The 121,896-nt window shown below is 38.0% G+C and overlaps 1 protein-coding gene across 1 annotated transcript; it reads left to right on the top strand.

Annotated features, from left to right (window-relative positions):
• Positions 1–906: 906 nt before the first annotated feature.
• EEFSEC (eukaryotic elongation factor, selenocysteine-tRNA specific) lies at positions 907–121,378 on the top strand. The gene is made up of 7 exons (XM_062008599.1): positions 907–1,197; positions 33,476–33,683; positions 37,440–37,536; positions 40,018–40,182; positions 65,343–65,978; positions 80,117–80,273; positions 117,788–121,378. The coding sequence occupies exons 1-7, from the start codon at positions 912–914 to the stop codon at positions 117,970–117,972; spliced, it is 1,734 nt and encodes a 577-aa protein (XP_061864583.1). The 5' UTR covers positions 907–911; the 3' UTR covers positions 117,973–121,378.
• The last annotated feature ends 518 nt before the right edge of the window (positions 121,379–121,896 follow it).

The following is a 121,896-nucleotide window of genomic DNA, read 5'->3' as shown; positions in this document are numbered from 1 at the left end:
AAATTTGAAGTGGTACTTAGAACTAGTTAGTAGTCACTCTTGAACATGCAGAGCAAACACGTTAAGTTTCATTTGGCCCCGTGTGCCTCCTGAGTTATCAGTAAGGCCAAGTGACTTACATCAATGCCTTTTGGCTAAGCAGCCCTACAGTGACTAACTAAACGTGCTAGTTGCCTTGGGGCTCTCTGCAGCCTGTGCTGTTGTCTCCTTCCTGTTGCAATTAGACCTAGCCCTGAGGAGCCTCAGACTCACACATGGGGAGGGGGCACTAGCCATCAGGTGTGTGGCCATCAAAGTAAACTGCTTTAATTGCCTCTTCTACATGAGGTTGGGGAGGAGGTTTGGTGGAGGTTGAGTGTGTAGACAGTGGAGGGAATTCTCCTGCCCAGAGAGGTTGTGGAGGTTTCAAGACCCACCTGGACCCATTCCTGTGTGACCTGTTTGGGGTGAAGCTGCTTTAGCAGGAGCTTGGCTGGATGATCTCTAGCGGTCTCTTCCAACTCCTACAGTCCTATAATTCTCTGAAACTTGCAAGCAGGTGCCAGGGGGTGAGTCAGGGCTCTCTGTCAGAGGGCGGCTGGTTTCCATCCCCGCAGGCACAGCTGCAGAACCTGTGAGTAATGATGAAATTGACCAAGCTTTTGCCCTCTGGAGTCATCTTTCAGCATGTGTGTGCTGCTAAAGCAACGATGCTTAATACGTGCTCGAGCACAGTTTCGCATCAGCCCTGTGGGGGAAGGCGCCCGCATTTCGCTGGGGCTTCGCGTTCCCTCTGCTGTAACCTCGGCGGGGCAGCGACGGCTTTTCCCGCCGCCCGGGGCTGAGGCGGCCGCGGCGCGCGGAACGGCGGCGGCGGGGCCCGCGTTGCCGCAGGGGCGCTGTTGGGACGGACCGCCGGGTGCAGCGCCGTCATGGCCGCCGGGTCCTCGGCGCCCCGCGTCCTCAACGTGAATGTGGGCGTCCTGGGCCACATCGACAGCGGGAAGACGGCGCTGGCACGGGCGCTGAGCACCACCGGCTCCACCGCCGCCTTCGACCGGGCACCGCAGAGCCGGGCGCGCGGCATCACGCTGGACCTGGGCTTCTCCTGCCTGCGCACCGCCCTGCCGCCGCAGCTCGGCCCGGGGCCCGGCGAGCTTCAGTTCACGCTGGTCGACTGCCCGGGGCACGCCTCCCTCATCCGCACCATCATCGGCGGTAAGGGGGGGAGTGGGGGTGGCCGCCCTTGCCCGCCCCGCTGGCGGAGAAGCCCCTGCCGCGGTGCCGTCCCGCTGCTGGGAGCGCCCCAGCCCCTGGTAGATTTCCCGGCTTCCCGCGGTGAGGCGAGCGGGGCTCTTCCTGCCCTCCCGAGCCTATCTGTATGCGGAGCTGCGCTGCTGTTTCGGCCCCGGGGGCTCTGATGCCCCTGGACTTGGAAGGGAGTGGGTGGGGTGTCAGTTTTTTCACGGGCCCCATAACTTTGTTTCATTCTTCGTAATTACCCCGCAAAGAAAACATCAGCACTGGTAGAAAAGCAGTTTGTAAACGTGAATTCCTGGGGTGCCCTTTGAACAGTCAGGTGCAATCGGTTTTCTTACGTGGAAAAAAAGCTTTCTTTATTGTGTATTGAGACCGCGTTTGTGGTGTTTAAGGACGATGTTAATTTCAATGTTGTCGCTTGTTAAAACTGTCAGCGTTTGATATTCCCGGTGACTGAGAGCTGTGGTGTACTTCCTGGACATGTTCACGCTGAACTCTTGTCTTTCAGAGACTGAGGAGTTCTAACAGGATAATATTATGTTTAGAAGTAATTTTGTGAATTTAGTCACTTTCCAGTTTAGTCCGTGTAGGTGATATTGGAAGGTTAATCTGGTTTGCATTAGAGCTTATTTTAAATTGTCACCTTGTGCTATGAACACTTTTCTCCTTCAATTTCTTGTAAAAAGAGTTAAGAGGTGATTGGTGCTTGACTAAAGGTATAATGGAATTGCAGCTGCAGGCTGTTTAAAATAGTCACAGGTTGATAAACGGCAACTACAAGAACTTCTGGAAGTTCAGTTTCTGTGTATTTCCTCTGCCAATATCTCTTTAGTGTCAACTAGGTAGCAGTTTTGTTGTACAGTGTATGTTTCTTCTCAGCTAGACTGGGGTGCTGGCCAAGGTGCTTTTCATGAATTAACCACCTCTTTTAACAGATGTGTTTATTTCTAAATGGTGTTTGTAGTAACTGCATCGTATTGTTTGTGTATCTTTTGGGTAGGATAATAAACATCCGCGTACTTGTCAATTTCACTAGCAGTGAAGTGCTCTTTGCCATTCATGTGTGCTCTACAGCTGCAGGGGGGAGTGGCTATGTGCTGAATTCCAGACACCTGTGGGCTTTTGGTCATCTTGTGTAGCTTATAATCAGCTATCATTCTTAAGTAATTGTAAGCACCTGATTGTTTTCTAAAGAACCAAGTTTACTTTGGCAAATGTTAACTTTTCTTGGATAGACTGAAGAGTGACTTGTAGTTAGACATTCTTTGCTGCCAGAAACAACTGATCTGAATGGGGTGAACTTTCTCATGAAGAGGACATGGGAAAACTTGGAAAACTAGCTTTTTTATCACTTAAACACTTATCTGGGATGATTGTTTAACACATAGCTTTCTTGTTGCTTGCTATAATTAAGAACTTCAAAGCATTTAGTCACAGCTGTCCACATTGGCTGAGTAAGTTCAGATTTCTTTATTGATAGGCAGTGCTGGGAGGAGAAGAGATGTATACAGTGGACTAGACTAACATGATAAGTTTTCTTCCCATCAGAAATGTTAGCATTTGGGACATGTAACCATGTTGAACTTTCTTAGTTCTAATTATACTGGATTGTGTGTCTTAGTGCAACCATTTGATTAGCATGACTTACTGCAATTCTGTGTATTAAGAAAGAGAGAAAATCCCGTCTTACTTTAATACAAAGTTTAAAGAGCTGGAGACTTTAGTTTTCCGCTTGATAGCGTGTGTGTATATATATGGTAGCCTATAGTGGATGCTTTTTCTTTTTTTTACTACCAGGTTTAAAAGGTAAAATCTTGATGATGGTCCCTCAGGCATAGATCAGGTTTTATTTTAGTGGTTACAGTTTTGGTGTGGTTTGGTGAAACTCTAACTGAAGTGTAACATATCTTGCGTAACAGGATACATCCTTCAGTGCTTAGGTGTCAGTATTACACTGTTGCCAACTTTTTCAGCTCTTCAGAAACAGAAAGCCAGGCCTCCCAGATCATTACTTTAAAAATTTAGATTGTTTTTGTCTGCTTCCTGATCATGAGTGTTCAAGGTTCACCATTCCAAGCATTTTCTTTGCCACCAAGCATGCTCATACTTTTTTTCTTTTTGATGGAACCTGTGATTTCCTTGTTACTACAGTTGAGGGTTTTTTTTCTGGATAGAAGTGTTTTTAATAAAGCCTGACTGCCAAGTACTTTTTCTTCCTGTGTTTATTCTGCACCTCAGATTTCTCACACCTCTTCAAAATAGTACTCTTCTGAAATTAAATCCTGCAATAGCTGTAGATGTGACTTAACCTGCAGAAAAACTAGAGAGGAGGGCTTTGGGAAAGGGAGCTGGGTGTGAGGAGTTGGAGGGTGGAATGACAGAGGGCTTGGAAGCAGCCTTCTCAAATATGTCAGTCGCATGCAGCTTTTGCAGTAGAAGCTACAGGCGTGAAAATACATTATTGCATGGTCTGTTTGATAATCTCTTTTTTATTGAAGGTGGCATAAACTAATTACTCCCTCTGAGTGATCCCATCTTATGGAAATGCAGTTGGCTGTGGCTGGGTGGCATCAGCACTATTCAGTCGGGCCTTCCATGAGGTGACTAGCTCAAGGGATTCCTTCTGAGTTGTGGGGCTTTTTGGGGGGAAGGAGTGGGGTTTTTTTAATCTTGGCTCTTCTCATCCAGGGTACCATTTCCATTAGTGGTATCTCAGGCTATATTCTAGTCTACCCCCATTTTCTCTGACATACTGTCATCTCTTCTGTGCTCCCAGAGTGCTCTAAGGTTTAGTTCCTTTGCAGTACAAAGCTGATAAATTTGCTTACAGATTAAATTATACTATGTACCATTCTTTAAATTATCTGTATCTTAGCTAATTCTTGAAGTGGGTTTTTTGTGGCCAAATCTAGTGTTGCATTTTTGTCATGCTATGCCAGGTGGTGCTTGACCTTGCAAATGTTTCTCAGTCATTCACAAGAGGCTTATTCAGAGACAATACTTTTGGATTAAATGAATGCAGAATACTTGAGCAGTAACCAAATAGAATGGAAAATGGAAGTAATATTTCATGCTGTGTGGCTACATTTTTCTTGCAAAGCTTGTCCTTGAAAACAAAACATATCAAATGTTAAATCAAAAGGGTTTTTTTGTTTACTTGCATGCTGGGAATTGGAAATGTTGCAGTTGCTTCCACCTGAGATGCTTGCTTAAAGTTTTATCTGGAAGGTGATAGTCAAGGTTGGAATGCAATAAATGATAGGCACTCAACTTCCTGCATTGTGGCTTTCACTTGTATTTAAACCATACTGGTTTGTTCTTCAGCAGCTTCTTGTGTGTCTGACATGGCAGGAAGATATTAACTTACTGTGGATAGCTGAATGGCTTGGACTGTGTCACATTTCTCTTTGCCTTCATCTTTTAAACAGCAAGATCAGAACTCTCACAATAATTTAAAGACTTTCTGCACCTTGTCTGTCTATCATGTAGCAAGCAGTGTAACAAATACTGTATTTACAGCTGTTGACTTGTTGAACGGAGAGAACAAACCTAAATAACTGGACTTTAAGGGTCAATTCCTCAGATTTTCACAAGCAGTAAGAAGCATTCACATCAGCCTTGTGCTTGCTTTCGTCGATGAAGGAAGGGCTATCAAATGCAATACTACTATTTATATCATTACTGCTTTCTTCTGTTGCTACAGAGATTTAAAGTAGTATTGTGTTAACATTTCAGACTGAGATGGGGTAGTTTCTGTCACAGGCCTATGCTGTTCTTGTTTTATTTGGGTTTGTTTAAGATTCAATTAATTTGTTAAATTTCATCTCTCCAGTCTTCCACAAAACTGATGTTGATGTCATCAAAGTAAAACAAGAGTTGCTTTTTCATTTGTTTTTTGCAGATCATCCAGAAACATTCGGAGTGTTTTCTCAAATGAGTTCAGCAGTAAGGGATGCCTGCAGAGGGGTTATATGAGTTAATCTACCAGAAGAAATTCAATCCCCATATTTCATTTTAAGACCACTTTGCGTAGCAAAGTAGTTTAACCAGTAGCAGATTTTTTACTTGCTGATGGTTAATTTCATGCCCTACAAAGGGTCAGCACACTAATACAGGAGAACATGATTACCTCATCCTAGCTCCCCCCCACACACAATGAAGGGATACTGCAGTGTTTGTTTTAGGTGAGCTGTTGTCAGATGCCCTTTGTCTGTTTGATTTTTTTTTTTTTTTTTTTAGATGAGTCCTCAAAAGAACTCCTAAAAAAGAAAATTGTCTCTTTTTTTCCCTCTATGAAGTTCAAAGGACAGAGTAGCCTTATAAGGCTTTAATTGGAAAGCTACTGCTTGACCTTGGTTGTCTAAACCTGAGGAAAGGGGGGGAGGAATTCTGACAAACTTGTAGTTTTGTAATCCTTATGCCTGTCTGAACCTTTGACCTTTTTACTTTATAACTAGAGCTTCATTGTCACCGTTTGTCCCTGCAGTTCCTTTCAAAGAAAACTGCCTTGTGAGTGTCTGTTTCCACTTTGCTGCTGTGTTCTGTTAAGGAAGGGTATTAATTCATACCTGATACATTGGAGGGGCCAAGACTTTTGAACTTGCACAAGAGCTTGAGGAGGGGGAAATGAGCATAGCGAAAGCATGTCTTGCTGATGCAAATGAGGACAAAGAAAACAGTCTTGGGAGATCAAGGGAAATGTGGTCTTGCTACCAGCATTCAAATTCAGTCAGATGCAGATTATTTGTAAGATTAACATAGCACAAAAAAAGAGAGATATTTTTATCACAGATCAGTTGTTTTGCTGAGTTTTTTGTAAGCTTTTAAGAGAATTTGTAAACTCAGGGTTGCCTTTGCATTAGTCGTGAAAAGATGCTTCTGTCAGTGTCGACTTCTGCTTATTGACACCTTCGTAAAGATATGACACATCTTGTCTTTTCCAAGTGAGTGAACTAGTAGAGTTTTATAGTTGTAGAATGTATATATGCATGATTTAAATTTATGTGGAAATTTCATGCTCTTAAGTGCACACATGGAAGGGAAACTTGTTCTTGCCTGGAGGAAAGTGTCTTGTGTTGTTCAGTGGTGCCATTCTGGTCGGAGAGAAGTCACTGGAGAGTGTTGAGGACTTTGCCAGCTTCAAGTGAGAATAACATCATTTTTCCCAGAATGTTCATTATTTTCTCCCATGTAGTTCATGTTCCTGAGCCTATATGTAGTGGTTGGCGTTGTGAAAGAGAGTTCAAGTAGCACTAATGTAAACGTTTTCTAAACCCTACTAAACTCCTTGAGTTCATGGTGCTTGTAAGTTGCTGATGTTGGTTTGTATTAATAATGCAAATAAATAAACAAGAAATAAACTTTATTTCTATAAATGAAAACACTTCTGAAATGGAAACAGTGTATTTTTTTAATATCTTGACTAGTGCCTGATACTTGTCTGATAAAAAGGAGTATTTCTATTGACATGTTAAAATGAAACCCACTTCTTAAAATGGAAGAGCTATGCATAAAGAGAAGGCAGCTGTTATAGAAGTATTGCTACTCTAAAATCCTGCCTCTCACCAGCCCCTGAAGTGCATCTTTTGTCCATCGGATATTGCAGTGCACAAGAGGGCAGCATCTGCTTACGATGGGCGAGTGTAATGGTAAGTAGTAGGATAACAGGTCAGCGTGATAGAGTGACCTTACTTTGAATTGAAACAGAATGAAGTAGATTTGCAACACAACTGTGACTTTTTTCCCTCCTCATTTCTAAAGAAAATATCCTCTGCATTTTATGAACAGTTAGTCTTATTTCATCTACAATTTGCATAGGGCTTTTTATACCTTAAGCAATAAATGCACATGGGATGTTGTCTTGCACGTTGCATGAGTTGAAAGTAATACTGTTGAGTCAAAACAATGGCTTTTACTGAAGTTGCATGTCAGCAGTATCGCTCTTCATCCCCATAGGAAGGGCTGTGGTTTTTATTTTCCTTTTATAGAAAGTTTATCTAGTTTAACCTGTAAAGCAATTGGAAACGTGAGAACGATGGGGTCTAGTGTATGCAATTATTTTATTTCTTATTTTCCTATGTCATTTAATCACTGAGCAAGAGCAAGGTAGTTGCACTAAATCTGTTTTGAACCACTTGTGTTATATGGGGTTTGTTGTGTGAGGCTGAGTAGAATGAAACTTGGCTTTGTGTGTGTGTACCAGTATACTTTAAAAGTTTTCTAACTTTCAATTTATTATGTGTCTCTTCTCATTTCTTTATGTATTAGTGCTTTGAGTGATGTGACAGTGAGAGTAGTCTGCTATTTCTGTATCCTCTTCTCCTTTTTTGACTCAAGGCTGATTTCCTTATTAAAGTTACACAGGTTCAGCAAGCTCTTAAACTACAGATCAACCTTAAGGGAAATATTAGAAAGCAAAGTGGGAAGATTCTTCCTTTCCTTTTATGAGTTGAAACATTTAGAAGGAGTAAGAGAGTCCTTGTCTTATCTCAAAAGCTATAGTTAATAATCACATTCTCTCATTCTCTTTTATTTCCTTTTTAAATCCTGTCAGAAATGTCCAGTTCCTGTGTTGAGTTTAAAAAAAAAAATTATGCATATCTTATTCTGAAGATGTGATTTATAATAAAACTCTCAATCTTAAATGTAGATTGTAGACAGAAGTGGTTTGTTGAACCTTGTTTGAATGTTAAATTGTCCTTTGCTAATATAGGACATTTTTTTTCTGCTAAGTTTTTGGGTGGTTGTGGCCATTCTTGCTTATATACAACAAAATTGTGCTAATTAACACTCATTATTTGACACAAACTGGACAGTTTCTCAGGAAAGCATAACCAAGTGCTGTAACAATGCTAAGTGATCATTCTTCCTATTGATTTTAAAGCAGAATTACTTTGTTTCATCTCACTGTGTGCAAGCATTCATCAATTAACCACATGCTCTTTCATTTCACTCTTGTGTCATGTTTCTCCTTGCTTGAAATTATTTTGTAAGCTGCTTGGGAGAGTGGTCAAGCTTTATTAATCCATTTTTAGATGTTTGTAAATACTAACTAATGTAATGAAGCCTTATTGTATAAGTTGTTTTAGATTTTATGCAAGTATTTAGAATATGAAACATGTTTATCGTTAAAATTCATGTCAAAATAAATGTATATTTTTCAAAGGAATATTTTTACTGACGATGAATAGATTTGTTTGGTAAATAGTCCAATTTAGTGGTTTACTAATCAACAAACTAAAGATTTTCCTGTATTCTACAGGTTGATTTAGAAGTTGTCTTCAATTATTAGATGCTAGATAGTAGATATAAGTTGAATGGTATGTTGCTTATGTATAGAGCCTACTTTTAATAACTAGTTTAGTGTGATGGAGCTGTGAATTTGGTTTCCTTAATATGTTTCTCTGTTTTTTCTATTTGTACTAGAAGTAATAATATATGTTCTTGGATGATTGTTTTAAAGTACTGTTTCTCAGACCTCCTGGAAAAACAAAATGCAGTTGGAAAAGTCTGTCATAATTGTAAAGCAGACATGTGACAGAGCTTAGGACTAAGCAAGCAAACCGAATTTCCACATTGTCGTTGTTGAAATCTGTTAAGTGGAATTAAAAGTTGTTTCTCTGTGTGGCAGCTTGTTGTTTGCTGTCTGAGGACCCTAAGGTTGGCCTGGCAAACTGAAGAGCAAGGACAAATGTTCTGTGGTGGTAATTTTTAGCTAGATTCTTGAATGCATCATATTCTGTGGGTCACAGCTCATAACAGAGCAAAACTGAGTGAGAGCTCCAGCAAAGAAAGACTTGAACAGCTTGTATGATTGCTGTGATTGCAAAGATACTGTGTGTTCTGTGAGAAAATATTCTCTGTGCTATCTGTAAAATTCAGATTAAATAGCCATTCTGAAGTGCTTCCTTGAAACTGTTTCCTTCCAAAAAGCGTTGCAGGCTAAGTAAATACCAATAATTCTTATTTCCCATCTCCTTATCAGTTATTCTACCAACATGTTCTTGCACAGCCTATCTAATCTCTTCAAGTGAACATGAAATGCTTAGTGTTGCCTTCCAATTTGAGTTATGATCTCTGTTTCAAACTTAAGCTGATTAATTCTACATTAGATTGTAATTATCAGCATTACCAGCACTAGGGGTGGTTGTGACCAGACAAGCAAATATATTTTTGTTGAATGTAATAACAGAATGAATTGGTGAGTAGTGGAAGAAAAGGAGATCGAATAGATGGGATAGCTTAAACAAAAAAATGAATAAATGATATTCAGGAGCATGGTGGGCGTAAAGGATGATAAGGAGATGTAAAAATAAGTTTGAATTTTGAGATTTATATGAGAAGTTGCCCTGGGTAAGAATCCAGGCCCCCTTACCCCAGCTTTCTGAGAAGAGATGATTCATTTGGGCTTGTAGTTTTGTTGAAAAAACTTTTCTTTTACTTCATGCCACAGAAGGATGATGAGAGTTTTGTCCACTGTAGATCTATTTTTTTCTGCAGTACTAGAAAAGTAAATTTAGCCTCATGCCCTATAGCACTTTGTCTTCTATTATAAAGTTTCCCTTTGTTTTGTGTCTTATATCAGATGCAACATATGAGTGGCATATAAGAGTAGCTGGTACTCTCATATCTCAGGTGCTCTTTTTAGTTGAAGAACTTTGCTTTGATTTGTTTGGCAAAGTTTTACCTGTCTTTTTTTTTTCCCTATTAAATGTAGTGTAGAGCGAATGGGCATATTGTAGAGGTGCTTTCTGTAGATGTAATATTGGAAATAGCCTTCCTTTACCCAACAAATTCTCCAAGACCATAGAAGTGTTTGAAAATCGTTGAAAGAAATATCTAATTGTATTAACCAGGATAGACAAGGGGAAATGTCTCTTGTCATAGATGTGTATTCCTACTTAAATCTACTTTTATTGAAGACTTGCCTTCCAGCAGTATTGCTTTGGAGAAGAAAGTTTCCAAAGCGTGCAAAAACTGCATTGCAGAGAAAGAAACAAAATTATTGTAGTTTTCTTTTTTAAGGATCAAGAGGAGGGGGAGGGAAAATGGTTTCCTTGTATTTGACCGTACTGTTGGATGGAAGACAAAGCTCAGTTTCTCTTGCTGACTAATGTCATCATCGAGGCATTTTTTTCTCTCACAGAGCAATTTTGTCTCCATTGAGACCCCCAGAGCCATTGGCAGGACCATGGCCTGAGATTAAATCTCATGCTTGGGTGAAATTCTAATGACTGTAATTGTTTCCTCTTTTTAAGTCTGTGGTCCCTTCATCAAAGAGTGGTGCGGAAATTATGCATTTATGTTGTAAAAAGGGAGGTCATGATTACCTGAACCTGTGGTTGACTTCAGGGGATTCTGTGTCGTGTTCTGGCAGTGGTTATCCACGCTGACATTCTAGTATGTGAAATGATTTAAAGCGTGGCTTAGAGTATACGTATAAAGTAATAGTGGTGTGTCTCGGCCTTCTCGGGTTTGTGCTGCTCTCCTTTGGCTGTCACCCACTGTCAGAGGATTGCTAAGGCTCCATCGAGGAGTGGCGGCAGCTCTTGTGTTTTGGCCATCTTTTGGATTAGGAGAGAAGGAAAAGTAGTAAACATGGGTTGAGGTAGGTTTCTGTGAATGATCTGTTTCAAGGATGAGCTCTTAACCTAGTGCGGCTGTGAAACAGTGCTGGACTTGTGTTTCCCCCAAACTAAAGAAGATCTACAACCTATCAGCAAGTGTTGCTGTTAACACTCAAGCTTTAGTGTTTGTTGGAGGTGTTAAATGAATTGAAGGATTGCACCAGTATGGCAGTGCTGGTTGTGGAGGAACTGAAGTATGTGTATGTGGATATGCAAATTGCCCATGCTTTTATAGAAGTAGCTTACCTGATCCTGCAAAATTGCAATACACATGTGCATCAGTGTTGCTGTGTGGTGCAAAAGTTCACTTAAGTATTTTCTGTTATTTGACTTGACCATGCAGTTCTATATGTATGTGACTTTGGAACTATACTGTCTCGTGACTTCTTTGAAGATTTATGAAAAAATCATGTACTGTGTGTTAAACACATTTTTCCAGTTTGTATTCCAGTTTGTGAAGTGTCCTTTAAAGATGTCAGAAGTGACCAAAAAGCACAAGAGAATAAAGGAAATGCTTGAAATCATACTGAATTTTATGTGTCTAGACTGCATTTAGACACTAAAGAAACTCCAAAACGTATTCATTCTTTAAAAGCTCTCAGTATCACTACTTTTCCCTGATCTATGTAAGATGATGAGTATTCAGTGCAGAGTGTTTAAAAGTACAATAACAACAAAAAAATCTCAAATATCAACCGTGGTGTTTACCTAAGGTACCAGCTTTGGGCATATAACATTGAAATTTGGCCACTGCCTGACAATATTGTGACTTCAAATAATATGATAATGTGCCTTGTTTTAAAAATTCCTTAAAGACTGAAAAGCCAGGTTTTACACTTATATGTATATATACACACATATAATTTAAGTCAATAATAAAAACTTTAACACTTATCCTTGAGCAGGGATTAATAATTGTATTGCAAAATATTCAAAAGGCACAAGTTGGACATCCCTAAGGAAGTTGTTTTAAGGAAATAGTTTTGGTTTTTTCCCTTTGCTTGCCATGTGATAGGTTTTCACACTGTTGGTGGAGACCAACATGGGTATTTCTTTCCCTGAGTAGACTTTTCACCTGCCTAACAACTGAGATGCTCCCATTATTTCAAGTGCTGTGATATAGTTGTGGTGGCTGGTCATGTTTACCCATGTGTTTGTAATTGAGCTCTCTCTCTGGTGTGTATTATGATATCCAGTAATGCTAGCCTTTTCTGTCCAAAATTGCTAATTAACCAGAATCTGTTGTGGGAAGAGATTCACTTGTCTGGTGCTGTATAGTGCATCTAAGAGCAATACAAAAAAATGTGTATTTGGTAAAACCAGACTCCATGGAGGAAATAAATACTCTTTTGGTTAAGCGAAGGAAAGAGTTTTGAACTGAAGCTAAGTTCTTAAAAAAAAAAACAAACCAAAAACGAATAGCCCCAAAACCAGTGACTGAAAATCCAGTCTTTACAGAAAGTTAATCTCCTTATGTGATTTCATTATAAATTGTATTCAGTAGCAAATTATAAGTGGGTGGGTGTTCGGGTTTTTTTTATTATATGTCCCTAAATATGTTTTCTTTTTTATTTATAAGCTTTATTTGCTGTATCAAATAGTCAAGTATTCTAGTAGTAGCCAGCACTATTTTTGTGGGGTTTAATGTTTTCTTTGTTGTAATTTAAAGACAAACAAATCAAATATGAAGGTAAATTTTAATGTTTATTTTTTCAATGCAAGCCCCTGTCCATTTCTTTAGCCACCCTGCACTAAGAAGCCAGTGAGTCCTGAACTTATTTTAGAAGAACGCTGGTTTCTCTTTAGAAATGTAGTCAAATCGATGCAGTGACTGACAGGTTACTGTACTGTTTTTTTCCTCTGAATTTTAAAGCTCTTTATTTTTGTGCCATTAAGAAAACGATAGACTGTAGCTGATAAAACTGTAAGACACATATAAAGAGATGTCAGGTTTGGAAACTTTTTGTGTGTATAATTGTGTCAATCTCAGGTAAAACCAGAATTGACTAGTGTGAAATTTAGAGTACTTGACAGTAACCCTTTAAAGCATAAGTGTGCTGTTTTAAACCTTTTTGTGGTTACTTATGGACACATAAGAACAGTTAGAATAAAATAGTTAAAAGAATGTTTGAGATTAAGCTCTCCAATATTTATTTTAGCAGCATATGATACTTCAGCAGCATTTTCACTTTGTATTGGAGAGCTGACAACTTCATAGCATCTCAAATGCAACTGTATTTACTGTTTCTATTGGAGACTGAAAATTTTCAGGACATCAGGCACACATTCTGGTACTGTTGGTACTCCCTCTGAAAAATGCTTTGATTTAGTTGAAAAATTTGTACTATTGTCCCAGTCTAAGGTCCCCTTTATGCACTGTCTGTTGAGGAGTGGAATAATTTCTGTGAATGACAAATGTGTTTCTGCTAAGGGGATGCTGAAGTGGGGTCTGAGGTTCCTTAAAAAAAAAGATTTTTAAATCATTTAAGGGTCAGAAGCATAGTAAGAGTAGATACGATAAAAGCAGCTAAGATCAACTCTGCTGAAACAGTGCATTTATGAGAACTTGCCATAAGGAGCAGAGGATTGTGTGATTAACAGTCACGATTGAAATGCAGGATGCTCAGACACTAGCTTTAGGTGTCAGGCATGACTATGTAATAGATGAGCAAAGAAATTAAATATATTCCGGAAAATACGGTTTGCTGTGAAGTGGTAATGACCACTGCGAAGTATTTTAAATGCCTGAGTTGTAACTTCTCTTTCTACCTCTGTTAGCTCTGAGCAACCAAAAAAACTGAGCTTTAATCACTAAGACTGTGGGTTTTTTTCTTGGTGATTTCAGCATTTCATTAAGCAGTGATTAGTACTTCTCAATTATGCATTCATTTATCTTAGTGATGCATTTACAGTTAGAGATAATGTTGGTTTATTGAATTTGGCTGATGCCTAGCAATTTCAGCAGATTATTTTTTTTTCTTGCCTTGTAAGAACATGCAAGAAAGTGGTAGAGAGGGGTATATAGCCTTGACATTGATTTTAATGATAGTCTTACCTGATTTTTTTGAAAGAAAGTAGAAAATACAAGTTGTTTGGTTTGTGTCCGAGTCCCATCTCCCACATAGCAGGCTGATCTTGTTGCTTGTAGTCAGAATGGATTTTTCTCTGTGTCCAGAAGCTGGTAGTTCCACAAATGAATTAAAAGATCATTTTTTTCCTCTTAAAGGGAGGTAGAGGGAGAAGGAAAAGAGGAGGGACAATGAAGTGGAAAATGGGGTTGAAGAACAATTTCTTGATGCTTACGTTGTTCTTTCCTATCTCAGTATGAGGGAGGAGAAAAGGATCCCAATACAGTTAAAAACTGCCCTTGTTCATTTTCTGTTGTAACTGGATAAGGATTAAATGTAGGTGGGCACTAGTGTACCGTGAGGTAGAATGGTAAGGCTCATAGCTAGCTTTGCTTCACTTCTGTTTGTTTGATGTTTTTTGTTTGTATGTTTTAAAATCACATATTCAGTTTACTTTCAGATTCAACAGTATACAAACTTGAGTTCTAGTTTATAAACAAAACTGAAATGAAATAGGCTTCTTTCCCTGCCCAGGACTGCTGCAGAGGGAATAGATTGTTGCTACTGTCTCTTGATACTGACAACTTCAAAGCTTTCATTTTGCTGGTAAAGTCGTTCTTTAAACTTGTCTACTCTGAGATATTGTGATTCATTTTTCCTTGGACCAATGGAATCTATCTCTTTGAGAGGCAAATCTCATCACACACTTAACTCTTATATTTATGAGTAACAAAGACTAATAAATGTGTTTAAAATGTGGTGACTGCAAATGACCAAATTAAAAAAAAACCCACAACTTTTTTTGCCCACCCCCGTGGTCCCAAAGATCTCCTTCTCACCCTCACTGTGTATCTTGCTTAAAAGGACACTCAAGAGGTAAAAATCATGTAAATAATTGCTAATATTACTTTACTAAGGGGAAAAAAAACCTCCCAGTTTTCATGATTTTTATCTTTTTTTACTTCCATGTGAATAGCCATTAAAGACTATTTCATTTTCTGTACCTACATTACTTGCCTTTTTCCTTGTCATACGCTTTATTTCAATGTTACATTTTTACAAAATGGACAGATAATTTTTTCCTCAAAAGCAGATTAACTATGACATTTTAAACATAATAAAAACAATTATTGCAAGTAGTTTAAGGAACTCTTCTAACAGAATTTAATTTAAGTCTGTAGTAAATTGTCAGTAAGAATATCCTTAATAAAGTTCCTTTTGTATTTCACTTCCGTTATTATTATATGATTCTTCAACAGCAGTTGTCTCCATCATTTGATGTGAAGATTGAAGTGGCTAGATAACAAATGAAGCATATTTACTTAAGTTCATTTGAAATTAAATTCTCATTCTGAATTTTTCATCCCCTGTTCTTTAATTCTAGTTCTTACTGTTGGAAAGTTTAATTTTGAATCTATTGTTCTGAGTGTAGAAGATGTGAATGGGAATCAAAACCTAACAAAATGTGAAAAGTAATAGTTAAGAATATAAAAAGACTCATAGAAAGCAAAAGCATCTAAGAAGATGTTTCTGTGGAGAGGGCAGTGTGTAATCTGTAGATATTCTTGATATACTTCTTACACTGTTTTGTATTGTTGCTTAGGAGTCTCTTCTCTTAGTCACCTGAGAAATTGTGTCATGGAGGTTAGATGAGCAAGTACAGATAATTTTGCTGGGCTCCTGGGCACTTCTTTTCTAGAATCCCACCCAAGCTAGATAGTGATGGCTCAGTGCCTATAGTTGCTGCTCTTTGAGGGGGTTTTTTTGTTTGTTTTTTACTGTGACAAAGACTCTCTTAAAATGCGCTGGTTACATTGTTCTGTTTTTAAACAATGAAATGCAAATTTACAGGTAGTACATACTTTGGAATAGAAGCATTACTACTTTGCACTCCATACAATTTTCTTGTTTGTTTAGGATTCTTAAGACTGTTTATTGGATATTTTCATTGAATAACTTGAGCAGTGCCAGCATTCCTGAGTGCTGGTCACATGAGCTTGGCAGAGCAGTGTGTATTCTAAGCGGACTTTGTTTTCTGTAGGCTTTCTTCCCACTTCCCTGGGGATGTTGTCGGCCTCTGTTTTAGCTTGAAAATTTAGATTTGGGAGGGAAGAAGTTGTTTTTAATTATGTGTTGTACTTTTTTGTCCAATGGCCCTTCTTGGTCACAAAAGCACAGCTTGGGTCTTGGTTAAGATTTTGAACCTAAGTGATGTTTTACTTAACCAACAGATGTTATTGCTCACAAACTAGTTTACACAGGCTGCCATTACTGCTTGTAAAATGCCTGTACCTTTGAGTCAACACTTGTATCTTATTTGGTTGCTCGTTCATTCTAGAGAAAATGCTGGAGGACTTGCTCTGAATTATTCTGAAATACCAATGATAATCTAAGTGTGTTCTGTTTTATATACTATTCGAGCTCCACTATTAAATTACTGTATGGTGTTGTATTGAAGAGTTTCACCTTTTGAGATTCTTCAAAATACCTAATAAACCTTTTTTTTTAATTGTGAGAGTTTTTAGAGATAAAAAGACTGGGCTTGTATGTTGATGGCTTCTGTATGTTCACCTCATACAGTCTCTGCTTTTCTAGGTATAAAACTTGAAGCAACAAAATAACTTGGCTATGTGTAAGATTAGAATGTTTTCATTTTTCTAGAAAGCAACTGGTCTAAATTTAGCCCATGAGCTTTGTAAAGCCAGGGCCTTTTTTTGTTTATCTTTGAAGTACCATACATGCCTGTAGTGTTGTAGAAGTAACAGTTGAGAGCCCAGTATGTTTTTATGGCACTTATTCTGCTGTCAAATTTTTAAGAAGTCATCTGTTTATAAATCATGATACCTTAGCCTTTTCACTTTACCTCCTATTAATATTGTTGAGAACGTTTACTCAAGCATTGCTACTGTCTCTTATCTCTAGTTATAGATCATTACATTCCATCCCCTCTTAATACAGTATAAATTCTAATCTTGGCAAGTATTGTGTCTAGTTTTATTTAGTAATTAAACTCTGCACGGCTGTCCCCTTTACAGTGAGCATCACCTTTTATATTACAGTGGACTTCTAATAATTATATAGAGAATATATTAATGTGAAACACAAATACTATATAACAAGCAATATCTGGAGTGCTTTGTAGCATTGGCAATTTAGATAGCGTATCCAGCATGATATAGTTTGTTTTGTCCTGAAATACAGGGATGTGAGATTTACATGACTGTTGACCCCTTGGGACTACTCTGAAATGAGGTGAGTGTTTTGTGCAGTCCTAGTCAGCAAAAATTTAAATAAAAATAAATATACTGTCAAAAGCCTTTCTGTTGGCCTGGCAGGAAGTATGAAATAGTACCATATGCTCGATAATGGCTTCCTTGGAGAAGATTCTCTGGCCATGCAGAGTGCTTGATATTGTCATGATTTGATATTGAATTGTTAGGAAGGGCCTTATGTCTGCTATGGTATGAAAGACAGAGAACTGAGTACAAAATAAATGTACAAAATCACTGCTTTGAGTTTGATTTCCAGAGATGTTTACAGTGACTTGGCATATAACAACTTTCCTTGGTAGTGCGATATTAACTCTTATAACCTTTGCAAGAACAATGTAATGACAACTCTTCAGCTACTCATCTGTTCATCTGAAATTTTTAAGTTAAAGCACCTGATATTCAGCATTGCAGGAAAGCAGGTTAACTGACTGCTGCCTAGACTGAAAAATGTGTCTTCCAAAATACTGTAGTTTACTTTGGCTCTGATTATCTTCGCACAGTGCAGAGAATGAAAGTATCCTGTTTCTTAGAGCTGACATTCCGATTTTTTTTTGTGACCAATTTGTTTTAGAGGTTTTTTTTTTTTCTTTCCATGTGCCATACTGCCATAGCTGTGTGGTAATGCAGGTGCTGGAAATAAAACTTGGCATAAAAACTGAGATTGTCTGCAGGCTTTGTTGAGGAAAATCTTTATTTTTTTTAATATTAATATCTTTTTTTCTTCCTTAATTCAGCAGTGCTGTTCTTGTAGGGATTACAGTTCTCATTGGCTTTTGGAGGTGGTGAAGGTCTGGAAGTTAGTGTTAGAATTCTCATAGAGTTGTGCATCATGAAGTTGAATGAATTTCCCAGTTTACAAATGGATGGCATTGTATGTTGAAATACATGATGCAAAGAGTAGTGTAACTGTTCTTCTATCTGTATTTTTACATTTGGTTACATGCTGCAGCGGGAATACTAGTGCAACAGTTTTCTGCAACTGTACCAAGTCAAGAAACTTGCATGAAAACTGAGGTTCATTGTGCTCTGAAGTACAGTAGACTCTTTAGGCTAAATGTAATATAGTCCTGGGAACATGAGGGAGCTTCCTTTCTTCTATGACTTCCCTCTAGATATTGGTAGTTCTCTTAGTTATTCTTGCTTAAACTTTTGACAGAGAAACAAAGTTGTAGTTGATTATACGAGAGAAATATGCAGGAGATTTGAACTGAAATAGACATGTTACTGTTAGTTGTAGTGGGTCACCTCTTTGTTCCTTGTTCCCACTCTCCATTTGACTCTTAATCATAGTGAGATTTGCCCTTCCTTGATGGACATTATTTTCAAACTCTGTCCATGCAAGGAGTGACCATGTGTTATTTAGCTCTAGAGCCCTGATGTCGTTCTGCAGCTGGGCACTGTGTTCATTCTTTGGGCAAGCTGTCAAAGTTGGGGTTCCCTTTGAGAAGAACTGATTGACCCTTTGTACTTTGTACAAGATCTGCCTCACAGGCGGACTCTGGAGCCATTGTCTGGAATGCGTGTCTAATGCGTTCCACTTGGACCCTCCGTTCCGTTCCATAATGTTAGCTTTAATTGGCTGTTTTTAAACTTTCATGTACAATTTGGTTGTACATGGTGGATTACCACCCTCTTGCTTTTTTTCCTAAGAGCAAAAAACTAGAATCCAGACTGTGCTTTACCTTATTGCCTTCTACTATTGCTGTTGAGCAATGTTAGGACAGCACTGGTGGGCAATATTTCTGTCAGAGGACAGACCTTTTCTTGCTAGTGGGTTTTTTCCTCTAAATCTCCCAAAGACTGTACTGCTTAAACACTGTGGTATATTTTTGGACTGTTGCATTTGAACATTTAAAATGAATTAATACTTCTTGTTCAAAGAAACATCTTTAAGTAACTGTCTTATCTCTTAGTGTGGCTGGACATCCAGTGTGGACCCCAAGTGATTTTATTTTTTAAAGGTAAAATATTAATATATTGTGCCTATGAACTTCAGGACAGAATCAGTCATCTATACCGAGGTTTGTCTTTACTATGTAAGAATGCCTTTGTATGTGTTTCTGAAGTGTCAACATTTGTAGTATGGTCAGAATGATAGTCTATTATACAGGTCTCATGTAGGCTTAAACAATTGTCGAGAGCATCATCAGAAGTTATTTTTGAGAAAGAGTAGTTTAGTTCTGTTGGGAGGAGAAAAAAGTTGGCAGTACTGCATACAAAACAAATTTTGCAGTTCAAGCTGAAAACAGCGATGAGTCTCTTGTTCATACTTGGTATGAATCAAGTAAAACAAAGCCTGCCTTTATCCTCCGTAACAGGCTTATGAGCTCATGTTTCGGCTTTTCCTTTCCCCTCTTTCTGACATGGATTCTGTCTTTTTTTCCTTTGCTAAGCAGACAGTAATGCTCCACAATATTTTTAATCTCCACAAGACGTCCAATGGCTGATGATGCAAAAGTGTTGCATCAACAAAGAAGGGATGATAGTTGGAGCATTCCAGATCTGACATTTTTGGTCAAGGAGCCATATATTGTGGCCACTGATTCCTCCCTGCACAGCATGCTTGCTTTGGGTAGAAGGCTACATTTCATTGACTCCTGTTGTGTGCCTCTCTGCTCCTTATTTTAGTCTTCCTCAAGAAGTTATGACTGGGAATCTTATGGTTTTAGATGAAAGAGCCTGTTGTCTTGTTGAATTATCTCCTTTCTGTCTATATTTAAAGCAAAGCTGGCAGGTAAAAAAAAAAAAAACAAACCAAACTCAAACATACAGTAAAACAAAAGCCCTATTACTGTAACATTTCAGGCTACTTCAGAATAAAACTGAAAAAATGATCTAATGTTTTTTACTTTTATATGTTTGTTTGGACACCTTGTTTACTTTTAGTCCATTAGCACCTGGCAGCAGAACTGGACTCATGCCATTCAACTTTGATGGGTTCCTGGGCACGGGTGATATCTAACAAAAAAAATCTGCTCACTGAAATAAGTCATGATGACTATTACCTCTTTTAGCTTAAAAACTGCCCTTGTACAAACTGTGTTTTGGAAATTTAAAATAAGACGTGTACTCATGGAAATTTAGTAGCCATAAGCATCTTGTGTTCTTAGACTTCAGAGAGTTTGTTTTTTGAAGCTAAACCAAATATTTTAATTTTTTTATTAGCCTAGTGCAACATTTTAAGCTAATCAGTTCTTTTTAGTGACTGAAGTGAACCCAGCTCCTGAACTTTTTTGTTCATTAAAAGTATATCTGATACTTTCAAAAATGGATTTAAGAACTTGCTCATGACAGCTGAACTTCTTGAATCCATATAAAAATCTGCTTAGATCACATAATGAAGCCTTGCAGCACTGGGTTTATTGTGCAAATAAACTATCAGAAATTGATTTATAAGCTAGTAGTTTCAGAGACATGCCTGTTTGTTATGTGCGACTGTTATTGTTGTAGCCTGTATTCCTTCACAGCATAAAGCCTTCAGACGTCTCTTCAGTTGTGTTTTTTAGGCTGTTACAATCAGCTACTTCTTCTAGTCATGAAGTTTTCTCCAATGTAATGAAGACAAGGTGGGATAATTTGTTGATTTCTACCTGAACGCGTCATTAACCATTACAAGAGGGGGAATTAGGGCAGAGCTTTCTTGTCTTTTTTTTTACCCCCTTTTTGTAAATCTTATTTTTGATGCAAAGGCAGTTTGTCGCCAGCCAGTCCAGCATGTGTAGACTCTCCCCCCACCATAAAACAATGAGCACATTCAGGCACAACTCGTGTTTTCAGTTATTAAAAAACGGAGCCGTCTGTCTCTGCCTGTGACTTTAATCTTTAAGCCTTTATTCCCTGTACCCCACCCCCTCTTTCTTTCCCCAACCTTTTGTTTGTGAAGTGCAGAGCTACAGGATATGTGGGCCTGGAGTTTCTGAATGTATTGTACATTCCCCTGGCAATTACAGATGTTTATAACCCTGACTGATGTTATTTCAGTATTGTGGAGGGTAAAGAGAAAATTAAAGAATGCTTTTTTCTTTGCCCCTGACAGTCTTTATTATTTTTTTGGGGGGGGGGAGGGAAGAAAAATGCTGAATTTCTTTTCTTTAAAAAAATACTGTTCAGCATCCTCAGATGTAACATATAAAAGCTGTGCATGAATCTTCCCGTAGCCTACCATAACTTTTCTGTTGGGACAGTGCGTTGTGTGCGGTACTGTAAAAAGCATAGCAGTACTAGATTTTAGTACAAAATAAGCTCCTTGGTGTGGGGTCTGTGACCTTTAGCTACTTTGTCAAAGGCAGAGACAAAGTAGCTTAGGGCTTGAAATGCTTTGAGTGTACACTCACATTAATTTATTTGCAGCTTTACATGGAAACCAATTTTTCTCTTTTTGTAGAAGAATAATTTAGAATCTGATAATTGGAGATTTACTTTAGGACTGGTGGCTTTCAGAATTGTTCAAGAAGATTTATTTAGTCTCATAGAAATATGCTCTTGATCTATGCGAGGGTTAAAATCAATTTTTTATTGGTGTTACTTGTGTAAACCTGCAGGTGCACTGTAAGATGAATGTCCTTGAATTGATTGAGTTGGGGAGAATAGAATCTACTAGCAAATCTCTGTGATTAAGGTGTTAGTTTGCCTGTTTCTTGGGGATTTGAGTGCATTTCATGATTTTCAGGGTAGCTGGCTTAAAGCATTGAATTTTAACTAGAGAAAATTTTAATGGAGTCACGAATTTCCGAGTGGTTTGTCAGTATCTCTAAGGTAAAACTTTCCTACCTATACTGACTGCATCCAAACTGCTGTTTATAGGTTGTGCAAGTTCGGAGTTCCATATCTAACTATATTCAGGTATGTCTAGCTACACCTGGTGTGATAATAGTCCTTATTTCTTGTGACTGCTGCATGAAAACCCATTGTTAAACTCATCTTGCAAAGATATGGCAGAAGAATGAACAAGAGTTCACAGCAAGAAATCCTTCGGCTAGGCAGGACTTTAAGTTAATACAACAGAGCAAAGAAGTCTTACTGTCATGTAATATTAAACTGACTAAAATGTGCTTCAGGAAATTCTAACACTTTTGAAGATGTTCGTAATTCAGTAATTCTCCTAAGCACCCAGAGGGAGGCAATAGATGCTCTGTAGTAACAATTCTTCTGTCCTTTGGTAAAGAACCAAACTAGTTTGTCATTAAGCATAGCACATTCTTTGTATCTCGAGATAATCAAGTACTCAAGTTGTGTGTTGCTTGTGTGAAGATTTCTGAAATGTGCTATTTCTTTTTGTATTACAACACAGGCATGGATGTGATCAAATCCTAGATATACTACTGTAATGACATCATGTTGTAAGAGTTTTAAAAGAACTTGAAAAGATGAACAGCTGCATGTGAAATAGCACTGATACAGAACAGAATTTACACAAACTTTGTAGTTATTGCTCAGGTGTCATTTTTTCCCCCTCCTGTCTGACTCCAATACTGGGCCTGTTCGTAACAGCGTATACAAATATATACAGAAATACAAACACATCTGTTAGGAGACATTTTGATTAGTTGTGCTGTTTTTTGGAAAACAGTGTGTTGAATTGGCTGCAGAACTAATACAGAAGTTTGCTACCTGAAGCAGGTAACTGGTTTGAAGACAAATATGTGCATGTAGGTACCATTTGCCTGTTTATGTGCTTCTCTTCCTGAAACAACTTTGGAAACTCTAACAAGTTATTCCTGTCATCTTTAATGTACCACTTCTCTGCAGTACAAACCTGGTTTTGTATGGCTGTTCTAATTTATAACGACAGGCATACAGGTATATCCTACTGCAGGCTGAAGCCTTAGGATCACGTAGCATCAGGGACGTAGCAGGAATTTCCATGAGTGTAGGTGTTGCAGAGACTGTCACCGGCACTCTGCTGTTTATTATTGGTTGAGAAACTTCAGGCGCAACATCCCTGAATCATCTGTTTCTGTCTGGTGTGATCTGAGTCTTTAGAGATGGAGCAGAAGACTCCAGATGCATAGAACTCTGGCAGAACCAGGGATGGGCTCATGTCCTCACTCATGCAGGTACAGTGCTTTCATACTTGTTCAAGGTGCTTGATTCCATTTATATTGTTTAGCCACTATTTTCTGTTTCTGGTCTTGGAAATAGCTTCAAAGATGAAGTCTATAGTCTTTGAGAGAGGGAATAGGCAGAATGGTCATACCTTGTAGTAATTTTTTTAAAAATATTTTGCGTTGTATGCATTTTTTTTCTTTGAAACTTGGTGGGAGATCTTGTAGAGAACAAATGTAAAGCTGATATGAGTCAAGACTATAAAAAGGGCATTTTAAAATCTTATTTCTTCTGACCTGTTTGCATTTCAGTGTTTACTGTAAGACTTTATGGACCTTCAGGGACCATTTATTGTGGCTATCTAAGGCCCAAGTGTAGCGTTATGTTTAATTTTTCAGAGCAGTGCAAAATCGCGTGGCCTCGATACCAAAGCACAAGGCCTCTGAATAAGCCTGATACTTCAACTAATCACTCATCAGGCCATGGGAAAACTTACTGGGACCTAGTGCACACAATTATTGTCTGAGAAGAGGTCAAAGTGGGGTTTTACAAATATCGTTTTTTTTACTTTCCACCTTTTTACAGAAGCATGAATGTGCAACTTAGTCCCATGTTGTTTTATAAACCTTGTTTTCTGCACTCAACAACACTAGACAGAAGGAACAGGGCACTTCAGAAAACCTCTGAGTCTGCTATGAGTCAGTGGAATTGTAGGTGCCATTTTCATATGTCATTTAAGAACTCAGAAATTTGACATGACTTTTTCTTGTTGAGATATTTTGTGGTCTGGATGCCAAATTGTGGAGTTGAACCTTTTTGTGCTAGTATACAGGCATGTAGTACAAAGAAAACCCCTCAACTTACAACCCAAATGGTAACAACCCAATTGTTTTCTTCTGTGCTTTGTTTTACTTTGAAGTGTATGAAAGAACCATTTTTTGTACTATATGCCATGGATTGTACTCAAAGGATGATGGGCCATTTAATGATGTTCATTCTAAAAAGTTAGGTGACTTATACTCTGTTTTGTGCAATATCCTAAATATTTAACTTTCCAACTTTACTGGTATCTGTATTTGCATATACATATATATGAATGACACCTAAAAAAGTTAATGTTTGCTAACTAATTCACAATTTATGCACTTTCGACTTCAAGCCAAGAGAGAAATTAATGCAGCTGAAATACCATGGTGCTGTGTAATTCAGCAAATGCTAACTTTTTTTTTTGTAGCAGTCATCTGTTTCTCACAGAACTATTGTTGCTTTTTCAAGATATGTAGACTTTTAAAAACCCTACCACAGTTAATGTTTTTGAGCTTAAGGTAAGTACAGGTCTCTTGGTCTCTGTCCATTTTGTGCCTTGTCAATATAGAAGTTCAGAACTAGTAATAGGTAGTATTACAGAAAGGACTTAGCTATGTATGGAAGAAGGATAGTGCCTTCTCTTGTAGAGTAATTTACCTTAGTTTTTACAAATGTTACATATCACTTAGCATTCTTGTTACAAGGCAAGGAGTGTTTACTTTCTTGTAGACAATGAGGGGAGAACTTTCAAATTTGTGGTGATGTTCTGGTTTTCTTGAGAAATATTTTAAAGAATGGGAATTGAAATGTCAGACCTAAGTTACCTAATTTGCTACATTTTCTTTGGAAATGGTCAAAGTGAGTGCTTTAGAAGGTGAAAGCAGGAAAGTCAGTCATAAAATGAAGTGTCCCATTGCTTTAAGTTTCATCCTAATGCTTCTACCACAGGACAAAGCCATTTTTGTGAACAATGAGACTTCATCCAGTTGGATGTAGCTTCAAAAAGGTTAATTGCATAAATATTATATCTATGTTTTCATTTGCCTGAAGCTAAATGGTATCTATCAACACTGAGCTTAGGATTGCTGTATGATTTATCATTATATAGTTGATTGTACTCTGTATTAAAAGTGTTTTATTTCCCATCTTTTGCTCAGCTTCGTGTCTGTTTTTGTCACTGTGTGCAGTTAACATGGATTTTTCATTGTAAATGAAGTTGTATGTGAACAACTAAACTGCATTTGTCTTGTTTCCTTTTTTGAAGCCACTTTATCTTTCAAGGTCCTTTTCCAGAATGTGATTAGATCTAAATTTAATTTCAATATTACATCACATATACAGTCTAATACTTTAGCTTTTTTGACTGCCTCTAAACATAAAACAATTTTGCATTGAACAGTGTATATTGACTCTATCTTTTCCTACTTTTATACAGTAACAGCACTGGTTTTGTATAAATACATGTGTATCTAGTAAGTTTCCTCCAACACTTCTTAACAGTAAATCAACCATTTATTGAGCTCTAAGTTACTCTCAAAGTCCTCACGCTGCTGTTTTGTGAGCATCTTGACCTATAGCACTGTCCTGTCCCCAGAAGCAGGTGATTTGCTTTGGCTGCTCTTTTTTGTTGTTGTTGTTTTCTCCCCTTGGCAGCTCCTGGCTATTTGATCCTCCTGCCTCCCTTGTGCCAACTCCACGGAGCCCTGTGTCAGCAAGGTCACCTTGCAAATCTAGAGGAGAGCTGTCTGGTGTTGCTGAGTCAAACTGACTAATCTGAGCTTCAACTTTGTCTTTCATCAGACCCTCTGTGAGCCTTGGGAGAGCTGCATAAACGTAGTGTTGGCAAAATGCAGCTGGGTGCAGGATCCTCTCAGCTTGCAAAACTGCAGCCTCTATCACCAGGATGTGCAGAGTGAATACCTTTTCAATATGCTTCACTGATGACTGATTCTAGGCAACTGACTACAAATAGCTATGTATAGATTAATGCAGTAACAACGTAAAGCACGTGACTGCCCTAGCTCAAAACTACATGGGTAAAAATGCTTTTTTAGCTTGCATATTTTATCTGAGAGCTTTTGCTTTAAGGATTGTTTGGAATTTTTTTCTCAAGTCATCTATTTAATGTAAGTTTGTTCCCGTGTGCAATATTGCAATAGCTAGATCAGCATATAATACCAAATTATTGGAAGATATGTCTCAGTCTTTCTTAGCATGACCTTCATGGAGACCTTATCAGCTTTGTTCATGCTACTTCAGCATGGCCAATCAAGCTTATTGACATACTCTGATCATTATAGACATTTCTTCCCTTTGAAGAACATAGTCTCGTTTCTGATATATAGTTACAACATATTCAAACAAGTAAGATCCTTGGACAAAGGGAGAGGATAGAAGCCATAGTTGCCTTTATCCTCTTCAGGACAATATTGCATAGTGTTTCATCTGGGAGACGAAGTATAAAGTGTATTCCAAATGGATTCTTTTGTAAGTTCTTTTGCAAAAGAACCCTTTTTATTCCTTATTAGCATTTATCACTTTCTATCTCTTACTATTTGTAGCAGAGTTGAACTCAACATACAAGTAAATAACTGCAAAAGTTTGACACGGAAGAAATAACCTTCTAAGAATTATGCCTTTATGGTCATCCTGATTTCTCTTTGTAGCTCTCAGTTTAGGAAAGACCTTCATGGATGTTTTTTATTTAAAGAGAATTTATGAAACCAATAGATTCTTTATTCGATGGTCAAATAAAATGCATATAATTGTAAGCTTTACTCTAAGAAGTCTTGTGGATTGCCAATCTGACTCTTACTCCAAGCTATCAAGAGTTCGAAACTACACAGATCCCTGTTTGTGCTTATAGCTGCTGAAATCTTTAGGAATGGCATGCCTGGGAAACGGTGGTGGGATGCTTGAACTCCACAAGTTCCTATTCTTTTCAAAGTGTTTCCTAATGAAAGTTGTGCTATTGGTTTTGATCTGTAATTTACATTGCTTTACAGGGGACTTCATGTGTAATTCATGTGTTCATGTCTCTCCCCCTCCTCACACCTCCTCTTTCTGTTTAAATTTTGGGAGTTTTCCCATCCTGGAAAACATCTTCCTTATTCATCACAATGCCTCCCCCAAGGTACCTAGGAAAATCCTGTGTGACTTGTAACATGTCCCAAGGTGTCACTGTAAATGAAAGCAGAGAATAATTTAGTTGTTTCTGAATAAAGATTCTTAACAAAAAAAAGGGGGGAGACTGGGAAGGAGGAAGTTTCATACTCACTGCATGATATAGACAATATTTCCTGAGACAGGAGATACTAACCTCAAAGAATTTAAAATAAAACATTGATTTTCTTTTTATTTTTTTCTGAAGTGGGGATAGGGGAGAGAAAAGTGGTAGAATAGTTGGTCTTTTTATCCTATGTGCAGATGAAATTGATTAAACCTTAAAAACTCGCCTCAGTCCACCCGGTTTATTAATTGAAGAATTTCCTCTTCCCCAGAATGGGAAGTGCACATTAAAACAGAGCTTTGCCCTTGAGTAGCAATGATACTTGAGAATGGTACATTTTCTACAATCCTATTTTCTCTTCTGTGCTAGAGGAAATCCTAACATGGTAAAAGCATATTTAAAGAAAAAAAAATAAGTATGTTTAAGGAAGTCCTCTTTCATTTCCTTGTAAAGCATGAAATCAAATTATAGCCAATGGCCCACAATTATTTTATTTTTACATTTCAAATTCCATTTTCTGCTTCCTTTCGGTGCCTGTGAACAGAAGTTGTACTGTTTGTGCAAAGTCAGCTAAAAAGATTACACAAACAGGACAGGACACAGTAGCTTAAAGAAGCCATAAGTCAGAATCAATTCTTATGTTCCATGCTCGTGTGGCATGGAAAACCTCCCCCCTCACACACACAGGGTTTCAACCCCTTCTTCTTCCCTACACTAGCCCAAGTTTTATTGTTTGGAACCAAATCCCCTTTGTATTGATGGATTATGGGGAGTCTAATGCAGTACTAAATTTACGCTTGCCAAACTAGTAGTACCTCTAAATGCTCTAATGTTCTTGATGTGCTTTCATTGAAGAGTAAACCATTTGAGATTCTACCTATCTATTGAAAATACCATTTGATACCAAATGATGGAAAGGATGAAATTGCTAGTTAGTATAATTCTTGGAGTTTATAACCAAATGATTCTGAAAGTGGGTACAATGCACTTTATCAGTTTCAAAAGCTTATACTATTTTATTGTAATATGAGAGGCTGAAATGTTTGTAGTGGGGTTTTTTCCCCCCCTAGACTTAGTAATGCCCTCTCTAACTTACTGTAAGTGTACTTTGCTGTACGGGTCCATCTACACACAACTCGTTCTGGGAGTCTGTGTATACGATTTACAAGCATGCAACAGGTTGCACAAACAGAAGATGTTTTGTGTTCATGTATATACAGAACTGCAACAACTTCTGTAATCGAGGTTGAATGAGATTTGTTATTTAAGATGTAATGCTCTGTGCCAAAATAAACATAGCAACTATAGTGCTTTACAGTTTTTCAAAATGCAGCCTGTCGGTCGGACACTTCCATGGTGTTTCCCTGTGAATACTGATATAACAGATCTGTTTCAGGGAGAGTTTTTTATGTAGGGATGTGAGACAGTAGCATGTAAACATTGCAGAGTTTGTCTGCTTTAGCTTCAGTGAGCAAGATCAAGCGTGCTTTACTTACATAAGCTGTGTGAAAGTCAAAGGTAGATGTTAACACTATTTAATGCATCCACAAGGAATGAATCTGATACAGCAGATGAAAGTCTGCAGCCTGATTGCCTAGAACTCTGGGTAGGTTGTTCTTCCCATTTCAGTAAAGTTTTGAAGATACAGTATGCTTAATAACACAAATGCAGAGAATGCAATTGATTTTCTCCTGAAAACTGAAAGTAGGTTAAAGCATACTTTTCTGAGATGCATACTGTTCTTCTGGGTCATTTTGATGTATTTGGACAGCAACTGGTAAGTTCTTTCAGGATTGAGAGTGAGTGCTAGCTATGAACGATGTTGTGCAAGTAGTATCATTTTTGCTCTTCTAGAGAGAAGGAACTGATGGGCAGTTTAGGAAAGCTCAGTTGATGCCTCCTGCTTTTCTGAAACTTATCAATCTATGACATTTCATATTCAACTTGTTCCGTGAGTAGAGAGTAATAATTTACTTCCTTGACAACTGTTTGTAATCAGATATTGTCCAAAACTGAGAAACAAGAGTGGGTTGGATGTGATTGCTCAAAGCAGGAGCTAGGCTTCTCCTTTCTCTTGTCTGTGATGGCATTTTTCATAATATCTATGAGTTCTGTGTCCCCTGCTGCTTTTGTGGCACAAATAAACGCTGCTGCCTCAAAGTTTAGCTAGTGCGTCTTGCAGTCTTTTTACTGCTGGTCTTGTTGCAAATTTCCCTGGCTTTGGCTGTCATCCAGATTCTCTCTGTTCATGTGTTACCTTTCTTGTTTGTTTTTCTTCACTGAGACTATCTACTTTACTTCGTGTTTTCACTGTAGTTTAGCTGCTTATCTTGCAATGTAATTCCCATCTTTCCCCAACCCCTTGTGTTTTCTGATGACAACTAGTTTGTTTCATTTGCTTTTTACAGGGCTAGATCTGAGCTGTATGTCATCACATGAAGGATACTCTGATAGTTGATCTTTCATTTTCAAGCAAAGTGAGAAATCGCATGTCAAGAGGACTCTTTATCTTTGTAAATGTTCTTGAACACCTCTTTCATAGATGAGACATCAAATAAAAGGTTACACCTCTGTTTTTTGTAGGGGAAATCATTTCAATACCTTAGTTTAACTTTATCATTTATTCTATATGACCTCCTTCAGTGCAGATAAAATATCTTTCTTGATTGCAGTGCTACTTTATATACAGACCTGTCCTTCATGTATGTTCCTGCTTTATTCAGAGTAACTTCAAGCTAATTACCTACTTGGAGGACTTGAGGAATACTCATTTCTTCGATGTCATTTCTTAGCTGTGTAGGACCATATCCTGTTTCCTTTTTTGAGCAAAGTGTTTCAGTTCTTGTTTTCACACAAGAGGCCATGAAAGGCATATAGTGGTCAGATAGTGCAGGTTTATGGAGTGGTGCTGTCACCTTGTTTTATTCTTTAGAGTCTCTACTTGGTATGACTGTGATCTTTCCAAGTGAGATTACGTACATGAGAGTACTTATACTCCATTCTCACTTGACCTTTCCTAGTTAAATCTTGCTCTACTGTAGAAAATTCTTCAGGAATGTTGTTCTTTTTGTTGACTGAAATCCAACGTGGTAACAAGTCGATTGATTATTAGTCTGATAGAAGTTATTTATGTAGTGATAATGAAGTTAAATATATTCTAAATCTCCTATTTGTATGCTATGGGGAGAAAATATACTGACTGAGGTGTTCCATGTTCAGTGGAAGGGTTATAGTTTTGTCACCTTGTTGAAGCTACCTGCCAACTTCCCTGATTAGAAATGTTACATTGTTGAATCCATATGCACTTTGTTTTTACTTCCTTTGATTATTTCATTTTAGTATTTAATGAACTGTTATGCATGAATGAAGGGCAACTGAAGAAATGAGTTCAAGAGTAAAACAAAATGTGGAACTGTCTTGGAGAAGATTGAGAGGGATTGGGAAGAAGATGAATTGTCAAAGATGGCTTGTTAAACAGCTCAAAGAAGAAAGTCGTGGAACTAATTCTCAGTGTTATTTTTTTTGCCTTGTTACCCAAGGATCCTGTAAACTTGACCATTAATGTCTTGATATGTACAAGTAGACGTGTGTAAAACATCCTCATATCTCGAGGAGAGTGCAGCTAAAGTATTTCTGGCAGTAGTGTCCTGATTTTTCCCTTGGTTCCATGGCTCTGTTGAAAGGCAGCAGCTTCCCACTCTGCTTGTGTGCCAACTCTTACCCTGCCATGGTTTCTGTTCTATCTTTCAACATCTCTTATGAGCTGTGGCCGGTTAGCACACTAAGGCTTTGGAGGAGACACATTAGTTGTACTCGGGCACATATTTACAAACTTGGGCATGCTGACATTTCCTTGATTCATAATATGTTTTCATCTGGATTGTCAGGATATATTTTCTGAGATTTCTGGAGTTTTTCTATGGATTGTACAGTTATTTTTTCTTTGTTCATCTTCTCTTTGTTATGAAGTGCCCCAAGGTAGACATTCTTGACCTTCTAGCAACTGGGCTGATGGTTTTTGCAGCTCTTTTACAGTGTTGCTAATAGATTTATAAACACAGTGATTACAAGTGTTTGTTTTATAACAAATGCATTCAAAACAGTTGATTTCGTCTTTCAAGATAAAATGGCCCTTGTACTGAAACTGTGCATAACAGTTTCAGTGTGGATTTTCTCCCCTGTGGGTTGGATTTGTATCTGGTTACTTTGGCTTAATTCTGGAGCATAAGGATTACTGTGCTCTAGTAGTCCTAACAAAGCTACCAGGAACTTCAGCTGCAGAATTGTTACGTGACTAGATGCACTTTTAAAAGTATTAATAATCAATTTGACTTCATGGTTTGGTTTTAGTTACTCCCATTCATTTTAAGGATGTCACTTGTATAATTAAGAATTACTGTGCCATGCAGTTTAATACAAAATATAGGTGTTAAATCTTGAAAATCCCTCACAAAAACACGTGTGTTCTGATAGTTCATGTCCCACTTTTGAACTATATTCATGCTGTTAATTCCTCTTGCTTCCTGTCCTTTAGGTCTGCACTTGTGTGGAATATAAAGTCAGAGGTTTTTGTGTAGCTTAGATGTTGCTTGTATTATAATTAAATTCTAAATTAACACGATCCTTGAAATGATAAAAATGAAAAATACTTTTGAAAATGTCAAGTCTATCTTAAATTTGTCTCAGAGAGATGTTCAAAATGATTGGTGAAAATTCTGGTGGAGCTTTAGAAATGTCATAATTATCCAGCTAGCACTCTGAAAGTTTAGCATTCATTATTACAAGATGAAAGCTTTGGTAGGTTGAAAATAATCATTTGTAACCACAGGGATTTTTTTTTTTTTTCCTTCTTGTTGTAGCTCCCACCCACTCATTCACCCATGCACTTCAACCTCAGAATGATTTCCTATCCTGAGTTCATGGGAACTACGAACAAGGGTAGCTGTTGTCATAGTCATTGTAAAAGCTTAATAAAAAATGCAAGGGGGAGGGAAGGTTGGAGAGAGTGAAGGAACAACGAACAGTTGTATCGATTTCTTGTTATTCTGATCAAAAGTTTAAGGCAATTATTAACGGTGCTTACATTCAGAGTGCTGCTGTTTTGCAGTTCTGTCATCTTTCAAAATGTGGGTTTTTTGACATATGTCTTTTGAGTAGTTCAGCTTTAGATTCTGACTTAGTTTTTTATGGTTAAACTTTCTCAACATTAAAGTCTGTTGCACTTTATTTTTTCGGGGATTCAGAGTATTTAAGTTACCTGGAGTGAGACAGGAAAATTCAGAACGCATTTAGCGGAAAGCTCAACATTCTTCAGAAGCTTCCTTGAAAACTAATTTAAATCCATGAATTTCAGGTTGCTTCAATCAAAGATTAAGGGCTCATGACAACAATACTTATAAAAAGAATGTAAAAATAATCCAGAAGTATGGTAGATAAGCCTAAAATTTAGGAACTTTTGCTTGAAGAGATTAAGAATTGGATCTGTAGCTGTATATGAAGTATGTATTTGTGTTATGTAACTCTGAATTGGGAGTGAAGGACAATATACTACAGGGTTTAAACCACCTCTTCCTCACATTGAAGGTCTGTAGGAATTTATTTAGACTGGGTAAATCTGCCTCTGATGGGTGGTCATCTTGTTTTCACTGTTACCAAATTGTAGGCTATGAAAGAGGAAATGGTGGGAAGCAGGTCAGGACCAAGGATTGCACATAGTTATGTGGCATGTTGTTGGCGCTCTTTGAAGTTTCTCTGAATATACAACTGTCTGTGATGTTGTTATGTGTTGCTCTGGTTGTACCATATTTCTGCATAGCTTCTTATACTGTCTTTTTTAATGGAGGCAAATGTTATGCTTGTATTGCTACAAGGGTAATTTTCTTAAGTTCTTTTTTAAAATTCAGTGATAACACCTTTAAACTTGAACTGTTAATATGGAAGAATACACGAAGTAGTATATACTTCCGGATTTTTTATGATTCAATGGCAGCATGTAATAGCTTAAGTTCCCAAAGTCTTATTTTCAAACAAAACTTTGTATTCAGTGCTTATTTGGACTTATTTGGACAGTGTATTGTTCACACTTTTGGGCATTTGAAAATATACTAGCAGTTTTTATGGAAACTATTTGAGAAAATGATTCTTAATCTTTTTATGCTGCTACAACACTAACTGTGATTTCTCCTCCAGGTGCCCAGATTATTGATTTGATGATGCTTGTAATCGATGTGACAAAAGGGATGCAGACGCAGTCAGCAGAGTGCTTGGTAATTGGGCAAATTGCCTGCCAGAAGATGGTGGTAGTTCTGAACAAAATAGATCTCCTTCCAGAGGGGAAGAGACAAAGTGCCATTGAGAAAATGACTAAGAAAATGCAGAAGACCTTGGAAAATACAAAGTAAGTTTAACAGTAACATTAAGAGCTAACTTGTAATACAAAGTTAACAAAAATATTTTATCCCTGTCTCCCTTCCAACATGCTTCTAAACATGCTGAGATGTCCAGCAAAGATAAGAGTGGAAGGATTACCAGAAACTCAAATGCAGCCTTGAATTTGTATCTGCAAATATCAAATGTAGAGAGAAATATTCTCCTATAATGAAACTTTTCAGTGTAAAGGACTGCTTAGATTTGAGATTGGATAAAACAGAGACAGAATACCCAGGTGAAGAACTCATTGTGTGCTTGGTGGGTCGTGTGCTTGGTGGGTCGTAGTGGTGTGGTTTTATTTAGTTTGACTTGCAATTTTTGTTGTACTCTAATTGTGACACTCCAAAGAAAAGAGAGAGCTTTTCCTTAACTGAGGATGTAAAAAATGTGATTGCCCCAGCTAAAGAGAGCAGAGTAATGGAAGTTTATATAATGTAATGTGACTCTAACTGAGCATGATGTTTCAGTCCTGTTTAGGCAAGTTGAGACACATAATCAGTGGAGTGCAGTGATATTCATAAGTGGAAATGTGGCTGTTATGAAGTGAGAAGATTACCCTGCAGACACAATAATTGTTTAGTGATTACACAAACTGAAGTGCATCTTGCTTTGCCCAGGATCGTAAGGGGCCATTGACTCCCATGTTTATAGCTGTTATGTCACGTTTTGATTTGAAGAATCAAAATAATAGGATTCAGTGTACAGAGGAGAGAATTTCACCAGGACCAAAAGAAGTAAAGCTTGGCTGGGTAGGGCACTTCCTGCTTAGCTTGTTTGTGATGGTAGGGCAGCATCACTTTTTGATTATGCAGCTGCCACAAGAGTGACTGAAGATCTTGGTGTCTTCCCAGCTCCTGGGTTATTCTTGGGTTAGTTTGTTGGGCTGAGCATGTTACAGAGGTCACCAAGAAAGTGAAATTGTCTCTTGTGAACATAGAATGCTACAACTTCCAATTCTCTCTGACAGCTGTTGATTCAAATACAGGGTGGCTGCATTGATTTAAATACAGGTGGTTTTCTCTGTAGGTGTCTGCTGCTTGTTTTAGGGGAGATCAAGGATGGAGACATCTGCACTAGATCAGAGCAGTTTGTATCAACATTTTTTATAGATATCAGGTTGTTTAAATTCACAGGTCATCTCAATGGGGATAGTATTGAGATAATAAATTTAGGAAAACTTTAGAGATAATTGTCTAATGACTTTCATATTATTTAATTTGTTTGCAAGGTTGATATACAGAATGTGAATTAAGCACTATTTCGAATAGTAGTTATTTTTATCTGTTTCTTATCTATGCCAAGAAGTCAATGATTTTTAAGAGAGTTTATCTTAATGTACTGCTTAGTTTTGTTTTGTCCTTCTTTTAAAATTTATTGTTCTTGAACAGCAGTAATTGCTGCTGCAGGTGGTATTTCATGCTAGGTTTAGTCCAATATAGTTTTGGGAGTGATTGGGGAAAAAAAGACCTTTCTAGTTGTATATTCATAAAAAGAAGACATTTTTTTGTAAGGAAACTGGTGTTCACAAGTACACTGTTTGCATTATGTCGTCTCTTTGTATCCTGGAGTACAAATGGGTCTTTACAGCATGTTTTGAAAATAAGCAGACTTTATCAGAACTGAAGGGGAAGTGAGTTGTTGAAATGATCAACATGATAGCTGTGAGGTGCTTACCTGTAGCCTCCTTTAAAAAGAACCATGTATCAGCTGATCACAACAGCTGTGATTCCACTTGGAAAGAAATGGTCCTGTCATAATTGTTTTAATTACTCATTTCAACTTTGGATCCTGGAAATACTCTTTTATTGGATGTGTCTGTATATTGTTCTTGTAACAAATTCAGTTTTTGCATGTGCAATCTGTGCTTTGCAGTGCTTTGAAAGCACTACTGACCTGGACTTGTTCGTGAAGTGCTTGTCCTGTTGTATCTCAGGCAAATGTTAGTTTCTTGACAGCCTTTCCCACTCAGCTTTGAATTTCCAAATGTGTGGTTTTAACTGTTCTAGGTTTTTGTTTTTTTTTTTTTTTTTTTTTTCTAGGAGGAGTTTACTTGTTGATTATGATTTCTCTGCACACACATGCATGCACAATTCCATAGCAGTAAGCAAATCTGAAGTCTCTTTTGACTATAGAGTAGGTATTGCCATTGGCGCTGGGGAAATTATTGTTCTATTATCAGGAGGATCCATAGAACGTGGGAAAAAAAATTAGGCAAAGGAAAGTAAAAGTTATATGGTGGAATAGTTTGACACTTGTAAAGTTAACCTAATTAAAACTTGCATGTTCCATGGGTTGATACCAAAAGGAAAAACAAACTGTCTCTATGAGTGGAATTTCTATTTTGGGGAGTTTTTTGCACATGCTTTTATCTTTGTCCAGCAGGGTCTCAACTCTGCTGGCAATAAATCGGTGTGATGGAGTAAGAGTTTTAGTAGAGCTGAATCATACTTGGAAGTGCCTCTGAAAGCAGTACATGATTACTCCAGTTTGTTCTGGTATATGGGAAAAGGAGGAAAGTACCCGGGTCAGCGTAAATTTCTATTTATTGCAATACAGTGCCCTACAGTGTTTGCAGGGAAATGAATTTCAAAAAGTTTTATGGTTAATCCTAGGAATTTTCAGTGCAAATTGTTATTATGCTTTTCCCTAGGTGCCTCAGACTTATGGCATACAAACAAAGAAAATACTTTATATACTCGATTACTGTTTAGTCACTAAAAGAGCTCTCTCTGTAGAACTTTGTTTTTTCCTTATCATGACACTGTCTTATTCTTCCAGTTCACTCACCTTTTGAAATTAAACCTGAGGAGTAGGTGTCCAAAGACTGACCACAGTAGTTACTTTTGGTGTGAATCTGTTGCATAAGAGTCTCATAACTGAGAAACACTCACTACTTTGTGTTATTAGTGATTATTATTAAATATTTCATACATATTTTACATTATCAATCATGACTTCTGCAAAAATGCAGTAATAATTTGACTTACGTTTTAACTTCCCTTTCCGAAATGTAGGCAAAAGAAACTTGGATTATTCAACCACTAAGTTGCATTTTTAGGAAGCAAAATTAAGTCTGCTGACTGAATCTGTAAAAAAAACACTTCTGAATGTTAAGGACTTGAAGAGTAAAAGTTCATTGTAAGAAAAAAGTTAAACTGAGGTCAACTGTGGTTGTACTGCTCTTCTCTGAACCTTCTCATGTTTTAGTTCTGTGAGTTTCATGAACTTTGATTTCAGTAGCTATAATTCTTTCTGTTGTCTGCAGATCTTGCAGTCTGCCTGCAGACTCAGGTTAGACATCATGTGCCATCTTGCATTTGGTTCTCATTTTGAAGATTATGACTCTACAGCTGGGATTAAAATTGTGTTAACAAAATTTGAAAACAGTGCTGATCTCCAGGTAGAGTGGTGTGATTGCAAAGCCACTACAGTAAGACTGGGTAACAGACCTTTGCTTCTGAAATGAACTGAATTCTTGCTTTTAACTGCCTCAGAGTTGAATCAGTAGCTAATACTGAACAAGATGGATATGTCATAGCGATGTCCAGTGGCGCAGATGCTAATAACTCAAGAAAAAATAGTCACTCACTATGGGGGAAAAGCAGATAAATCTTAATATGTGGGATTTTCCTTGCCTTCATTGTCAGAGGAGCTTGGAACTACATTATACTGACACATGTAGGAGATCTGTGTGTCTAATTGTGGAAGTCTTTCTCTCTTTCAGGTTCCATGGGTGTCCTATTGTTGCTGTTGCAGCAAAGCCCGGTGGACCAGAAGCCCCAGAGTCTGAGAACCCACTTGGTATTTCTGAATTAATTGAGGTACCTGCTGAAGAACATAATATAGAATGTGCTCATACTTTTTGAAGTACACTGTGTTAGTATCTAGAGCTGAAGAACTCCTGTATTTATGTCAGTTTAAGGAACCAAACCTTATTGCGTGCCCCAAAAGTGCGTCTCCTTTTTCAAGGGCTAGCTTTCAATGCTTTCAGAGAGCAGTATCTTAAGAAACAGTTACAACATGTGTGGTGAAATTAGTTTTAATGTTGTAAAGAGTTACAAAGCATAATGAATAAAAATAGTAGCATAATTCTGCCAAGTCCTTGGTAGATGTTGTTTTATAATATTACAACAGTTAAGAAAACAGTGAAGTTATGAAGTCAGGCACTCAAAAGTTACTTGTTGTTAATGGTTGTATTCCTTCATGTATGTATTATGATCCAGTGTTAAGTGCATGATTCTTTATTCTAAACAACCTTTACCTTGTCCATTGCACAGGATGGACAGGGCTCAGCTAGTGAGCACGTGATCTGTATTTTGCTTTTTCATCATATTCTCTGTGTGGCCTCGTGATTCCATTCAAATACTGCTCTTCATTCAGAATGATTAATTTTCTCTTGGACTTTTCTTTGGCACAAATGACTGTGGACTTGAGTCCTCATCAAACAGTTAATTTACTTCCAATAGGAAGTGTAAAGGTGACTTTGTGCTTCAGCTTCCCAATCTAAATATGGATTAAAGTCCACTGAATTTACTAATTTTGGTTGCCAAATTTACAGAAACCAGGAACTCTTTTGAAACATGATTGTATTTCGACACATGATTGTGCCTGTCAAATTTGATTGCAGTTATGAGTGCTCAGCTCTTTTATTAAAGTTGGGAGTTTCCATTTGGATAGTCTGAGGTGTATAGTCAATGATTACCTGTGGAAAGGTTGTTTTTTAAGAGAATGGCAATACATGGGAGTTCTGGCATAAGCAAGTGTAGGACCTCCTCTAGAGGAGCACTACCTGGCTTCCTGATGAAACCATCTTTCTCGGTGATACTCTGTCTTGCTGCAAAAGATGAAAAGCATGGCCTGGATTTGCTCTGTGCCCTGAATGAGGTAGGGCATGGAAGAAACTATATGATTGTATAACTAGTATTAGACCCATACGAACAAGAGATGACTAAGCAAACTGATGCTTCACAGGTATTCTTAGCTCCAGCAATGTAGGTTGGGTTTTTGGCAGGGGGTTTGGGAGAGAGGGCAGGGGAGAGAATAAATTCTCGGGTTTTTGATAAACCCAAATTATATGACATGAAGCTTATACTGTGATGGGCAGGATACTAAAAAGAGCTGTTTGAGAGCAGTTTGTCACCCTTTCTGAGAATAAGCTGTAGGGAGAAGTAGCATCTTTGCCCTCAAAGACTGGCAGTTATTTGCAGACAGCAGAAAGTAGCCTTAAGACAAAGACACCGTTTTTTGCAGACTTGTCAAGGTCTGATTTGGATGCTGCCAGCTTTAAAATGCTTGTGAATTGCTGAAGTTAGGGTGCAGCACCAGTCATCATGTATGTGGGAATGTCTGGTCCAGAACAAATGCTGTATGAGCCCTGCCATTGAGCTTCAAGGAACTATCCTTTCTGTCCTTGATAAGGGAACTCTCTCTATTGTTCTGCTATTATAACTTGGGCTTAACCTGCAGTCTCTGACCGTAAAAGCAGACATTAAAAGCACTGCCAAGTTTATATGCTGATGTTTCAACAGAGGCAGAGATCAAAAGTGACTTGAGACAGGGTGGACCAGTTGCTCTGCAGTTCTGTAGGGTACATGACTGCATTTCTATAATTAAGGTCTTGTGTCTATGATGAAATACGTTAAGAAACATAGTATTTGTCAGGAAAACAGAAATCCAAATCTTGGAGAACTTATCTAGAAAATGTTACTTACATAGCTATTTTTCTTAGTGATTTGATCCTCCAAGAAGCATTAACACAAATCTGAAAGGGAAGTTGACTTTGAAAAGTTAGCCCAGTATAATAGTTTTCTGGGAGGGAGACAAGAAGGGATGGGCTTTATGGGACACTAATATCTGTATGTAAGTTCATTTTCACAAAATCCAAAAAAGCTGAAGTAGCAAAACTCACTATAAAATTGTGCTTTTGAGAGAGAGGGGGAAAAAAAAAAAAGGCTGGGAGTGAGGATGTACAGGATTCTTTTTTTCCTCTCTCTGCTTGGCTGCAGTGTTTATATTGAGTTTGGCAGCAACTTTATTGCCAGTGCAGTTTTGCTAACCGAGCTAAATGTGCAGCACCAAATCTTTCTAAGGCAGAAAATCAAAGTGTTCCTGCTGTTAAGTGCACATCTCCTCTATGGCACACTGAGTTAATTTGACATTGGTGCATTCTAAGCTCATTGGGAGACACCTGAAATCAGTAAAACTGCAAGCTTGTTCAATCAATCATCCACTTGCCTTCCTTTTGCTATATGGCTGTCATGACTTTTCACCCAGGCATGGTGCTGCTTTTATCTTTTTTTCAGGTCCTGAAGTCTCAGGCTTACCTGCCATCAAGAGACCCCTCGGGATCCTTCCTTATGGCAGTTGACCACTGTTTCTCTATCAAGGGTCAAGGCACGGTGATGACAGGGACTATTCTTTCTGGCTCAGTTAGCCTTGGTGACAATGTGGAGATTCCTGCCCTGAAGGTGAGTCTCTCATTTTCACTGCCCTCAGCGTTCCTGATAGAGGCACTCAACAAAGAAGTGAGTGTTTTCTTACGATACGAAATGATTCAACTATTTTCAATGTTTGTGAAGGGGATTCTATACTCTTCTATAAGTCAGCTTGTAATAGCAAGATGCATAAAGATTTTTAAATAAGGCAGCAAATAAAGTTGGCTGCTCAATTGTGATTGAATGAAGACTGACTTAGATTAACATGTTAGTTTTTTGAATTCAGAAATGCAAGGTAGGCACGTTTCCTAGATAGGATATGCTCAAGAGATTGAACAAGATTTCAGTGAGGTTACTTTGGTTTAAGATCTGCTGCTGTGAAAAGGCTTGCAAAAGAGTAGTATGTAGGCTTCCCATGATGTCTGAAAGTGATGGAAGTGACAACAAGGGCATTGAAGTACTTGATGCATGTTCTTTTTGTTTGCTGGGGCTTTAATTGATGTCAGCATATTCTGAGAGAACTGCTGGGATGAAGTAGATGGCTTCCTGACTTCGAGTGTTTTAGCCTGTAGAAAGTCAAGAAGCCTTTTGGTGGCCTTTGAACTGCTTAACTGTTGTTACTATTTTATTTTCTTAAAATATATTAATCCTTTAAAAGAAAACAAGATGGCTTTATGCTTTGAACAGGTGAAGCCTATTCACAGATAGTAATTTGGAAGGCTCTGACTTTCCCTTTTTATTTATTGCTCAAAATGAGTCAAGATTTATGAAGTGTTATGCAGATGCAACTTAATGGACCCAGCCAGTTGCATAATGAGAGTAGGCAGCTTTTGTCTGAACAAGCTTGGATGGGACCTTTTTGCTGCTGTCAGTGTTATCCTCAAGTCGTATTACTATAAGGAACTATTTCTTTCATTGAGTGAACATGCTGCTTTTGTGGGATTTTTGTCTGTAGTTTATGAGCAAGTGAAGGAATGAGGCATTCTGTTTTCACATGAAATATTTTATTGCTGACAGTTTTTGGTCAGCTTCTTCTGTGATACCTCGGGCCATTTTGTTTATATCATATTGTCTTTTGCAGAAAAGTTATCTGAATATGTATCCCATCATATCTGCTCTCCCAGTGAAGTTCCTCATTGCCCACAATCTTGTTTGCAGCATGTAGCCCATTCTGGAAGCAATGCTTGTAATTCCTGCAAGGAATACGCTTTGCTGTGATTGTAGCTCTGGTTTCCAGCTCTCCTGCTTTCTCCTTTGCCAGTGTTGCTTCCTTTTTCTGTTTTGTCCTGCTTGCTGTCATGGACCTACCTACACGAGGGGTCCAAGGGAGGGGTACAAGTAGTTAGGAGTACAAGGCTGATGAGTGCTGAGGGATGGCTTCTGCTTAACTGGGGCCTTTCAGCACAGCACTGGCCAAACTTCCTCTGTGCTTTGTGCTCTGGGGCATGGGGGTGAAGCAGAGCAGAGTAATTATTTCTTGCAAAGAAAGAATGCATAACTAGATTATATCTGGAAATGACTGTCCAGCTCCTCGTGTATGGTCCAGGAATGTTTTGGGGAAATATGTTTAGGAATTAGTCTGCTCTTAGAGAGTCCGTATGAAGAGGAAAATGACAGAAAAATAGTGAATGATTTGGGTGTTGCAAGTGACTGTTTAAAAGGCCATTAAGAAGGGCTTTAAGTGAGTACTTAAAGATACTTTATTCCCAATTGATTGAGGGAGCAGTGAAGTGAAAGGCAAGTTAGTAGATAAACAGGTCATTGACAGAGAAGCCAGATCACTTGTTTTTTATGCTATTAACAACTTCCCTCAAAGTTTTGGTTATTTTCAGTTGCTGTTAATGAAAGAATCCTTCCACTGCCTTGTCTGAAACAGAAGATGTGTCCAAACCTCTGAGTGATAATAGTAGTGGGCAGAGTTTTGCCTTTGGGAGTTCATTCCACTAGCACCTTGTGAATATTTATGTTTGTGTTGAACAGGTATGAAAATCAAGGCACAGTAAAAGGAAGCAACTTCTGTAACTTTGAGTTGTGTGTTGTACTTACCCCTGCTAGCATCATGCAGAGTTGAGTTAGGATACCTATAAAAGGTCAAACCTTTCTCAGGCCTACAAGGTAACAGAGGAAGCACATTTCACAACACATTGTGGTTTATGACTTTCTGTGACCTTTTTTTGCCCTGACCCTATGGTAACTGAGATTGACAGCTGGTGCCCACTGGGCATTTAAGGACATTACAAACCAGCTGGTTTTTAAATTTGAAGAACCCTCTTGCCAAATGAAGTGGCATCACCTTCCAGTTCTACTAATGGGCTTCGACATCTTTGACCGCTTGAACCTGCAGAAAGGAGGGACACAGCAATTAAAAATAAACAGTGACATTCTCAAACGCCCATGCTTGCTCTGATTGAGGCTGAGAGCACCAGCAGTGCATGGATTCCTTTATGCTGTTGCCTATGTAAATTACCATCTGGGTTTGATTATTCATATAGGAAAAAGAAAAATTGTATATATGTGTTTGGCAAAAAGCTTTGACACAGCAACAGTTCACTATCCAATTGAGTTAGTGCTATTTGCTCAATAGCACTTGAAATGCACCTTGAAGAGTATGAACTTAGGATTTCTGCAGCAAAATCGTTGCGTTGGCAGAATTCTGAATGTCCTTTAAGATTGTTTCAATGGTCTTTCAGTCTCTACAGTCTTCCAGTTTATTAGCTGTAACGACTCGTGACATTTTTATTTCTGCTTTATAAAAGTTCCTGGAGTTTGAATAGCAAGAGTTTTGTTTCAATACAGATTAATTTTTCTTTTGCTGATAGGTTTGATGAGAGTAACTTTAAATATTTATCTAAGTGTACTTTATTTAGTGAATTTATTTTAAGTGAGCATGAATGCAAATGCTAGTGCTGCTGTGTCTTTTTATAGAATGCTTTAATAGAAAAGGAAAGTGGTTTTTTTTGGTGGGGAAGAGTATCTTTGCCTTCCTTATCCAGGTGAAAAAAAAAAAAATCTTAGTAGCTTAAGAACAGCAGCTACTTAAAAGGCAGAAAAACAGGTGAGAACGAAGGCTTTTGTTCTTATCATTCGTTGTCTCAAATAAGAAACAAAAAATTCTTATGTGAAAAGTAACACAACAAGTATATGGTCTTCATTCTACCCAGTGCTAGTGATTCTAGCTTTGGATTGCACAATTGCAAGCACATTAGAAATACTGTAAAATTGGGTAAGACAGGTGAGAATATGTTAATATTCCTTTATAGATGTTTTAGGGCACAGAAAATGTTACATTTTGGTTAATAAGAATCACTATCTCTGTCCTAAGAGTTGTGAAAGATCACAGAAGAGTTCAAGTCTGAATTGAGTGAGGAGGCAGAGACAGATGTACACAGTTACTGGATAAAAATCTGGCCATCCTGAAAATGTTGACTCAGCACAGCCTTACCTATGATCAAGTGCTGCAGGTATATAGCAGCCACAAAGCATGGATGTGGCAGCCAAGGGCAAAGACCACTGCTGTTTTTTTCAGGAATTGTGAGAAGCACAAACTTCTTGCTTTACATTCAGTTTCCTATCTCTTCTGTTTTATGTTAGAGTGGCTGGGGGAGGTTAATAGTTTCGTTGAAGCCTATATAAAGTACAATGTGCTGCCATTTTGTACTTCACTTTGTCAGAAGTTTGTGAGTGTGTTGAAGGTTGAGGAGCTGGATTATTGGTAAATGGTAACGATGTTTTTCTGTAGGGGATCATATGGGGATTTTTTCTGTGTGGAGAAGCTAAATAGTGTATCCAGTGTCATATAGTCATGTGGACAGCAATTCATTGGACTGACCTTGGGAGATGCCTCTTTAGACATTGTCAGAGTTTTTATTTGCTAGGTGTGTTGAGCTGTTATCATCAAAGGGGAAGAAAATATTCATGCTGGGTCCAGCCTTCACCATCCCTGAAGTTTACTTACTGTAAATGTTGAGCATTTGAATCTCAAGAGTTGCAAGTGTGTTTATGCAGTGCTTCTCCTGTAGTTGGAGAGTAGTCATCTAAGTGTTTCAGTACTCTGGTATACTTTCAAGAGGACACCTGAAACATCAAATATGAAAAGTGTGAGAAACTTGCTTCTATTTATCTAGTAAAGTCTCCTCATAAATGAGTGTCAGTTTAGACCAGTAGGAGATTCTATCTTGGCATGGACCTACTTGCTATCAAATTATATTGACTTTATGAACTTCTTAGAAGCATTATTTTGTAAGTGTGATACTGAGAAGCTTCGTGACTTTGTATAGTTCTACTTTATGAAAAGAGTTTGGTGTTTTTTTTTTTTTTAAGCTGCTTAGTTGGCTAGATAACCTTAGTCTGTTTTTTGGCAAACATCCTGTAGTTTTTATGGCTCATCCAGTGTCTGACAGAATAACCCAAATAGTATTTGCGAGACTATCTTCTTCAAAACCAAGACCTTGATTAGTGAGCTTAAAGATATATAAATGTAGTAAGAACAGTAGGTATTTAAGGACTTCTTGAACAATCAGAGTTGCATGGTTAAGCCTTGTCAGAGAACACTTAAGTTTCAGAAGATGAAGTTGAATTGAACCCCACTGAACTGGATCATGAAGACACTTTTATGTCAACTTTCATGGTGAGATCTTAAGCATTACTTCCATCACCTTTTGAGTTCTTTGGACCTTTCTATATTACAGGATCTCTTGAGTGGTTTTTGCACTGCAAATACGTAGAACTCTTGCTAAATTTTCAGAGTGTCTGGATGCTATTTCTACATCTGATTTTTTCCAACACTTTTTGGATTTTTTTTTTTGTGCAATGCTGATATAAACAGCCTTTAAAATGCCACGGTTCATTTACTGGGGAAGCAAGATCTAGCTTGCCTTGAACATTTTCTTTTCATTGAAATGTGAAGAAGGGCAGTTCAGAAAATTGGATTGGGGTAAAATCAATTAAATGTAACTGATAAAATCGTGAAAAGGCAGTTTATAATACACATGAAAATATGTGGGTGATAAAATACAAGAATCTTAAATCCTAAATCAATAAATTAAACATACACACATAATGTTATACTTGCAGTTTAATTCAGTACAAGTATTAAACTTTCTTTAATTGTCTGCTACTTCTAAAGCATGGGTTGTGTTTTTTGGAGATTTTCTCCTTTCCTAGAAAACATCATTGTGAATCCTACTGGGTTTGCATCTGCTGTGGCATTTACTTAAAAGCAAAACATGCAGGATTTGGCTTATACTGGAAAGTACTCTGCTTTCAACATTTAGGATATTATCAGTTGTTTTGGAAGAATTAAACTCCTCAGCACAGTTCTTTGTGGTTAAGTAAAGGATTAAAGACCTGATCCAGTGCCTGTGGAATGAAATTTAGATCTGGCAATAAAAACTTCCCAAATATTTTTGGCTCAATCTCTTGAGAGAATAAGAGTAGCAGATGCTGAGCTCTTTTCTAAAGATCAGTTCCCTCATTTTCAGTGTATGGTTTTGTAACTGTGTGGGTTTGTTTGTTGTATCTTTTTAAAGTTTTGTTTTACTTCAGAGTTTAAATAATAACAAACAAGCACCAAAGTAAACAAACTAAAACAAAACTGACACCATGACTTCAAAAAACCACAAAACCAAACCCAAGATCCCAAAGAACAGAATCCATTTTAATTGTGTATTTAAAAAAAACAAAACCAAAACAGATAACTTTTAAAGGCTCAGGAAGAGATTTGTGTGCTGCTGTTTTTCACTACCTGTTACTGAAGTACAGTGGTTTAGTTCATGTTGCTTGCAATTTCTTCTTAATTATCATGTAGGTATAATAAAAAGAGAGAGCAAGATAAAGGACCTTGTGTGTTAGGATTTGTTTTATTCAGGACCAGGGATAAGACATAATAGTAAGGGAGCTGGATATGTATCATGGGGTTTTGAATTCCTTTTTTTTTTTTTTTTTGCTACTTGGTCAGAGCAGAAGGGAAGGAAGCCAGGGGAGAGCAGCCAACCTGAGCAGTGCTAATCCAAACCATACACTGTATTTTTGAAGCTTGTATGTCTAATGTGATCTCTGTAGGCAGAAAAGTGGCCTAGTCAGTGCTGGCCAATTAACTCTTCAAATACTAAAATTCATCTGCAGCTTTTCTTGGAGATCTAGATGCACTCTCCCTGCCTGCTAGAGACAATTGGGATACAGATTGCCTTCTAATGGGTTAGAAGTATTACCCGAAGTATGTAAGCATCTTTCTACAGTGAATCTGAAAGGAAAGGGATTTGTGTGTAACTTTGACATTGCTTCTATCCACTTAAACCACCTTTAAATGACTGTTTGGGATTCAAGCTCCATGTAAAAGTGTGTCATTGCTGGAAGCAATGTTCTCCAAGGTAGACTTCAACTTCTGCAGTATTTCTGTGATTACTTTTTTCAGGGTTATGTGCAATGCTGGCTGGTTGTGGTTAATGCATGAGATAATTTGAAATGTGTATTTTGTGCTGCTGCCATGCAGATAATTTTGCTTTATTAGTTAGAAAGTGCAGAGAGTTATTACCAATTGAAAACTGGTATGCTGTTCAATGGGACTCAAAGTGAAAGAGAAATACAGGATCATCTCAACTCTGAAAAGATTAAAATACAATGTGAGATCAACATCATATTTTTATTTGATATGATGTCTGATAGACAAATATGCAGTTTTGTGACTCCAAAATAAAGTCGGAAAGAAAACCAAACATCTCCTAAGCCTTATGGCTAAGAAGGCCAATATCTTGGGATGCATCAAGAAGTATGTGGGTTCTTCTCCCCTTCTACTCTGCCCTGGTAAAGCTTCATCTGGAGTACTGTGTCCAGTTCTGGGCTCCTCAGCTCAAGAGGGACAGGGAACTGCTGGAGACAGTCCAGTGGAAGACTGCTAAGATGATGAGAGGACTGGAGCATCTTTCTTATGAGGATAGGCTGCAAGATTTGGGGCTGTTCATCCTGGAGAAGACTGAGAGGAAACCTTATCAACACTTATAAATACCTTTAAAGGTAGGTGTCAAGAGGATAGAGCAAGTCTTCATGATGCCCAGTAAAAGGCAAGAGGTAATGGGCACAAAGTGCAACACAGGAGGTTCCACTTGAGCATGAGGAGAAGTTGCTGTTCAGATGAAGGAGCCCTGTCACGGGCTGCCTGGGAAAGGTGTGGAGTCTTTTTCTCTCGAGACTTTCAAACTCCACCTGGATGTGTTCTGTGCCCCTCTCGATCAAGGTGAATCTGCTTTAGCAGGGAGTTGGACTAGATGAGCTGTAGAGGTCCCTTCCATTCCCTACAATTCAGTGGTTCTGTAAGCTCTTAATGTGACACCTGCCATTTAGGTTTATCTATGTTACTGTAACTTCCACCATCTGCTCATTGTGCTTTTTCTTCTGCCTATTTCCATCTTTCTTAATCTCTAGCTTTTTTTGCAGTCTCAAAATTTGCTCGTCAAAGTGACCGATCTTTTCCATTTACACTACACATTGAAGAATTTTTTTCCTCCCTCCTTTTTCTGAACTGCTGTTGCAATCTTGAGTAACAATGCAATTGGGTATACTTCCTTCCCTTCTAGTACATTTTGACTTGAAACCTCTGCTGCTTGAAACTAACCTCAGTCAGGATCAGATGAGAAACCTTGGGACAGTATTTCTATTTCTAGAGTGGGTCTAGAGAAATAACAGGACCTGATAAATATTGCATGGTGTTATCTTCTCAAGGACAGTTTCTGAAGATGAATAAGCAGGTTCTGATACCTGCTTTACAGGGTATGCCAGCTCTTCTTTTTTCTAGGACTAAATGTCTTGCATTTCTAGTTTGAACAGGAATAGTGGAGCCATCTGAAGTTGAGTACTCTAAGCTACATACGGGAGGAGAAATATTTTAAGACTACTTGAGCCATGACTCACATGCAACTGAACAAAACCATGCAGTTATGCTGGAACTTAGTAAATAACATATTTCCTGTTGAATAGTTGCTGTTCTGATCAAGTGTTGCTGGGTTCATGTGCCCTGGGGTTCAAGATTAGTTGAAAATAAGTTAATGGACATTGCTTTAGTAATCACAAACTCTCATCCAAATGCCTTTTTGTTTAAACTTTATGGTAACTTTTTAAAGCAAAGGATGACTGGTTTGTGTTTGTATAACTTGTTTGCTTAAGCATGCTGCTGCCAGGTCATTAACTTTATTTTTATTTCTTTTAATTTATCAGGTAGAATCCAATTGAATTGAAAACAGACCCAAATGCACGTGCACACACCATTTGAACAGGAATCTTAGTGGAACGCTTGAATAGTAATTGGGAAGGTAGCCTCCTACATGGTAAACATAGTTTTCACATTGCATTCCTGATGTGAATGTAACTTTGGTATGAGTAGACTTAGGGCAGCGAGTAACTATCTTGTTTTAAATACTTAAATTCAAGTGCTGGAGGCTTTGGCAAAATATCAGTAACCAGAGTGAAGGAAGGGAATGTCACTTTTTGTTCTTCCTTGGTCATCCATATAGAGTACAATTCCTCATTTGATCTGGCTTTTAAGAAGCAGATTAATTCAGCAAGCATCACATTAACTAAGCCATGGTCTGTATATTATGAAGTTCTGCTTAGATCTGGGCAGTGGCAAAAAAAAGGGATCTAAGTATTGAAAATGTTACTTAACCAAAGCTGTTAAAGATAACTCCTAAATTTGACCAAAAGACAGAGGAAAATGGACTAGTGTGTGAGTGCCCAGGAGTCTATAAATAGTCTAGTATTTTCTTTTAGTATTATTGTAATACCCCAAGAAGTCCTCTGGATTTCAGACCTTTTACTGTGTGTTCCTGATATGACCCCATTTATGAATCTCTACATTTTATTTGTTGCAACTACTATGAAAATTACTTGAGAACTGACTTTGCTCTTAAAATGTTTGTTCAGCTCATCACCTGAATATGTTGTCATATGCCTGTGTTGTTGAAACTTAAGCATACATGTCTTCACTAGAGTGTTCTCAGGTCTTTATAATAGGTGGTACAGTGTGAAGTGAAAGAAAGAGTAATACTAAAGAGAGCCAATATCAGCTGGAATAATATAATTATGTAAGCTGCCCAGATAGTGCTGTGATGAACATGATACGAATGCCTAGATACAGATTTTCATTTGCAACTGTCAGAAACGAAAACTACAAACTGCCAGGCTCTTCATGGTTGTAAAGATTATCTTGAAAGCGTACACCATAAAATGCAGTTGGCTTCTCTTTCTTTTTCCTCTAATGAATAAATAATCAAGAATAAACATTTCACACTTTATAAATCACAAAAGATGAAGTCAAATAGCCTTTTTAAAGAGTCACTGTGGCTAATGTATCTTTAAATGCTTAAATTGTAGAGTTAAAAACCGTCAGACCTTTGTGAAAGTTAGATTTGGTAGCTGACCTATCTTCTGTCTAGGCAACCTGTTTTTAAGCTGCATTCTATCTAGAGAGAGTGTAATAGATTCTGCAAAAGAATGGCAGAGGTGGCCTTAGTCCTTGTTCAGTTTAGGTGGCAGAAATCAGCAGTGAGAACAGATTAACTCATTGGAAGCAATGATCCTCTTATGTGTATGGCTATCAGGTTTTTTTCTTCAACAGAAAAACAGAAATACTGAAAATTATTCAGAAGCTTGTTACTTAAGTTTTGTTTGAGGTCTCAGAACCTCTTGAAGTTTTTCTGCTCTTTCTTAGTGTTTGCCCAACCATTTTGGTTTTGTTCATTTCAGTTTCTATGTTGTAGTTGCTTTTTCTTAGTATTGTATTCATTACGTAATGAATTTCAATAGATTTTTATGCTGACCATCCCTAGAAGAGGTTTTTGTCTGATGTGCAACACCTAGTACACAGGACTGCAACAATTTAAATGGTGGCTTAGAGAGGAAAAAAATAATGTGCTAATATAAATCAGTTTTGAAGCATGGATATTATTCATGTGGTATTTTCCTTGCCTAGCTGAAGACATTGATCCTGCATGTGGAGATTAGTTGACAATAATTAGAAGTTTTCAGGGAGTGAGTAATATGCAGGTATACCACAAACAATCAAAACAAAACCACAGGCAGGAGAATTGGAAGGGGAAAGTTGAAAATGTGTATTGTTAGTAAAGGGCTGACATAAATGTCCAGTAAGACATAAATAAATGCCCAGTTTGGCTTTGAGTCAACATAAAGCAGCACCAGTTAGTTGAATCTAAATGCAAAGTAGTATACAAATTTTTGTAAAATTAAGATAAAACATGAAATCCTACCCTGGACTACTTTGCATTGGGTTTTAGAAGAGAATTGGAGTCAGGTCCTTGCTTTGTTTTTATGTTCATTTTTACTACATACCCACCCTATCTAGTCAGGTCGTTGGACTTCCATTTTTAAATCCACTTTCCAGATGTGTAATACACGCAGAGAGTACATAAGTGATGGTCTTCTCTGAGATCGCAAGCACCAGCCCCACTTTTAGAGAGACTCTTATGGATTTTTAAATCTATGGAGGGAAAAAAGTATTTGCAAACTTTAGGTTTACTATTAGGAATAGAGGGAATAAAGGTAATAAGGGTAACAAGAACGTGTTTAAGGAAGACAATTCTTTAAAGCGTGTATCTGCTGAACCAATGTGGTGGATTATCAGAAACATTGAGGCTTAAGATTTTAATGATTTTTAAAGGAATTTTTTTGGCAGGAAGCTAAGCAGTATTTCTAAAGAAATGACACTTTTTCTAGTAAAACCCACAAATGGGAATATGAAGGTGTTATGTTAATTAAAAAAAAGGAGAGAGGTGGGAACTTTTTGAGGTGTTTTGTATTTAAAAAAGTCAAAACAAGCTTCCTAGTTTAATTTCATTAGAAAAAGAAAAAAAAGGTAAATTTCAGTGGAATTTGTGTTTTCCTTTTTTTTTTTTCATTTGTTTTTTAAATAAGAGGGATTCTAATTGTTGCCTATAAGTGTTGCATGAAGTTGGTAATAGGAAGATGTTTTGAAAATTCATAGATGGGAAGAGAGATGGACGAAGAAATCTTTACATCAGTGGGTCATAATATGGGGTGGGGGAGAAAGAAAAGTTAACGTTTAGGCATAGTTTTGTGGTTATGGTGTGACTCATAAGAAGGGCTTAGGCCATCTGACATGTACATTACAAACAGTTGTAAAAACATACTGTTAGATATCCACAATATATATGGGCTGAGTTAATGGTATTTTGAATCCATGATGTTAAAGTTTTCTGGCACAGTGAGCGTAACTCCACAAATCAAACATAATGTTATTGCTTTTGTTTTGCATTACATTGTTGTCCCTGATGCACAAGATCCTTTCTGATCAGCTCAGAAGCAAGGTTTTAATCCCACCTTTCATTTGTTCAGTGTCATCTAGCTACACTCACACCAACCAGGGCTTTTTACTTGAGTCACAATTTTAAGTGTTGACAGAATACATTGATCAAATTTTTTATAATGATGCCCAGTGCTTTACAATATGCATACTTGTTTAATTGCTGTTTTCCTGCATATGGGACATTTGCAGAAGATTAGGTTTATGTTTAAACATGATTATGTTTTCCTTAAAGTGTCTCTAAATCTCAAATTGTGTAGTGGTAGTTTTCCGCTCTGTGAACTTTTGCATAAGTATAATTTTGAACCTATTGGACTTATACCTGTATCTGAGTATGCTATTGTAGAAATGAGTTTCATGTAGCATTTCATTAATGTTTCATATACCATTAGAATTTCTTGGGAATCTTTGTACAGAATTGTGATTCATGTGTTTTGTTTTCATTTTTTTAAATAGTGGCTTTTGTAATGGATTCCTTAGTTTCAGTCTCAGCTCTGAAGGAGACTTTATAAACATTTAATAGCTTTAAAAAAAGCTTTTGGGGAACTGCAGTGTCTGTGCTGTGTGCTATATGTAAGAGGGTTTTATATATTTTCACTTCAGAGGAGTTTGGGGTTTATTTTCTATAAAGCTATGAAGATGAGCTTTTTTCACCTCTTTGTGATAAAAAGTGAACTTTAGGGTCTGGTTCAGATTCTGTTTAATCTTAACTTTAACACAGTTAAGATTTCACTATGTGTATAAATCCTCTCACAAAAATAATTGATTCCATCTATTGTTTTTTACCTGTGTAAGTCTAAAAGACTTTGACGTAGGCTGATGCAGAAGATATGAGTGGCATGTTAAAAAAAATATATTGCCCATACATAGCAGTCTTAATAAGTGGGATTTGTTTTGAGAGGTTGATTGTATTCTACGCTGATAACGAGAGGAAAATATTTTTCAAAGTGTGCAGAGGTGGCACAGGCAGTCTTGAAAGTTGAGCTTGTTTGAATTTTTTGTGTATATGTGATTTTTGTTAGATTTTTCTAATACTGAAAGTTAGTCATAAAGGAAAGCAGACTGTCAGAGATGCTGCTTATTGCAGTTCCCACTCAAATAATTTGCAGCCATAAGAGCTTAGTGTTCATGTAAATCAAGCTGCTTTTATTTAATGATGGATTTAGTTGTTTAACTGTAAAAAAAAGAACTAAACCACAAACAAAACAATGAAGTATTGTAATTGTTTTTCATTTGTGAGTTTAAGACTTTCCCCTGCTATATTTGAAGAGCATGTTAGATGCATTTCTCGTATACCATTTTTTGTGTGGAAATTCTATCTAGTTTGAGTTTATAGCACTCTGATAATGATCACAGTTCTGCAATAATGAAAAATATATAAGAGCTGGAACAGGCAAATATTGGAGCTTTTGAACCTTTTCTTGTGTCTTTGTCCATAAATGCAACAAGCTTTAGTTCCTGCAAAGCAGACGTCTTGGTGAAAATGGGAGAAGCTGAAACAGGCACAGGCAGGTGTTGAGCAAATGTCTGCAATGAGTTCTCACAAGGATTGTGTTCTAGATCTTCAGTTCTTTTTATTGGTCTGCTCAGAATCTCAGTTCTCAGATTTTGGACTTAATTGCTGGGTGATTTTGTGTCATAAATGTCCAGATGTATACCTGTTGCTTAAAACTGATTCCAGCCAGTCTTCCAAGGAAAGTTTGTTTACCTGTTGTGCATCCCAGGCTCACTGAGGTACGTTTTCCTCAGAGCTGGCATGTTATTGCTTCAAGATAATTTTAACTGATAAAATTACTAGCCCACACACTTTCAGGTATTGAGGTTATACCTTTTGAACCACACTTAGAAAAATGTGGAGGACTTAAGTGTTCCAAAAGCAAGATTGTTTTCAGCCTCATCAATTATTTTTTAATATTAAAGTCAGCAGATGGAGCCAAAGACTTGTAGAAAAATTACTTGTGCTGAATGTGTATTAAACCACAAAGCCTGCGAAGTTTAACTAATTAAGTTTGTACTGAAATTTATAACAGCAAAGCTATTTATTTGTTGCTAAACCTCAAACTAGCATCCCTTTTTCATTCCCTTGTTTCTGCGAAGAGTGAGAGCTTACTCGTTCTTACACTGGAGAGTCTAACAAGACTAAAAAGAGTGAAGTTTGAGTGGGAAACAGATTTTCTTTGTAGATTTACATCTGTGGAAGATTTTCTGCATCATTGTTCACCACATTATCAGGAAAAAAAGGTGGTGTATGTTGTCAATATTTTTACTCATCCTGTGAGCATGGTAATTGGAATCCACATTTGAGGGTTAGATTGGAATTCAGTACAACCTCATTTTCATTATTGCAGTTGGTAAGGTATTGGGATTCCATGTTTTTCTTCTGAAGCAACTGAAATAAGCCTTTGCCATTAGATAACATCAGACTTGATATTCTAATAGGCTAACCCTATGCTCTTGTTAAATATTAACATCCTTTTGGGATTTTAAAATAATATCTTTAGAAAAATAAGGGAGTAGACTGTTTTCCAAACAGTGTGCAATTCATCCTATTTTAGTAAAAAACAAAATAAAGGCATCAAGTTGTACCTACCTTTTGCAGGAGAAGGGAGAAAAAACTGTCATAGTTATAAAATATGATACCCAAAGTGGATGCAAGAAACGATGCTACTGACTGAATGGAGCCTATTCCAGTGGTATTGTATTGTTTTGCCTTCTATTAAAGAAAGAAAAATGTTAAGTGACTAACAGCTGTTTTGTCTATTAAATATCCTTTTAAAGAAATAATTTTCCTTTAAATCTAATATGCTAAAGCATTATGAAATTGACATATGTTACATATCAAATATGAAATAGGATAGAATGTATGCTTAAGTATTTAATGTATATATCTTTTTTTTTCCTTACACTTCTACTTTACTGATTTTTGAAGCTGGATCTCTAGTTTGGAGCAAGCATGGAATTAGAGTGACTTTGGAAAGTTGTATTACTGGCCAAATTAAAAGCTTTTTTTTTTTGTTTGTTTCTTTGACCTTATCTGTGTTTAAATTATCGTTTCCCTCACTCCTCTTGTGCATCCCAAATCATATCTTAGTCCGGTCTCCTAAAATTGCAAGTAACCATATCTTGCAAATCTCACTGTAATATCTTCTATATTTATATTTACTATTGAAGAGCAGTAAATAGAATAAAGGTAATATGAACTTGTAACATAGGAAGACACAGTGCTTTTAGCTGTGTTTAAGAGACTTCTGGAGTTACAGTCTGAATTCAGCATTGATGTGCACTGAGCTAAGTGATAATATGCCCTTACAGATGAAAGCAAATGCTGTTTTGGTTCGTGGGAGAATGTTTTGGGCAACAGTCAGCCAATGCAGTGAGGTCTCCTTAGTGGAGACACTGTACAAAAAGAAGCAGCAACTTTTTAGTGTTACAGTGGTGCATGTTTTCAATTGGAGGTTGTTGCCTGTCTCCCTTTAAAATGCTCTTGGGATACTAGATATCTCTCTTAGATTTTAGTAGTAGATTTTAGCAAACCTCACTGGGTGTGATTTAATTTTGTACAATTTTTTTCAATCTCTGTAGAGTGTGTGGACTGTCCTTGGACACTTCTTACTCATTTGAAATTAAGGAGGTGCATACAATTAAACTACATCTAATTTAACAAGAGAGGAAGGTCATGATGCAGTTTTGCCCTGTTGAGGATGTATATAATCCCCTAATATTTTGGGGGGATGGGAGGTGTGAGAGTTAGTGATTACCTTGAAAAAATCTGCAAATGAGGAAATATAGTCATGAAGAAGTACTTCTGATGGAACTTTTAAAACTACACTGGCAAAAAACCCCTCCAACCTAAATAATACAATGAATAAGTAAAAATTTTTGCCTTGGTGGATAGGCTAGATAAGCTTCCTTTGGACTGGACCCAGTCATCCTCAAGCAATTTCTTATGGCCTGCACACTTTGGATTACATATAATTTCTACTTCAATTGAAAAAGAAAAGGTTTTAGCTTTCAAGACTGTGAAGATGTGACAGTTGCAGTTTTCTAGTCCTGAGTGCACAGAGCAGAGACATGTGAAATCTTCCACTCTTGGAATGTTAATTTTGAAGCCGAATTGTGGTACTTTGAAATGTCATTGGCCGCTTCAGTGAAGGTTGTCTTAGCATGTGTGACTGAGCATGCAACAGCTGTGAGACCCAAACAATAGGAAGTGGAAGAGTCTGCAAGGAAAGAAATGTATTGGGAGATATACATAGATAGAAAAAGAGAGAAACAAGAGGCAAGAAAAGATGGTTTTGGCATGCTGTAATACTGCATAAAGTGTTCAAAGATTGTTCTTTACTACATGAAATATCTTTACATACCAGCAATAACCATCCACTCCTGTTTCATAGGATTCAGGTTGGCCTCCTTACTTTCACCAGCCTTCAGTCATTGGTGATCTGCTCTCAGATATTTTTGCATGATGGCTCTAATGATGTCTTGTTTATTGCACGTGCATGTTACAACCACAGCCTATTTTTAAGGTCCCTTCATAGACCATATTTAGCTTCCTTATAAAAGATCTGCAATGGATTCAAATGATTTATAATTTAATAGCTGTTTCTCACTTCTTCCTCTTGACTGATGGTGATTTCCTTCTTATTGGTACATAAACTACCAGAACAGATATCCCTCAATTATTTTTTTTTTTAAATATTCTGACAGAGTGAATCCTTAAATCAGTAAATAAAAGCACCAATAAAAGCAAAATTTCATTTGTTCGTTATTGATCATAATTTGTTCATAATTTGTTATGATTCATTGATTGAATTGTTAATTTTGTTAATTTGTTAATTGTTAATATTAATTTGTTATGATTCATTCATTGATTTGTTCATAATTGATATTTTGGTAAACATCACTTTAGCCAAGAGAATCCCATTGACCATTCACTGTTTCTCCGTGATGCTTACACATCTCTGCACAATGGAGTTGTTCCCATCTCTGACTTGCAGTATTTTTCCTGTATTTGTTCTAGATGTCTGGTAATTTAATACTAGAAAATGAGGCAACTTCTTTTAAGTAAGAGATGAATTTGCACAGATACTCAGACATACCAAAGTATGTTGGTGAAAGTAATAATTTCTTTGATCTTGATGAAGGTTTAAAAAACTCATGTCAATAGGACTGCCACTAACAAGTGTGTGAATGTAAAGCATAGAAATATTTATTCACCTGATGACAGCTGACAGGTTTAGGCAAATACAGTGTGTTTAGAAGATAATAGTTTGGAATTCTATCATTTGAATACAGCTCCTGACTGTCATTGTCAGAATATAATAGGTATGCTTGCAGCACGTATCAGGAATTATTGTTTTTATAATCAAACCTAGGGATTGTTTCAAATTGGACAGCTCTTCCATAGTGAGCTAACAAATCCTGGAGAGGCAAAGAAGTCGCAACTCTACATCTATTGTAAATGCTTGTTGTATCAGAGGTGAGGGACCCTTTTCATGAGTTAATCAAAAAGACCTATGCAAACAAGCAAGAGGATTTTTCCTTCAGTCAGTCACTACAGTTACAGAGCCTGACATTGTTAGGTGAACCTTTGTGATCTCATAGGCTACTGCATACTCTTGTGCACTAGACCCCTCTTAATAAAAATGTGGGGCATTGGATACACAAATTCATAGCAGCTGTCACAGCTGGGCTGTGGTGAAGTTTGGTCAAGACCCTTTGAACTTTTTATTTCGCACTAATCCCATTTAGTGTGATCAATATATGGACCTCCAGCTCCTAGGTCTGTTAATTAGGTGTCAAGTGTTGGGTTGGCCTGTGTCAGGCTATAAAATACAAACACAGAAGAGACTATCAGTAGGGAAGTGAAGTGTTTATTGTCTAAATGCATGAAAGCCATTGGTTCTGAAAAGTTGCCTTCCTAGTCTGAGATGTCCTTAGGAATCTTTGATAGTCTTTTTTTTTTCCTTAGTAAGGTAAATACATAGATAAATAAACATTTTAGCAAAACTATTAATGTAGTTGGAGGCTGCAGAATAACAGTGGTAATTTGATGTTGGAATAGCTCTTGGCTTACCACCATACACACCCTACCTCCTTTCCCTGTTAATAAATATCTTAATAATTGCTCTAGTGTAACTATTGGGCATTTTAACATGGGGAAATCCTTTCTTGGTTTGCATATGTACACCTAAAATGAAGACTTTACCAATACTTGTTTTAACTTGTGCTTTGTAGCATTCAGGGAATCCACAGGATAACTTAGATCTTCATTTTCTCATCTCAAAGAATCTCAAGAGTTTTTTCTTTAACTCCCCCATCTTTAGTTCCACATCATTCAGGGTCAGGTAAATATGTAGAATGATATTTCAGCTTTCATACATTTTTGTGTTCGTTTATTTCAGTCTTCCAGTGACAGAAAGGACTGGGGAGTTGCGAGTAGTTTGTTTCATCTCCTTTGAAGAAAACCTTAAATTTATAATCCCAGATCAGACCTTTCCTATAACTCACGCAACTCATCCTGTTAACCGTTTTAATATATGGCACCGCTATTTCATTAAACAACATCCAGGAATAATTAGTTCAGCAACGATGCCTCGGAACAAAAGCCCTTGATTTCGTTTAACTTTATAAGTTGGTCTCTTTTGATCTACAAGAACACATCTGGGGCCTTTAAGAAAGCAGAAAGAAAAATATTAAATGTTTAGTAAGGCCGTTGGTGAAGGTTTCAAAGTACAGTAACCCTTTGGTACCAAGATGTAGCTCAGAGGCAAAAAAGTGTGAATTTCTTGTTTCATAAGAGATCCCATGGCACCTCTGTATGGGAAAAGCTGGTTTTGCTAGCTGATGACCATTATGTTTTGGCTTTATTTCCAGTTTCATAACATATAGTCTCTTCATTCTTTCACCAGTTTTCTCCCCCATTTTTCTGCCCTTCTACCCCAGCTGCATGTGAATGGATTAATCAGAATCATTACTGCAAACCTGACTATTCTTCACCATGTATCTGTGCTTTAGAATTTGTTTTTACTATATTGAACTTTGCACCATACTGCTTTGTTCCTTTAATAGCTTAGTATTACTTGCCAAGGTGGTAGGGATAAATCCATTTGTTCTTTACTCTAGACTTAGCATCTTAGATTTTGAAAAAATAGTACAATGCAGAGGATATAAATTTACTCATCTAGTCACTGTTACTCATTTGTATTAGGATTTGCTCACCAGCTGAACTCTTTAAAATTTGCCACTAAAAAAAAATTCCATCCTCAAGGAAAAGCTGTAAAGATTTTTGTATACCCGTTGTTTTTTAGTTCATAAACCAAAAAGATATGTTGTGAAAAACACTTGTCTGATAGCAATTGATTCCTTTTTCTTCTCATAGCAGAGGTAGCTTTTGTTTTGTTTGTAATCACCACAAGGAACTCACTAGGAGCAGTACTGTATTGTTTGATTTGTACCGATATACATACTTGTGTTTCCTTTTTTGCTGCATTGCACTGGAGTGCTGTTGTGTTTATATTCTGTGAGTATTTCCTAGAAAATGTACAAATCATCACGATTAATGTTAACGCTTGCCACAGCTAATGAAGCCTACCAGATAATTCTGTAATTATTCATCACCTTTGTTTCATTTTGTATAAATCATGACTTCTATTAACGAGCTTATTATTAACAAGGGACAGGAGAATTTTGTTCATGAGAAAGTCATAAGCAAAAAGAACTCTGTTCTTATTTTTCCCCTTGACCTATCAAAATAGAAGTGAAAAGAGCTGAAAATATTATTTTTCATTATAGGTTTTGTTTTTAAATGCAGCTTTATGTTCACTCTGTGTTTGTTTTCCTTAGTGAGCCTTTAACTCCAAGGTTATGACCCAATAATGACCTCCTCTTTCCACTCTCAATTGCTTTTGACCTACTCCATTAAGTAAAAAGAAATAACCTAACAGAAGGGTAACCAGATCACCGCTACCACACCAAGGAAACAGGCAGGCTTTGGGATGCTCTTCTTTAATCTCTCTATCCACAGAGCCTTCATTTTAATTTGCAAAATTGAACCCAGATCGAGAGCAGTAAAGCCTGAATACGGTAAATATTCATGCCTCAGTGATCTAGAGTGGCTCCATTACATTTCAGAGATTGGGAGAATTACCTTTTGGATTATGTATATTCATGGGCTGATTTTTATTTGAGATATAGTATTACTCACATTGGGCTATATGTCACACATTCTACCAAAACTAGCCTTCTCACAAAGCTCCAAATGTTCCCTACATGTAAAAGTTTGGCTTATTTACCCTATAGTTTCCTCCCTTTTTATGCTTTCAAAGACTGGTAGTAAAGAAATTTCTTTAAAAGAAGAAGAAAAAAAATCACAGCAGAAGTTTTTCTATAAAACCTCCAACCCTGTGTTTACTGTGATACATTCTTTTGCATGTGACTTTGAAGTCTTCAGATAAAAGTATTATTATTGTTCTAAACCTAAATCTATTTGGAAAAAAATAATACAGTTGGAAGAAGAAAATTTCTGGCAGACTTCAACCTATGATTTTGCATTGGTCTTGACTTTTATTTTTTGACTTTTTTCTTTGAAAAATGTTCTATTGTTATATTATTTTTTACAAATTGCAGAAATTTGAATTGATATGTGAATGTAAAGCTTATTCTATGTCATAGTTTTACTATGGGTCTGACATTCTCTGCCTAGATACTTGCTGGCTAAATCCATTGCCAGTATATTATGCTTTTAAAATGCATACTTTGTTATCTGTAGAGATAGATGGCACAAGCAATACCAACTAATTTATGACAGCTGGTATCTTAAGATTTTTTTTTCAGTTACAAAAAACCTGTGAGATTTTTATTAATTTTGAGAGGAAAGGATATATAGTAGGTGCTTGGCTTCTGCTGCTTTTCACATATCCTTGGAGTGTGGTCATCTCTTCCTTACCTACAGCCTCAGGTATTCAACATGTACAGCTGTAACACTCTTTTGGCCAGAGGACTAAAAGGGGATCCTCTCCTATATGAACAGATTTGCCCAAACCTATAAGAGGCAATGCAGAAGGGAAATAAAGGTATGTTAAGGCCTGGTGATCTTGGTGTTTCCCTGTGAATCCCAGGTAGAGAAGGAAATGTAAGAGGTGGAAGCCAAAAAGATTATGAAGAACATGTAATTACTAGGAAATACTGCAAAGGCAAATCATGCTCGACCTGCCTGCTTGCTTTCTGTGGCAAAATGTAGAGACAGGAGAGTCATGACTTTAAGGCTTGAGTAACATCTCACACAATGTGCTCATGTGAAAGTTGGGGAGGTATGGGTTGAATTTGAGGATTTTGGTGCAAATTGAAAACTGGCTGAAGCTGTTGAGGCTATTGGAAGCTTTGCTTGCATGAGGAAAATGGCTTTGAAATGAGAAACATTCTGAAAAATCACTCTTTGGCTTTGAAAGATTGGTCTTTTTTTTTTTTCTTGAATTTAGAGTGTGCAAAATGATACAGTTGAGTTTCATATCTGCAGTGAGGCACAACGACATGTTATATCACAAGGGTGGCAAGAGTACTGACATTCACCAAATAAATGCTCCAGTAAGATAGCATACATGCAATATAGTGTGAATTGGATGGTTTACAGTAAATAAGGAATTTGGAGCAGTTCAGTTACGAGAAGAAAATGGAGGATAGTTTTCTTAGTCAGTGAGCTTTGTCCAGCCTGTACGTGGGGTGGATATGGTTCTGTTGAAAAAATTTGAGACTATACACTTAAAGACTATAGGAGAATACATAGACAAAGAAGGTCACTTAACTTTCTGTACAAAATCTTAATCTTAACACTTGCTAATTTTTGATTTGTGGTTGTAGACATGAATACAGCATACATGTAATTCAGATTAAAATTACAGCGTCAAAGGAGAGCATCATGAGAGTAAGTTCATTGACCTGCTCCTTTACCGAGTGCATAGCCATATTTTGGGTGCCGTGAAAGGAAATAAGCTAAAGGGATTTTAGTATCCCTTTTTGTGTTGCTTTATTCCAGTGTTGCAATGCAGACTCTTCAGGCTGTGCTGTTATTTTATCAGGAGGAGGTGTATATTAAATAAAATCCGATACCATCTGTGTAGCATTACATAAGCACTGCATTGGTCATATGGTGAATGCTTTTATAAACTTCACTTTTAAAAATTAAAAGAATCATTCTTAACAGTATATGTTGCTGCTTACTCATCTATAGGACTCGGCTCTGCTTGTGAATGGCCATCCTTCATAAAGCAGAGAAACTGTCATTCTTCATGTTTAGGACAGGATTTGTGAAAATATCTGCTTACATCTAAGAACAATTTTATGTCTGAATTAGAGCTTTGTTTAGTTTCAGTATAGGTATTTAGACAAGGGTTGTCTAAAAACTAGAAGCTGTGATAGCCTTTCAGATGTGTAGGCTGTATTTTTTTGACAGTGTGGCTTGATATTCTCTGACCAACCCAAGAGATTATACTCGAAGCAGGAATATGTGATGCCCTTTCTTTATTTGTATTTGTAGTAGAGAGAAGAGAGGAAGGTGGTACTTGCTTTCAAAAGCAACAGAGAAGAGATGCAGTTTGGTTATGCAGTTGGACCTTAGTTTGCGAGTCTTCTTCAGCTGTAAGGAGGCACTTCTGCTGGATGATATTAAAAGATGGGGGGTTTTTGTGTTTGGCACTTGACTGCAATGCATGATTAGTTTATGCCTCCCAAGGGTTGGTTTAGTTGGGTTTTTTTCTTGTTTGGGTACTAATTCAGGCAAACTTGCTCTGTTTCTAAATCTCAGAGCTGAAATAATTCTTTCTTTGTTTATCAATTCCTTTTCCTTCTTGGATGTAAATTTGAAGATGCAGCTCTTAACAACTGGGCTTTGAGATGTAATCTTTATGTTAAACTGGTCGGAGTCATCTGTGTTTGAAGTGGTATCTGTTTTTTCTAATACTTATGTGATATTCCTTTCATAAATTCTGCATTTATAATCAGTATTTTCCCTAAGAGCATATTGAGACTTAATTATTTGAACTTTGCAATTTCTCATCAGAATTACAGGGAAGTATGGTGGTTGTATCTTTCGTATCAGAAAGATGCACTGACAGCATTGGGAGGCAGTAGAATGACCAGGTTCTTATCTAAAGAAGCTATGAGCAATGGCATGTGGTTGATAACTTAATGGAAGTTGGATAAATAAAGGAAAGGATGCTCTGACATATCAGGGGAAAAAGTCATTAGTAGACTTTTTCTGTGTCCTGTTTTCTATTAGTCTGTACTAAACAGCTTTGAAAATCTTAGTGGGCTTTTCCTTTGGTCTTCATATAACTGTTTCATTTCTTATATTGAATACATTTGTTTATCTCCAGGGCTGAACTGTTTGTGTGCTTCTGATTTCTGTTTTGCATTTTTTTTAATCTACATTTGAACAAATAAACTTCTTTCTCACCCTTTTTTATAGACTTTTACATAATGCTTTAGGAACATTAATGTGATTATACAAATAAAATTTTAAAAGTGAAACAAATACCTTTGCTAGTGATGTAAGGTTTCAACACATGGCTCTTGATTTGTATGGTGAGATATAATCAATTCCCTTGTGCCATTATTGGAAGACAAAACATGAGTGAATTTCTTAGTGAAGTTTCTAGCAAGTTTTATAATGGTATCCAAGTTTTCCTTGTTTACCTATGTTGTTTGTATGCAATAAGATCTGTCTCTTTAAAGTTGCACTCAATATTGTTCATTTCCTGTCCATGTCTAAATGCTTAATTCACCAAAAGAAGAGTAAACTGTGTCTATTTAGTGGATTGCTGGAATGATCCTTACATTATTTTCATGGACAAGATGGAAAAAAAGTACAAGTTTTGATGTAAAAGTTGTTTTACAGACAGCATTTGCACAACAAAAATTGGATGCTTGAAATAAATGCAAAGAAATGCCCAAGGTCATAACTGATCTCAGTTACAAATCCTATTGCTCAGGACAGAATGTTCCTGAAGTATTTAACATCCTGCTGTTGGTAGATGGGTGGATTTGAGTGACTGAACTTCAACTCCTCAGTATTTCTGTTGCTGTAAAGCTAAAGAAAATATGTGAAAGTTTAGAACTGTGCCATAACTTGTGGGGATCCCTTACATAGGGAAACTAGATATGCATAAGAGAAACAAATCTAATACTGAGGACCAGTTGCATCTTTTTCAGTGTTTCCAGGATTGTATTTTAAAGGCCAGAGAAAACAAAGATGAATTTTAGTTATATACTTCAGTCTTTTGAAGAAAAACCCTACATTTGGAGGATTTTAAGCCGTGGACGAATGTCTCTGTCAGTCGAGGTCAGAGTGAAATGGAATGAAATACTGTATCGATGTTGAGGGTCTGTTCAGAAAACAGGAAGCTGATGATTTAAAGCTACTCTGGCTCTTGTTACTTGATCCAGTGGGTGCAGATCAACTCACTGATTCACTTCTCTGCTGGTTCCACATCTGACCTTTTGAAGGAGATGGCAGTTCCAACTAAGTTCTTGTGTGATCTAATCCACCACCCCCAATCACCTAAGAGCGCTCTAGCGTTGTTCTGGTCAGATTTTAATTCCTGAATACTTTATACTCCTAGAACAGAGTTTATGGTTGGTTAAGATACCGTACCATATACTCTTTTTACAATTGATTATGGTGCTGAGAACATGTAGGAAAAAAAGGAATGGGCTTCAATGTGTTTTTCCCACTTGTTTTTCTCTGTCCTCGAATATGTCTAGGGAAACTTTAGATAGAAGAACAGATATCATGAAATAAGGTGAAAAAGTGTTTACATTGGAAACAAATATAGATGGGCTGATATAAATCATCTACAAGATACTGGATAGGTCAGCATGAAGTGCTGATTTTCAGTAGGTTGTGTAATGCAATATATATCCCTTCATGTGTCTGAATGGTTTGCAGAACTGAAAGAAAAGCCAAAATGAAGCCTTTATAAACTGAAATGGTTTAGTCTGATCAAGTTGAGCCTAGACTGATCTTTAAAAGCTTATTTCTTCTTTAAAAGCTTTATATTCTTCCCTTTTCCATGAGAACTCCTTAAAATAAGTAATACAATATTGAGGTCATTAAGGTCAAACTTTTATGTTATTTCTGAAGAGGTAAATAAATTTTGAATTCAAGTGCTAGCCGGTGCTGTGCTTTTCTGTGACCATCCTAACAGGTGGAAGCCTACATCTTAGTGACAGTGATGCTAGACATATATTTATGAACTTTCAAATCTTTGCAAGGAAGCTTTGAGGCCTTTTTTTTTTTAAAAAAAAAAAAGAAATAGAATATATATTTGAAATATCATAGACTAGGAGACTGGATTTTTGGACTACTAATTATTTTGCATTGATGGTTTACAAGATATCATTATGCTCCTTGTACAAATATATTGTAAGGAAAGAGTTTTTGTTCTAACCATTTACAGTTGAATTCAACGAAGCCAAAGAAGTGTATGAAAGAGGTGGGAAAACAGTGACATAGATGCATGGATGGGTATTGTAGTGCTACACTTTTGGTTGTGCAGGTACTTGGGGGAGTGCATGAGAATTGCAGGTAGAGTGTAGGTGTTGCAGCATGGATGATGTAAATACCAACATAACTGTAGCCATGATAATCTTGTGTTCTCGTGAACAGGAGTAAGCTAAGAGGCTCAAACCTGTGGTAATTTTAGATGATGGAGTATGTTCTCAGTCTGTTCACTTTCTGCTTTTTGAGATGTGGACTCTTCTAGGTCAGTCATCTTAGAAGAGAGCAGGATGTGATATGTGGCTTTGTGCTTGGGACGCATTATGTGCAGCTAATTACTTCATTTTTTTCTTGCTCTTTCTTCAATAGGTGACAAAGAAAGTCAAGTCCATGCAGATGTTCCATAATCCTGTGACTTACGCTATGCAAGGTGATAGAGTAGGTATCTGTGTAACTCAGTTTGACCCCAAACTACTAGAACGAGGCCTTATTTGCACCCCAGAAACACTTCACACCATCCATGCTGCAATAATTGCTGTAAAGAAAATCCAGTATTTTCGAGGAGCTCTTCAGACCAAGGCCAAGTTCCATATCACAGTTGGTCATGAGACAGTTATGGGAAGAGTGATGTTTTTCAGTCCAGCCCCTGATAACTTCAATGAAGAAACTCAAGAAAATGTTTTTGATTTTGAAAAGGATTATCTTTATCAAGAGGAATATTTATCCAAGGACTCAAATTCTTCAGAGAACAAAGAAAACGACCAGGCAGAAGTCCAGCTCCCAAGACAACAATGGGCTTTGCTCGAATTTGAAAAACCAGTCACTTGTCCTAAATTGTGCCTTGTGATTGGCTCCAAGCTGGATACAGATATTCACACCAATACTTGCAGGTTGGCGTTCCACGGGGTACTGCTCCAAGGAATGGAAGACAAGAACTACACGGAGACTTTCCTTCCAAAGCTGAAAGTGTACAAGCTGAAGCACAAAGAAGGACAAGTGGAAAGGGTAAGCTGTCTCTTTAGTCTATACAGGGGAAAGGGAAAAAATACCTATTCTATGTAAGTGTATTTATGGGCTGCAGAATTTTCAGTGTTCCAGCATCTTTATATACGTTTTTCTTATGTTTGTTTACCTACTATATTACTGCATCTTGTCTGTTTGCAAACAGTCAGAATTAACTGTGCAAAACTGACTAGTTTATTCAGTTCAATGCAACGCTGAGTAATTTGATGCTGTTTTTCACTGTTGCTTTTGTTGTCTAGCCACTCTGTTCTTCCTTCAAACTTGCTTTGTTTGTATACCTTCCTAAGTGTCTCATCTGTTCTCTTCCCAGCTGACAAAACTAATAGCTTTCTACTACAGTTATTCTGCATTACATTGAAAAGATAAAGGCAGAGTAAAACAAATAGAAAGTAGCATTAGATTAAATAAGAAAACAGCAATTTTAATGCATTTTCACATTTTATTAATAGGAACCTTAATTATTGAGATATATTAAGATGAATCTTCCTACAGGATGCCTTACAGAGTATAGCATGCTGAAGTTGAGATCAAGCTTGTCGTGGAAAACTTTAAGCACTGAGTAATGCATGCTTGTTTGCATGTTGCACAGATATTAATCTGCTGTAGTGTGTGTACTTGGCCCTCCTTGTTGTGTCAGAAAATAGAAGCGCTTTCCAGAGGAGTTAGCATCTACAGTAAGAATTACTGTCCTTTTAATATGGATAGGTATACTCTCTATAGTGGCTGGTATTATTACATTGCTGTCTCTAAGTTCAATCTTGGTGATGTTTACCTTTCAGTAATTGGTGGTGAACCATTTGTTTATAAATCCCGTTGTGAAATTTTTCACGATGAATGGTTTAGGCGAAGGTGTGCAGTATATGAATAATACAATTGCTTACTTCTGGATGAGCAAAGTTGATGTAAAGTTAAGCAAATGTTTACTTGATTATTTTAGTGTGGTAGGTATTCTTATTAACTTTTGGGTAAAGAACTGTTAATTTATATTTTCCTAATGCAAAACCTGGCTGAACAAAATGTTTAGCGTTCTTATTTTAAAAATTCCTTAAAGCTGTGTTGAGTGCTGCATAGTATCTCTCCTTACTTTACTACAGGGGACTAAACACTTAGCACACCTTACCATGTTTACAATTTATAGTGCAGACTTCTTGAATACTTTTTGTTTGTTTGCTTTACTGTTTTAATAATAATAAATCAAGGTCCCTGTCAGGGCATGATTTTTTTTTAATATATAGTGAGGTTCTCTTCTAAATGCCTCACTACATTAATTGATGGAACAGGCAGTTTGTATTTCCCTCTTTTCTCTGAGGTTTCTATGTTGCTGGTTCAGCCTTTCTTGGACAAAAAAAAACCCCTCCTTTGAATTTCTAGCCCTGCCTTTGGAGGACATTCTTTTAAAACAGACCTGTGGTGTGTTGGTTTTTTGGATGCCAGTTTTGTCAGTAAGAAGGAAGGTAGTTAGAAGGAGAATATCTGTAGCTTTCTGAAAAATTTATCCCTATTAATATGGGTTATATGGGACACCCAAAATCAGACCTGTTCAGTATTTTGGTAGCAGGTGTATGGTTTCCTTTATTTGAAATGGCCAGCTGCTGTTCTTATTGACTGATGCTGAATAAGAACAATAGGTCCAAAGTATTCTGTCCTCTAAGCTACAGAGAAGCTCTAGACCAAATTTGTGTGTCAGGATCCAATCCCTCTGACACTTCTAGGGCTATCTCAACTCATGAAACGTTTGCCTTTATCTTGTTAAAAATCTACTCACTCGTGCACAGCTCATGCAACTAATATCCAGTGAGACTTGGCTCTTCAACTCCTTTTGTTTCTCTGTGGCAAGAGGAATATGAATGAGAACAGAAGTTTGTGTGACCCATGGAGACAGATGCTGTTTGTGTTTTGTTTAACTGAAATGAAGTGGTCTCAAATTCTTTCTTGGGCTTTGCTTCCAATATGTGGCACTAGTCCACGGGAGTCGAAAGCTTGCAGAGTAACAACTCTGTGAGTATGAGTGATTTGATTGGGTTAATGGTTTGCTGTTATGCCATGCATTTTTAATTGGTTTTACTATTGTTATTGTCAAACCTTTTCTCAGTCTATGTATTCTGATATTGATTTTAGTAATAATACAACAAGTTTAATCAAACTCTACATTCTGAAAATAACCAATGAATGTAGGTTATTTAATATTTGACCAACAGAGTAATATATTAGGCTGATATATTAGTGAACTGTTTTGATATCTTCCCATGCCTCTTACTAAAGCTCTCGGCTCTATATTTTATCTTGTCTTCATCTGTCATACAGTTTGTCTTATATATGGGCCTTGATTACTATCTATGTGAATACTAATTGGCCTTGTGAATGAACAGTTGCCATTGAATAGTCTGTGTGCAGGTTAGGTTTGTCTTCAGATTCTGCCTCCAGTGCTACTGTAGATTCTCGGAGTTGGCAATTTCTCTGCTATGTGCCAAAAGAGTAACAGGGCAAATGTAAGAAATGCTCACTGTGTAAAGTCACAGGGGCACGCAGGGACTCGAGATTTGGTGGGCTTCTGTCAGTTGTGAAGGGCCTATTAGGGAGGTACTTTCAGCACTGGATGAGGTAGCAACTGTTAAGTCTGTGCTTTTGCAGAGCTGAGAGCAACAGAACAATTGGGTGGTACAGCAACTTATTTTAGTACACAAAGTCACTAGCTAATAGAAAATTTGAATCAACTGGTCCCACCCTGCTGCTGATGGATGGCTGGAGATTAGGATCGCTGAATTTAGGGTGTCTATTCTTGGCACCGATACAGGAAAATTTCTTTCTCTGTTGAGCAAGGAAGCTCCCCCTCCTCACCTTCCCTGGGGAGGCATAAAATATAATAATAATTAAAAAATACATGTTACCTTCACAAGATGTGAACTTTTCCTCCAGAGAATGCTGCTGGAGAAAATTAGCTTCGTAGCTTCCTGAAAGGCTGGGAGAGAGGGAGGCAGGGGTGTGTAATGTCCGCCACATCGGGTTTAGCATGGGGTGGAAACATGCTCCTGTAGCTGAGTTGTGGTGGAATTCAATACTGCCGGTTTGTAAAACGTTGCTGCTGATCTGATGTGGGCTCTCCCAAACCCCCCTGCTTGCTGCTGAATTAAAATAAATTCCCTGCAGTTTAACTACTAGTTTACCCAGGAGAAATCAGGCATTTACGGTTTGGCTTTTTGTTCCTGTTGTGATTAATTTCAGAGCACTGATGGAATAGTAAGAATTGTAAATTCATTAAGTTTCAGCATCACAGTACTTTCTCTTGTGCCCCTTATGCACAGTGCCCTCCTGGATTTTAAGATTTATTTTTTAATAAAAGAACAATATTTATTCTCAAAGGCTTTTTGATTCTTTTAGAGCAACTGTGACATTTTTACTGTTTCATGTAGAAATCAGATCCATTAACTGGGCAGACACCATACTTTTGAAAAGTAAAACACTGAAATTAATACACTTTAGTGAATATTCGTTCCTGAGCTTCCTGGTTTTATTCATCTGTTCAAGTGGTGGTAAATGTTCTACAAAAATCCAAGTACCTTTACACTTCTTTGTTTCCTTTTCATATTTTGCTTCTTTAATACTGCGTGGAGCACTGGGAATGAAAGAATCAAGACCCGATTACTGTCCTTCACCAGGATCTTTTAATTTACCTCTGCAGTATGTCCTTGAACCTTTTTGTCCCCATCCTTGCGTATTTAGCTGCCGATTTATTTATATGTATATATATTTTAATTCTCAGGTATGCATTGCTGTGGTATCTGAAGAAATTAGCCTTTAAGACATTCATCATCTGCTTTTTTGGTTAAGTTAGTATTGTCTGAGATGCTGCATAGTGCAGGAAACTTGCTTCTAACCATGCTGGGATTGGTCAGGAAAAAGTTACATGAGTCAAACTGCGGTTATTGTTTTTATCTGATTTGTTGTTTTTAAACTGTTGTAGAAGTGTGTGAATGCTACTGCTTTGCTTTAGACCAGATTTGGTTTGGGGTTAGAATAAGTCTTTAGGGATTACTTTTTAAGGAAAATCAAAATCAGCCTTTCTCTCAGAACTAAGATGGTACTGGCAAAGCTTTGTATTTGCTCAACTTGCTGATTCTAGAATAATGTAAAATACTAGTCCACTTTTGCAGAAGGGACTTGAGAGAGGGGAGAAGTTAAGTGGAAGTTTCTGTTGAGTATCTTTCTGGCATGGTTGTGTGGAGACAGAGACTGTCACCCTCTGGACAGTTCTTTTTCACAAAACCTTGGCTGCCTGACAAATGTACTTTTGGTAAGAAAAAGAGTGAGTGGTTTGTACTGATAAAAAAAGTAAAAGCAAGGCTGAAAGTGCTATTGTGAACACCAGTGTTGCCTTAAGGAGCATATGAGAACCTTAGTGGGAAAATAAGAGCAAATGAGATGCTGTCAGGAAAGCTTGTCCTTTTGAGTCTGCATATAGTGGTGGCTGTTAATGTGGCTTGCTGAACTGTGATAGGTCAGCAGCCTCTGGAGTTGGAGACAAGCAAATGACGATGACTGTTGTCCTTGGTCCTGTGCTGCTGGAGACAGGCTGCTCCCCAGTCAGCTCTTTGCATTTCTATGGGCAGAGACTTGTATTAATCCTAACACTATCACTGGAATATCTTGCTCTGTGAATTTTACCTCTGTGCAGCATTGCAGATTAATTCCAGTCTGACTCATGAAGCAGTTACTCAGTTCCTGGGATAAATCATTTGTATTTCTTATGTTATTTTCTCTTTGGCTTCCATGGACATACAGGTTGAGTGCTGAGAGTTTCAACTGAAAGGTGAACCATAGAAGTGCATCATGCTTTCCTGCATGACTCAGATATTCTGCATGTTTTGAAAGTGTTTGCACAAGCAGGATTTATCTTAGGATGGTTGCCACAGAGCCCTATTGTCGAGGATGCTCGTAAATCAGTAGCTATGTGACAGAAACAAAGGGAGAAGGAAAACTCTCGGCTTTGCTTGCGTAGTGTGAGCTGTACCTTCTGCACTTTGAAGCTGGTGTAGCGAAAAATATATACATATTTCTGCAATTGTTTTGCATTTTTAAGCATAGCAGAATGTTTTCCTGTGAGAATGGGCATGTTCTTCCTACAGATACTTTCTCTGTGTTCCTCTTAGATTAAGAAGAATTTGTTTTCTCTGAGTATTTCAAAGTTTTTATTGTGTTCTTGTCATTATTTGCCTTGCTCTTAGGGTTTACTTATTTGATGATAATCGTGCCACACTTGTTTCTTCAGCAGTTTCACGTGTCACAGCTATGGGATGTCCTGGTTTTATTCATAACCACTGTGTTCCCAAGTTTTGTGGGTTACTGAATAGTTTCTTATTGAACTCATTCTTGTAAGGACCAAGCCCACCGTGTTTCTAGTATGCTCAGTTTCTGGAGGATAGAAGAATCGCTTACTGCTTAATAACGGAGTGTTACTAATTGTTTTGAATATTGGTGCCATCTAAGTGTCCCCAAGGAGAAAAGTATTGTTGCAGGAGCAGGATGTGAAAGCAGGGTAAGTTATCAAGATTTTTATCAGAGCATGTCTACTGAAGCCTGAATGGAAGAGAAAAGGCTTATCTCTCAGCATCTTTTAAAAATGTTGGATTTTTTCTCTTGCAGTAGGATAACGAGAGCTGTGTCAGAGCCAAGTGCATTACCTGAGTGGACAAATGGGAAGTTCTTTGTCACCATTGCTTAATAGATCTTTCTGGCCATCTAGGAGAATAAGATATTGTAGAGATGAGTACTAGGAAGGAATTGCAGGAAGTTTTGGAAAACAGTAGATTTGTTGATGAGCAGCAATGACCCAGACTATCCTTTAGAGAGCTGGGCATTTTGAAAAGCAGTGGTTGTGAAAATGGCTCTTTTTCCTAACAATTGTCATTCATATTGTCTTGTAATTCCTTATGACTTTTTGAGTGAAAAGATCAACATTTAGTGTACCAAGTACATGCCAAGTTTGTAGTAGCTCAGGCACATGCTTAACCAAAGTGCTGAAGAAGGATTTGAAGGGGGAAACATGAACGGGCCCATGAATGAAATAGAAACATCCAGTGTGGCTCACTCTGGGGGATGAGACCAGACTTCTTTGGATGTTGTCTTTGCTTGGGAAGGCAATAAGTTCATATGGCACTGCCAGAGTGTTTTTGTCTGGTGAGAGCAACACAGGTATTTTTTTCACGGAATCCTTTCCAGATATCAGTAATACCAGAATTCATTTTACAGAGTTGTGCCCATGCACTGTATTTAAAATACATGCCACATTAATACTGTTCCTTGAATTTTCTGTTGCATGGCTGTAATGCTGCTAGGAATAAAGAGAAGTCATTTCAACCTGCTCAGTTTGTTAGATTCTTTTGTCTACTTCTTTCTAGGTAAAGGCTTACTAGAAATAATATTTCCTCTCCTGTTTTCTCATAGTGGTACTGTAATTCCAGCAGGATAGCAAGTAAAACATCACATCAGCCAGGCAATGACACTTTGAGTGACTGATACAGTGTACAGACTAATACGGGCACAAAGTGAGCAACAAGGCCAAACTGCAGCAGCACTCAATCAGATTTCATTGTAGAGGCACAGGCAGTGACCTGGGCTGCCTGCAGAACTCAGTGTGACTCTAACTGGGAGAAGTGGTGGATGTCACTCCATCCACTGTAAACGTACAGACGCCACAATTAATATGTTTCCTGCTTTGAAGTCTGAACGTGAGTTAGTTTGGTTCTGCTTGGCTGCTGATGGTATGCTAAATACAGTAATAATACAGAGATGAAGGCAATCAGGTGAATAAAAGTGCACAGCACATTCACTAGTTAAAATGCACTGTAAAAGAGGAATATAGAAGATGCATTTATTTATTGGCTCTTGTTTAGTTTTTAAGTAAAAGGGTTTCAGAAGCTTAGTGGGGGAAGGGAGGGCTGTACACTCGTTACACAGAAATACCATTTCTCTTAAACAGTGCTGGGTAAAGAATGGTGATATTTAGTGGCTGACACAACGTATGGATTAACACAGTAGAATAAATTTGTCATAAAAGTGTACCAGCTAAGTCACTGAATCTACTTGCTTACTCATATGAAAAGATTGGTATTTTGTTCACTCACCAACAAAAGAATGACTTGCTCCACATGACTGGGTAGTAGAATTTTGCAAGGTTTGAGTAACACCTATGGTTATTATTTATATTATTAAATTTAAAATGCAGACATGCTTTTGGGTCTTACAAGTGTATGGACAGCTGGTCTTGATTTTTCTGAGGTTGTGTAAGAGTCACCTGTGGGGGAATCGGTTTGTCAGCAAGGCAACCAATACACACACCATTTTATTTATTGGATACAAAAGTAAATTAAGAATGTTACTTAGGTTGCAAAATCAAGCACTTGAAAGTTAGGAAATGCCAGATTTACAGTTGCCTATGCAACATTAATTCTGCTCCCCTGTGCCTCTAGCGAGTGCACTTAATAAGGCTGGGTTCCTGTGAAATTTTTCTGGATGTGGTCATGTAAAGACTATATCATGGAACATATCAAAGAGGGACAGAAATAAGGTTCTATGGACATCTGGCATTTCTTAACTTCTTAAGTGCCCAATTCTGCAACTTAAATAACTAAGGTTTTATATAAATGTAATTTCCTAGACAGTTTTAAAGTGAAAAGTTAAAGTAAAACTGAACCTACATATTATTAAACTGCAACCATCTCTCTACTGTACACCTTCACTAGCATTTTAGTTACAGATATTCAGCAGCGTAGCACAGACTCGTATTGCGTGATATCACAAACCTTGTCAACCAAATGGCAGATGGAAAGTCTTATCCAAGAGGGATGGTGGAGTGTTGGGCTTTGGACAGAGAATCCACACGCTGGAGTTAGAGATCTGTAAGGGTAGGGGTCAGACTTGGGACATTTGTCTGCCCATGTGACATCATCAGAGAGGGATGTGAGTCTGTGTCAAGAGTCAGCTCTCTCCTTCAGCATCAATTGCTTCAGGCAGCTCTTTGCAGACCTGTCCTCGTTGCCTGCTTAAATTCCAGTGAGGATTTTGTAAGAATGTTCTTTGTTCTTCTCTGCTCACCAAGCCGTTTGTGGGCAGTTTCCTTAAAGCAAGTTACTGTCACTATAGTTGACCTTCTGCTATGTGCCGGATCCATGCACTGTTGCAAATGAAACTTGTCACACCTCACTGATGTTTAAGAGCTCAGATTCAGAAACTGTACCAGTTTATACTTTGGACTATTTTATACTTTAAAATAGTTGAAAAAGGTGCCTGAATGTTCTCAAGTTGCAGACATACCCCAGGAGTCCTTCTGGCTGTTCAGAACCAGTGAGGAGTTCTCTTCTGCTTGGTAGTCCTATCTGTGTCCCCCTTACAAGGCAAAGTCAAGACCTCTGCATCTACACATCTTCTGCTCTACAAAACAGTTTCTTGGTTTGTGCTTAGATAGTAAGCATTACAGGGTTTTTAAACTCTGTAGCATATCAAACCAGGGCTGGCTGATCTGGAGATGGAGGTTGTGAGCAGAATAGGGTGCAGTAACAACTTGTACCCTCCTCTTTTCCCTTTCTGTTGATTTTGGTTTTCTTATGTAAAGGGAACACAACGTAGATTGGTGTAAAGATTAATAAAGTCATGAAATCAGCGTCACTCGGTAAAATGAATGTGTTCAGCACTGGGCTGTGTTAGAAATTTAGTGACTTCAGCTTTTTAGGACTCAGCCCTTCTTAACTTGGGGTGGAAGAAAACTGCACTCTAAAGGTGCATAATGAAGTTAGTGTGCTGTTTGTACCCTGCGTGTGCCTGGAGAATGTCAATTGCTATGTATAGAGCTTTTAAAATCTAAACCAGTCTGGTCATGCAGCTCTTACTTATTGTCCTGACCCAATATTGAAGACTCTTTTCCTACTAGTGTACTGTTTTTGGCCAGGACATAGTGATGGTAAAATTCTCAGCAGAATGAAGGTTGTTCATGGCTGATTTGTTAGATACTCTCAGATGCAATTGTCACTTTACTGAAAAAGAAGAGAAGGTCAGAGAAAGAGAGATGTTTCTTGGATACAGGAAACATAAGTTGGGGAGAGATGAAACAAACATCTGAAAACCAGAAGTAATGGATATGCAGAGATTTCTGTGTGATGGCTTAGTGTTCTGTTAAAACAGCAGTCATGAGACACGAAATACTGAAGGAGATGCACTTTTCATCTGTTCCTTGCTCCTGGATGGATCGATGTTCAAAGGCAGAAGTTGAGTTTGTTGATTTGGAACATGGTGAGAAAGAAGGTGCCCAGCATAAAAGTGAAAACTTCTAGTGCTGTAGGGAATTGCAGAAAGAAAAGCCTTTAATACTTCTATGGTGATGTAAGCTCTTGAGGAATCAGTGTGGCTGACCAAATAATTCTGTGTAGCGAGTTGTTCACCTGGTTCTCGATAACTATAAGCTGAAACAGTCTTTGGAAAATCAAAAAAGTTGCAAGCCCAATCATCAGTGAAATCCTCTCAGTTCCTTTCTTCACTCTTTCTGCAGCCTCATGTATTCTCATTTTCTCAGTACATGAAGCCATGTTTTAAAACAGAACAGGAATTTGCAGGCTCCAAAATATTCCCATTTCTGACACAGAAATGGAAAGAGCTTGAAACTGTTTTCTAGAAATAAATGAGCTGTCACTGATCATGATGAAGGTGTCTCAAGTGTACTTTTTCTAAAGTACAAAAAAGCAATAAAAATACTTAGCGTCTTCAGTGTTAGTCATAGGTTCTTTTTGTTCTTTTTCCCCTCCTGTTGTTTTCTGCTTTGGTTTCTGGGGTTGTTTATCAGCTTGCAAATAATCCTCAGGCCTGTTTTTATCCTTTTATATAAAAATTGGTTTATTTCTATTTAAAATCATATAACTTCAGATTAAATCAGAAAAGATTGTTCTTTTTCTCTGTGTCTCTTTCTGTTATTTAATATTCAGTGCTATTACTTTGTTTCAAACCTTTTCCTACTTCCCAACTCATTCTTGTAATGCTTTGTTTCCTTCTCTGTGTTTCTGTTCTGATTGTTTTGTTGTTTGGGTTTTTTTTTTTCTCTTACAGGTATGTTAAGACACAGAGTTAATTTGCTCCTGAAACGTGTGTGAGGATTGTTTGAGAGAGTGTTCAGATGACAGTAATTTCTAAGTTACCTTTAAGAGGAGGATGGTTTAACAGGCTGGACAGTATAGCTTGCTTTCCCTGCTCAAAGGGAAAGCAAACTTATTTATTTCTTGGAATTATCCTATGGTTTGCACTGATTGCCAACACATGTAACATTAATTGTGGTTTTGTAAATAGTATACAGTAAGCATAAGTACTCCTTAGATGGGAGAGTGTGAGGTGGTTAATTGGTTCTGTGAACTTCTTGCTGTTAGCAAAAGTGCTGTGTGCCAGAGATGCATATACTTCTACGGTTCTAGGGTTTTATATACATATAGTTAAAGCGTTGTTTACTTTTTTCCTGCAAACACAAAAGCCAAATGGGAAGGGGGGATATTTCATAAACTCAATGCTATTGTATCCTCTGGTCTAAGCCATAAAACAAGAGTAACAGAGACATTCCCTTTGAACTTGAAATCCCTTTCTAAGCTGCTGATCTGACCCAAGTGAGAGGGGGAGACTATACCAGCCAGAAAATATTTCTATTCTGGGTATTTCTCCCCCGCCTCCCACCCCTTTTCTTTTTTTTCAAGTCCTTAAGTGAGTTTGATGCTGCACCTCTGCCCATAAATTTAAAAAAATATTATCGTAATGTAGGTCAGTGAACTGAAACGCCACTGTACACCGTGAGGGATTAAAGTCAGAGAGGCAGCCCTCTCCCACTCCTCCTAGGTCATATGACAATATAAACAAGAAGTGCAAGGAGCCTTCAGCTTTTTCTTGCCCTAATCCTTTGTTTATGCAGCACTTAAACTGACTTTTGGGGTCGTCTCTGTCTGGCATTAAAGCCTTAAAGCTTTTTGAAGTTTCCCTGAAGTTAATAAAATTAGTCTGCTCTGGTTGCTAGGCCCCTTGCTGCTGCTTCAGAGCAGACTCTGGATCTCTCACTGTCTCTGCAGCGTTTGGCTTTTTAAGTTAATAATATTTTATAACAAAAAAAAAAAAGAGTTTGAGAGAAAAGCAGAAAGATCTCCCAAAAGGCTGTTCAGCTAATAGGCAAAACGATTGCCATTGTATGTGTTCTGAGTAGTCAAAGGGTTGGACTTAAAATCCAGCAATTGGAGGTAAACTGCTGGTGAAGTAATTGGAAGTGTTGAGTTTCAGCTGGAGAGAACAACATACACTTCTGTGCCTTCTTACAGAGTGAGGTCAAACCAAAAATGTAACTTTTTTTTTAACATAGTCTTAAAGTTGAGAAAATGAGGGTAGCAATTCTCTCTTCTTCATCCAGTTATGCGACCTGATCTAGGTGAACCTGCTTCTGCAGGGGGGTTGAACTACATGGTCTCTAAAGGTCTCTTCCAACCCCTTCCATTCTATAATTTCTTGGCAAACACTGATCAGTTACGTTAGTTCTTGTTGCATTAGGCATTCTTGTATCATTTAGTCTTCTTCAGGGATAAATTAGGACTAACTGGGGGTGATGGACAACATGGGATGGGATGTAGACTATTTAGTATATGAGACTAAGACTTTGGGTCATAAAGATCTTATTCTGAACAGCACTGAGGCAAGTTGCTGATGATTTGCTATGTCAGCATCACTAAAGCAATAGTTTTTGTAATAGGAAAGGAATAATGGTCATATGCACAGAACATACTGCAGAGCTAAACGAGGGATTGTCTAACAAGGTGGCTGTTGGAGTGAAAGGAACAATGCAGCTCGAGCTCTTGATTGCTTTCCTAAACTGTGTACAAGACCTTAAAAAGCACATTTACATATATAAGATGAGGGATTTTAAAATAAAAGGTATTAAATTACTATAGCATACCTACATGGTGATAGATTTTGTTGCTGTAATCATCAGTTGTAGGTCACCATTACCATTTTACTTAAAAAGGTACATGATGCCTGTAACATTGCAGAAATCATTCTGAGTTTTTTTGTGACAACCCTACCAGGAAAGTTCTCAACTAAACCATGATTGCTCACCTTATAATTCTGTTTTTAATTAAGTTAAAAGATAACTTTGAAGTATTCTTAGAAACTAAAAGATATTTATGTTGTCATTAGAGTTGGCTTCCTGTGTGATTTTGGGGGATAACTGCAAAAATGATAGATACATGGAAGATCCTCACTGGAGTGTAAGAAACTGTCTGTATTTCAAACTCAGGAGTAAGAAGCCTTTAGCCAGTGGTGCAGAAGAGGGATGCTTGGTTTTGAAATTCTTGTTTTAGGAATAAAAGACTTATAGAAGGAAGTAATCTTTTTATTTCACCAGCTAATGCAATTGGAAAAATTAAGATGATTTTAAGAATGTAAGTGCTTCTTCAAGTTAGAATTAACAACATCTTTTACTGCTAGTCTTCTGCTTTCAGACCTGAAGAAAGGCAAGTGTGTCTGAAAGCTTTTCGTCACCTTCTACCACCACCTATTGTCACAGACTCTAGTAAAGGACATTATTCAGTTCTAAATTTAAGCTGGAGGTTGCCAAGCAGCAATACAACCATTAGTAGTTCACAAGCTATTTTGAAGCAGTGCTGGTTGAGAGGGTGGGAGAGGACAGATACACGTGACCTTTTGAGAGAAGATGAGGGGTGGATGTTTAGACAGAGAATGTTGTTGAGATATCTCAGCGTTGCTGCCTGCAGCCTTGACTTAGCACCCAGATGGGAGTGGAGCTGTCCCTACTGTTGTCATCTCCGTGGGAAAGAAGGAAGGACTGTAGACATTCTTCATCCTGCAAATGCACAGTGAGGTCCTGACGGTGCTCTCCAGTATTGCACAGCCCTTTCAAGACTGTTTATAGCTGTGCAAGTAAAGCTCATTTAAATTAAAACAAATTAAATTTCTGATGTTAGATTTACTGAGATTGACATTAAAATAGAGGCATGCATATGCAACAAAATAATAACAATGCTAGGGTTATGAGTCTGTGCACTGCTGTTTATGGAGGAGGCTTCAGGGAAGGAAACTAGCTTAGTAAACCAGCAATACATTGAGTCATCATTTAAACTGAATAAAATGGAGTGTTCAAAATTGGTTATCATTCTTCACTCTTCAAAGTCACTTTGGTCTTTGAAACCCTTAGGTTTATCTAAAAATTCTTCCTAACATATGAAGAACAGCTGCAACTTTTGCCACCAAAAAAAAAATTTCTTGAAAAGATATAAGTAATATCTCCTTATTTCTTCTGATAAGTAAATAAATGTTCTTGCTGTGGCTACGAGGTAGAGTAACTCCAGGCATTAGGTATACAAGGATATTCACACCTACAGGATTAGGCTCACTTGACTGCACCTTATACTTTGTAATGCCTAAGGGAGGGTTGTTTATCTTGCCTTACCCACCAACCTTGCTGCCTCTTGTTCCTGATAGCTTAATTAAGAATTCAACTTGGAATGGTTCTTCCCACTGGGTTACAAACCTTGAAATTAAAATTGGATACAATGGTCATAAGGTTTTTAGTTTAACAAATCAATGTGTATGTAAAGGTGAATATTTAAAATGCTCTATTTAGAAACTTAGAGTAATTCTGTCATTTCTTTGGAAATGTAGCTGTTGTAGTGCAGGTCTGGAGCTAAGAGACAGAGAATGTTTCTGTAGGTGATAATGTACTTAACTATAGAGTAAGTAATGGAATGAACTTTTTGTGAGCACAGGTACTTAAGTGACTTCCATGGAGAGGTTTCAAAGTAGAAAAGAGACTTTAATTAACTGACCTTTACAGCATGTTCTGGTGTGGATTTTGTTCTTGTATTATAAGAAGAAAGATGAAAATATAAATTTATTAATTCACAAAGTCTTCTACAATTTTAGACACAAATTGTCTGACACTCAGCAGTTTAGATGATTCATCTAGAATTCTTTTGGGGGTAAATTGTTTTCCAAGGGTAGAGTGGTAGAAGTTACACTAAGTTTAGTATCTCATAGGTAGATTTTTTTCTTACCACTTCAGCTTGTAGACTCATGAAGCCCTATTTCTTTTGCAGGTGATGGATGATTACAGTGTGATTGGTCGTTCATTGTTTAAAAAGGAAACAAACATCCAGATTTTTGTGGGTCTAAAAGTCAAGCTGTCTACAGGAGAAGATGGAATAATAGATGGTGGTTTTGGACAAAGTGGCAAATTTAAAATCCGAATTCCAGGTAGGTGCTTATCACCTAACAAATACTACTCTGTGTGAAGTGTAGAGGTTCTTTCAACATTTCAAGCCTGAATGTTACCAGTAGTCTCCTGAAGTTTTTAAATTGAGTCATACCCAGTTGGACCACTGATGATTTGGTGGATTGTACCTCTCTCTTCTAGTTAAATGACAGTGGCTGTGACTTATATTTTGAGACCAAATGGCCTGATGCTGGATCTCCTGTAACAAGCAGCTCAGGTCTCAGAATGACTTCTTATTAAGTGTCAGTAACACAGAAACCATGCAATACCCAGAACGGTTTGTGGAAATGTCTCAATATATGTATGATTTGCACCAGACCCCTTCTGAACAAATAAAGGAGATTTAGTTTTATTGCTTGTGTCTCTTGGTTTTATGATATTATACATTACTGTATTTTTCATCCTTAGTGAATTATGGCAACGACTTATGCCTCCTTAGGTTAGACCATGAGGAGTGATGGGTGCTAGAGTTTATAAGTGGCATTACTGGGTTTTTTTCTCCTTCTTTGAAGGTAAATGTATTCTGAGCCTTTTCAAAAGGCAATAATAGATGCTGTATTTAACTCAGATGGTGGGATATTTTTTTAAATGATACTAGGAGTACTTTTGTGTTTCTCTAGTGTCTTCAGACCATTTGTCACTAGTTAATCCTCTGCCCTCTTTGGGGAGATGAACAAGACAACTTCTGTTGTACCAGTGGAGAAAAGAAATCATGTTCTATGGCAGCAATCAATCACACAGTGATTGATCTACAGAGAAAACTCAGTTTCCTGATTTCTTGCTGAAGATTAACTATTTCCCATTTAACTTGATGCAACTGCACTAGTTTTGACCCTCAGCAGATTTCCTTTCTTCTTCCTATTGAAAGATAAGAAATCCTGACTTGACAAAAACCCTTATGTATTCTATTGCAACTTGTAACTCCAGTCTTGTCATCCCATGCTAGACTTTGCAAATAGATCTGAGCATCTAATTAGCAAGCATAGTGCTTATTTAAAGCAAGAAGTTGTATCAGATATGTTTTGCATTTTTTAGTATAGAAAAACTTTTAAGCATTCACCAAGAGAGGTACCTTTAGGTGGATGGTGACATGATGTGTAAATAACCTTAATATCCAAAGACATTCAAGCTGAAAATCAAGATCATAGAATCATTAGGGTTGGAAATTAGATCATCAAGTCCAACCAATAACCTCACATTGCCAAGCTCATCACTAAACTAAACCACATCCCTCAGCACCTCAAGATGATGTCTTGCTTAAAAGTGTAGTGTTCTTAGTGGCTAGCAGGGCAAGGAACCACGGAATTTGAAAAGGCCTAAAAACCTGTGTCTTTAAGAGTTGCAGAGATTTGTGTGTAGAGGGAGGGCTATTGCTGTGATGCTGATTAAGTCAACTGCAGTTCACATTCCTTTGTTAGGTCAGTGTTGCTTTTTTAATGTGTCTGCATCCTGTTTGTGTGGTTTTGGTTTTTTTTCTTTATTAAATTTAACTGATCAGACTTTTCTCTCCCTCCCCCCTGCCCTACTCTTCAGCCGTGCCTCCTCCCATACAATTTCTCTTACAGATTTATTTGGTGAAGAGCTCTTTCAATGTTTCTGAAGTTATTTCCCCATGATTCTGTCACAAATGTATCACGGAGTGGGAGGGAAGGGAAGGAAATGTGCAAGTTGAAAACTGCCTTCGATGGCCTTAGCCTGACAGTCAGTCATCTTGCATTTAAAACCAGTCTTAACCTCTGGAATTGGTCAGGTAGTTAATCTGATGATAGCTGAGGACTGGTTTTAGAAACAAACCTCTACATAGCAATGAAAGTTAGGTAAATGTATCAGAAACTGGTGTCGTGACTACTTAATAGCAGACTGTGGCACTTGTAGGCTGTTAATGGTTGTGCTGATACCAACAGCCTCCAGTGCTGTAGCTGCTCACCAGAGTAAGTGTTGGGTTCCCCAAGTGTTGTTCTGTTGTCACTTGGAAATGGCTTGTGTTTGCCTATAGATCATAGCCTGGGAACATTGTCTGACATTGTCTGTGGGATGAAATTTGGCAGACCTCAAGACTGAGAATGGCAGAACACAGATCTGTTTCTTATTCTGGCACTGCCTGTGTGCAGCAATAAGTCAGATACTTCTCTCTGCGCTTTTGCTCTGTGAAATGGGGATAATTACTATCCATTCTGGAAAAAGAAATCTCTGATTTAGATTTATTCCAGGCTTGGAACATTAATATTTCTTGAAAAGGCTTAATTATCTGTCTTTAGAGTACAAAAAACACATCTAGAGTACAGCATGCAATTGGAAGTTCCTCAGTCACTGAAAGATGTCAGCAGTTTGGAAGAAATTCAGGGAAGAGCAGCAAGAATGCTGGAGCGGCTGAAGGGATTGATTTATGAGGGAAAGAAGATGAAAAGAAATACATGAAACTTGGCTAAATGATGTCTAAGTGGGAGATATGATTATCTGCAAGTATTTGAAGAACATAATGGAGAAGAATCCCTTCGGGTGGTCCGAGGAGGTAGAAGTAAAACTAATAACATGAAATAAAGCAAAGTGTAACTTGACTATTGAGAGATGTTATTAGCAGAGACTTCTTGTGCTGCCAGATAATTTTGCAGAGGCAGATGATATAGTTCCATTTTGAGAATACTCATGTGCAGTTTGCATGGATGTTTGCAAGTGCCTGTGTCAGGGTAAAATAGACAGTGGTGGAAAGCAGGACAATGTATTTTTCGTCTTGTGTTTGTGTTCAGGCCCACTTTTATTGCACGTTTTTATTTATGCCTTGAATGACAAGATGTAACCTACTTTCTAGGTGGTTTGCAGCAACATCTAGTTTAAAAAACCTAAATACTTGCTGTCAGATCTGCTATTCTGCAGGACTAAGTTGTGAAGCTGTTTGTGCTTTAGGTGAGCAAAAAGTTTTAAGATGTTAATTGACAGGATGGTGCTACTTCCCAGACTGGTTGTATGATCAAATACATAAAAAGGGGGATATAATCTCTAAACTCATGAGAGAGTTTTGCTTAGCTTAACAAGCTGCTTAAAAACAAACAGGATTTTAAAGTCAACTTAAACTACAGTGCTTTGTAAGCTATGCTAGTGTGTGTGAGAGAGCGAGCTGCTGATGAAGTGCTTCTAGCAGAGGTGGGTGAAATGTGGCAGCTGTTCCAGTTGTAAATGGGAACACTGCATTATATAGTCAAGGTAAATGAGTGAAAAGCCTTGTTCACCTTTGAAACCAAGAACAAGTTTGGGAAGGCAGGAACTGTGTATATTTAAGTGTCTTATTCTAAAGAAGACAAAAGGCAACAATGACAGTCTTTGGAAAATGCTTATTTCAACATACCTTGCACCTAGGAATGTCATGCCAGTTGATAAGAAATTCGGAGGAGAGTTCAGTGAATCGTTTGAATAACTTAGTGCTAATTGTAGATTTTGTTTAACTGTCTCTCACCCAAGAATTGACCCTGTAAAACTCTTGCTTGTTTTGCAAAATTGTGATCTCTTGATGTGTCTCAAGACATCTTTTAAAAACTTGCCTGTAGATATGCCCATTTCATTGGTTTTGGCATGTCGTATTTGTCTTGTGCTTTATTATTATAAAATGTAGTGACTTTAAAAATCTAATTGGAACATACGTGATATCTCTCACTTTCTGTCTGTCACTACTGTCTAGTTGCTGGTTAAGTGTTCGTCCTTTCTGAGGCTTTGAGGTGTGTTTGACTGCAATTATTTTCTTCTCTCCTTGACTTAATACAGTAAAAATTGCTATATATGAGATGAGTTAAAAGCTACCTTATTTCTTAATGCAGAAGAAGCAGTGCATATCTAACACTCATAATGGTTGAACACATTTCTGAATTGAGCAAATTTAAATGTAACAAAAGGCACACTTTTCATAAGAGGAGATACAAATGACAGTATTAGAATGCAAGCTTTTTTACTTTACTGTTCTTTTTACCTGTACAGGATAACAGCAGTTTTAAGTTTCTTACAACAGGTGATGACAAACTTGTTCGTGACCTCGTCTTTTGTTGCCAGTAACTTTTTGCCTTACATTTATAAGTGTTTATTGCATAGGAGAGAGCAAGTCTATTTTCGCTGTTTCTGCTGCTTGTCATGGTAGAGGGGTTGAATGCACTGTAAAAGCCTGTTCTGAAGTAATAGAACAGATGTGCTCCCTACTTGAGGGGATACAATGCCTTTGAGATCCTACAGCATTGGTATACCAAGATGACAGAGTAGTAAGAATTAACCAATGTGCCTCATTCTTAAAATATCTTGTATTTTTATGTGTGAAATTCAGGGTAGAAGTGCTGAATATTTCTCCCTTAGAGTATTGTGGAGATGATGTCTTTGGTGGTTTTCTATTTTGCCACATACTTTTTTCATTGGATGGGATCCCACACTGGCTTGCAAAGTGGTTAATAACATAGCGGTAAGTGAACAGCACTACTCTGCATAACTCAGTTTCAGTTAGAAATTTGTGGACTTCAACTTGTGATTCAGATCAGTTATATTTTAGCACTCCACTTAACCAAGGAAGTCAAATAGAGCTTAAGTGGTAAGAGAGAAATTCAAGTTATGCAAAGATGAAAAAACATGAAACAATTTGTGTATCACATTGTTTTCTATAACTCCTTCCTTTCAGAAATATCTTGTGTTCTTTATTGATAAATTTTTAAAAAATTATTGTCCAAAGGATGTCTTCAGCTAGCTGCCGACACACCAGCATGGCTGGCATCTGTAGAATATTGGTTGCAGGGTATTTTTTGAACAACTGTAGGAGACAGGCTTTGAATATTTGACTGTAGATAAATGTCATATTCACAACTTTGTATTTTGGAGGGCAGTTGTTACTGACATCAGCAGGAATTGGGCAGTCTAAACCTTTTCATTGCACTGAGAATAATTAAACATCTTGTCACTAAGCAGCATACCTTTTTGTGGGAGATCTTGACATTTGGAATTCTTCGCTTGTGTTGCATTAAAATAGGATAATCTTCTTCTCTTAGGCCAAATGAAATTTAGGCACATTTAATGTCCATGTTTGCCCATCTTGGCTCCTCTTTCTATAAAAGAAAATAAAAAAATATTGACTGTCAAGGGTCTTGTGGGTTGCCATTCCTGTCAGGATCAGGTGAGACTGAGCAGGATTTCAGTCAAGAGGAAAAACAAAAGCCCAAGGGCAAAGAAATCTTTGTAGCTGTGTTTTATTTAAAAGCTGGAGATTAGCTCTACTTGTTCTTTTGCAGTCTCTCTTCCTCTACCCTCTAAAACAAACAAAACCTAAAATCCTTAAGGGGTACTTCAAGCATAAATCTCCTTCTGTCCTTTTTGTGAAAGTTGGCTAGTGTAGTATGGACAGAAGCTGGGAGAGGATTGTTGCCAGGGAAGCATCACTTCCCTGTGTGATCTCCTCTTGAGCGGATTAAACCGTAGCGATGTGAAAGTCCTGGTGACCACATAGTAACTAAGAGTTTGTGCTGCAGTTATACAAAAAGATTGACTTGAAGGATTCGAGCCTACCTTTTAACTGGTGACATCTGCTAAGCCCATGTTGACCTTTGGAGCTGAATATCCACATTTATTGACCTTAGAGTGTTGTTTTTGATTTGTGGGATAAAAGTCAAGATTTGTGCATGTTCTTTCTGAATGAAAACAGTCAAGGAAAGGCTATGGACTGACTGTCTGCCTTGTTCATTCAGTATCAGTAGATCCTGATCTTGACTGTAATGGCAGAATTGCAGGACTAAGTAGAGCTTTGAAGGTGTTGATCGTGAGACTGGTTTGACTGCCCATTGAATACTTGAGTAGATGCTGTGCCCAGGGGAGGTTAAGATCCTTCTTTGGATTTCAAGTTAGTTATTCAGCAGGTTGCTCTTCTGGGATCAGGCAGACATGGATTATACAATTATCAGTTATCAAGCGATGTGGGAACACTGTAGTGCTTCTGTGGAAGAACAACATCCAGCTTCTGTGTAAACCCCTGTGTTGGGTACAATATAGTCTGCACAGTGGTCTTCTGACTGATTGAACAGAACGAGATGGAACCTTGTTCGTTTATCCCTGCTCACACACCCTTGGTAGGAGCTGCAAGAAAGAACTATTAATGCAGTGGAAAGACCATGGGTGGTTCCACGCCATGTGATGTAATCTCAGAGTTTTTCATACTCATCACATACCAATAACCATTGCATTCCTTTGAAGCTGGGGCTATGGGTGGTCTTGAGGAAAAAGTCATATTGCTCTCTGATCAGTCATTCAAAGGTAGTAAAAAGCAACATGAAGTGAACCATTTTCTCTGTCCTGAATAGCAGAGCACCTCCTACTTACACTAATGTGAGCTTAGCCTCAAAGCAAACCCCATCTTTAAGTCTGGGCTTTGCTGGCTTTTGTATTTGTGCTTAGGTTGTTATTTCTATTAATACTACTGTGCAGAGCATGTTTTTTTGTGAGCTTTTTATTTGTATTTTGAAAGCAGTAAAGATGTAGGCACTGCCTCAATCTGAAGAAAATTACTTTGAAAAGACAAGAGTGTTAAGGTGGCAAAGTTAAGCATTTAAAACTCCAGAATCTAAAAAAAGAGAATATCTTAATTAGCACTCTCTGTTGTGAGGTGTGATACCAGGTCCAATTACATGATTGCATTCCCCATGCTGACACACACAAGGAAAATGTTGCTTGTTTTGGGTGATGCTTCATAATTTACCTGTTGTCCCATACTACTTTTTTCTCCTTGGTGAGTAATCAACTCCTTTGTTTTTTTGCACTTCACTGAAGTCTCACCAGACATACAAAATTATTTGCACAATACAAAACAAATATTAAGAAAAAAAAATGCAGCATATGGGATTTGTTTGCCTGGAGCATGAGTGTCTTTACTTCTACAGAACCTCTACAACTTGGAAAAAAACCCAAACCTTACAATAAAAAACCCCATCTGCAGGCTAGAGGGGAGTTTTTTCTGACCTGTGGATGCTCTAATGTTGTTACAATGTGAGTTCTTGAAAGCAAGAGCTGAAAAGAAAATCCCGTCTAGCTCTGTGCTCGAGGTTGCCCTCTGCAGATGGAGGTCTTGAGAATTTAGCTGCCAAAATAGTCTTTTTAAAATGTATGCTAATTAACAGTTTCCTCTTTTGCCTCCAAGAACAGCAATCACTCTACTAGGATCCTAAAGTTAAGTTTCAAATCCTGGTTGCAAATTAGAAAGACACTATAGTTAGTTAGAATTTGTTTATCCAAATTGGAGGATAAAATATGGATCTGATAGTGTCAAGAGAGCTTGAGAGACGGCTATGGGCTTTTACAAGTATTTTGAAAGTGAACAGGTATTGTTTCAGTTGGCAGTGACATTGGTAGTCAGCTGGTGAAAGTACTCACAATGGTAAGCCTCCAAAGAATGATTTCTGTTTTAAAAAAATAAAATCTGTAAAGATTGTTTCTTTTCTTAGATAAACTTGGGTCATTTCTATGAGATTCTCCTAAGCCACAAAAGCTACATACATAAATTAAACAAACTGAGATTTGCACTCAGTTGCATGTTTTTAAGATCTGGGATTTCAAAAGAAGTGCACTTATCTTGAGATTTGTGGTAAAACTTGAGAGCTGGTAATGCTTCTGCCTATTATAACCTTACTTCTGTGTAGGGTCTCTTGTGGTCATAAGTCTTTTCAGTTAATCCAGGCTTTGTTATTTTGGGGTAATGTAGTTATTGTGGAAAGTTGCATTCCCTGGGAGGAAAGAAGCATCTTACGTATTTAGGGCTGCTACTTTGTTGAATTTTTAATAATTACAACAGCAACTGTAAGCTATTTGGACCCTACTGCACAGTCCAGGTCACTGGCAGAGCACGTCTGTAATGGATGTAGCTGAGCCAGATGGCTGTGTTCTGAGCTCGTTATTTGCCATCACATCACCACTGACTTATCCAATGACCTTTTCCATATTATCTAATATCTTTTGGTTTCATACTGCCACAGAAATGGCCCTATCAAGCTGTCATAAGCCTTGCCTAACATACCTGTGGAAGGTTACCTTTTTGAAGGAAAAAGAGTAAAAAAAAAGAACCGTATTGGTGAGTAGCAAAATGAAACAGACAAAATATGGAAAGAAACAAGCTTAATTCCCCTAGAAAAGTATTTCTGCCCTGTTTCAAATGTGTGATAGTTACAAAGTTCCATACACATACAACTGCAGAATACAACTATGTTCAAGTTTTAAAATTTTTGCTCCATTGACATTTAGGATGTTTTTTTAATTGAAGTGGAAGTGCCTTGCTACGGTCACTACAGACCAAATATCCTGTTTCTTACAGACCAAATTCTGCATTTAATTTTGAGTTCACTGAGTTTATGCTGCTGAAATTGCAAACAGTTTGGGTTAGAACGTGGCATGGGAAAACACAATTGCTCAAACTTTCATGAAATACTCCAGAAGCCGGGTGCAGCACGCGTACTGCACGTGAGAGCAGGGTGCTTGTGCTACCTTGTGTTTGAGTTTTTTGTTGTCCTCTTTAGGTGTTTCATTTTTCAAATTCAATATGCTCTTGCTGTAATTTCAAGTGTGAAAACATTTTGGTTTTTTTTTCTGAAAAAAAAGCTATCAGTGTTTTTCATTAAGTGTCTATAGAGTTGGGCTGAGCAACCTTAGCACACAAAAAAAGTCCCAAACCTGTTAATACCTTATATCTCCTAGAGCAAATGGGAATATCCACTTCTAATGCTCATCTAGTTCGACCTAAGAAGCCTCATACTTCCCCTCTACAGATTTTGGATGCTTCAGTGTGTGTTTTGAAAAAAAATAATGAAGGGCCCAAGTACAGTTTTTTTTCTGAAGGATAGCAAAATATATATGCCCGTATCAGTTCAGTGTTGCTATTCCATGAAGGAAAGGGCCTTTTTCCTTCTAAGGACTTGGTTGATGTCAGCATAGCTAAATGTGAAGGATTCATAGGATCCCTGTGGCTTCAATTATGGGACTGAACTGCTAAAACATGGTGCTGTTTAAAATGAGCATTAAATGCTCCAAGAAATGTGTTGGGGACTTGTACATTTTAGAATTGGGCTTTTCTTTTACTTGTATAGATGCTGGAATTTATTTTGGAAGGCTATGTGTTTTGGTGAGGGATGGCTGAAGTACTCTGTGCTCAGTTGGAGCATGGAATTTCAGGCTGAGCTGTTCACAAGGAACCTGCTCTATCCTACTTCTCATGGGCAGCTTTCTCCAAGAGTTCTTTTGTTTATGTAGAACAAGGAAATGGAAGCCATGAGATAGTGTTCCTAGGTCTGTGCTTTATTTATACAATAGCAACGAAGGAGTTATTTCCTTCATTTTTATTTCTGCTTTCTTGTGTGCAAAATGGGATACTACCAACTTTGGATGTTACAGTCCTCACTCATGGCTCTGCAGTATCTGGGTGGAAAATACTTAAGTTCCAGGCCTTTACGTAATTTAACTTTGATGTTATTAAATGTCTGCACAAGGGCAGCTCGTGCATTCAGACTGAACTCTTGCAATGAAATTTTTCTCCTTTTCTGTAAAACTGTTTGTGCTTATTTACTTGATTTTCATCATTCATCCCTTGGGCCTTTCACCTTCCCATTCCACCAGTGTTTGTTCTGATATCTTTTTGAAGTCTGAGTGAAAACATACACCATAGGGGCTTCCTGGAGGCGTAGAGCTTTGTGGTTTGCAAATTGTAGGCTATTTGAAGTACTGACTGGCAACAGTGGCCAGTGCTTTGTGGATATGAGAACTGTTGTGTGACAAGGATGTTAACCTTGAGAGGCTGATCCGTGTTTTGAGTTTGGGGACAAAAAAAAATAGTTGTTCTTAATAGTGTGCATTGATTTCAAGGAAGTCTGTGTAAAGCAGTCTTTGGTTTGTGTTTTCACAAAGGAATTTCAGTGTTTAATAAAGAGTAGGAAATAACTGGAGCTTCAATAGACCTGTTTTGATGGGGGAGCTTTTTGCTGCACATCTGAGGATTTTTAATTCAGTGCATGTTTTTTCTTCCAGGTATGTATTAACTTCTGAATGCATTTATTTACCTTCTCAGTTTTCTGTCTGTGAATGGAGAACAACATTTTGCCTTTCTAAATTGATCAGTTAATGTATGGACGTGGTAGGCAAGGGACTATTTGCCTGCATGTTCCTAAAGTATCAGGCCCATCAGGATTGGTATTATAATATGAATACAACATGAAGAATATGCATTTGTTTTCTTTGATTGCAATGAATTATCTTTTCAATGTAGCACAATAGTAACGTGGGCTGTGCAAGCAAAGTGTGCCAGGTAACACTACAGGCAGGAGGGAAAGAAGACATTTTCAAGGACTGAAAATGCGCAAAAGAATGCAAGTTCCTGCTGACAGGAGCAGGCTGTATATCATGAGCTGAGGATTTTCTTTTCATGGCTCATTACAATTGACTGTTCTCACAAGTACCTCCTCAGAAGGTGTAGGAAGATTATAGTCCCTCTGGAGTCCATGTGCAAATAAATGCCTGGTTCCCTGATCTCTTTTTTCCTCTTTTTCTTCATAATTTCCTTATTATGCTTTAAGTAGTTCGAGGACATCATGTGATTGATTTTAGTTGTGGTTTTTATTTTTCTATCTTGCAACTGTGCATATTTGAGCAGGATGGACCATTCAGTAAATCATCAGCATTTTTATTTTTTACTTTAAGTGAAACTTAAGCTTGGGTTTAATGACCCAGACTCTGTATTGAGTTGCTTCCCTGTTTAAAAGAAATTGAATATTTTAACAAGATGTCTTTATTGACTAAGCCATATGAAGGCCAAATAGAAATGAAAGTTTACAAACAGTCTTAAAACATGGATATATTTTAATATTTGCCATTTTTTTCTGTGAAAAATCAAATTAATTTGTCACATCTGTGAAAATAAAGTAACTTGACTATTCCTGTCCAGCCGATCATTGTGCATTTCACTGGTCTTTACTCTGAAGCATATGTTTAATCTTAGCATATGATTAGACTGGAACAAAAGCAGGAGTGATGCTCATTTAGAATTTGTTTCTTACAAGTACTGGGAAAAAAAAATCAATTTTATTTAGCATTTGGGAAAAAATCTAGGTATATTAACAACAGATTTTAAATGTCTTTATTAAAGCTCAAAATCTTCCAGAAAAAAATACTAGTACCTGTAAGGAGAGTGTGCTGTAGAGTTTTGTAAATGTGTTTGGTTGAATAACCTTACTTTCTCTTAATTTTCACGAAGGAAAGATGGATTTGTAATATACTAAAATGTCTGCTTTTAGAGGATGGAGAAACATGAGGGAAGGGTCTGTGTTATTTAGTATCTGAAGTCTCCTGGTTTTGCTTACTGATGGTTGGGAATCTCTTGTTAAAGACCTGTTGATTCTGCACTTAAAGCTTTTGCTTTTATATTAGATGAGGTTTTGATATGGATTGCACATACAGTAAGTGGAAGCATGTTATGGATTCCCTGCTAGTTTCATTGAACTTTCATTGTAGTTAGAATTGGTTTGGGATGGAAAAGGAGGAAAAGACCATCTGTAAGCAAATTGATAGGTGGGTATTTCAGTCCACCCCTGCCGATTATTTCTAATTGAAGCTGTCTGAGCCAGTCTTAATACAATTTAGTTATCACCAGCCAGAAGGATTTTATTTATGGAACAGGGCCTGTTAGAACTTCCTTCGACCCCAGAGAAGCTGTGAACAGGAGAGAGCTGATCAAGCAGGCATGCCTGGCTAGCGTATGCATTTCTTTAATAAGGCAGGGATTGATGTCTCTTGCAGTTCAGGGGTTAGGTAAACAGCAGTCCCTTGGTTCAAGGCTCTCCATGTTCAGTTGTTTGTTTATACGGATCTCAGAAGGTTAGGTTAGCCTTCTTGACATCCCAGGGGAGTTTTCCTGACCATGGTATAACCTCATCTGCTCCAAAGTTGTTCAGGAGGTGTCGCGTCCCTTTCTAGGAAAGGTACTGGCTGAGTGGATTGTTTGCGTCTTGCACCTAGTCTCTAGGAAAGGTGGATGTAATCAGAATGGTTGGAACACTGGGTCTGTCTTCAGTAACTCATAAATAATTTGCACGTGTTTTGTATGTAGCTACTGTGCATCCATCCTCAGACTTGGTATTTGGTCACAAAGGTGACTGAAACATAACTTTGGCTCTTACTGAATTGCAGTTTTGAAAAATCAACGACATAGATGACTAATTACACCAGAACTTTGAGGTTAAGTCTTACTAATTTGTGCTTCTGTTGACTTGGCAATGGTATTCCATTAAATTGAATAGGATAAAGCCTGAATAAATAAGTAGACATGTTAATTTTTATTTAAAAATTAGTGAAGGTTAGGTGTTGAACAGTGCAGTGAACTGGAGTCTGCATCTCATGAGGTTCATTTCCATGGCTATCATGTCACAGTCTTGAGAAGTGAGAAAGAAATGGCGTAAATTCATCTGTTCTCGTTGCAGTGTAGTTCTGATGAGTGGAGCTACTCTGGAATTTGAGGATGACTTTGCTCAGGGTTAGAGGTGTGCTATATCATGCTTGTGACTGGCTGCTTTTAAAATGTGACATGTTATGGAGTTGGCTTAAATCCCAGAATTTGTTGAAGTCATTTTCACTGTTTTTTGATGTCTGGTGATTCATACTTCATTTTTCTGCAGCACCTTCAGTTTTTGTAGCCTTATGGACCCAAACAGATGTTAATAAACTGGCTGCATACATTGGGTCTTGTGAAATATCCTTGCATACAGATGAGGGAAACTGAGGCACAAATGTGGGCTATGAATTGCTACTGGACATTTCTGAGAGCAAAAACCTATACTTATCCTTCCTGTCTTGTAACCCCCAGCATCATGCTGCTTGACTTGCAATGTTGTAGTTTTTTTGAAATAGATTTGTGCCAGTCCTAGAGCTTTTCAGGCCTCTGAACTCCTAACTGAACTCTGTCTAGTAGTCTCAAATAGGATGGTGCTATTAAAGTGTCTTGTCTTGTAAGAATCCATATGGGTGGCATCCCAGCTGAAAGGTGAGGTGTTCAGAGTGGGAGAGAGAGGCCATTTCCAAGCTGGCTGAGGTTTCAAAGTGCCAAAATATGAACATCTTGTCGCTTTTAAATAATGTGTGGGGTCTGACTTAAATGTTGGGTTTTGTATTTAATCAGTATTAATATGATAACAGGAATGTGACAACTGAAGCGAACACAAAGAGATTATCTTCTTAGCCAAATGCATCCATTAGCTAGGAAATATAGGTTTCTATTAAATGAAGCAGACAGATGGGCTATTGGAGGTGACTGAGAACAGGAGGGGGCTAAGAGGTGAAAGTTGAGGTTTAGAAAATCTCTATAAAAATAAAAACAAACCATCCATCTTGATGGTTGGCGTTTTACCCTCCCGTTGCACTTTAGGGATGATGCTCCGATTCCTATCGAGAACATTATGCTGAAACTTAATCTAACGGAGCACTTACTCCTGCCAAGCTCTGGCTCAGCAACTACTCTGCTCCCCCAGAAAGGAGTGGCCAATAAGACTTCAAATACAGTACAGTGTTGTGCCATCTTCAGGAAAATTGCTGCTTTGAGACCCCAGGGGACGTCAGATTGGATCTTGTCCCTGTAGTAGAGTTGGGGAAACAAAGTCATGTCACGGTATTTCACAGCAGTTGTAAAGTAAATTATTCATCTATCTATGTGTATGTATATGAATCCCAACCTAACAGCCATTGCAGCAATGTTTATAGCCAGTGTTTGAAACCAAGGCTATAATAGTATAAATAATTTTAGATAATGCAGATAAGAAGAAAATAACATAATTAAAAGAATTTTACAAGATGGAGAATTCACGAAGATCGAGGGAGTAACACAATACATTTTAAAAAGAAATAAAATCTGTAACAGTGCAAACATGACACTGGTGACAGGAAACATCTGTCTTGCCAGCCATCCCTGGTGTGACTGCAGGCTCCCATCTTCACCGCATGAGCAGTGTTGGACCCTCAGCAGTGTGAAGGGCTGGCTCTGTTCTGTCACGAGCTTGGGGTAGTTTGGGGAGGGTTTGTGTTGGTTTTTAAGTGTATTATACATTTTACTTGAAAAAGAAAGCAAAGGAGCCACATAGGATGGTGCTGCCCAGGAGGAGTGGAAGGGCTTGTGAACAAATTGAAGTTCATGTTTCTGAAAGTTTTCCCTAATAGCTGGCCTTGATTAGTGTGGGAGCAGTTCCACATGTGAGTGGTGAGAGTCTTGGTGGCTGCAAACAATTTTTTGTTGGTCACTGGCTCTTATCTTCCATCCCATTTTGATTTTGCTGCCTGTGATTATTCCCCTCCTGGATCTTCAGGAAGGCACTAAGCTTCCTTTGGCTGATCTTTGTGTGAGGTTTTAGATAGGAAAGAAAAAAATGTGTGACAGGAGGGAGAAGCAACATCCCTCTTCTATCTGGTGTTTCTAGGCTTCACACAGAGCTTCATAAATTAATTTTATGTTCTTTTACTTAAATTCACCATATTTACATTACTTCAGTTTTCCTCTTAAGCCTCAAGTGTTAACAAAAATGGAATGTTTTGAAGTCCAAAGTGGACTTTTCCTGTCACTTTAGGCTGTCTGTCTCTGTAAGCCAGTGTCAAATTAACAGTGACTGATTCATTTGAGGAGCACCAACCGTGTGCTCTTATGACCTCTGCCTCCATGATGCTTTTAGATATACAAACCTCAAAACCACATGGGGTTTTTATTTCCCTATGATATCCCTTATTTATATTTACTGAATTTTTTCCTCTCCCCTCCTCTTTCCCCAATAGGGCAGAGTCAAGAGGGAGGAGGGAAAAGCCTTGGAGAAAATGGGAAGAGGCAGGTGATGGCTTAGAGATGTGTGTCTCCTGTAGAGGAGAGGAAGGCTGTGGCAAACCCAGTTCCCAGTGGGAGAGACAAGGAGGCATGTGTGCTCTACTGCCTTCATGAGATGATGCAGGGGGTGCAGAGCCATTTTTCAGGCTGCTGCCTTGTCGTTCCAACTTGGGAACCTGACACATGGACCTGCTTTCTTGCCTGTGTTGTGTTTTAGGAGGGAGAAAGGTGACTGAGTGGCTAGCCCCTTGACAGGGCAGTATTAAAACATTCATAAAACTTTTATTGGACTGCCACCCTTCCAGATAAATATTTTCTGAGTTTATGGGCTTATTTTAAGGATTGAAGCTTAATAGCAGCACTGTAGCCTTATCCGTCCCCAAAATAGCCTGTTGGCAAGTCCTGTCTCTGGAGGCTGCCATATTTTTCTAGTTCTTTGGAGTTTCTTCATTGCTAAATTATTACCCTTTTGCCTCTTTCCATCTTTGTATGACTAAATAGGACCAACTGTTAAATGAGTCTTTCCCCTTCCCCCAGCCCTGCTGAGAGCTGAAAGCTGATCCAGTGTACCGTATTTGGTCATCATGAAAGGAGAATGATTGCAGTAGTTATACATTTATTTCCTTTATTAAATTTGATTTGTTACACCTGTTTGTTTATGTCTTAATTATCAATCTTTTTCTTAATGCTGCATGTGATTTTTTAAGGTGGTATGGACTGGTGGCATTTCAGACATGTACTGGCACTTTCCAGGCACTTTCTCACTGTGTTTCCACAAATATAAAAGCTTTACAGTGCGTCTCAGCATTCAGTGGGGAAACCAGTGGGCTTAATGCCAAAGCTGTACAAAGGAATGCTGTATGTAGTGCTTAGAGGAAGATGGAGCTGTAGTTTGAACATCCATGCCTTTCAGTTTCACTGTGATGTGTCCAAAGAGGTTTCATGAACTTTAGCGTGGGCTTTTGCTGAACACTGATCCAAGACAATGTTTGCATTTTGACTGCTCTTGGGAGTGCTGTGTATGATCCCTGTGTGTTCCACGCCCTGAAAAGTGAATGTTTCTAGCACCTGGAGCACTACTTCATGTTACTGGCTCTTTGTATCCCAGTGCAGTTACCGATCTCCCATCTTCTCTTACCAGACACAGTTGTTAATACCTAGAAGGAAAGTGTACTATTTCTTTTCTTCATTTGCTTAGCTCTGTATTATGACCTTATTTTCAATCACTGATTTCCTGAAAAGGAATCTTCTGACATGAGATTGTATATGGCATCCTGTGTGTCATCCTGCACTTTTCAGGGGTGGGACAGGGGACTCCACAGAATGCAGGAACCCCATTTCCAGCATATATCTCTCAGACATACTCAGAAAAGTGCATGGTGTAGGAAACGATGTAGAGATTAGATTCAGACATGAAAGGACTAGGCTGCAGAAATGACAAAGATAAAATAGGAGCTTCAGGACAACACGAGACTATAATAAACTTTTAACTCCCTTAACAGGGTCAGTTGGTCCTAACTGTTTTTAAAAGCAACCAATCCCACTTGCTTTATTTTGGGTGAAGTTGACAAATCTGATATAGTTAGGGAACGCCCTTTTCCAGACCAGTCACAGCTCAGCAATACATTTGCCAATTTGTTGGGTTGATTTTTTTCCCACTAAAAATAGAAATATCTATTTTGGTGAAAAACAATACCCTGACACTTTTGTTTCTATATTTCCACAACTTCTGTGTTTTATGTCAGCACATCTTGAGACTTGTCCTAAAAATGGAGCTGAAGTAGTAATCATGTCATTCTGGACATGTGGATCCCCACTCCTCATAACTATCTAATTTGTTGCTTAAATGAGGAAACTGTTTACTTTTGCAGGACAGTTTTTCTGTAACTGTTACAATGATAACTAAAGAAAAGAACCCATAGGAGTGGCAAAAGTAATATATTCAATGTAAGAGTGAATTGAAACAGTTTAGATGCTAAAATAATTCAGCACAGTCTGCTATTCTCAGTATAAGGCAAAGAGGTTAGGGCATATTTTTTTGCATAAGACTGTTGAGCTCTGGCAGTTTATGCATTATATGCAGAGTTTCTTGCCTGGCATAATTCTGGGCAAATCTGGACAGTTTGAATTTTTGTACATTCAAATTTGAATTTTATTGCTATGTTTCTTATATGAGTATAATGGGTAGCAACTATCTTAAGTCCTTTCCCTGCCATTTTGTAGTGGTAGTCCTCCTGGTAGTGCCTGGATGTTTCACAAGCAGTTGGAGTCTACCCCAGTGAATGAAGATATCTCCCAAAGACAGAGATCAGAGATCTAGAGAGATTAAGTATATTGGCAGCATAGTGAAGGAGACTCTAGTGTTTCTGTTTACCACCAGTGTAAGACCATCTCCTAAACCTCTTGGGGTGTTTTATTTTAGTTATCAGGTCAGCAAGTAGCCTGGTGTTATTTACTATAGATATAATTTAATTACTTATCATAGGTGATGTGTTTTGATCTATTGCAATTGTTCTTGAAGGGCAATTAATGTTCAGAAGAGAGCTGGTGGTTACCTTGTTTATAAGACTTGTAAAACAATCTGGAAAAGTAACTGAAAATATATTTTCAGGAAATATCTCCTATTACATTGTTCCCTTCATGATCTAATAGTTCTCCTTAATTTCTAGTGTCTCACAGTTGTAAAGATAGAAAAAGACACAAGTTTTTAGCAAATACATCTCTTCTTTTTCCACTCTCTCTTTCTGGTATCTTCTTGAACATTGTGTTCCCATTTCAAAGCATTCGATACACATCAGTGTTCCTGCCACAGCAAGATAATCTAACTGGCGAGGTTCCACAAGCAGTTCTCCATTGCCCTTAGCAACACTCCATCTTTGTCTGTGTAAGGTGAGGATACCTTGCAGCACTGTACTAAGGAAGATGTTCTGTAGACTGTGTCCTTCCTTTCTAACTTCTAATGCAATGGCAGTAGCAGCTGTTGGCTCACTTTTATGTTAAGCTTTTTTTTCAGTTAAAGTTTAAAGAAGAAAAGTTAGTGGCAAGATTTTATCCTCCTTGTGAAAGATTTTGGAGAAAAATATTAGAATAGTGAATGTACATATTCTGGAGATTCTTTTAGACTTTCCCAGAAAACCAGACAAAAGGTAGAAACTTTATCTCTTAAATCTTCATTATTGAAGAAATGGATATAGTGATTAATTACTTTACCAATATATAGAATGGGCCAAAAAATAGCCATAATGAGTGTGCAGGTACAGAAACTGGTAATAGGCATTATTCTTATTTTTCTGGAATATAGGAAGAATTTAAGGGTTTTTTTTAACCAGTAGCCTTGGAAGACCCTCAGCTGGTGCAAGCTGAGAGATATTTCTGGCTCTTGTTTGACTTGATCTCTATATCTATAGGTTTTTTTGTGGTTGAAATTTTACATAAAAAATTAATGCTTCTTAAGGATGTCATGTACCTTCACCATAGTTGTCCTTGCTACTGTACAGATGGATGAAGCACTATGCTTCTGGTGGGAAAATATGAACTGTAGACATGAATTCATGCTCTGGAAGCAGAAGTAGTGAAAACAATGAACAAATATGGCTTTAGGGGAAAAAATACATTCTCAAGTTTTGTTGTAAAGTAATTAGCCTTCTGTGGTAGGCATGGAGACCATAGAAAAAGAGACAGGACCTGCTCAGTTGCCTGTGATTTGACTTAAAGTTTATGACCTTGAGTAATGTGCCTGCTCAACTGCACTTAACAAAAGCATATTTGATGAAATGTTAAACTCATGAATTAGATCTCTGGGAAAAGCCTTCTGTAAAAATCTGTAAAATCAGAAATAAATCAACTTCTTCAGACCTCAGTGGAGTTGTTTAAAGATTAAATTAAAAGAAAGGTCTATAATAACTTAAAAGCAAGTTGTACTACAGTTTTTGGGCTTCTGTAAAACAGTACTACTTGCACTGTTTTCTATGATATGAGCAACAGTTATTGGTTCAACTGTATTCTCATTTCAACCACTGAATTTCTAGAGTTAATCAAATTATACTTCCAAAATGGGTAGAATCCATTTTACTTAGGAGACTTAGTGTGCTGTCCCTGTTTCAGGCAGCAGCAAGGGCTGGTATTCTTTGCATAGAGCTGTCAACCAAGAGGCTTGCATGGCATTGGAGAAGCCTCTTCTTCTCTCTTTTATTGCTCAGTGAGTTTTATTTGTCTGCCTTAGTAATACATTGGTATTATTATTATTGATTATTTTGTTGGGTTTTTATAATGTAGTTGGGTACTACTGTGCTAAAATAAATGTAGGAAGTTTCCTTTGTTGTGCCAGATGTGATGATTATAACTAAGTATAATTTTTGTTTTCTTGGAGGGCTTTTACCCTTTTTTTTCTTTTCACCTTTTGGGGGATCAGACCTGATGCTATTGCAATGTATGAAACATTTCCGTTGAAACCTGGAAGTTTCCCTGGAAAGCTGGATAGGTTTTGAGGTCACAGGAAAGTTTGAAGTGCACAATGGCTCTGAACATTAACTTTTCACTTTATGTCTCTGTAACTTTTGAAGAGAGACTTGCATTTCTTGGCATTGGTCAAGTAGTCAGGTCTTCATAGACTCGCTGTCTGTGGTGTCTTTGTGTTAAGTGTTTCCCCTGAGGCACCATCTTATGTTTTAATTCACAGTTTCAGTTGCTGATGTATGGGCTCTTCTGTTAAATAACTTTTACTTTCTATGCCATTATGCTTACATACTTTACTTGATTTGTGTTACATACAAAGTGTTTTCCCCCAGTTATGTTTAGAACCAGTTTGTAATAGACTTACTGTTGTGTAATTCTGACTGAAAGTTACAACTTTATCAACAAACAGAAAGTGCTTGTTCTGTCTGAAAGTTGGCGTTTTCTGCTCATCATGAACTATTTATCCATTATGTGTGCTGGTTTTTATCGTTTAAGTAAAACAAACCACTATTTCATACATTAGGAATTATTAAAGGTTCACTGGTACGTGGAGCACTTAGTGCTGTGAACACAAGTGAAGAGCTTCTGTAAACAATTGATTCAAGATTTCAAAATAACACAAGTGCTGAGGAAACTTGCACTCAACTGTGCTGTCACATTTCTGTGGATTAATGAGTTGCTGTTTATCTCAGTGATAGTGACTGTCGGAGTGCTCAAACCCCATCACACATGTGCTGTAAATTCATAACCTGAGATGTCTCTTTAAATCCCAGTGAAGATGTTCTGTCGTGCATATGATGCACCAAGGAATATATTTGCATTATCGAAGCTCTGCTGATAGGCACTAACTTGCTTCTGTGTCTGAGCTGTAAAATGACAAATGGTTGAAAACTGCATCCTTTGTGCCAAGATCAGGGATTTCTGTCTGCAATTGTTAGAGTGCTTTAGAGCAATTTAAGGAAACGTTCTTATGTCAGCTGGAGAATACATTAATTCTTCCAAGTTCTGACTATTCCACCAGTGTGTGACTATACTTTTGTCACAGGTACTCATAAACTTACTGTGCTCAGAAGGTTCTTGGTCTCCTTGTGCTTTCCAGTCTTTCTGCCTCTCTTACCTTGCCTATGCTTCACTTACATTTTTAGCTTTTTGCATCTCTAGTGAAAAACAGTATAAATGTGAAGATAATTCTTTGTTATATCTTTTACTTAGGTGTACCTGTAGGCATATTAGTGACATTAATGGGGACAAGCGTGTGGATTTAGTGGTTGTACTTTCTATGAAGGATATTGAATCTAGTATTGCAATTAATTTTTTTCATTAATATGGCTTTTTGGAGTATTTGTGGCATCATTTCATAAGTTTCCTGAGTTTTGAAATGCAGGCTGACCACATTTGGCTTGGGAAGGCAGAATGCTCCTGCAGTGCACATCACTCTGATGTATACTGGATAATGTTATGGCGTTTAAAAATATGCAACGTGTTCTTTGTGCAAAACCATACACGTAAACACTTGCATGCTGTGTATGTTGTGGCTGCACATCTTCAGCTTGTGTGGTATGATGTACACGCTCATGTGCACGCCCACACACTAAACCTTTGCAGGTCAAAAAGTGAGGATAAACTTTTGAACCCAGCTGCTTCCAAATTAAGTACATGTGCAGGGACCACCAGAGCTGGGGTTACCATGTTCCAGAAAAGTGCCGGACACTGACACCCACATATTGTACTGCAGGAGACTTCTTGTTCTTCCCTCAGAGCCTGAAGGATGATGCCTTGAAAACATACTGTCCTCTTTGCCCTTTCCTTGGCACCAGAAAGGACAGGCAGCAGTTTGGTGACTTCTCCCTTCGTTATGGAAATGGGACTGATACAGTAATCAGGATGCTACATATGGAGCTTTTTAAATTACTGCTCTTCAGTCTTTTGTTAGCCTTCATTATTCCTGAAGATTTTTTTCAAGTCATAAAAATGACATTTTTAATATGCAGAATTAAAAAAAGGCAATATGAAGAATACGTTTTTGTCAATAAGCTTTTACCTTTCAAACCAGTTATCTTAGTTTCTGCTCTAGGTATTTTAATTGAAGATTAACTACTGTTAAAGAGTATACAAATTTAGGTAGTATATATTTGGAGTGGTAAAATAGGACTGAATAAAAGGTGGGAATAGAGTGTCCTGTCCATTGTAATTTTAGATTGCAGAGCACAAACTAACCTTCATTAGAAGTCAGCCCAGCTGACTGAGAGGTTCTGCTAATGTGAAGGCTGTCTTTTTTTGTTGTTCCAAAGAAATTCACTAAAAGTCTTGTCTTTTTATTTTGAAAGTTATTAGGTCAAAGCTGATGCATGTGAACGTGAAACACAGTCCTAAAATAATTGCCGCCCACTTCCCACTTTTGACATAATGCAGAAATGATCTTGGTGAATTCCTTGCTCATTGTCTTTTTGTCCACCATGGGAAATGACTGGTTCATTCCTGGCTGAAAACTGAGAATTTTTCTTGCACTGAGACCAGAACTCAGGTAATTCACAGGTTGTCTTAAGGATGTGCATTTAAGACATGGAGGTGGATTCTGTTTGCGAAGGAGGAAGTTTGGAGATGCTGCTTCATTCTAATTACCGGCATGTCTTTTAGGCAAACTACCTGGTTTCCTTCGAAAGAGTTAGGCTCTTCCTTTCTCCATAGTATCCCACATTTCTTCCGAAAAGTGAAAGGAAAGTTCTAAGGAAAGTCTTGTTAAGACTTATTGTTTAAACCTGTTTGGAAGGAAGTACATCTCTGAAATTTTGTAAAGACTCAGATTTTTTTTCTTCCTCCTCAGAGTTTTTACTAGAGCTCGAACTTTAGCAGTGTAAGTAAGAACATAAACTTAGTGTAGATCCATAGCTGTGATGAACTACTTCTAAAACAAACTTTTATGAACACTTTTATGAGTTCCCTCATCATCAATATGCAGGATGAGGGAATGCTGCTGCTGCTTCTATGTTAATCTGTGAAGGCAGAAATAACTTAAGGGGTGGGGGGCAGGGGGGTTGGCATATGAACCTGTTCCAAGATGTGCTTCCACGCTGGGTTGCTTCCTCCTGCATTGCCCAAGAGGGTTCCACACCCTGCTTCTGTCTGCAGGGTATGTGGGTCTTTAAAAGGAGAATGTTACTTAATATTATGGTGTGCTGCAGACTTTCTCTGGTATCTGCTGGTCAGGAAGGAACCTGGATAAGATAGGACCTCAGAGTTAACTTAACATGGTATAACAGTCTCTACATTGCTAGCTTTGCGCAGGCAAAATAGTTATCAGCCAGGGCTGTGCTGATCCATGACGCTTTCCTGGTCCTTCCCTTTTCTTGGGGGTTTTTTGATTGTTCTTGTTGTTTTCTCCCTCTGTGTGGGGAGGGAGGGTTTGAACCACAGATTTGCCATGACTCTGCTGCAAAATAAGTAACAGCTGTTGGAATTGTAAATGGCTTCTTGGTTGCCATCACAGAACCTGCAGTTGATCAGCTCTGCCCTGAGCAATAAGTGGAGACATCAGGACCACTGAGGCTAACTAGGGAGTAGGGGTGGAGGGAATTAAAACCCTGAGGCAGAGGTATAAACAGAAAACACAGAGACAGATGGATATTGAAAGGAACACTCTGTTTCCTTTTATTGGATGTCTTTTTAGATGCTCTGAAGTGCAAAGTTGACTGGAGCAGCATCATAATGGGAGCTATAGGAGCTAGAAGGGAGATGTAGAAGAGGTTTCAGAGAAAATGTATTTTGAGTGTGAATTTGTCTTTTATTTGCACCCTTCAGAAATACAGTATTCTAGTGAAACTTGATGGGCAAAAGATATTCCATACTTTGATAGGATCACTCACAAGTTGTTTATGTTGATAGACTAAACTATGTTCCTGTGTTGTTTTTTGAGTAAGTTGGGATATCATAAATGTTGATATCTTAGTTCAAGGCAAATATTTAACAATTATTTGTCAAGAAAAACAAATATAAGATGTGAGAACTCCTGCTCCTCAAATGGACTGTACTAGAACCCAAACTTAATGAAATCAACAGTCATCACACAAGATGCTGCCTTTGTGGTTTTGGTAATGGGGCTAATTTATTTTTAACTTGTTTGTATGTTTTGGCTGGTCATATTACATTTTCTGTAATCTAATTTTTCTCTTGTTCAATGCTGCCTTTTACTGCCCTGCCCAGGAACACAAACTTATTTGTGGGGCTTGAATTTTTTGCAATGCAAGTCAAATTGAGTTGGTGTGTTGGAAATGTGCAGTGACTCCTCAATCCAGGTCATCAGTCCACAGAACTGGGTTGGCTGTTGTAGCACCCTGAAACACTAGTTGCAAACATTTTCTCTCTCACTGCTGGATTTGGACCCAGATGCTCAAACAGATTGGCATTGGTAGTGGAAATCTTATAAGCTTAGGTTACTGTAATTCATTCTCTTCCAGCCAGCCACCTGGCACCAGTACACTTGTTAATGGTTTCTGCATCTGAGCCTTGTGAATTGCCTACGTCTTATTTCTAAACGGTATCAGCACCTGGAGATTTCAGAAGGGTGAAGAATTTTTGGGGAGGATGCCTCAGGAAGGCTAATCTCCTTCAGTCTTACATATGGTCTGTTTCCCATGGACTTGGACAGAGGCTGTACCTGCATTTTCCAGTATTTTCCTTGACTAGGTTTGAGAACAGTCTGTGCCCCAGGAAGAGTGTAATGAGGAAGGAAACCCAGCCCTTGGGTGCTTGCCTAGAAAAATGGAAGTATTGCTGTAGCATGGATAGAGGTATTAAATTATTAGTATGTGCTAGGTCTGTGTTGCTGTATCTGCAACTAGTGCTATCTCATTTAACGTCTGACTTGGCATGCTTGCCCCTTTATAAACATGTCCCTGTTTGACTGTGTTTGACTTTGCAGAACTTAGGCTCCAAATAGAGCAACAAAGTAATTACTAGAAAACATTAACTTTGGATTCAAAGGTGAATTTGTGGTGTTTGTGATTACTGAGAGAAAGCATGGAAAGATTGAGCTGAGAGCCTTGATGTTGAGAAGGGGGATATAACTAAGTTATGCTTTAAAATTAATGCTTGTGTTAACGTTAAATGTTTTTATTTGGAGGGTGGGCTGATGACTTTGCAGTTTTAAAATTAATGATGTTGAAGCAGCTTACAGGAAGAGTCTCGTTCTGCAAATCTTTCCCCTCTTTCCCAATTTTCAAAATAATTGGTTAATTTATTTCTGTGAGAACATTTTTAGTTAGTAGCACTTAAATAATACAAAGAGAAGCAGTTAAAGCTCAATACCGTTCAACTAGCATGTGCTGAATGGGAAAAAAACATGGTGTCTTAATTAAAAGAAATGCAGGAATCTTAGTTACTGCAAAGTATTTTTTCACTACTAGAGAATTTGTGGGTGACTAAGAAATGTATAGACTTGTGTTTTTTATTAAATAAAAAACAGATACATGTCTTCATCCTTTGCTGGCTTGTTGACTCAATTTACTTGGATGGAATTTTTCAACATTTAAAACAAATTAAAATTCATGAATCATTTCTGCTTAAAGGCACAAGCTTTCCTAGATAGGACCGTTAAGACTTTTAACTGGTTACATATAGAAATACTGCTTTGAATATGTAAATTTGGTACTTCCTCCCTTTAAAAAAACAAGCAGATGAAAGTTTTAATAGGTGGGATACAGTAGGTGTTGCTCATTACTGGGTAATTACTGAGCTTGAATAACTGCTCTTTTTTGCGTAGCTTTGTCCTTCTCTCCTTCTCCTGCAAAAGCAGCAATTAGTTTGTAGGAGAGATGTGAAGAAAACACCATACCATGGCAGCAGATGACTACACGATGTTTAAAGCTGTTTTGAACTGCCTGTGACACAGTCTGCAATTTCTTGGTGTTTGTTGAGAGAGACTTTTCAGTTTTACTGTAGCAATCCATACGCGCCCTTGAACTCGCAGGTTTGGTACTTCTGCCCTCATATGGTGTGACCCTGTTCAGGAGGGGGAGGTGTCATTTCACCCAGGCTGCCTGCTTATTAGATTAAGATCAGCATTGTTTTTACTCTATGGTAAACACAGCATGTGAATTTTGTAAATTGTTTCAGTTATTGTGGTACAGCTAAGTGAACTTTTTCACAAGCATTTTGTAAGTGTGGCAGGCTTTATCATCAGGCTTTAATTTGAGCTTTCCTGGAGTTTTAAATACGTAACTCAGAGAAGGTAGGTGAGCAATCAGTGTATGTCAACAGAAAATAATCACTCCAGATGAAAACCTACTCTCCTTTTCATACACTTCAAGGTCATTTCAAACATTTTGTTTAGGAAGCTTGTTTTTCCACTGCTGCAATACCCATGCACACAGGAACTGTAGCACAGTTCTAGACATTGTGTTGGGATTCATAGGAGTGCCAGCCAGGGCTACTTGTTTCTTCTCTGGACTTTCTTTGCAGTAGAGGAGGAGTAGCAAGGTGAGGTGTTTGTGGCTATACACGTCTATGTGCATATATATGGCTGAGAACTAAAGAAGTTGCAATGAAATGTAAAATTAAGTCTAAAAAAGGTAAAATAGTAGACAAACTGGGAAATGAGGCAAGAACTTGCTCTTCTGGGTATTCCTTGGTAAGACTGATTTGTGCCATAATAGACTTCCACCAAAGTGTTGGTTTTTTTCTGAAGGGATTTTTAGGAACACTGGAATTGTTGAGAGTGAGTTTTGTTCCATAGGCCAGATAATTAGAGTTTGAAGCTTACCCAGACTGAGCATCCTGTAACTATAACTAGAAAACACACAGTGCCTACAACAACAAACTCATCCAGTCTTGTCCCTTGAGTGGCCTCTTCTGTACTTTTATTTACATGACCCTTGCTTTTGTAATGCAGCCTGCCTCTTGTTTGACTAAGATCCACCTGTGAATGGTGTTTCAGTCTGGGAACCTCACCCAGGAACATATGCCCCGTGAAGCTGCTGCATCTGTGGGTATTTGTGCGCTCCATTACAATGTTCACTGATTTCAGTACGTGCTCTTGGTCTTGGCAGACTGTGAAAGACAATGGGAGGGAAGTACAACGTGGAACCGTGAAGCTGAAGAGACATTTTAGGGAAGTATGCAAATAAAAAAGGAGGAAGAACTGGCAAACACTTGAATTTGTCTTGGTAAAAATAAATTATACAAGTTTTCAGCATCCTTTTTTTTTTTTGGTATAATGCCATAGAGGACAAATTTATAGGTTATTAAAAGACTGAAAACTTCATAGTAGCCCAACTTTATAATGCTGTTTATTCTCCTCCACCTCCTACAACATTTTATTTCCCTTGTAATAATTAGTTTGAACTTTCATCTGTTTCTGTGGATCAAGTAATTTTCATACAACTTCAGGATTTTTTTGTATGCTTTAAATCTTTCTTCTAAATAATGGTTTTTTTCATAGCAAAAAAAGCAACATGAATACATTATAATTTCAATTTTCATGGTGTGCGAAAGATTTCTGCACTAGGTCTTTATTGTTTTTGAAGAATTCATCACCCTAGTTAAGAAGCTTAATATAAATTAAAGAAGGTATTAAGAAACATTAAGACATCAAAATGTGGAGCGTTCTTTTCCTTTCGATTGCTCCAAATGCAAACAAGTTGAATAAAATGCAATCAAAGGGCCTGTTTGGAGAACATTGAGTGGCTTTACAGCTGTGCTGTAGAGAACCTCTGGTAAGAGCATAATTCAAATAAAAAGGCCTTTCTTTCCTCCTCCTAATTCTCTTTGTTGTGGTGACAACAGAGTACAAGCCCGATAAAAATTTAATCACCTTATCTTTTTAAAGCAAATTGCATATTTGTTTACACACAATATACATAACATAAAAAAGAAAAAGCTGCTATCCAATCCCCCTCCCCCTTCTAATCGCATTAAAGGCCCTTGCTTGGAAGTTTAAAAAAAATAATAATTTAAATGTTTCCTTCTTTATTCTGAAGTCCCATTGTTCAGGATTGCTTTATAAAGGCAGCCCAGGGGAAGATGAATATCGCCTAACTTAAACTCTGGACCAGCGCTGAGCAGCAGATGCCTGGGATACATCAGCGGAGTTGGTCCAGCTTAACTGGCTTCTGTGGTGCCTACTCCACATCAAGAGTTGCAGGCAAGATGGGAGGATTACAGGCAGGCCTGTGGATCTAGGACTTTGATTTGAAGCTGCTTTGTAATGAATTGCCTTTGATTCTGTGTCAGATCTGCTAACCTGAACTTCCGCATTGTGTGCGTTTCTGAAGGGCTGCTGTAGCAGAGATTGTGTGTTGGTACTGTTTTTGCTGTTACCCTTTCACTAGGCATGAAGAGTTTAGTGCTTTGTGTTGAATTCAAAATACGTTTTCAGTTGTTTCTGCTCACCTTAGTGCACAGAGCATGAGCATTGTTGGTTTTATTTACTATTTTATAGGTACTGGAGTGCTGACAAAACACAATCAAAAGTATCTTCTGGGTCACCACTGAGTGGCTCTGGGCTGAGAACACCCTTACTGAGTACAAACTTAGTCCCAGTAAGACATTCTGCGGGGTTTAAAATTATGAAAGTTCCTCTGCTTAGTGGTTCCTTGATCTGTTTTTACGTACCCACCTGTACTGTGTGGGACATTGTCGTGATTTTTGTTTCTCTTGATTTGAGGTTTTAATCAGCAGGGACTGCCTCAACTTAAGAAAATCTGTCCTGTATAACAGTTGTCACAGGCTCTACTGACTTGTACTCATTGTGTTGGTGTCTGAATGTTTCTTTCCTTCTCTTCCTTCCTGGGAGAGTATTACTAAGAGGTCCAGTGACAACAATAGTGATTTTAAGACACAGTTCTGTCATTCACTATTTTGAATGGTCTTGGATATTTTACCCTGACCTGCCTGTAATGTTTCTATGGTTGAGTTGTAACATGATTACAGACTACATTCCCAGGCTTCTAACTACACTGCATATATTTGTATTAATAATTTGATTATTAATAAAATTATTATAAACATTATTAATTCTATTGTTTTTTCATAGTTGCTCCTGTTGTGCACTGGGCATTTTCCATGCACTCAGCTTTTGCTTCAGGGAGCTCGAAGAATGTGCAGACTGAAGGCACAGCATCAGTGTGACAGTTGCTTCTCTGTAGGTATGCTGAGTGTAGGGCTTGGGCATGATCTAATCTCAGTGTCTGCATGGCCCATCAAGTGAAAACAGAATTTACAGATAATTGCTAATATGATATATCAACTGGTATCATTTCAGCCTTATTAATGTACTGATGGCACATATAAAGCCTAGGAAAATTTGAAAATCCTTTCCTTTAGGTTAATAGGGCAGTGTTGGATATGAGACCAAAAAGATTACCTTAGTGATTGTCTTGTGGCTCTGAAAGTTGATCCATTGTATTGTGAGAACAATAAATTTCCGTTGCCTAGTCCTGGTAATCACGATGTGCTGGAGTCTCCCATGTAACCTCTATTAAAGCTTGTCTATGATATACAGAAACAAAAAGTTGTATACAGCATACAAGTCATAGTTCTATTCCAAGAGTGCAGAGTGTAAAGTCATCATCTTTAGGATTGCCCTAGGAGGGCTTAGCCAACAAGTGGTTGTGGAACACAATGTAACGGCAGCTGAGATATTTATTGGCCTATAGGATGAGGTCAGGTTTGGTATTTTCAACCTATTTATACTGAAGAGTGCCTAACTAGCTCAGAAGTGAAGATCTCAAATGGATCACTTTAATACAGAGCTATTATTTAGGGCTGAAGGTTATATTTGGTTAGGGAGCATTTTGTAAAACCCATGGGGTAGGAACTGCAGATATTCTTCTAAAGTGCATATGGGCTTGTGTAGACTTCACTTAAACAATGAGGTGGTTGCAGAGCCATGTCATGGTAAGTGGTGGGGATTGGTCCTACTACATGGCTTCAGATGATAGTCGTCCATTTGTTTTTGGTGTTCGATTGTTATGCTTTGATTTTGGAGGGGAAAAAAAGTTATAATGTAGTTATGTAAATTTGTGAAATCTGATAATACATCCTCATCATCTCTCTGGAAAATGAGAAGTATAAAACTGAATGAATGGCACACACTCAATGCAGTGACACCTAGTGCTGAGTGTCCTTGGTGTAGATGACAAGGTTAGGACAAAGAGAGAAGGGAACGGGCAGGCAAGGCATCTATAGAGAAATATAGTATCGATAACCATTGAGCAGCCTGTAGCTATGGTGTGGAACTGGAGTGCTCCATTTAGCAATATGAAAAATATCAGACTGAAAAATCAAGACGCTGACTTCATGCAGAGGGTATGGCAGACTAATTAAAGAAAAAAATGTGCACCATTTGAGCCTATAAAACTCTTCCTGACCTTGAGAAAACTCCCAGAGAGCTGTGGGAAACTCCGATCTGTCCCCTCTGAACTTTTTTTGTGTTGTTGTTTAAATATAGTAACTGCTTTTTTAATTAAAAAGAAAAATTAGATGGCGTTTCAAATTGTGTCCATGGTGCCTTGGGGACCTATTACAGTACAAATTACCCTATACTATTTAGTGAGGTCTTGTTTACTATTGTGTGAAGCGAGGGTTACCAGTGTAAAGATGGACAAGAAGGGCCCTTCTTTGAAAGTCTGGCTCTGCACATGAAAGTGACGCCAGCAATTGGAAGCAATTTGTGGAATTGTTTGATTATATTAATTATGGCACCAGAAAACAGTGCTTGGGAAACAGTTTTGTTTTCTTGCATTCTTTCTTGATTGCTTGCAGCAAAAGCCAAGATACAAAATGTGCCTTTAAGGACTGCCGGAGAGTGCAGTTCAAGCCATTGTGTAGAATTGGCACTGAGCTTGAAAGGGTTGTGTCCGGCTTGATGTGAGAGTTTTCCAAATACAGCTTTGGCCTGAACTTCACCTAGGTCAGCCTCTGAATTAAAACAGCTTCTGTCTTCCTCATCAAGGAAGATTAGCTCTTTCCTTGCTAAGTAGGAGCCTATAATGAAATCCATGTTATTTCCAGTAGTACCACCTCTTATAATAAATTCTTTCAGTCCAAGAGCCTGTATAAACTTAAATTGATACACAAGACTCAGTTCAGTTCACCACTGAACTGCAGCCTTCTCTGATGTGGTATGGGGCAGCTGTTCTTCAATTTATGGGAAAATGTTTTAGTAGTTAAGGATTTCCAAACAGTCTACCAAGCTGAGACTGTGGGAATAACTCTGCTGATGCAGGCTGGCTGTCAACAGTGTTTGGTCAGGACATGGGACAATCTAGTTCTGCTCAAAGCAGCTGTAAAATGTGGGTTTTTTCTTGTGTCTGTCATCAAACAATGAATTATGGATATTTTGCATAGATCCCAAGTACCACACTGAGGCATTAGTGTGATTCTCATTTAAAAGGAAGGAGTCTACTTTCTAGTCTCCTTGTGGTTGATTGCTTTCCCTGGCCAACTTCATACTGTAGCCCTATTAATATTTATAAGCCAGGCAAGGTGATAATAGCAGATCTTGTACTAGCTAGAAGAGAAACTCCAGAGTCTACTCTGGAGTTGGAAACTGTATCAGAATATTTGAGAGAGCTGACAAGAAATGTGGGAAAAGATGGTGTGAATTCAAAATAGAATTACTGGAAAACTGTGAAGGGATTTGCATAAATAAAATTCATTGCCTGATCTGTGAAAGTAACTGAAGCTCAAATCCTGAGCTCTTGAGGGTAGCAAGGAAAGGAGTATCCCTTGTTTCTTGAGTGAATCCATTCATTCAATGTAATCAACTTCTACATTGAAATTGTCTAGGTACTCATATTATGCTTATTATCATGGTGATAAAGACTTAGAAGCAGAGTAGATTGGCTCCTGGAGGAGTGCTGAACTTTTTTGGCTTGAAGGACTTTTAGATGTTGACATACTGACCCTGATGTTGGGTAGAGCATTCCTACCTGATCCTGGGCTCTGATTAGCTCAGGACACAGTTTTCATCCCTGCTCTTTCTGAAAAACCATGTGTTTATGATAGGCAGATGGGATTCCAAGTTAAATAGGACCAACAGTATCTACATGACCGGTCAGCCAGACTAACTAGATGTGGTGTGACATATCTGATGTTCCTATTACAGTGTGATTGGCAAAATACCATAGTACTCTTCTTGGAAGGCTTACAAAGGTGTTATTTTTCCTGATCATCTCAGTTTTTGTGGGTTTTTTGATGGGATATTGAAGGAGAAATAACTTGAATAAAATGAGAAGGTAGGATTTTGGATATCTTTATCAGAGAAGAGCGTCAGAGTTGCTGCCTGATAGCTTAACGTTAAGAGTTCAAGAAACAGAATGTTACATTTTCTGTTTTTCTTGTCTTCTCTGTCTGACTGTAACAGGAGAGGTTGGGCAAATAATCTTTTGAGTTTGGGATGGTCCTGCATTTTATCTAAATTAAAACTCCAGAATGCTACTTTAGGGATCATTGCAAAAGCTTTTCCATGTTTTTAGGGCACAGTTGAGTGATAAGTTTTTTTGTAGAACTGATGACATGTTTTGGAACTCAATGGAGAGCAAGTGTGTGCTTGATAGTGTACTGTGGAACTGAGAAACAACACTTGTACCACTGATCTTTCTCTTGATTTTGCTGGAAACCATTGATAGATTTATTCTTGGTTTAAAGTTGATTAGAATCTGAAACAAGTAAGAGTGATGTATTTAAACATAGCTAAATATGGAGGTTTTAAGTCTTGGATAATTATACATTAGTTGTTTTATGCTGAAATACTGAATTCTCAAGTCCTGCACTACAGGCAAAAATTTTCTGTTTCCTTGGAGTGGTCTGTCAGTGCAGTGAGCGGGGGCAGAGACTGGTTGTTGTCCAGACTTAAGTGCACCCTCTCTGCATCAGACCTGTGGTATGGATGTCTCCATCCAGGACTCTTTATTCTTTCAGATTTTCAGGTCACCCAGTTTTTGTACTCTTTGTTAGCAGGAGAGTTGATGCAGGCACACACTCCTTAACTGTGTAATTAGGGTTCAGGCTCTGAGGGTTCAATTTAAGGAAATCCTGAAATTGTGAAAAACAGCTGTTACGAATAATCCATTGTGAGTGAGGATTATCCCCAACCCTTTGCCTCTTTCAAGTTTTGCTTTTTTTCCCTTCCTTTAGGAAGAAAAAAATCTGCTTGTCATATTACAAGGTTACATTTGCCTTGGATAAAATTATTTCCAACATCAAATGTGCTATGTGAAGTTATTCTCTAATGTTCAGTCAATTTTTAGCATTTGAATGTTGACAGGAAACAAGAAATTGCAGGTGATTGAGTCTTCTACCTGTAGTGTTCAAAGGAAGTAAATATCACATTTTGTTTATACATGGGAAAAACAAAGTTCGGTTTCCTGCTAGAACACTGCTCAGTTCCTGAATGGAATGGAAGGTTTGGAGATAATATCAGCAGGTTGAGAACAGTCTATAAGAATTTCTTAATATTGAGCACAAAAAGGAATACTTTTCTATTCCTATGGTAGCTACTACTGTAGCCTCAATGTGCTTTTTGCTAACATGATGGTAAGAAGCCCATGCCAGTGCTTTCCCAGCAAACCATGGCAAGTACCATTGCAGGGAGCTGGTATAATAAGTTTGCTGACTTCTCTTTTAGTAGAGTGAACTTTCAATTTTGAGCTGAAAACCAAGTTCTGATGAATCAGGAGACTTGAAATCTTTCAATATGATTGGGTTTTTTTCCTTCTTATGACTTTTGGTGTCATAAAACTGTAATCATCCACGCTAAAACCTTCATGTTCCTCAGTGCAAGCTGGGATAGTTACCAGGAGGCTTTTTATATAAAAAGAGAGTTGTTGAAGTTCAGCAAAATAAATTATTCTCCTTGACTGTGCTGGAGATCATGTCCTGCACCTGTATTATTACACCTGTTTTCAATGATGTGTTTATCAGTTGCTTGAAAATGAGTCCTGTCTTTGGCTGAGCTACAAGGAGATGCTGTATTATCTTTCTTCTCATCTAAAATGTGTTTAGCATTCAGTCTTTAAAAATCTTCTGTTCAAACACAATGTTTCTTTAGCTTTGAAGGAGACAGGACCATTCCTAAATATTGGAGAGAGCTGTTGAAACAGAAAATAGAAATATGGATATGGGAAATCTGAAAAGTGAAAGTGGAAAAGGAAAAAGATTTAAACTTTCCAAAGGGCAGAATAGCAAGTGGAATTGGGGGTCAAGGAAGAGGGAGATGAACTTTAGGAAATCAAGCAGAAACCACCCTTGGAGACAGAAGAGCAGGGGACCAGAAGAGGAGATACTCTATCAGCTTTCGTCCTCTTTCCATCTAAAGCAGTAATAGTAAAAACAAAGTAAAGGGTGCTGGTTATGGACATTTATATGCCTTAGGTGTTTGTTGTGATATGTTCACTGGCCATCACTCCCCAGCAGTCTGGCCTGGAGCCTGGTCCCAGCCTAACATGGTGACCACTGGGGTCAGCAGTGGGGTGTCCATCACCAGGCTCTGCAGATCTCTCTTACAAAAAGGCCTGTTAACATGAGGAGAACACAAAATGTTTAGACAAAGCCTAAAACTTGTGTAGATATGGGTATCCCAGCGAGAGGGTGTGGGTGGTGCAAAATTGTTTTCCTGTATTAATACACAAGAAGGGGTCCAGAATTCTATAATGTGAAATTTCCATAGGATGTTATTGAAATGTGCTTGTTTTTATGCTAATGTCTTGCATGAGTAATTGTAAAACTCGAGGCTGCAATGCATTTAAGTGTGAGGCCATTCTGAGGCAAAGGATATTACATTAAGAATCTGTGTTCTTATTTGTTAATTATTAACATACTTTGAAAGAATGAAGTGAATTAAACTATTTCAAAACTACATTTTTGTATCTAACCTAGGGTAGTTGATGCTACAAGTACATTTTACATAAGACCTGGCTGGGCACTTCTTGTTAGAGACATGGTTATGATGGGTGGGAATGAATTTGCTAAGCTTTCAGATATCTTACGTGCCTCTGAGGACTACCCATTAATAATATTAATGTATAGGTATTTCCCACTGTTGTATGCAAGGCATTTCTTAGAACTTTGAAGCTAAAGTCTTTTTTTAACGCACGGACCTTTTCAATTTAATCCATTAGCAACTTGGCAAAATAAAGTAATTGTCCAACAGAGGAAGAAAAAAAAAATCTATTAACATTTGCTACAAATCCAAGTAGTACAGGCAGCACTTAATTAATGGAACAGATTTCTCACTATGTATTCAAGCTAACGTAGCTATTGTTCAGGAGAGATTAGACCCTTAATGTAAGTAAGTTAAACTAGACCTCCATCTAAAAATATCCGTCATTTCAGCTATTAAAGGCCTGATGTCTTCTTCGGTGACAGATATATTTCCCTTCATTTCCTCGGTTTTGTAAAATGTAAAGTATGCATTGTGTGTAACGCGAGAAATCCGCCGAGGTAGATGAAACCCCGATTGTGCCTCCCCCCGCCTGTCTCTCCCTGCCTGCTCCTTTGTGCTGCTCCCTATCACCGAGCCTCTTCAGCCCTTAGACCTCCTGGCACCAGAGCAGAAAAACAGAAAACGCCATTTGTTAGGGTACGATGCCAGCCACCTAATCTGTTTGCAGAATGAGGGCCATGGGATCTGATTAGGTAATTTAGATACCCTGTGAATTTAATAATACCTGAGCTGCCTTTGGCTGTCAGCCCGTCGTTTGGCTGATAGCAACTGCCACCTTCTTCCACTGCTTCTGTAAACTGCTTACCCCTAATACCCAGTTTGAGCCCAGATAGGTGTTAGGGGCTGCAAGTGAGGTATATCTTTACCTCTGTATATGGGGAAGTTAGTGATAGGATGGAAGAGGTGAGATTGCTCAGGTGCAACTATTTTTTCCCCAGTACAGTCCACATGCAGCACATCCTTTTCTTGAAAGTGATTATTTTTTTCCAAACGTGAGATTCTTTGTTTTTAGCACCTAAGACCATGTACCAGGTTTCAGATGCGTTGGGCTGTCCCAGCGCTCGCTGATGTTTCTGACAGTTTTTGAAGCTCAGTGTCTTCTAAGTGGTTGTTTCATCCCTGTGGCTGGGAGTTCTCCCACTCACCCCTCTGCGGACTGCAGACACAGGCTTGCAGTGCCTTGCTTCAGATACCCGCAAGGGAAGATTTTGGCTGCAGTTTTTATGCCACATCTCCTCCCTTCCTCTCTCCTTTCTGCCAGTTAGCTTCTTTCCCCCCCTCTTTGTTTTTTAGAGTCTTGGGAAGCCTACTAACATAAATGGAAGCGTTTTAGGATTTGTTTGCTTTAATTAATTTAAAGTGTGTCTTTCTGAGAGGATTTAGTTAAACATCTTTCTTAAACAGTAATGTGCCAGTAACAGCAACATTAGTAAGAGTGATAAGACTGAGGAAGGGAAACGAGCTAGAAAGCAAAATGAAATGTTTCTTTGTCCAAAAAATAAATGGTCTTCCCAGGAGAGTGGAGGAAACCCTGTTCTGGGACACTTACGATTAGGTTGATCAAAACAGTGGAAAACATATAATATGAAATAAGTCCTGCAAAGGTAGAGAGTGGGGGGCTGTGTGAGATCACTCTCTTTGCATTTTTAATTTTGTTTTCCTTTCTTTTCCTAGCAGCACCCAAGATGTTCTCTGGGCTTTCCAAAGAGGAAATAAGTTGCTTTTCACATAATGATAAATTATTTTTCGTAGTGAAGATGGGGTGATTATAAAGCAAATGATATTAATGGGGTTTATATTAAAGCATCCAATTAAACCAACTCAAACCAGCTGCATCAAACATGACTAGATGAAGTAATAAACCTATAGAATAAATATGTTCTGGCCACACAATATTAGCCAGTTTGATTAATTGAATCTTGAACGTGCAAAGATAGTCATTATCAGACTTCTCAACCATCAAGGAGAAACAGCCTCAGTTATTTTCTCAATGAAATAATCATTGTGCATAGTTATGAACTGGCAAATCAGCAGTTTCTATGGCTTTGCTTGACCACTTCCCTTTGCCACGCAGTGGGGGATGCTGCCTGCAACAATTCATTACCTCACACAGGGAGATGAGAAGGTGGGCTCTGGTGCTGTGTCCCCCTGCCATCAGCTGGAAGTGCCTCTAGATGCGTCTGTGCTGGAGCAAATCACCTGTGCTTGTAGACCTCCTGTCTCCAGTAAATCATAAGCATCTCAATCTTTTTGTCAGGCTGTGATATGAGAATCCGCAGCTGAATTTCAGTATGAGGGGAGAAAAGCTGATTAAGTGTTTGAGATAAGGTTATGTGACACCACAGGTTAAAAATACCTGAACTGAATTTGGCCACATGCCTGACAACCACATTGCAGTGTAGTCAGATGACGCTGAATAAGCTTCCAAGGAGTTTGCTGTCTTCTACTTTAAGAAAGCCATTCTTCAGGACTGGCCTGTTAGGAGCTGCATCTCTCTTGTTTTACAGGGTTTCCTTGGACTTTGCTGTCTAGCGTTTCTTATCTAAAATGCCACCAATGTGTTAAGAGAAAATATAAAAGTGTAATAAACTCTGACCATTTAGGAAGCAAAGGACAGATATTTTTGTTTGGCACAAATGTCTTGAGAAAGACTTAAGTTAGATGCCCAGAGTCCTACACAGATTAGTTCTAGTCCCTCTAAAAAGGTGACCGTTGAAACCCTTAACAAAAAACTGTGCTTTAGCTAATTATACAGAACTGTAAGCATCATGTTTCTGGCAGGTCTGGGAAGCAGACTAAAGACATTCAGAAACTCTCTGACACATAGGACTCTATACTTTTAGTATTGTACCAGTTGTTTTAATTCATAACTTATTTTTATTAATATTTTTAGTAATAAGAAGGAACTTTGGGAAACATGTTTACACACATATAATAGGAAAGGTCTGCGGAGTAAGTCTTAGACCAAGCAGGTTGGTCTGGCTTGTTTAAATTTTCTGTAGAAGGCTACAGCAAGGACACTGCACTGCATTTGAGCTGTCCCTTTTGTGAATTGTGTTTGAAGGCTTCTTTTTTTGTGTGTGTGAGTCACCATATTCCAGAAGTGTTACACAGAAGTACAACCTTCCTAGTGCATCTGATCTACTTCCTTTTTTCCTTTGGTTGATTTTCAGAAGTAAGCTGGCCTGTTCATTTTTTTTGCAGTTACACTGAAACATCATGTTGAGCGTATTTGTCATGTGTGTTCTTGTTTTTCACAGATGGGCTGAAGCCAGATACCAAGATGCTTCTTACTGTTGTCTCTAAGAAGAAATCTAAAGGAGGGAAAGGGGATACAAACAAGGAGGATGAAAGCAGCAAGAACGATTCGGCCCAACCTGTTGCCATCTCTCTTGTCTTTAAAAGATACGTCTTTGACACACAGAAGAAAATGATTCAATCCTGAGAAGGCAGGAGAGGCCTCTAATCACACCTGAAAAACCAGACTCTGAAATGTATTCAAGTGCAATGTGTTTCGTGTCTGAAAGCATTTAGACCTGTTACATCCTCACAAAAAGCTCCTGCTGACTATGTGCCTGTTTCAAAAATCTCTGCAGTCTGGTTTTGTTCTGTTAGGATCTGCTTATTGTGTCATCTCTGCAATGAGAATCTTTACAGCCTCTCAGAGGATGTTGCCTCCCAGATGAGCACATTTGGGTGTGTGTTCTGATAGAGCTGTTTTTCTGGAGAATTGTTTTGAAGTTTCTGTTAATTTACAAGTTTACCACCAATATTAATCTAAATCTAGTTGAGATGTGAATTTCATACGACACACAAAGTGAAGGTGATTAGTCTGGGTTTACTTCCCCCGCCAATGGGGGGGACAGAAAGCACATGATAGTCATAAGTGGAGCTTATAATGGATGTTTCATATTCCTTCAACTGCAACTATGTAAGATGCTGAGAGATGGTATGGATCTTTTTTTATAAATGTGATTTATATCTCAAAATATTTTTCTTATTAAACATAATGATGTGTGTAACTGAGAGCCTTAATTGTTCTGTTTGCTGTTCCAAAGGTTCAGAACCTATATTCATTGACGTTTTAGATGGCTTTTCTGAATTTCCTGCCTGTTCTGTGGTGAATCCTACTCCAGGATTGTTTTCTTTTTTTGTAACCAAAGTGTCTTTTGTGTTAGAAAGAAAAAGTTGCCTCTGGAAATAGTCAAGGGCTTTATTTCATTAAAATAATGATAGAAGATTGCAGCATAAGCCTTGTAAAATAAGTATCTCCAAGATGCTTTAGAAACCATTAGTTGTTTAATAGGGATTTCATGGCTGCTTTAGTTCTTCCTTTCAATTTCATGTCCTAGGCTTATAAAAAAGAGAGCACTGGTAATATCCCTTCTTTGTTATTTACCAAAGCATAGGACACCTTAACATGAAAACTAATAATAATTCCACAGATACGAAAGCTGTAGTCTGGAACAGAAATTGGACTCGGGGTTGGCAGCATGGGAAATGTTAGTTCCTGCCTTTTGAACAAAAAGAATGCTTCTGCTTGTTAAATGGCAGCTGGTGACCTGTTTGCTGAAGCCAACTGTAGATGACCACGTGTATAATGTAAGTGCATTAGTTGCACATGGAAGCCAATAGCTGTACTAGATAGCTAAAGTCATTAATCATATCATTACATTGTTATCAACACTGAAAGTGTTATTAATCAAATATCCATTGATGGGCATGAGTCCATCGTGCTAACATGAGCCTGTTGATTTCAGTCTTTTTCTTTTCCTTTTAATTTCCAGGTAACCAAAGTTGGGTACAAATGGCAAAAATATCAGCGGATATTTACAGCTGGACAGATGTGAGACAGGGCAAGTCTGATGTCTAAACTAGGTTGATGGTGCCCCTTTAAATCAGAACAGAATTAGTGCTTTGTGGAATAATCCCAAACAGTTTCTGCTGAGTGAGTCCCAGCAAAGCTTTAGCACATCCTTTAAGATTATGGGGTATGCTTTCAGTGTGATCCCAGAGGAATTAGGCAGGCAACTTCAGCTATGGCTTAATGTGACTTGTGCTGCCAGACTCGCTGGAAAATGTATCCTTCTGTAATGAAAAACACATATTTCACACCCCTGTCACCTTTCCTTCCCCATTTCTCTCCTCTTCCCAGACACCCCCAAAGGCAGTCTTCTGAAAGAATATTTATTATGTTATCTTTCTTTTAAGCCTTTATCAAATCCTGTTTTGTACCCTACACTGTAACCTCTGCTTAAGATACTGTGGTGATGGAAGCTAAAGAAACAGATGACATAGAAGGAATGCCATTATTACCATCCCAGGTTAGTGTAAGAATTATTGGTATAAAACCCCCTTCTCATTAGAAAAAATCAATAGGTGAACTAGTAAGGATCTTCCTTTTTTTTTCCCTGTATAGTTCTATTTTTCTTCCCAAATTTTAAATGTGTCACTAAATTCTGCCAACTCTCCTTGGAGTTTTTAAAAGAAAAGGGCAGTCATCAGGAGAGGTGTCCTGCTGTAAGATATTGTTGGCTGTTCCAGAGTCATTAGCCTCACATTTTCAGGTTTTTTGTCTTTCTCATTTCTCAGGCATTTTGGAACAGTTCTGGAGGGGAGACTGTCAGTGTAAATGGTGGTGTATATTTTTACAAAGCATTATCTGATTAATGTTTTCCCTTCTACACTGTGGATTGCCCATAGAAAGATCCGTGAGTCAGTTGTTATGGAACTTGATCCATTTGAAATCTCCTTAGTCCTAAATACTCAGTTGTGCAGCATTCTGCTTGGTTGAAAGGTCTTCTAGTGCTCAGAGTCCCATAATTTACTTGCATGGGGTACTCCAAGGGAGGATCAAGAGCTTCCCTAGTTGGACTTTCCCATCCCTTTCTCATCTAGTCTCCCTTCTAAATCTTTCCCCCATTTTCCATCTCAGTATACTGCTCTGGAAATATGTCAGCATCTTTCTTCCATCGTCTCAGTCTAAGACCAAACCTCCTTGCTCACTGCTCCCATTTCCTGTCTTTACTCCTTGCTTCTCCTTATTCTGGCTCTGCTCTTGCCTCTGGAGCAGGAGATGTAAATGTAGGTGCTGGCAGTGCTCCCATTGGAGCCCAGCATGGTGGGGAAGGCTCTTGTGCTGCAGCCTCTGCCTGTGCACGATAAGTAACTAACTGCCTATGTTCAGGCACTTAGACTGTGACTTGGGCAGAGGCTTGTGGACAACTGCTGCTGCCCCAGTAGAGCAGGCTGAGTGGAGGCATGTGTGCTATGCCTCCTGTGAGGCCCTTACCCACCACCACATCCTGTCCTTGCTAATCCTTTATGTAAAGCCCCTCTCTTCAAAGACTTTCCTTTTATTTTGCCCCATTAGCAGAGGTTTGTGTAGGGCAGACAGCTGGAGAGCTATCTGTTGAAGTCTGGGGTTTGGGTTTGTGTTTGTCCCCATTTTTAATTCCAAAAGGAGAACTTTAGTGTGCCCGAGAACTTTGATTATAATGTGCTGTTGCTGCAGATCTCTGGCTGCTGTCCTGAGGCTGTTGGATACACATTCGAAAAAGGGTGAAATAGTGGAACAAAATGATTATGGGAAAATCAAAGCTTTTAAAGACATTTGTAGGATGAACAGATGTTCAAACATTCTTTTATTTGGTTTCCAGACAGACGTAGAGACTTTCCTTTCATCCTTGTAATCAGTGCATTATGCTGTAATTTGTAAAAATGGCATTAAAAAAATATTAACAGGGTCATATTGTGATCTACTGACTCTGTGTCATTAAGCCGTGAAGTTAAGAACAGCAACTGGGAACAGGGGTTAAATGCTGCAGAATGTACTGTACTAGCATATATTGTCAGACTGTATTATAATGAATCCAAAATGGAATAAAGATGTAAGGAGGTTTTTTTAATGCTGCTAAGGTTGTCAGTGTTGCAAAAGTAGAAATTATGATGGTGGTGCAGATGTTCAGTGAGTAATGCATCTTTGGGATGTGGGGAGAGGAGCAGTAAGAAAAAGGTTTGTTTTTACAAGCCTGTTTTCTGCTTTTCCTTGGAATTTATTTTGGGACTGCAGTCTGGTTTGTCATCCTGCCAGAGGTCTTGAGCCTTGAGGGTCAAAGCATGCACTCCTCATAGTCAGGATTCAGTAGGTGGCATCCTTTGCTTGGAATCAGAACTAAATCTCCCCACCTTAAAATCGGGCTTGTGCTGGCATTGATAATGGAGATTTTGAATCAGAGTTGCAACTTATCTCTTAAAGAACAGTTTCTGTTAAAAACTACCATGCATTTAATGACTGGGACAGAGCCATTACATCCGATCTGTTGACTAGACCCTTGAGTACAAGAGTTCTTTCTGGGTATGTGGCTGA

This window comes from Colius striatus, chromosome 15 (assembly GCF_028858725.1).
Source record: "Colius striatus isolate bColStr4 chromosome 15, bColStr4.1.hap1, whole genome shotgun sequence".
In the NCBI taxonomy this organism is placed as follows: domain Eukaryota; kingdom Metazoa; phylum Chordata; class Aves; order Coliiformes; family Coliidae; genus Colius; species Colius striatus.
The sequence above is the reverse complement of the archived record's forward strand: the minus strand, read 5'-3'. Positions and strand labels throughout refer to the sequence as shown.

Coding starts and splice junctions, on each gene's coding strand:
- EEFSEC (XM_062008599.1), top strand. CDS start 912: ATGGCCGCCGGGTCCTCGGCGCCCCGCGTCCTCAACGTGAATGTGGGC. Junction 33,684..37,439: donor AAGACCTTGGAAAATACAAA/GTAAGTTTAACA, acceptor TCTCTCTTTCAG/GTTCCATGGGTGTCCTATTG. Junction 37,537..40,017: donor GTATTTCTGAATTAATTGAG/GTACCTGCTGAA, acceptor TCTTTTTTTCAG/GTCCTGAAGTCTCAGGCTTA.